At 39.9% G+C, this 144,179-nt stretch overlaps 2 protein-coding genes across 10 annotated transcripts; one reads left to right on the forward strand and one right to left on the reverse strand.

Moving 5' to 3' along the window:
- Positions 1 to 8,267: 8,267 nt before the first annotated feature.
- SNX14 (sorting nexin 14) lies at positions 8,268 to 53,551 on the forward strand. 9 transcript variants are annotated; one of them, XM_050972013.1, is made up of 29 exons: positions 8,268 to 8,442; positions 8,525 to 8,645; positions 9,457 to 9,533; positions 9,646 to 9,724; positions 16,261 to 16,304; positions 20,918 to 21,005; positions 24,662 to 24,746; positions 26,976 to 27,132; positions 27,405 to 27,480; positions 28,317 to 28,361; positions 28,445 to 28,525; positions 28,670 to 28,784; positions 29,177 to 29,332; positions 29,617 to 29,741; positions 30,792 to 30,850; positions 34,423 to 34,449; positions 38,109 to 38,241; positions 38,944 to 39,145; positions 40,063 to 40,146; positions 40,278 to 40,378; positions 40,661 to 40,772; positions 42,545 to 42,585; positions 42,754 to 42,873; positions 47,091 to 47,206; positions 47,722 to 47,906; positions 48,947 to 49,042; positions 49,745 to 49,836; positions 49,991 to 50,047; positions 53,374 to 53,551. In XM_050972013.1, the coding sequence occupies exons 1-29, from the start codon at positions 8,303 to 8,305 to the stop codon at positions 53,410 to 53,412; spliced, it is 2,853 nt and encodes a 950-aa protein (XP_050827970.1). In that variant the 5' UTR covers positions 8,268 to 8,302; the 3' UTR covers positions 53,413 to 53,551. The 9 variants fall into 9 exon arrangements, with proteins under 9 accessions (XP_050827970.1, XP_050827971.1, XP_050827977.1 ...); XM_050972014.1 differs by having other exon boundaries at positions 9,460 to 9,533; XM_050972015.1 differs by having other exon boundaries at positions 8,270 to 8,442; positions 47,091 to 47,214; positions 47,742 to 47,906.
- Positions 53,552 to 54,801: 1,250 nt separating this feature from the next.
- NT5E (5'-nucleotidase ecto) lies at positions 54,802 to 81,004 on the reverse strand. The gene is made up of 9 exons (XM_050972022.1): positions 80,666 to 81,004; positions 75,810 to 76,032; positions 70,091 to 70,279; positions 65,441 to 65,638; positions 63,872 to 64,023; positions 60,455 to 60,567; positions 59,506 to 59,651; positions 57,804 to 58,004; positions 54,802 to 56,123 (listed from the first exon to the last, which is right to left on the reverse strand). Exons 1-9 carry the CDS (start codon positions 80,981 to 80,983, stop codon positions 55,966 to 55,968), a joined length of 1,698 nt encoding a protein of 565 aa, XP_050827979.1. The 5' UTR covers positions 80,984 to 81,004; the 3' UTR covers positions 54,802 to 55,965.
- Between the last annotated feature and the right edge of the window lie 63,175 nt (positions 81,005 to 144,179).

Genomic DNA, 144,179 nt, shown 5'->3' on the forward strand with positions numbered 1-144,179 from the left:
TGTTCTTGAAAAGTGCGATACAAGCTCAGCACCCTGCAAGGGAGAAGTGGCTGATAATTGATTCATTAAAGACCTGGTAGTGCAAGGAACCCAAATAGGTGTATTCTACACTGAAGGTGGTTGCTGCTCAGAAATGAAAGTGCTTAAAATTAACAGTAGGTGCTTGGAAGCATATCTCTGGGATCCCAAGAGACAAAGACTTAAGAACCAGTATGAAGGTTGCTGAACTTTGTTTGAAGATGTTCTGTTTCCTTGAGTCTAGGCTACAGGTCTTAGTTCAAGGAATTACACTTCCTTAATGAACAAAAGGAATTTTTTTTCTAAAGCTAAGGCCTGTATCAGATCAGAAGGCAGGAGGAGGCTAAAGAAGGAATGTGATAAAGTAGAATACACTTGGAAGTTGTTTGCCAGCACAGTCTCTACTTCCTGAGTTAAAAAGAGGATAAATCTTTGTATGTTGTTCATTAGTACTGAGAATATACAGGTTTGTTTTCATAGAGAGCTTTTAGTCAGGAAAAGTCACTTTCTCTGCAGGCGTGAGCATGGTGAGCAGCATCTCTGAAGACTGGGAAAAAGGAATGTACCTGAAGGTAGAAGTAATGTGAAATTAGGAACTTGCAGAGATAGGTGCCTGGTTTGAGTTCTTGGTGAAACTCAGGGGAGTTTGAACTAAGACACCTTGGACTAAATATACTAAATTAATGTCTTCTCACTATCAAGGCTGCCCCTCCAGATAATACATTATTTCAGTTTGGTCCTTTCTCTGTTCTTTCTGCCTTTGGGCTTTGGGGAAGGAGAGTTAGTCATTACTGCATAGGGAGCTTGATTTCTCCAGCCCTAACAGCTGAAGGGGAAAATGGAGAGGGGAGCACACAGCTGGGTGGTGGTCCAGGAACACACCAGATACATGGGCTTTCCAGAATTTGACACTGGCTGATACTCCCAAGTTTCTTGATCATAATCTATCCCAGAAACACACTGAATGTGGACAAAACATCACTCTACGATTACAGCTTAGTACTTAATGTACCATTTAAGCTGAATGGTGGTAAGTGGAGAATTTTCTACTCATCCTCATTATATGGTCTGCTAAGAACCTGGATATTAGATAATCCTTTCTGTTTTGATTATCTTCTGAAGCAAAATCTACTTTCTTCAGGAAAAAAATCCTTCATCTCTTGCATCTGAACTGCAGTTACCCCAACTTGAGGTCTATCTACAGCAGCCAAGTTCTTTATGTTACATTAGGAGATACGTTTAAGCATCTCTTGAAATCCCAAAGACCTAAGTCTTCACTTGCAATTTCTGAGGTGATGGTGATGAAAATACTACAAACTCTACCTACAGAAAACATCCAAACTTGATATTGGACTGGAGGATTCACAGTGTTTTAAGGGGAAGAAAGTGTTATTCCTTAAAGTTTGATAGAAAGGATAGTAAACTGATTTTCATATTGAAATGTTCCTTTATTAATATATACTTTAAAATATGTGTCTATAAAAGAGGAAAAGTTTACTGCCTAGTGTTTTAAGCAGTTTGTTTTGTGATTCTTTTGTACGAAGGTAAGCTAGGTAGCTTACATAGTAGCAAGTAATTCAGTAAATCAATTTACTGAGTTTCAGAAAAATACTGAGTGGTAACAATAATTCCCTACATGGTATCAGAACTTATTAGCTCCAATCCTTCCCTAGCTAGAATGCTAGTTTACTTAAAACAAAATAAAAAGCGAAGCAAAACTTCAGTGGAGTTTTGCAGTACTCACCAAAGTTTTTCAAATAGTCCTTGCTTCTTGATTTCAGTTTGTGCCTTTTCCTTGTCTGCTGGTGGACCCACAGAGGGACCATCTGCTTCTGCAGAAGCACTATTAATGCCAGTGCTAGAAGTGCTATGTAATAATACATGCCTTTTTTCCTATCAGATACAGCAGCAATTTGGGTGGCAAAAAAAGCTTGGGGTACCTCCAGAAACTTAGGTACCTCTTTGATAAGACAGCATTCATCAGCTGTAAGGATTGATCAATTATGAGTGTAAGGAAGCCTGGCCTTGCAGAGGGCATGATACTGAGATCCACTTCTCAAACTCTCATTAAAACAATCATATTCCTCTTGCAGTTGAGCTCTACCATGAAGCTGCATGCTCCAGTATACCACAAAATATGTAAGACATGGGCACGCTGCCCATGTGCTCCAAAAAACTGTTTTCAAAAAGCCTTAGGACTCATCCATACATATGAGGAGGAACAGCCCTTTGTCCTAGAAGTCTTGTAGTATCACCTTGTGCATTCTGCCTGTTTGCACAGAATCAGACTTTTTTTGCTTTTTGTCATATATTCAATATTCTTGCTAGGAAGATGTAACATTTATATGATGTTCTCTTTTACCATTCTGTAAATACTTCAGTTTTTCCCATATGTCATTTAAAAGGAAGAAAATATCAGATTGATTCCATGCATCCTCAGCCAACAAATGGTAAACAAAACAATATCCTGGTTATACAGCTGGTTCTGTATATGAAGTGTCTGATGAAAGATGTAAGCATGTAAGCAAAATAACTTTTGCAAGGTGACAATTTATGTTGCTTAACTTTTAACCTATGCTGCTTTTACATACTTCATGTTGTCAAAGAAACTGGTTGCTTGAACTAAAAATACCTCTGTGGAATTCTGACCTGACAAAAGCACTTTAGGAATTTGCTGCTGTGTCCACAGAAGCTAAAAGCAGTGGGCTCCAGGATACCAGCTCACCAGTCACCACCAGAAGCCTGATCTCGCAGATCTCATCACTGGGTCTGGGTTTACATGGTCATGTTAAGTATCCACAGAAAGCTTTCTTGGATACAAGCTGCCTTACAACAGCAACCTGTAGTTACAGTTAGTCTTTTTTGCACTTTTAACAACTTCTGCCTGTTGATTAGAATTTCCTGAGTATGTGAAGGCTTTAGGTTGTGATTTTTTTCACTGTTTTTCTTTTAAAGTGGAAAAAATGAATCCATCAGAAATGAGAGTTGTATCCAAATGAGGAAAAAGGATCATAAATCTTCACTGACAAAAATGTTAAAATACTCTTGAAGCAGGGCAAAAAAATCAAACTATTTAAGAAAGCACTAGGTCTAATAAAAACAATTTTGAATGCTATTTTCTTAACAGTTTTGTTCCTCATGTTGCAGCCTGTCCCTACTCACTGCTACACAAAAGAGGAAATAATAAAATTGGAAAAGGAAAGGGAGAACAACAAAGATTATAAAGGTACGAAAGTGCTCTTATGTGAAGGACAAGCCACTGGAACAGGAATCTTTATTTTGGAAAGGACAGTTTTCTCAGGTGACCAAAGTATTTTGGTAAAATGATAAGCAGCAATTGTGTTGAGTAGGGAATGATTTTTTTCACCATCTCTAGTAAACACATGAATGTTTGGAGAGTATCTTCACTCACACAAGGGCAAAGAGTGCAACTCCTTGCATGATTTTTATGGATGTTCTCTCATTCTTCAAAAGCGACTTAAAACTTAGGAAATAAGTTCTTTCTCAGGATATCCCCAAGACTATGAATCAGAGTTCCAAGAACTTATTATTATATTCTTGCCATGCTTTTACAGCTTTTTCCTGGGTATGTATCCCATGATAGCCATCATCAACAGGATGTTCACCCAGCTGAACTTTTGCTGATCCAACACAGTTCCATGAGTCCAGTGTGTATCTATGATGAAACTTAACTAGCTTTAAGTTCTTCAGGTCTCACCATAGTTCTGAGGTGTAGGTGCTGCAACAGTTTGTAATGATTTAACAGAAACACATCATCTAACAGGATTATCTTGTCACTTTTTAATTCAGCTGAAAACAAGGGATCCTGGCTCAAGTTCATCCTTGAACTCTCTACTTGAAAATTTTTCCCACTGACCATGGCTGCTAAGCAGGAATTCCCTTCAGGACCTGTCAAAATTATTTTCACAGTTTGTATCCAGGGCAAGGTTTTCTTTATCCCCACAGTAAGTCAACAGAATAATTTTAATTTTGACTGAGCTCTTATATATGTGCTCTGCTATTATTTTAACGGTTTGCATGAGTGCAGCTCCTTAGTTCTTTCACAAGCATTTTCTTACAAATTGTCAACATCCTTCTTGACATTCCCTCATCCTTCCCTGATCAGCCTACTTTTTTCAAAGAATTTTGGTTTTCCAGATATTTCCTTTGCACATATAGCCAATTGCCCAACTTCACTTAATACTTAAGGTGCATATCCAAAAAACTTTTTTTTTTGCTCAGGTCAATGAAGATAAAATTTCTATGGGGTACAGCTTTGCCAAATGTTGCCACAAATCATAATATTAATTAATTTTAACAAATTTCCATTGGCACCTGTATACATTTGGTTCTCCTCTTTTTTGCATGTATTCCTGCAGGCTCTATTTCTTACTGTGTTGTAGTCAACTTATACACCTTGCAACTTACTGCTCTATTTTCTTTTTTTTTTAATGTCCCATAAATAGTAGTTTACAACCGAACAAATATTTTCATCTCTAAATTCTCTCCAACGTCTTGTCTGTGAAAGAATTTCTTCTTTTCATGTTAACAAGTTGAAGAAAAGCTCTGTACACCAGTCTGTTTCTGAATCTTTTTACTTGCTCCTTGAGAGTTACAAGTTCTTCAAGGCAAAACTGACTCTAGTACAATGCCTGTTTTTGTTTTGGCTTTCTTTCTTCTTCCCTAGTGGACCTTGTCCCAGTGAAATTCTAACACATTCTGTGCTCCTCAGCACCCCCCTGTTTTGCAGAGCATTGTTCCAGTCTCCTTGTCTTTCTTTTTTTGCCCTGCAAGTCTTTATTCTGCCTGGTATTTTTAGTCCTAAACACAGCCTAGGAAGTAATTTTAGGTTTTCTAACAGAACTGTATTTTACATTCTCTTAAAAAAAAAAGATTATGAGTGGTGTGTTCCCTTTGAAACTTCTTAGTCTTTCCCCTTAATTTCAATTGCATTCTAAATCTGCTTCTAAACAAACAACACAACTTGTCTTTGTCCTTCTCTGCAAGTGTGAAGACTAATGATCTTTTACTAAATGTTTCACACATCTTTTCTTAAACCATTTCTCCCTCCCACCTGCCATTTTGCTCCTTACTGCAGCAGCTGAATTCTCCCATTCGTCTAGAAGAAAACTTGGGAGGGATTTTATCCAGCAACGCAAAGTTCCTGGTGCTGTAGTGAGCAGGTGCTTCTGAGCCCAGGTTATCACTTTCTCATCCAGTTTGCTTTAATCTGGTCATACTGAGGGTCAGCATGTGATCCAGGAAGCAAATACCAGACCCTACAATTACAGGCAGCACACATTTCCGTACAGCTGGCAAGCATGGGTTGGTGTGGGTATTGGATATGACTTCCAAATGCCATAAATCTAGACTATGAACAGTTTATGAAGTCATTAACAGGCAAATGAATATAACTGTCTTATAATAGCAAAACTAATTTTGCTTTTCAAAGTGCTGGAAATTATTCTACCCAAACCAGAAATGTGCAGCAAATGGTGGGCTGTCACTTCCCTGGAGTTTCAGTGTTCCTTTAAAGACCAGAAAGTACTGCTAAAGGGCAGTTTTCACCTTACAGTTGTTGCATACATCTGGATCATCTCAGGTGGAAACCAGTAACTGCTGGTGGATGTTCTTTAAATTTTAACTTGAAAAAGTCAAGTATAAAGAGCCTACTAATGCTTGCCTTTCTTGGGATCTGACTGGCCAACTTCAGTTTCACTTCTTTACTTAAGCTTAGCTATTTGCTGAATATTAAGTGTTCTCTAGAGTTTTCTGCTAAATGGTTGTAGTTAAAGGTTAATATGAAGCCTTCTTTTTAAGCTTCTTGGGAAGGGCCCACAAAACGAACAGGGACTTGTGAGGAATAAAGGAAAATTAATTCCTTGTTGAGTAAATATGAAGGATTAGATATTGTAAATTAGCCTTGACAACTGTATCCTTGAAAGAGAGAACTATGTAAGGCCTTGAAAAGACCAAAAGCAGACTCACAGAATAAATTAAATGCAATTAACTGGTGAGAATCTGTTTATTACAGTTCACTATCTGGGTTATTTTAAAAAAGCATTTTTAAGGTAAAAAAAAAAAAGCACTTTGGTAAATACAATCTCAGCCTAATAACTGATGTTACTTAGCCAAGAACTGAAGTTTTATATTTCAGGTCGTTGAAAATCTGCTCTAATATATGTCTTAGATTCTAGAATAGGCAAGCTTCTCCTGCCATCAAAGAAAACACACCCTAAACCCCAAACCAGGGAGAACTGACTCCACAAGATGACGTGTATGATCAGTGAAAGATCCTTTTACATTTTAAATACTGAAATAAGATCTATCTTTCCAGAATAACCCAGTCCTAGCCCCATTACTTCAGGGCCTTGCTATTCAAATCTTGCTATTTCCAGGGAATGGATAAAGTTCTTATTTATCAAAGAATTTTGAAAAGCTTGATGTCAGCAGTTCCCTTTTGTTCTTCTATAGTTTTATTTTGTTGAAAAACAAAACAACATCTGCTTAGTCTTTCAGTGTACCAGAACAATCTAGGGGCCTGTCTGTAGTGACAGAGTGATGGGCAATGCCAACACTGCTGTCTCCAGCAAAGCGGGATGGGGTAAAGCAGTTTGTTGTGTCTGCCCAGCAGATGTAAAGTCTGTGAAGGAAATTGCACAGTTTCTAAGATAATGAGGTACAGTTAGTGCCAGATGTGAATGTGGCAACTTTACAGTAAATAAACAATTCTGAACAATGAAGCTATAAATTGAAGAAACTTTATTTGAAGGCGAGAATGCAAATGAAAGCCGAAGTTTGACTTAAGCTACTGCTGGTTTGCTGTGCAAGTCACTTCCTGTGTGACAGATATGCTACGCTGTGGCATCTTCATGAAATATTGTAAGAATTACAGATTTTCAGAAGTTATTCCTTATTAAAAGCATTGCAAGATAAGTGACTAAAAATTACCAGCAGTAAAGCTGAGGATAAAGTAAGCTGATAACAAAAAAATGCATCTTAGGAAAATTGATTTCCTCTGAATAGGCTGTATGGAGATTTGCTATGTGAGTGCACCTTGGTTTTTTCTTCTAGAAAATGTGGACTGACATGAAATAATACTGTGCAGAGACTCTTAAAGAAATTCAAGCTGACCCTGGGCTTTTGCCAAGCACTCTGAGAAAGGTCAACATACTGAAGTAGAGCTGCAGCATTTCACCTACTCGAGAGGTCAAGGGAAGTGTTGCATAAACTGACAAAGCATCCGAGCAAAGATTCTGAGAGCTGTTTTTGGATTTCAATTTCTAGATGCTGACTCACCCTCCAAACACCAGTATTTTCTTAACAGCGTAGCTGGGGGGGAATGTCAGTGAAGGTTTGTAAAGGTGGCTCATCTGAACAGATGTATTTCAGTACTTCATGTGCCCTCACTTTTTCAGTGTGCCCAACGTGCCTGCATGGGGCTCCTGCAAAAGGACATACAAGGCAACAGCAACTTCTCCAAACAACTAAAAGCAGGCACCTCTCCCTGAGCAGGTCTCCTTCATACTTGCCACTTAGAAGCCCCTTTATGGGTACGAACTCCCAGAAGTTGTTTCATTTTGCCAGTTGAACTGATGCAGCCACAAGCAGCAGTGTCTTATTAACAGAGCCTCGGGTTTCGAAAGGCAGAGTAACTCCAGAGCTGCCGAAAGCACGCCAGTGGGTGAAAGCTTGTGGCTTACAGCGCAGCTGAAGGTGTTATTCGTGTGAAGTTGGCTTTAAATTCTCGCTAGCAATAAACTACATTCTAGAATTCCTCTCTTTTCAATGTCTTAATCTTGTATACTTACTGATGTTAAGGCGGGATCTTATTACATTTCCTACCGTGTTCCTTTTCTTTGCAGCCAATATGTGAAGCTTTGAGTGGTGTTTATAGAGTTTTAGTGTCCCAGTCGCTGAATGATTTAATTCAGTCATCATCCAAATATAGACCATTTAATCAGACGTAGCACTTGCTGGCCGCTTGGCGCCGGGACCCCCTTGTTGTCCAGAACCCAAGTATTTATAACTAGGTAAGCTCGCTGTCATCAGAGCCCTTCTATTTACAGTGCTTAGCACGCTACGTGACACAGCGCAGCTGCAAATGCCATGGCGGGGCTGCAGGGACGCAGCTCCTCCCCCGCCGCTGTCCCCGCCCGGCCCCGCTCCGCCCCGGCAGCCGCGGCCCCTGAGGCGGGCCCGTCGCGGCCTCCGCCGCCATCAGCGGGCGCCGGCAGCGGAAGCGGCCCCGCCTCCGGCCCGGCCGGCGCGGGCAGCGGCCGCCATGGGGGGGGTGCGGGCGGCCGGGCGGCGGCTGCTGCGGCGGCTGCGGGGCGCCGAGGGCCTGCGGGAGACCTGCCGGCAGTACCCGCTCTCCTGCTGCCTCCTCCTGGGGCTGGGCACCGCCACCCTCCTCCTCAACCGGTAACCGGGCGGGCGGGGAGCCGGGCGCGGGCGGCGCTGCGCCTTCTCACGCAGCGGCTTTTCCTTCCTGTGTGTCTGTAAGGTATCTTCATGTTTTGATGGTCTTCTGGTCGTTCGTGGCTGGGGTCGTCACCTTCTACTGTTCCTTGGGACCGGACTCCCTCCTGCCCAATATTCTGTTCACAATAAAATATAAACCCAAGGTAAATATGTCTGTGAAGAGTCTTGTGCTTTTTTTAAAATATGATAAGAACCTGTATGGAGTAGCAATTCTTGCCTAAGCCTGGCTGCTTTCAGAAATATTGTGCGTCAGTACAGCTCATACACTCCTGGTGACAGGTGTTTTGTGGCATATAGATGATGGTTAAGACTTTGAATTCTTTGCGTGTTTCTGCCTAGTCCCGTCAAATCCACGCACGGCTGCAAAGCCGGTTGTTGGAGTGTCCAAGGATGTTGTTTCCTGTTTCTCTCATTGTACATTTTGAGCATTTGAGTAGCAGGCAGTGGAGAAACTATGTTGTTGTTTGCTCCTTTAAGGGGGCTGGTTCTTTTCTAAAGATGCCCTCCTTTTCATAGGCCAGTGTACACTGCGATCAAAATTCTCTAGGCAGTACTGCACTTCAAAAAGAAAAATATTCCCTAAGCAAATTGCTCTTTTCTAACTAATTCAGTGTAGAATTTCATAGGGCTAAAAGGTACAGTTGCAGTAGTTCAATGCTATGAGTAAGGCAGAGAAACCATCTGGTCTGTTACTAGACTGATTAATGTACAGGAAGGTGAGTGGAGATGTGAAAGGATATCTCTGTCCTCTCACTCTGTTTCAGTGGAAGCGATTTTTCTTTTGTGGTTCAATTGTTTTTGATGCCATGCTTTGTTATCTTGTCCTGCTGGAGGAATAAGTTTGTCCTTATTCAGTTCTCTGGAATAGCATGCTCTGAAAGGAAATTCACAAATGTGTCGCTATATTAATAGAGTCATCATTTTGGAGAATGTAAGCTTGTCTAAATCTCTTAGCAGTTGGAATTGCCGGAGCTGTTTCCCCACGGTCACAGCTGTGCTGTATGTGGCAAGGTCAAATGCAAGAGGCACAGGTAAATTACATATGTGGCACTCCTAAGCTTGGTACTGCTGCCATTTGACACATCACAGTAGGAAACTGTCAATTGCACATTGTTACATAAACTTCTCCATGCTCTCCTACAGACCTACTTTGCTTCTGGAAAACTATCAGCCATGGCTGGATCTGAAAGTGCCTTCCAAGGTTGATGCATCACTTTCAGAGGTATTGGTGCATTGTTTCTTTAGTACGTTAAAATTCTGTGGGGTTTTATTACGTGTCTTTGAAACCTTTTGTTTCTGGTTCACTAGATGGTTCATGTGTACCTTGCAGGTATTTTAACTTCTTCAAGTAAAAGTCAAATCAAAGGAGTGTTTGCTTTAGCAGGGAGCCAAGATGGCCTGCTTTTAAACTTGGACTGCTTGTGTAGCAGTGCACCTAGAACACAAAAAAAATGTCTGCATAAATTGGGAAGAATAATGAAAAGATCAGTTAAAATGGAGCACATCTGAGTTGTAAAAATTAAGGATTTCAGCCTGCTTAGTTTCTTGGAGTTGAGGGTAAAAGATGATTTGATCCAATTACAAAAGTTCTGTAATGAAGATGAGAATTTGATGAGAGGGAGCCTAGAAAGATGTAAAAAGACTATTACAAGAGTGTGGGACAATGGATTCAAACTGATAGAATACGTTTAGATGTTAAGAAGAAATTCTTTACTCTGAGCATGGTGAGGTGCTGAATAGGTTACCTAGAGAACTTTTGGTTGCCCTGTACCTGGAAGTGTTTGAGGCCAGGTGGGATGGAGCAACCTGGCCAAGTGGAAGGTGTCCCTGCCCATGGCAGGGTGTGGGAACTAGATGATTTTTAAGGTCCCTTCCAACCCAAACCATTCCATGCATCTATTTAAAATCATCAGACAAAACTGTAACAAAATCTGCCTTAAAAAAGAAATTGCTGAATTTACTCAAAGAAGATCAGCATAAGTATTTTTGGTAATAAGGCTGTAAATCAGAAGTTTTGGTTCTGTTCTCTTAAAAAAAGAGCTGTTTGAATAGTTGTTTTTTGTTGGGCTTGGTTTTTTTGTTTATTTCCTTGATTAGTAATTGATGAAATGTATTGAGAGCTAAACAGATAAACTTTGTGTTTTTTGAAGCTAGGAAAATACACAAGCACATATGTAGATTAATATCCATTTATTTAGAATTCCAAATTTGGGGTTCTATGGTAAGAGGATGAACCATGGCATGGCAGAAGTGAGTCAGTTTTTGTGTGTCAGTTCTTGCAATGAACAGCATGGCGTATGAAGTCAGAGCCATGTGTGTCTGTGGTGTAAGCTAACACTTTAATTCAGCTCTGTGAGATATTGTCCCAAGCATGGCCCACTGAAGGAGTGGGAGGAGAATGAAAACATTAGGGAAGGCATGGACAGTTGAGAAAAGTTTTTTAAAAAGAACAGGTAACAACTTGTTGACTTCCTCTCGTTGAATTAAGTAACTTCTCCTGTGATTTCAGAAATAAACATTTATTCTTTTTAAGTTACTTTATCTATTTTTTAAACTAAGTTTGAGTGCATTAAAATGACAATATTGCTGAATAGAATTTCAATAGACTCTTGCTTTAATAATAAAATGTGAAATAAATGCTTCTATGTGTTTAATATTTTTAGAATTTAGGGTACCAAATAGCTGTGGCAGTCTAACCAAGGATGTTTTAAATGCTGAAGAACTGGAAATTTTCTTGTTTGGTTTAAATGAGAATTTGATGCTGAAAAGGTTGTTTGTAGTATCTCTTTGCAAGTGATATGAGTAGGTACCACAGTTATCTCCTTGGCATTTTCTGTGCGATTGCTGTAGTTCTGCTTTTACCAAAATTGTGGCTTTTTCGTTGCTGTTACTTTTCACTTCAGTGATGTGTCCCAGGCCCTGCTTTCTTTGGCACTGGAGGTGTGGGTCATGTGTATCCATGCCCATGCTTCTCATTCCTTTACCTCCTTTGTGTGCTTAACTGGAGGGAAGAACCAGGCCTGGGTTCTGGACCTTCCCAGGGCAGCGAGCCAGGGTCACCCTCCTCAATGGACCCAAACAAGTAGTCTGAGCCACCTTTTTCACCAGTGTTGGACAGATACTGTTTGGGATGAGAAATTTCATTGCATGGTTCCTCATTGCAGCTCTTCTCTACTGGTGAAAAGGGTAGCAAGGCTCTGCCCACACCATATTCCTCTTGGCCACCTGCTCGGAGGATGCATGTCATGCTGGCCTGGAATTGGATAGCCTGCTTCAGGTTGGAAGGAGAGACTGCTCTTATTTTCTTTTGTGGGTTAGTCATACATTAGAGAGAAGCTGATACAGTATGAATTGAATTAAGGTTAATTAGATTCTAAAGGAGTGCTGTCTGTTTCTAAAAAGCGGTTTCTTCAAATACTTGGAATAATTTTTTGGAAATTTTTGGAAATTTTTTTTATTATGTTTTAATTTTTCTAGTTCTTTTATTGGAGCTTGAAGAATTTTCGCAATATTCTCATTTCCAAATCTTTCTAATTTGAACCAGGTGCATAGCCTTCAAGCTCGTGTTTTTCAAGTACTTTTCAGAATAATTTAATACACACTCAAATCAGAAGAAATTCAAGTTTTCCTCACAAGTATGGATTTTTCTGTCTTGGATTGTGATGATAGTTTGTCTCACTTTGAAAATTCTTAATCTTTTGCAGCCTTGTTTTAGTCTATTCAGCTGCAGTGTGTGATTTAGAAGAATAACAAAACCTGTGCCTGGACATTCCTCCCCGTGTTTATGTTTGTTGCTCTAGTTGAACACTAAACTGTCTCAACCATGCATTCATCAATATTTTATAATTTGGGCTGCATCCTGCACAAAAATAAAGCAGTGACCTAAGTATAATTTTATTTCCAGTTTCTAATCCATTTTGCATTTCTTCGATGTTTTTTTTCTTTTTGATTTAGGACATGATATCAGTTGGTCAGTTTTGCATTGTGTATAATCCAGGTGTTACAGATGGTATAAAGGAGAATTTAATCCTGTGTTCTGGTAATGAATTAATCTTTCTCTCTACAATCTCATTTTTGCTATGTGAGGGATGGTTGCAAGTCAAATCTGTGGAAAGCTGTTTTGCTACTCTTTATCGGCATGCTGAAAGAAATGTCTCTCTGGATCAAGGTGCTGCTATCTTTTGATCTCATTTAATTCTTCTCAGGTTTTTGACTCAATTATGGGACTAGAAGATGTTTGTTGGTTTTTTTTTTGGTTTTTTTTTTTTTAATGGTTTTCGGAAAGCAAGAAGTAGAGAAATGCCTGACAAGAAATACTCTTGCTGTAGCACAATGGACCGTATGCTTTCTTATTGGAATGGCTTCTATCCCCAGAAAGTGGCCTCAGCTGTCAGGTTGTGCTCTCTTTTAGGGCTTTATAATTGTTATTGTGGTTTATGTATCAAATCCTTGCTCCTTTCTGTTCTGATTGGGCCTGGTAGTTCTGACCTGCTACTGATTCAGTCATCATTTGTCTGCACAGTTCCTCCTCCTGACAATTGGGGTCAGTTGTGTGGCAGTCCCCAAAAAGCTTGTCTCAGCAGCAAAGACTGACTAGCTTGCAGTGTTGCAGTGCATGCTAGAAAATAATTTCTCTCTCTTTTTTTTTTTTTTTTTTAATTCAGCTGCTTCTTTTATTGCTACCTGCTGCATTTGGTTTTACAGTTGTAATCTTTTTCCAATTCAAAGCTGCCCACGCATAGTAAAACCAGTCATTTTACAAAATGCTTGAAAAATAGGTAGGCTTTAAATGAAATGACTCATCATTTGTATTTAAAACTGGAGGATAATACTTTACAGACAAGGAAATGGCTTATCATTAGCTGTCATTTTTTTGAGGTGTCCCATCTACTTCATTGGCGTGTGTGAAGTGTGAGCAATTGAGCCTGCATAATATTTTTGTTGTTGATAGAATGGAAGTGGGTACACATGTCCTGCTTCCCCAGTGCTTCATGAAAGTGCAGTGGATGATGTAGCCAATTTTTTTCTGACCAGCAGAATCACACTGACACAGTCTAGAATGGTGATAGAGTTGAAGGAAAAGCAGTATGGACTGCATGCCTTGAAATCCAGAGTCAGTCAATGGCTTATTACTTCTTGAGTGCTTCTCTTTTTTCACACAGTAGCTCTGCTTTAACTTCTGTTCAGCACCTTGGTAGAATGGAGCATCATACTTAACTGCCTCTGCCATGCCATCTGTTTAATTAATTTGCAAGTAGGGGCTGCTTTCTCTGCCCACACATTTTATTAGGACCATATAGGTAACCTGAGTCCTTGTAGAACGTGTCTCTCCTTCTGATATCTTGACCAGCAATAGGTGGACTCCAGTGAAAAGTGCACTTTGAGTTAGTTGTCTGTCTTTGTGCATGCTGTCTCTGTGTCTTTGCCTGGTGGGATTGTCTGCAGTGTTCTGTGGAAGCAGTACCATAAAGCCTGCACTTACAATGTGGCTGTGGAAGAGAAACACTGGCAAGTCTGTAGAATGGTTCAGCTGGGGCTCAGTTACTACAACATGGGATGAATCTGAAGGAGACTTTGTCTTCCACTTTTGAGTGGGAAGGGTCATCAGGTTTTGTACCTTTTTTTACTTTCCTTGCTTATTTAATAACCATGGGAAGATGAATCTCAGAACTATGTTTTGCTCAGGCAGCAGTAAGGATCAGATCTCTCTCTGTTGGAAACAATTCTAGTGCCTTCAGACACCTCTATAAGGCTATAGAGGAAGAGAGGGCCAATAAGTTATGTTAGCATCTGATGAACTGAATTTGTAGTGGCACATTCATGGAAATGTTGATAGACAGACTCTCAGTTCAAAAATAGTAGTCATAAATGAAGAAAGCTGTTTCAATAGGAGTTAATTGTATCCCTTTGAATACACTGTTCTGTGCTTGAGAGCTCTGCAAGTGTGCTTTCCACTCCAAACAGAAGATGCTCTGCTGCTGTTGCTCCTGATGGGGAGGCACAGAGGAAAAGTGGAGGAAGAAGGAAAAGGACTCCTTTAATAGACAGATGGATTTTTTTGCAAGCTTTCTGTAAGGCATTTCTTCTGAAGAGTGCATTTTGAGCCTTGAAAGAGGTTTATTTTGTTAGAAACTGCATGAAGAAAAATAGTGTCACAATACCTGTGAGACTGAGATTTCTGTAGAGTAAATTGGTGGCTCATGTAGTGGCAGTGCTATGGAAGGCATCAGGGAAATTGGTTTAAGTAGTCTAATATACTGCTTTTAAGGCCAATGGCCTGTGACTGCTGACTGGAGCTGGATGAGGTCTCCTTTCTGTTGTCTGAAGATTAACTTCCATTGAAGGTTCTCTAGGATTTCTTAATCTCTTCTAGACTGGGAATTGAAGCATCTGTTGTCATTTTCCTCACCCTTCCACCCTGCTTATAAATGGAAATACGAGATGGGGGGTGGGGATGACCCAAGACAACATGATAAAACATTTAGCTTACCCATCCATCATTAACACATGATGGTATTACAGTTTCGAGATCTATTACTGCTGTAGCACATAAGGGTGGGAGAAAAGACACTGATGACTTTGTGTGGTCCATAACACAGACATCTAATGTTATCCTGAGCTGCAGCACATCTCTTCAGAGAGAGGGGAGGAAAATCACTAAAGTGGAACATCTGGGAAAGAGAAAGTATTTTATCCAATCTGAGTGGATGATATATTCTCACTAGTGAAGACAGAAAAAGAGTATTCATGAGCTGCTCAGGTCTGAAGGGTTGAGAAGAATTGAAAAGGCCATGTGTGTTTTTTATTGCTTTTATAATCACGAGAGGAGCAGAGGCATGTAGTGCCCTAAATATAGTATAAATTAGGTAAGTCTTGAATTCTTGCAGTGCCTACTGTGTGAATGAGTGCAGCAGCAGATCTTGTAAGAAGAGTAGCACTTGTTCTCATGAATGACACTTGTATATCAGCTGTTACATTCAGCTTTGCTTTCTAACAGACTTCACATTTTTCTTTGTACACAGTGGCTTTGAAAAACTTTTCCTTCAGAAACATGGCTGAGCAGCCTTACATAGCAACATGTATTCTCTCTTACTCCCCTCATCAGCATTGATGCTATTGGGGATAAACTGATCTCTAAAACCCTGATTCAAATTGAGGGATAGGTTGCAGTGGGAGAAGGTAGTGTGGGTGATATCTTGGGGCTATACTGAAGGAAGAGGAAACTTCATCCTTCTGTCTCCTTCCTTGTTACAGCTGAGTTTCATATGAATTGCTATTTATAACTTTTCTTTTGCTTTCTTTGAGAGTGGTGAGAATGCAGGAATGACTGTCCCACCTGAAGGTGGAGGTTTGGGTGAAAAAGGATGGAGGTGTGTGTAAGTGTAGTACGTAACTGTGCCTGTGGGACACTCCATGCTATGTCAGAAAAGAACAGGGACTGATCTGAAAATTTAGGGATGGGCTGTTTAAGGCAAGATTACATTTTTTGTAGCATTTGCCTGACAGTGGCCATGTCACTGTGCTTTATGTTACTGATAGGACTTGTGGCAAATGTTTCTTGTTGATACCTGATGAAACCAGCACTTTGATGTTACTTGCCCAAAGTACTGATTATGATGCAAAATGGTTGATCTAGCTACAGGATCACAACTTACACATTTTTATGTTTTATCATGTATAAATTATGTCCTATGAGTTTTGGAAGGGATTTGTAGTAATCTGTTTGTTTTGTAACATGGTTGTCTTTGTTCTGCACAGGTGCTTGAGCTGGTGCTGGAAAACTTTATTTATCCATGGTACAGGTATGAGCTTTACCTAAAAGTTACTATTTTTAATACCACAAATATTTGTCAACCTGTTTAAGAAGTTGACACCTGAAAATAAACATTTCTGTTTCCTTAGTGAAAGATAAAGCATACTTTTGAGTGCTAGAAATCACTATTTTATTGTCTCTTAGCAGAGTAGAACAGATCTTTTAATTGTTTAGTTATAATAGAGGTTTTGAAATTCAGATTTCATTCTAAAACCACTTTGTCTATTTTTTATGTTCATTTTGTGATAACTCTTACTTGGAACTAAATACAGATTGATGAAAATTCAACCTGTCACTACCTCTGAAGTTTACTTCCAGATTAGAAGCAAACTGATCTATCACATTGCTTTAAAAAAATCCAAAACATACAAAACTTTGCAGGGTTTTAAAGAAAAGGTATTTCAAATACCTATGGCCAGCTTCTTGGAGATCATCTCATAAATTTCCAACTTTTAAGAGCATCAGTGATTGTTGTGCTGAATAGAATAGTACTGTGTAAATAACTATTAAATAGTGAATAAAGAAAAGACTGGCTGATTATTTTTTCTGTGGGTTTTTTTTTTTTTTATTTTGGGTTTTCTTCCTTGTACTTTTATATATTAGTTAGTCCTTTGCAATGCTTTGTAAGAAGATGATAAAATATTTCTAACTGATAATGCGGGCATTAATGTGTTAAAACAACATCTTGCCTTATTTCTGGATTTGACTTTTTCATTGAATGGAAAGTTCAATTTGTCCTAAAAAAAGTATGCTTTCTTTTATTTTTACTCTGTGTCATTTGGATTTTTTTCTGTCTCTGGGACCCAACATTTACTGTTCAGACTTCTTTGCCCCTTGGGTTTTGATTGTGGCCAATTCCTGCACGTCTCACCTCTAACTTTGTGTGTTGAATATGCTGAAGTGTAAAACTTCACTGCTGATGCAAACGGCAGAGGGAGCTTTAGCACCATGTGTTGTGAATGCAAGTTGGAAACCTCGAGGTTTTAAACTTTAAAATACAGAAAAGTAGAGCATGTTCTATTGAGTTGTTGATAAAGTAACAAATGTAAGGCAACCATCTCCTATATTGCATGATTGGAAAACAGTTTTTTCTTGGCTGGTGGAAAGTGTCTTTAATGTCTTTGTTATGGGCTGACAAGAAAACCTGGCTTCCACCAATTACTTACCTCTCTGACACCCAAGGCAGTGGAAGTCTGGAATACATCATCTGGTGGGGATAATAATTCACTATATATAATGTACAGTTAGAAATGCAGTGTAAAATACACTTTGTATGAAGGCAACCAGCCTCCATTCTGCTCCATCTTGCTCTCTGCTGAGCAGTGTAGGTGTTCCTGCCCTCTCTTAAGTTCTGCATGGCTGCACCTCTGGATTTTGAGCTAGTTCCGTGAATTGACACCATGCTGATGAAATCTAACAACCTGAAGGCTGTTAGATTTCAGGTTCAAGTGAACCTGAAATACTGGGAGTTCAGTTATCTGCAGTGAGTGCTGTGATGTCCAAGCAATTCTATAGGAAACAGCTTGCTCCTGAAAGGCTTACTGGTTTAAGTTTAAGAGTAGCAATGTCAGATTTGACCCTATTTAGTCTAGAATTCAGGTATACCAAGCAGGGGTTGTGCAGGCAGACCTGAAATGTGTCTGTGTGCCATAGTTTGAGAGCTGGCTTGTAGAGCATGTCAGCTCTGATTTTTCCTACTCTTGCTGTACTTGCACTGTTGGCAAAGCTCCCATGAGAGAGAGGATTCGTGCATCCAGGACATGTTTGTTTTCTGAGCAAATAAACCTAACTCAGGTTAATTCTTCCCAGAGCCTTTGCTCCATGCTCTCCTTATTTAGCAGCATGGCTGGGTGAGCACTAGCAGGCAATTCATACTTGACAGATAGGCTGCTAAAACACTTGGCTATGTTCCTTTGCACAGAAAAGTCTGGGCATAATTCTTTGGGCTAGCTGCTCTGCCTTTCATGTCAATGGATTTTGCACAGAAGCTACCTCTTTTTTTTAATTAATATTTATTTTTTTTTTAAAAATTGGTTTTTGTTTTATGTGCTGTGCCATCTGATGCTGTCTTGGACATAAGTGTTACCAGGAGGTATCTCAGTCAGAAGCCAGGGAAGTGTAATGTTTACAGGGTGTGTTGCAAGACAAAATCATGGATTTTTTGCTTAGGAATAAAAGTGCTATAAGCATATAAAAGCTGGTTTATGTTTGTTTCATTAATAAACTGTGTAAGAATTTCTAATTTTTTATTAGCAGGTTAAAATTTAAGCAGGTCCTAAATTTGGACTACTTTAGGGGAATGAGGGTTAGTGCTTAAAATCCAGTGAACTCTACTGAAATAGATCATTATACCTATGTGCATTTTTGGTTTTTATTTTTCAAAGTATTTATGCTGATTATATTAAGATCTTTTTTTCCAGATGTATGAGAGGAATAGAACATAGTTGTAAGTAATCCCACGTTTGCAGAGCTATAAAGCACAGGTCTAAGTCTATTGCTTATGCTGTACAGCAAAACTATATAATATCTTGCTTATACCGACCTTACTTTAAATAGAGTTTAATGTTTGAATGGGTCACTCTTGCTTACTAAATATTTTTGGTCATTGATGGTGCTGCAACTCCAGTTCTGTCAGATTAGAACAGAATTCAGTAATTACCACATTTTTTTGTGAAACATTTCTATGAAAATATTTTTCTTTGATGGTGACTAACCAGTATTTTCACATGTGGAGCTGTTTCTATTTCAAATGAAAGCTGTTTTTAAATGCAAGTAATACAAGAAAGAATCAGAATTTTTGTTGAGTTACAAACCATAGCTTTACATTTTTATTAGCTTGTGACTTATTTTCTACATCTTTTTGAAAGGATTTAGCCAAGTTTTGTAAGAGTAATTGACACACAAAGGAAAAATATCTCTTTGTTATTTGTATATGATTTTCATTTATCAGTGGATCCTGTAGGGCTTTGCGTGCTATAGCAGTTGGGTGTATCTCTCTTGAGACATTAGACTCTGTAACTGTTTACAATTAATATTCCTAAAGTTCTGGGAAAACACGGCCAGCTTTTAAAGTGTTTCCAAGAGGGTTATTTGGACTTTCCTGAGTCACTGGAGATTTGACATTTTACAGGTTCATGATGTTTTTTTGCCAGTCTTCAGTCTGCTGGTGATTAAAAGAATGTCTTTGCAAATCTGTTGTGAGAATATGTGGCATAAAGTCGTGTCCAAGTGAGCTAGCCAAGATACTGGTTATCCAGCTGTCAATAAAATAACAGCTTCTTGGTCCAAATTACTTCATGTATCTTCTTGTCTGTCAAATGCTAGTAATACTGTAATACAGTCTGTTTGCTAACCCCTTGGCAATGCTAATCCCTTTGACAATGTGGGTATTTTCTAACCATATTGCTTATAAAATGTCAGCTGCTGATCCTAAACCAAAGTTTCCCCTACAGTGTTCTTATCTGCGTGTCATTAGCTGTTGGAGGACAATTGTGTTTCTTGTGCCAGGCTGCTTTCTTTGAGGTGTTTTCTTCTCTCATGCAATCACTTACATACTTTGACTCTCAGGTCACTAGTATCTCTAGTATATGTACCTGATTGTTTATCATCAACATGTCTTGGAATGTACCATAACCCAGGCTAAAAGTGCTTTAAAAGTTGGATACTGAATAATATAAAATGTTTTATGCATAATTTTGTAAATTATTTTTAAATGTCCTGTTCTTGCTTGTAGTGTTCTTTTATAACATAAGTAATATTTCTACTTACTACACTAATTTATGACCAAAAAGTGTGATGGCTCTTGCACATGATCATTAATTAAATCTGGATGCAACTTCCTTGTTTTGCCATTATTCAGCTGTTATACTTCAGTTTTACCAATATATTATTCATGCTCATATTCATGAGCAAGTTCATATTAATAACTGATAAATTTTTGGTTTTCACTTGCATTTTGTGGAATGCTGGCATCGTGATCTTTTTCCACTCAGTTTAGATGCGGTTTCTTCACCTAAGACTTAATGTATTTTCTGTTTTCATTCAGTTTTCAAAAAAAGTCATGGAGTTAGGTATTTTTCTTTCTGAATCACATTTAATTATTTTTACTGTGAGTTTTCACTGAACATATTTTATTGCAGTGGATGGAAACTGGCAAGCCAGGTTAAAAGTTTGGATGATATTTTGATGTAGCAATTTGGAAATCTATTTAAATTCTTCTTTGCTTCCAAGCAGATGCCACTTTAAATAATTTCAATTTCCTTTACACCATGGAGTTAGGATGTGTTTCCATTTGTAGAAACTAGCTTAGATTTTACTCAGTCAAAATCATGCAGATAGTATATGAGAACAGGAATTGGTATACATTGCAATTTCCTGATGTTTTTCTGTTGTGTGACAGACATTGTGGGAATGCTGTGTATTTTCCTCAGACAGAAAGCTGCTGACTTTCTGGTAGCTTTCATTTCAGTTCATTCCAGCTGAAGTATCACTGTTGAACGTTCTTATTCTTATGCTTTTAATAGTGCCAAATGTATTGTGGTTGGATTAATAGAAATTTATTTTATTCTGTTTTCTCATATGCCATGCTTTGAAACACTGCAGAAATATTACTGATGATGAATCCTCAGTGGATGAACTGAGAGGGACACTACGGTTTTTTGCATCTGTCTTAGTTCGGAGAATTCACAAGGTAAGGTGACTTAAAGGTATTAGTCATGGTTTTCCATCAGAATTAATTGATAGCCATCTCTTGTGAGTTCTTAATTTATTTTTTAATTGTGATTCCAAAGTTAGCCTTACAGTGTAGGTTGTTTCTAACCATCTGAGTTATTTCTTTGTGGTATCTACCCCATCTTTCTGGAGCTTATCTCTTTCCTAGTTGTAAACCATCTCTGAAGACTTTTCGTTGGTAGTGTTCAGCATTGTGTTGGATATGGCTTTGGGCAACCTGTTCTAGTGAAAGATATCCCTGCTGTGGCAAGGGATTGGAATAAGTGATCTGTAAAGTCCCTTGTGACTCAAACCTTTCCCCAGTTCTTGCAAATGGATATATTTATTACATCAGTGCCAGGCACTATTAAAACCTTGTGATCTTTTAGCTGTCGTTTGGTGACTTAATCCAAATGGAAACCATTTTGAGAATTACTGAAAAAACCTACTAGGAAATGGTGAGCTGTGTTATAGCTTCTGCTTGCTTGTCTTCTTAAAATGCAAACAAGGCCCTTATATTGTCTATAAAGAATAGACTGCCATTAGGTGACCACATTACTGTAAGGATTAAAACAGATGTGGCTCTTACATTAATGCAGTTCTTCAGGAGCACTTTGAGTGCTAAAGATTAGAAGTTTTTATTTGCTGTCTTTAATCTATTAGCACATACTTTTTGTTTGCTGTGTTTAATCTATTAGCACATACTTTTTATTTGATGTCTTTAATCTATTAGCATATACTTTTTTTGTATGTGCTCTTTTTTTAGCAGCACAGCTATTTCCTGGTAAAGTGCTTCAAGCTTGTTTCATAGGAACTGCTTCTAACTAGTTGGCTGTTCTAAGCAGAAAGGGTTGCTAACTCAGTTTCCAGAATAAGTCAGTGCTGGCCTCTCTGTTGGAACCACTACCATAAATATGTGTCTTTTTCCCCTCTCTTTACTAACAGCAATTTTTTCTGAGCTACAAGTTGTACATGTACCCTGTCATGACTTATTAACAGCGTGATTCTCTCCTTACATATCAAATCCAGATGACTTTCTTGTTTACTCTAAATCAGGCATGTTGCTTTTTAAAATGAACATGGGGGAAGATAAGGAAATCTGTGTAGCACAGACATTGTATAGAGATGTGAAAGTGGAGTAAAGCTTCAAAGTGAAAATCTAGAACAAGGTCTTAAAATTTAATTTGGAGTTGTAATACTTGCTGGTGTTAGTTGCATTGTTCATGGATCCATTGTTGACTCAGAAAGTGACCATGTCTCCTGTATTGAAATAAAACATTGATTGGGATATCTCAAGTGAGTTACAGCATCTTGAAGCAGAGTGCTAATTTACCATCTCTGCCTTTGACAGTGAGGATTTAAATGTTATATCTTCAGTTCTCTGGATAGGGAGTATATGCAACAAACAGTCAAGACGTGCCAGTATTAAGCACTGTCAGGGGACCTACAAAATAAAGTTCATCACAGAAATGCATATGTTGAGGAGAAATTCATCATCATCAGTTGAAAAATAAAATAGTTGTATACCTTTGCCAAGCAGCTGTACTCTGTTTTGAATTTATTATTAAACACTTGAAAGCAATAGTTCTAGCTAATAGAGATAAAATGTTTAAATTGAGGAAGAATTGTGTAAGAAAACACAGGCTTTTTTTTCCTTTTTTTTAGATTATATCTTTATAAATTTTTTTGCCAAAAATTATTCTACTTTTGAAATGAGACTTAAAATTACAAATTGCTTTAATGAAAATAATGGCGTTTTTTGCTGTATAAAGCTGCCTAGGTCAAAGCATGATTAAGTTAGAAGCACTTCAGACCAGTCGGCTCTAATATGTATGCTGAAATATTTCAAATCTGGATTTTCCTTGCTGTGGCCATTGCTGGATTGGTTATGGATTTTGAAGGGAAAGGGAAGGGTTGTATCATGCTTTTGTGTGGTATGGTAAAGATAACCCTGCATCTGAGTCAAGTTTTTGACAAAAGTTCACAGTGCCTGCTGCAGTGTTGATAACAATTTCCTTGGCTGTGCTCTTTGAGTTACCTCTGCAGAAAGAAACACTGCACTATCCTTATATGCCATAGGAAATTCTTAATTTCCAGAAATTACTGTTGGAATGTGGGGCACAAAAGACAGGAATTTCCATTGATAAGCAGAAGCTTGTCCTTTTGTGCTTGTAAACAGGAGCTGGCCTTACTTTTAGGCAGCTCCAGTCAATTGTACTGGCTTGTCAGGGCTGGCCAGGTCAGGTCATAGCTGTGCACCTCAAATGTTATAGGGGAGTGTGCAGGAATATGTAATATTCTCCTTGTACAATTGAATAAAAAACCACAAATTTTTCTCTTGGCTTTCGTGGCCTTTGCAATTGCATTGTCTCTTTACTTGTCTGGCAAGATGCTGTATCAAGGAGGGATTCCTTCATTGGGAAAGAAACTTGTTTGGAATTCTTAGATTTTGAACATTTACAGGTGTATGTTTTTGCATCTCTGAGGTGTCTCTTATTTAAAATAAAGAGTTTGCAAAGTGTAAATCACTTTCTAGATGGGTTTCTGTGAAAACTTCTGCAGGTGATGAAGAATCCCTTGAAACTATACAGGCTGGGGACTGACTGGATTCAGGGGGAAGCTGTGCTTGCTGCAAAGGACCTGGGCCCACAGTAGGCTCTGAGCTGAGTATGAGCCATCAGTGGCAGCTTAAAACACCAACAGCATCCTGGGCTGTAGTGATAGGAGCAGAGAAAATCAAGGAAAGTGATTATTTGCCTTCACTGGATGCTCTTTGGATGGCATCTAGGATACTAATCCAGTTTTGGGCTTCTTTACAAAAAAGTGGAGCAGGTTCAACCAGAGGGCCACAAAGATGACTGGGGCTGGAGGAGGTGACTGTGTTCAACTCGGGAGGTTTTCAGTACCACCTTGGATACAGTCCTGAGCACCATGATCTGAGCTTGTTTGGAGCAGGGCTAAGACAACCCAAAGTCATTTGTGCCTGAATTGTTCTCCTTCCATTTTTGTAGCCAACAAAGAAAATAGAAATGCAGGACCCTAATACAATCCTGGATTAAATCATACATGTTTTTTGTTTGACTTACGATCACATGGTTTTGGTTTTGGCACTAATGGTCTTTTGACTCTGTAACCCAAATTCTCTTTTGGTTCTGCCATCACCTGAGGGGTGACAATTTTCTGCCTGTACATAGGAAGGTTTCTCTGTGGTTTTAGTCCTTGTGGACACTACTGCAGAGTGTTAAGGCAGGTGTTAGAAGCAGAGCATAGTTAACTTGATCCTTTTGTTGGAGGTCTAAGCGTCCCGTAGAACTGGGCTTTTTACACTGTGACTTGAAAGTCACACTGCCTTCCTGTATTTATTGCAATGAAAAAATCATAATGGGAATGAGTATCAATAAATGTGATAACTGTGCTGTTTATGGCATTTAGTTCTATGTGTTTTTATATACCTTGGCAGAAGAATGAGGATGCTGTCAGCTCACCTAGAAATTTTGGATTATTTCTTAATGATTCATTTTATGGTTCAAACCAGAACATATAAGCAAATTACTATGTTTGATGGTTGTCTGCAATAAATTTTGGGGAGGGGGGGAAATATAACAGTTTTGGTTTGATTTTGAAATTATTTTTTAGGTGGACATTCCAACGGTTGTAACGAAGAAGATGCTTAAGGCAGCAATGAAACACATTGAAGTAATAGCCAAGGCTAGGCAAAAAGGTAATAATGTTAAGACTTAATGTGTTGTCAGTTTCAAAGGCCAACCATGAATATTCTTTTATGCATGTTTGAGATTATATTACTTTGTCTTTTTATCCTTATGGCCTCTGTTTTTAAAAATGAGATCCTTTTGCATTTTTCTTCTTGTGGTTGCGAGGCAAATAGGGAAAAGGTTACAGTACATATTTGTATTCTCTGTTTTGATTTTTATTGCCCCACAATAAAAATACTAACTTTCTCTGTCTGTACAGGGGTGAACAGGAGTATGGGGTTTTGTCTTTTTAGAGCCATCAGAATAATTTAGGAATGCTTCTTGAAGTTTTTCCTTTATATTCCAGATGAACACTTATAGATGAAAGGATTTGTACATCTGTGCATAGCTCTTATAGATAGAATGATTTCAAATCTGCATTAGTGAAGTTGTAATATGTTGAAAAGCCATGGAGAGACTTTGAGCAAAAACATATTTGTTATCCAAGATAAGAGTATCTTCACAAGCCTAATGTAAAAAGTATATTTATAACTGCACATAGAAGAAATGCTTGGAAGCACTTGCTGTTGTTATTATTTTTTTCACTGGCTGTGTTCCACAGTGCTGTATCTACTAAATGTGGTTTCATTCAGTTTTTAAGTGTTGATGTTTACTTTAACTGGAGTCATGAACTTTTCTTCTTTCCCTCCAAATGTCTGCTTGATATCCATAAATACATGCCATTGGCCCTGTGAGTGGTGTTACTGATTAAGATGAGTAATGAGACATAATGTAATCACCTTGGATGTCTTTCATGGCACAGCAGCAATTTCAAGATAGTAGATAATCTTGCAGTGCTATTTATGCCAAATTTTGTGTTTCCTTTGATTTTTTACCAAGGAGTTGAAAACACTTTTCTTTAGCAGTAAAGAACTGTATTTTAAATGTACAGCATTGAATATATAGCCATTTTTTCTCAGTGTTTAAAAAAAAAGACTTGCTTCCTAAGGGTAGATATGTGAAGTAGCCACTGAAAATTACTTTTAGTAGCACTTTCTAGTAAACATTGCTAAAGCAGCCACCACAATATGTGATTCAGAGGCAGCTTTCAGGCCCTGCTTTGGTTGCTAGTTGAGCCTAGCCTTTTCTCCTTATTTTCTAAATCCTTTTCAAGTGGATTGCTTTTAGGACGTATTTCCTTTTCTCCTGCTCTTTTTACCCTTTCCTCTCTTAGTAATTCCTATTTGCACAGACACCTCCACAATTCATTACCTGTCCTCTCTAGAAGGTGCATTCCTTTTCTCTGCTTTTAGTGACACCAGCTAGGCAGATTTATCAGGTGATATATATTCCTGCATCCCCTCTGTCAGCTGATACCACTCATGGATTTTGGCTGTGAAGGCCAAACCAGCAGGCTTCTCTCATATGCTGGGAAAAAGCTCTAACTTTGAGGGTAGCTGAGGAATATATTACATACCTCAGTATGCCTGGTGGTGGTGTTGGCATGAGGCTGTGCCACATTGCTAGTTCAGCTAGGTGTGATTTATAGCAGCTCAGTTCTTGCCTTTGAAGTGATCTGAAGAAAGGTAACATTGTTGCTTCTAATTAATATCTATAGCTTTTAATCTGATAAAGAGGTATTCTTTCAATTCCACTGTAATTTAAGAGGTAGTACTCTAGCAGATTCTCCTGCAGGTTTTGGCTTGATTCACCCTGTGTTTAAAATGTATGTTCTTTCATGTTTGTTTTTAAGTGTTCTAAGCAGGAAACAGATACTACAGGATTGAGTAAAAGTTTACGTTGATTTCAAATTGTGTTGTAGACCAAAAAAATGGGAGATCATGAGGAAGGTCAGGGAAAAGGCAATTAGAGGCAGACTTTGCACGATGCAGTTTTTTTGAGAATCCAGATGCTGAGTTTTTATATTTTGTTTATATATATATATATATAAATTGAATATGTAAATAAAAGTTTTTATTTTTTTTATATAATGATAAACAAGAAAGTATTCTGGATACCATGCAAACTGCAGTTGTTTGGTGAAGGAATTCTTATTTCAGTGTGAGGTTTTATTTTTACATAGCATAGCTTCAGAGTCTAAGCCAAGGTTCTTTTGTAAGGCTTCAGCATTTTATCCCTTTGGCACTTGTGTGTGTACTACAAATATTAACTTTTTAGCTCAAACAAAAAACAATTGCCTTTTGTTTACCAGTAAGAAAAAGCTGAAACAACTCTGCAATGCTGTTTTTTACTTTCAGTAAAAAATGCGGAATTTTTGCAGCAAGCTGCTTTAGAAGAATATGGACCAGAACTGCATGTTGCTTTGAGAAGCCGAAGAGATGAACTTCACTACTTAAGAAAACTTACTGAACTTCTTTTTCCTTATATTTTGCCCCCAAAGTCAACAGAGTGCAGGTATATAAATTACTTAGAATTGTATTTTTTAAATTGTGTTATGTAGTACAATCATTTTGGAAAGTGAAAGAATGAACTTCACAGTCATCTTCCTTCTTACCCTTTTTTTTATGATTTTTTTGGATTTGTCTTTAAAATAGCATGCTTATGGTATTGTTAAGTCCTAAAATATTTCCCAGTAGTTTATGACAGAATTGGAAACTTCACTTAGAAATTTATGTAATCTGATATTGCTTTGGATTTTTATTTTCTTTCTTCTATTTTCTTTTCAGATCCCTGGCCCTTCTCATTAGAGAGATTCTCCCTGGTTCAGTTTTCCTTCCCTCAATGGATTTCTTAGCTGACCCTGTAAGACTTTGGAGCACAAGAATAATCTTAATTTATTCAAAATTATTGTTTACCTACTGAGCATATTATGGTAAAGCAAATGATGTGCAATGACTTACTTGCTGTGCGTTTTGACTAGATAAAAGAAAAATAAATCTTGTGGCCAATTGTTTTGTTTGTTCATATGAGTTAACTCACTGAACTGACTAAAATAACAGTATTGGTGTGGTCCCTTAAGAATGTATTTTTCGTATTACATCTCCTGTCAAATGGGAGGATGCTGTGCTAGTGTAAACATCTACAAGTTGCTATTGCTACATTTAAAAAGGGCTTGATTACTTGAACTCTAGCCCTGGGGATCTTCATAGCAGTTTTAAGTAACCAGCTTTTTTTGCAGCTGTATTGAAATCAACTTTTTTCCCTCAATTCTGCAAATCAGGGGGCTTTTATTTCTGAAGCTCCAACACTGCTATCCTTGTTTTCATATATGCATGTATTTTAATAGGCAGAATGGCAGTGCTTATGCAGGCATCACCTGTCTGCAAATAGTAAGCACTGTAGTGTGGAAGTATTACTTGTTCATTAGATCTGCACTTAGAGTAAAAATACTTTGGAGGCCTTTCTTCCACTGGGTAAAGAATATTTCTGTGCACATCTCTTCAGAAATTCCCTGACTTGTAAAAACTTGAGATCAGTGAAGGTCGGTTCTCAAATGTGTATTGCCAGGCTTTGCTTTTTTGAAAGTATTAATATACTCATGTTTAAACTTGGGTAAAACATAGCATTGAAATTATTTTAATCTATTTTGTTGAGTTTCTTTAATAATAATTTTATTTGTTGTGTTGTGTTTCCTGCAGGATACTGTCAACCATTTACTGCTGATCTTCATTGATGATAGTCCAGTGAGTACTGACAAAGTTAGAACAGTAGCATTTTGATCACACATGAAAGAAGCTTTCTTACCCAGTTGTCATTTTTTCTGCAGCCTGAGATAGCAACTGAGCCTACTTCTTCATTGGTTCCATTCCTTCAGAAATTTGCCGAACCAAGAAATAAAAAACCATCTGTAAGCAAAGGCAACGTTTACTTCCTTTCCTGTTTTGAATAAGTGTTTTACTTTACCTGCTGATTTTGTTCTACAGCTCTTTGCATTATTTATGTACTGACTGAAAGTCTGAAAGTTGGCTGACTGCATTTTTAACCTACTCAGGTACTGAAACTGGAGCTAAAGGAGATCAGAGATCAGCAGGACCTTTTATTTCGGTTTATGAACTTCCTGAAACAGGAAGGGGCTGTCCATGTGCTGCAGTTCTGCCTGGCCGTGGGTAAGATTACAGACATGTGCTGATGTTACTTGATGATATGGAAATCATTCAAATGGAACACTGCAATTTGCATTTGGATAATTTAGGAAGAAAAAAGTCATTCATATGCCAGGAACAACCTCATGAATTTATCCTTACTGTGATAAAGAATAATTTCTTCTAATTGCAATATATTTTTAGTAATAACTTTATGAACAGATCTGAATTATAGTTAATAAGAAGGCAGCTGTCTTATTACCTCGGATTTTGAGATGTCTTATGTTTCCTTTAATTTTGAAGTTTTGCAAATTACTTATCTACTGGAAAATGAGTTGATCTTACAGGGTGCTTCAGGATGTTATTTGTTTGCCAAGTTGATCAAGAAATGCTTTTTTCTTTCCTTTATTTCTCAGAGGAATTCAATGACCGAATTTTGAGACCAGAACTATCAGATACTGAAAAGATGTCTCTTCATGATGAAGTACAGAAAATTTATAAAACCTACTGTTTGGATGAAAGCATTGATAAGATTAGATTTGACCCTTTCATTGTGGAAGAGATTCAGAGAAGTAAGTTGGAATTTGAAAGGAATAACGTGCATTGGGATTTAAACAACATTCTCTAATAAAGTGAAAAGAAATTTTGCTGAGTATCATCAAACTTTTTTTGCCAATTTAAAAAATTATTTCCATGCTATATTGTGCTTAATACTTTTTTGTCAATTTATTTATGTTTTTTGTTTATAAAACTTGGAGTAACTTGCAAAATAATCACGAACTCTGACCAGGAGAAAACATGAACTTTATATGCCCATGTGTATATCTCTCTCTATTAATATAAATATTTTTAATAGTTGCTGAAGGTCCATATAAGGATGTTGTGAAACTACAAACTATGCGGTGTCTTTTTGAAGCTTATGAGCACGTCCTGTCTCTGCTCGAGAATGTTTTTACTCCCATGTTCTGTCACAGTGATGAGGTAAGCATGAAAGATTGGAAGAGTAGTCTTAAAAGTGAGATTGTTTCATTTTTTTAGGATACACTATTTACAGTCATGTGTATATGGAACTGAAAAATATGGCTTCATTTTTCACTTCAGTTGGCATTCTAGAGCTGGACCATTCTCAGTAGGAAAATAAAATTCATTCTAGTCCAACGCATCATCACAGAATAAAAGGAAAATGTCATGTTTTTGATGTAACAATTTGTGTATATCACAGCTATTATAAAATCCTCTCCACCCTGCTTTATGTTTGCAAATTTGGTGCAAAAGTAATCTGCCTGATGGATGTAGAACTCAATCTCCTTATTTACTTTTAAGAATATATTGGTATTTAAAGATACAAAAGTTGTATTTAGGTTTTTTCAGCATTATGCATTCCTGCAGCTAAAAGTCTGGTGCTTGTTTTCAGGAAGATCTCTTAATACAATTTACAAGGTATTTAAGATTTTTGTGTGATTGGGTTCTAAATGCCACCTTAAGAATTCCCCACACTGGGTAGGCTGTATCTGCCTAAGGCCTTCTAGTAGGACACATTTTAATCACAGGGGTGAGTGTGAATTCATGTTCCTTTCAGAAGTTCATGTGCGTAAGTCAGGTGGTGTGTTAAGCTTCTTGCATTTATTTGAGGCAGAACATATTGATTTGTCCTGGGAGAGGGTACTTGCCTTACTTGGCATTAATAAAAAGAACATTTCTCAAAAATGGTCATCTCTCACATGATAGCTATAATGCTTTAAATGCTTGATTTTTTTAACAAAGAGAAGACGTGGATTTTGTTGCTTAATTTTTAATTCTGCTTTGTGGTTTTAATCCCATGATTATGTAAGGTTAAGTAAGTAGTCCTATTCTCATGTAATGATTATTGTATGGTCTGTCCTTTTCCAGATTAAAATTCTAACTGCTAGATTATGGTCAGTTTGGCTTTTCCTTCAGTTCTCATTTCCTGAATTTTGCAATGTTTTTGCACAGTATCCTTTACCTCAGTTAATCCAATGTTTCCTTTGATACCTTATTTGTCTGCTGCAGTACTTCAGACACCTTTTAAGAGGAGCAGAGTCACCAACCCGCAATTCTAAGTTTAACAGGTAGGTATGGTAGAACTTTTAAGTGGTTTTCTTTGATTCTTAAATTAAAACATCAAAATATTAAACTGTAAGAATTTTGTTATTGCCTGATATTAATTTGACTAATTTTTAGCTCTACTTTTTTGTTTTTAAATGGACAAATTATGTACTAAAGATGCAAGCAGTATTATACAAGATGTCTCTTCTCTTGAAGAATTTTACATTCAAGAATTTAGAATGTGATTTAGACCTCAACATTTGAGAAGAGGGAAGGGAAAAAAAATAAGCAGTGAGAAGAGGATTATGTGCAAATAAAGTGATTTAATTGACTGTGCATATGTAATACCATTTTAGTGGTGCCAAGCTGTGTCTTCTTGCATTTCAGATGTTACAGGGATAGGTACAGTGTACCCTATGCCAAAGCAGCCTGGTTATTTGATGGCATTCTCCTCTTATTGTGACATGGAGGGTTTGCCACTTCTCCTAGATTGAATGTGTTTTCTGTCCCCCACTCCATTGCAGAAATGCAGTATCAAAAGCCTTGTTTCTGGGCTTGGGCCATATTCTTATAGTCCAGACCTCCTTCAGGCTCCTTACTTTTGGTCCAGATCCCCTTCAGGCTCCTTACAGCCTGTGGAGAAGAGCCTTTCCTGTGGTGGGGATGGGTGATCTTCCACTCTGGGCTTGGGCTGGGTTGATAAACGTTGAGGTCTCAAAATTTCTTGTGTTTCACTTTATGTTGGTTGGCTCTGACAGTCATGGACTAACCCAACAGAATTTCTCTTACGGCCTGGCCAAGGGAAGGAAAACATCAGTGAGAAATCTTTAATTAGGATAGGCTTTCTTTCTTGATATGAAGTAAGATCCATGGTACTCTGGAAAATGCTAATGCTTGTCCTCTCCTAGAGGAGTAACACTCATTCACTTAACCTTTTCTGCTTTCATTAGAGTTACACCTGGCAGTAAACTCCTGTTTCACAGCCTACTGTGAGATTCGTATTACCGGCACATACCTTTCTTCCCTGCTCCTGTTCTTCAAAAATGGCATGGTTGTTCTCTTCATTATGTCTCCATGGGTGACATCTTTCTTGTAGTCTTTATAGTTTTTGTAGGTCCAGGACTGGAGCTTTGGTGTAGTGCTGTCTCATAGTGGTGCTGGCAGGCTTCTGTGTCTTAACAAAGAGGCATGGGATGAAGGCAGCTAGCCCAAACTGCATTCCTTTCCTACACAGTGCTCCTTGTAGGGTGACCTTAAAGCACTTCAGCTTCTCTTGAGGATGGCTCCAGGATTTCACCTAGACCTTTAAATCTGCCTTCTGGTTTCTTCCCCCAAATTATTTCATGTCAGGGGTTAGAAGTATTCTGTCATATTCTTCTTAAATCTAGTTAAAATATGGAAACATTCAGGTCACCTCTTTGCTGCTTGGCTTTTAAAAACAGAAAGGGGGAAGTTACAGGCCATTCCTGCCTGAAATGCATTGTTTTTGAAATGCATCTCTGTTTACAAAATAAATTTTGTTTGGCAGCTGTTGCAGCATATTCTCAAACAGCATCCATAGCTTTACTGAAAATATATCTGGTTTACATTTTAGAATAATTTGAATGCTCTCAGTATATATGCTGATTTACAATACAAGATACTGTGTGTTCCAGAGGTGGTGCCTCAGTGATTATTTCCATGAAAGAGAGGTCCTATCTTGCAAGTAGCTTGCCTGTTGCTTTGGAATTTCCCTGTGCAGAATTATGTGCAGTCACTTGCAAGAGGGTGGGGGAAAATCAAAGTTTCTCACACAATTATTCCAGATGTTATTCCATATATTTTGTCCTGCCTTCTTATTCTAGCATTAGTTCCACTTGAAAGTAATTACATGCAAAGAGATGAGTTTTGTTTCCCTTATTTTTGATGTGCTTTGCTATGGGTACTGTGTGTATTCCTTAGGTACTGCTGGTTAAAAATCAGATCAAGAAGCAGGTATGAAATCCCAGTGGAACGTGCATGAGGGTAATGTGTTGAAATATTTCCCTTATTGCAAGACAAGAAAATTACAGTTTCTACAAAATATAGGTGGAAAAGTAGGAAGAAGTGACATCTGTGTAATATTTGGTTTGAATCACTTCTTTGAACTGTACAGAACAATCATAGCTTTTTTCAGACAGGACAAATAAGGTGCAGTGAAAACTGCAAAGGCAGTAGATGGGCAGTGCCAAGGGTTTCAGGACTGTAAAGAAGTCACATTGAGGGTATTCTGCCAACTTGATAACTAACTGTAGTTGTCATGAGTTTTACCTCTGTAACTGATGTTTTTAACCTAATATTTAATGTGTGTAGCCTATGATAACTGATGCTTCGAGTTCTAGTTCTGTCAGCTTAATTTGGGTAGCGTGGAAGAGACAAGAATTCCCTCTCCCTCTCTCATGTTTATGTATTTATAATACATTACTACATTACTTAAATATAGTCTGTGTTGAAAGTCTTTATAAAGAAAGAAAAGCTGTTATGTAGTATGAATTCCCAGATTTCTGGATTTCTGTATGTCTGTCTCGATTTTACGAGAGCTACTAATAGAAATAGAAATGCCCTGGTCTCTCATATTAAAATGGCAGTGAAATTAAATAATTTTTTAAGTTAAAGTATCACATAGAAAAGATTCTAACAATTTCAGGGAGTGGTTAGGAGAAAAACCCATGGAATTAAGTCTATGAAAAGTTCTATGCAATGTAATAGTCATCATCATTTCTAATCTGCTAGGTTATATTTCCAGTTTCACAGTTTACACAGCCAAAGGCAGTGCAAGATGTCTTACAATCAGATTCTTCTGTAAAACAAAATCTAAAATTTTAATGTTTTTATCTCATGTTAGTTTGTCCAGAGTTCGGTAGCTCCAATGAATTAAAATCCTGTGTGTGGTGACAATGTTTATTGTTAATTCATTAAAACATCTTGATTGGAATTACTGGGTTGATGTCTGAGGCATTGGTTCTATGTACCAGGTTATGTAGAATGTCAAAAATGCGTGACAGTTCTTAAAGTCTGTGAGATACAAATATTATAAATTTTAACTTTTAATAGTGGCTCTTACAATACCTAATAGACGTATTATACTGTATTTTATATATATGTACTATACTAATACAGAGGGGAAGAGAGCATGTATTATTACACAAAGTGAGGCCTCAGCCTTTTCATTCTATTGGCCAAATTAACTTGATTCCTCTGAATATAGGTAAGAGGAAAAGTTAGCTGGCTATTTGGCACTTCAGATAACTCTAAGAATGAGAATTGTTCTCTATTAATTTGTGGTTGCTTGTGCTGAATCTCCTGAAAGTTTCAATAACTGGTGTTTCAAATTCAAAGGCCAGGCTTGTGGTGATGAGATCAGTAGATACTGTTCACATTTCACTTTCTTGGGATTCTAGGTCAGAAGCTCCTAATTGTACTACCTCTTTTCTTAACCCATGGTGGTGGGCAAAGCCTATTCAATTTCGTTGGGATAGGTCAGTCAGATTTGGTTTGGGTTCTTTTGTTGTTTTGCTTTTGTTTTATTTTGATTTCCTGCTGGGCTCTGAGGTAATTTATTTGCCTGTTGTTGCAGAAGTAGCCTGAGTTTGGATGACTTACGGTAAGTCTATCTAACACTCAATAAATGTTGTGTGTTAGCTATGCTGCATCTCTCATGACTTCATCACACAGCTTTTATAACAGTAATTAACTGTTCATTTTATTTGTAAAAGACATGAATATCTTCTGGTCTGAGGTGCATTTCTCCTCACAAAAAGCTTTACTCCCCATATCCTTTTCACATGTGTTTAGAAATTGCTTAATTACTAATTTCACATGTTTGCATTACATTAGTATTGTTTGCTGTACATTTACACTTTGCTGTCTGTTGTAATTTGTTTTGCAATACATTTCTAGAGCTTGAAACTTCTTTTACTTGTGACTGGTAGCTACTCCAAAATTTCCTTTACTCCATGTCATATTATTATCCACTTAGGTGCTTGTTTTATCTTGCAAGCTGTGTCTGGAGTGATTGTTGTCTAACATCACTTGCAAATATCACCATTTTATGATTTTTAAGCACTCAAACCCAACAGTTGCCCAAATTAGTTCTCTATGCAGCTTCTCCTGTGACTGTTACAGGTTTAATGATAGCATATGCTATTTTTTATAATTTGCTGTAGGTAGTATGTGACCACTCATCAATGCCTTAGTAGCTGTCCAGTGGTTTGTTTTCTCATTATTTATGCCTTTTTGAATACATAGTATCCAAACTCAGAAAATAATCTGTTCCTCATGGACTTTTCCTTTGAATTTAACAGAGAATAAGTATGACATAGTTTGCTCATATTAGTCTTGAGGGGAAATTTTTTAACTTAATTTTTCAGGTTAAGAATCAAGGTTATTGGATGCTTTTATATTTTATGTGTGAGTTCAGCTTGTTGAGCTATTACTTGCTTGATTGTTGAGCAATAAGGAGTTCTTGAGTTATATATGCAGCTCATTGATTTTCTAGTGCAGCATTCCTCCTGTGTGTAGGGAGTTTAGTCAGCCAAAGGAAATGGTACTATGACTTCACATGCATGTTACTATCTGCCTTGTCTGAAATATACAACTGGTCTGGTCCTTCTTGACCCAGAGAGGCTCACAGCATCATTCTTCAGCTGCACAGCCCTGGCTCATCACCTGCCAAGATCTGTTCAGTGCACTGAATGAGGCAGGTACCCTGTGGGAAAATGATTTTGCAACCATCCATGACTGAAGAATGCCACAGTGCACAGTGGACTTCTTCAGTCTGCAATTCCCTGTTACAGAGTAAACCATAATTGTAATTTTTTTTAGTGTTAGGTATGTATTACTTTTGGAATGTTTGGGAAAAAAAAAAAGTGTTCCAAGCTCTTGTTGTCACATCATTCTTCAGGAATGTTGGAGCCTGTAGACTCTGCACAGAGGGCCCTCTTGAGAAAGCAACTATAGAATGATAGTCTAATAATGCTATTATATGGATTAGCACTAGAGGGAGTGGGTTATTTTTCCATCAAGTTTTGGATGTATATATATTTGTTGACAGGTCTTAACAAAAATCTTATCTCTGTTCTAAACTGGCTACCTTCTGTCATCTTTGATCCTTTGTATCTTGAACCTGCCCCTATCCTAGTCCCATCTTTCCTTCTACCTCGTCTCAAGGTCTTTCTTCTATTTCTGCTTAGCCACTGAATCTACTAGATTTTCATTGTGATACCTTTTGTATATATATATATATATATATTTTATTGCTCCACTTCTTTGAAACGTCAAGTCGTCCTGTTGTCAGTCCATCCATCTTTGCTAAAATCCACACATTTCTTTTCCATGCTCATCGAATGTGATTTGTGATCAAGAATTTTTGCCAAACCAGTCCTGTGTTCTCTCCGTATATTGTTGAGGAGTGTCTGTGTACCCTCTCATTCACTGGTGTTTGTTCTGAATTTGTTACTTCCTGTGAAGATTCCCATCCTAGTTTGTTACTTGATACTTGTCCAGTTCAGTGATTGCTTTTTACTCACGTGGTGTAATCTTTGGGCTCTGTGCTGGGGCTGGAAGGGTTGGTTCCTGGCTGCCAGGTTGAGTTCTGGCTGCATACGGCTCACTACAGGCACAGGTGAATCCAGCTTTCACCTGCTGCATGCTCAGTGTGGGGAAGAACTGCTTTGAGACTGGAGTCCTCCTATCAAATCACTGACCTTGTGCAAATCAATGTTTTTGCTCAAACTCTTGAGAACTCCACTAGTTTTCAGAGGAATGATGAAATCTCCCTGCAAGGTTAAGCCAGAGATGTGAAATACCAGCCTTCCAGAAAAGCTAGTTTTGTCTGATTGAGGTTTGTGGTTTTTAGCCCAGTGTTGAAGCACTTGAACAAGATTCAGGTAATATCCCCTATGTGAAACAGCTCAGTTCAGCACAGTAACACGTAGTAGAAGTTGTTCAAGAATGGAGTAAAATTGTTCAAATACAGATTTAGACTGTAAGCAGTCAAACAACCTTGTCATTGCATAGGTGAGATAACTAAGAGAGATGGTGCCAGTATGCTTTGGAACTGATGATTAGATGAGATAGAAAAAGCAAAAAAATTGGAAAATCAGTGGGTTATTTACACAGTAATGTACACAGTCTGTGTAAGATTATAAACAGGAAGGTTATCAGAAACATGCACGTGCATGCTTGGAGTCAGCAGCTGGTGTTGTCTGCATGGTTTTATGAATGACGAAAATGCTTTACCTGCTGATCACTGCAGTTCTCTTTGTAATCCCTTCCAGAAGTCAATAGTTTCTTGTTTTAAAGGAAAAAGAAACAGGATTTTTTGTCCTCCAAAGTACTAGCTGTGCATCTAATGGCAGTCTATAAATTGGTTTTGAATATTTGATTCTGAAGTTCACTGTATTGATTTTTAACTTGTCTCTCAACTGTATATATTGAATCACCATAAAGAAGCTCAGGCTGATTCTACATTCAACAGAAACATTTTTCTTTCCAAAATTTCCAGCATTTCTATGCAAGAAATAATCTTCAGTGTCAGGACTTGTGTAAGGGCATAAGAATAATAAAAAATCTGTTCTCTCAGTGAGGAGTGTGCTTGCTGCCCAAGTACTTTTTTTAGTCCTATACCTGGTTTGTTGGCGTTTGGACACTTTGTCATAAGTGGCGAGACTTTAAAAACGTTTCATCTTTTGGTCAGACTGGCTCTTCAAGCCAGGATTCCTCAGTTGCATCTGTTTTCTCTCATGCTTAGTCTTGCTCCTTGCACATTCCTTTTATCTGTCTCTACTGCTTAAAAACAGTGATCTATCTTGAATGATATGTGCTTGTAAAATTCCATTTAAAAAATGCATCTACACTTGGTAGAAGGATAAATATTTAAATACAAGTACAAGGAAAAGGACAAAGTTAATGACCTACTTGATGTGCATGCCTGTAGCAATACCCCAGTTTCTGCTGTCAAAACACAGTTGTTTTACCTAGCTAATTGTTTATTCTGTGTCATGAATTGCTAGGATACTATTTTAAGAGTTTACTCGTGGTTAAGCATATGGGAATCCTGTGTCTCAAATGTAGTCAAGAGAATTTGCTGGTTGATCAGAGAACAGATATACCATAAATGAATTTTAAATAAGTGGAACTGTAAATGTTTGGATACCTGTTTATAGAGTTGTTTTTCTTATCTGCAAATGCTGTGCAATGGCCTAATGAGCAGCTGTGTAATAATATGCCTTGTGTTGTGAACTGTGGCTTCTATAATCCTAGGACCACACAAAAGAGAGGAGAATCATTTGGAATCAGTAAAATAGGCAACAAAATAAAAGGTGTATTCAAGAGTTCTGCAATGGAAGGAGCTATGTTGCCTAACTATAACTTAAATGAAGGAGAAGATGATTTTGTGAGTAAAGCCATTAAATTTTACTTGTAGTCTTTGTTGGGCTTCGATTTTTTTTTTCTCCTTTGTTCATTTCTGAGCAGAAAAATTTCATTATTCATTAAATAATTCATTTAATCAATAGTTTATTGTAATTAAATTTCTGCTTTCTTCATTACACAGTTTTCCTGTGCTGGCTTCTGATTAAGATGTCTTATCCTCCCTGTATTCATTCACAAGCCTAGGTCACATTCCCAGTTTCTGTGCTTCTGAGCTTATTGTTTTTGTACAGAGAAATACCAAAAGTAGCAGTGTCAGATATTTTTATGAGCAATGACTTTTTCTCCAGTCCTGGGTAGTAAGGTATGCACAAGACTGTGCTTGGCTCTTCATCTTCAGCCTGCCACAAGACCTTAAAACCATAAATAACATAGTGTAGAAACTGCTGTCGAGTTGGTCTGTGATGCAACATTCTCTCTATACATCAGGAGCTAGTAGTCCTTTCTCATTTGTCTTGGATGTCTCCCTCAGTTAATGTTTTTTCTTCCATGCTAAACAGTCATGAATAGAGCCAATGGTAGAGTTTACTGCAAGGGATATTGTTACCTGAACCACAGTTGGGGGAACAAATGGAAATTTTGAAAAAGGGAAGAGGAGGGAACTGGTTTGAAGCGGAGGTAGACTGTACCAATTAAAATAGAACTGAAGATCTCTGAATCCCTGCAGATTGAAGAAGGTGTTATGGTGATGGAAGATGATTCTCCTGAGGAGGCTGTTACCACCCCAAATACACCCCGCAACCTTGCTGCGTGGAAAATCAGCATCCCATACGTTGATTTTTTTGATGATCCCTCCTTGGAAAGAAAAGACAGAAAGGAGAGAATTCCTGTATTCTGCATTGATGTAGAGAGAAATGATAGGAGGGCAGGTATGCAATTTTGCAGATCAGTAGTGTCATTTGAAAGTGAACTCAGCTGTCTCTTGCAAGTGTGTTTGTATATGTGTTCTTCTGATTTCAAAATAATTTGAAAGTTCTGAGGAAATGAGTTTGAGAGATAAATGATCACATTTGCATTTGCAAGTTGAGAACTGACTCCTCAGCATGAATCGGTTCTATTTAGACTTCATGCCAAAGTTTGAAATGTTCTCTTTCCAAAAATACTTATCTTAAAATTCATATTAATAAACACCTGTCATATTTTTTTTCACCCACTCTGAAGTTTGGAATAATGAACAACAAATAATTTTTTATATAACCTTTAAATTAGTTCTTAGGAAATGAAAATGTTTTGCTTATTAGGAACCATTGTGGCGTGCAGTTGGTTTACCAGTATTTGTATAACAGTACATCCATATGGAGTGGGTGGAAACAGCATCATCCTAAGGCTGCTGGGATTTGTCTTACTGAGACTAGTACTTCCACAATAAGTAGAAAGTATTTAAGAAGCATTTAGGGTTGTCTTTAGTGATAGGATTAAGAATCATCATTCAATTTGGTGGTGCAAAGGACTGTATTCAACAAGTACTATTTCTGTAAGTCATTTGGTTCAACGTTGGAAAATAGATCTAATGTAGTCAGCCATCATAAATGTTGAAGTTATGCAGGACTCCATTGTTTAGATTGTAGTGATCCCATAAATGATAATTTCCTTGCTAGTACTGTATCTGTCTACCAATTATGCATTTTATTGTAACATTAAAAGTACCTTGAGGTTTATGTTACTACAAAATGGGGCTAATGTCATTGAGGTTTTTCTTATGATAATCAACATATGTTTGCTGTTGCTAATTTGTCTCCCAGGTGCCATAAAACCTGGTTTATTTTTAACTTTTTTTTTTCACCAGTTGGACACGAACCTGAACACTGGTCTGTCTACAGGAGGTATCTTGAATTCTATGTGCTTGAATCAAAACTTACGGAATTTCATGGTACGTTCTCTGTCATTTGGAAAGGCATTTTCTCCCTGCTGTGATTATTATTCATTACTTAGATTAAATTTAAAATAATAAAATCATTGTTTACTGCAAGAATAATTTAAACTCCTTGATATCTTTACTAGGTACATTTCCTGATGCTCAGCTTCCCTCAAAGAGAATCATTGGCCCCAAGAACTATGAGTTCTTAAAATCCAAGCGAGAGGAGTTTCAGGAATATCTGCAGGTATCAGACAAACATTTGGAGCAAAGAATATTCTAAAACTAATAAAAGAATATATGGCATTTTTTTGTTTATTTCCAAGTAACTTTAGAGTTACAGAAGGGATTCAAGTAGGCAATGTTAAAGTTACACATGACTCAAACCAGAAATCTTGTGCAAATATCTGTGAAATCACAGACAATATTTGTGACAGTATAATACTCTTTAAATATCTTTTTACTATACAGAAATTGATTTTTTTAAGGTTAAAGTACTTATACCTCCTTTGTTCCTTTTGTTTCAAAGAAACTTCTGCAACATCCAGAACTAAGTAACAGCCAGCTTTTAGCTGACTTCCTGTCCCCTAATGGAGGAGAGACTCAGTTTCTTGATAAAATGTTGCCTGATGTGAATCTTGGTATGTAATATGCTACTTGTTTTTGCTGACAAATAGGAATGCTGTGGATGCTGTGATTGAATTCTGTGGTTCTGTGATTGACAGTAATAATGAATAGATAAACTCTTGTGGATGTGCGAAATAAGAACTCTGCTTCTTCACAGCCCCTATAATTATAGCTCAGCAAGGAAGCTATGCTGATACTTCTTCCTTGAAGAAAAAAGACATCTTGAAATTTTGGAAAAAATTGCTTAAGTGGCTTTTGATTTTTGTGTCAACAAGCAAGACAAGGTTTCTCTTAATAAATTGCATAGTTCAAGAAAATTTACAGTATTGTCACAAGTCAAATCTGCATGTGTCTGTCATTATTGGCAGATGAGATGGCATGAACACTTATAAAATTACCTTTGGATTTTAATTGATTAAACTCCTCTTATTTTTTTATTCTGAAAACTCCAGTATTTGATATTTCTAGTACTACCTGCTGTTGAGATCTTTTCTAACATGAGCTACTTAATAGAATCTCTGTGATACAGGCAGGTCAAGTAGAAATTGAGAAGCTCTAAGGTCTAATGACAGTAGTTCATAATAAATCAAAAAAGTTGACTGTAGTGTGACTTGGCTGCCATGTAGCTGTCTCAGAATAGTGGGCCTGAGCTGGTCAAGTCAACCTCATGGCCGTTCTGTCTCCCTGTCTTGTGCCATTTGTGGCTGTGGCCCCAGAGAGCCGTGTCTGAGCTGCGCCACTGCTTTTCTGCAGCTCCTGGTCTCAGTGTGGTCCTGCTGGGGCAGCCCTTCTCTTGGTCTGCTTCATGAGTTGTTGAGTAAAATTTCTGTTCTCAGCCTCCAGTCAAAAGGTTTTGGTTTTGTTTCAGGTCTCCCTTCTAGATCCAACTGTACATCCTTATAAAAGCTTGTAATTATGGTGGTACTGAAATGCATTTCCTATCTGAGACCATGCTTCACTTCCATAAACAGCATTATAACAAGTCTTGGTGTTTTGGTAGGGCTTTTTGTGAGGATGAGAGGTTTTTATTATTACCATTTGATCATTGTACATACTTTCTGATACAAATTCCCTATTTAATGACATGTAGATAAGAAAAATGTTGCTTTAACTGTAGTGCTTAAAATAAAACTAGTCCTGTACACTTGCATTTTTCAGCATTCAAAGTTCCTGTGCCATATCCTGATAGCCTTATCAGGACTCAAGAGCTGATCTTTAAGGCCACAGCCATAACCTGTCCAGTTTAGAAAATTCTACTCACCAGGGTTTTTGAGGCTGGTTTCCCCCAGAATCTCTCCACATTTGCTGGTTTTTCCACAGGAAGAGGAGAATCTGAGTTATCTTGATTTCTTCTGTAATAAATGTTTATGATTCTAGGAGTAATTAAATACAAGGAATTTTGCCTGTACTGGTGTTGGAGCATTACTGTTGTTACAGTGTTAGAACTACTATTTATGGTTAAACTCTAGAAGAGTTAAGAGGTAGAACTACAGTACTTTATTGTGGGGTTTTTAAAAAGTATTCAGATTAATAATCTTTATATTTCTAAGTATATTTTCTTGAAGAGTAATGATCACTAGATTACAAGCTTTGCTAGGTTATATGCAGAACTGTTTTCATAGGGTTTTGTGCCAAATAAAAAAAAAAGAAGCAGATTTTTAAAAATTACTGTATTTTTAAATGACTACTAGACAATGAGTACATAAAATCGAGCAGAGCAAAATGTCTTTCAAATCAGACAGTGATAACAGAAAATGTTTGTTTGTTTCTTTCTCTCTAATTGTAGGTAAAATCATAAAATCTGTTCCAGGAAAGCTGATGAAAGAGGTAAGCAAGTATTTCAGGTTGCCAATATCTTAACTTCATTAGCTAATTTTATCAGATTACTGAGTTACAGGCTAATCAAAATTATTTGAAAATTCTTGGTTTTTTGTTGTTTTAGTTTTCACTTTCCTATAATTATGCAAGTGACAAGTCACTCATATCTTTTCTCAGAAAGGTCAGCATTTGGAGCCATTCATCATGAATTTTATCAACTCTTGTGAATCTCCCAAGCCTAAACCAAGCAGGCCTGAACTTACCATTCTGAGTCCCACTTCTGAAAATAACAAGAAGGTACAGTAAGTCATGTTCCTTTCCCATTTTAGAAGTGGGGAAAACTGACCATGCATTTTCTCTCATACTAGGGAGCTGTCTTAGAGCTCATTACCTAAAATTATTTCAGATGAAGGCAAGCTGTAAAATGCTGTCTAGGAATGCAGACATTAAGGGTGTTCAGTCCAAAGGCCAGACCACAGGTGGACTGGAGTGACACACTTTCCTATTCCCTAGATACGTGTGGCATAGACTTGAGCTATGTTCAAGTTCTGCACTTTCACTTCTGTTGTGAGAGATGTCATCTTTGTGCAGATGTTTAGCCTACCAGTTCCTGAAGGAAGCCTACAAGAAGGATGGAGTGAGACTTTAAGAGCATTTAGTGACCAGACAAAGGGAAATGGAACTGAGAGTAGGTTTAGATTAGATATTAGGAAAAATATGTGTAACTGTGAGGGTGGTGAGGTGCTGGAACAGATTGCTCATGGAGGTTGTGGATTCCTCATTCCTGGAAGTATTTAGTGCCAGACTGGATGGAGCTCTGGGCAGCCTGGTCTAGTGGAAGGTGTTCCTGCCCATGGCAGAGAGTTGGAATGAGATGATCTTAGAGGTCCCTTCCAAGCCAGTCCATTCTGTGATTCTGTGCAATAACTGCTGTGCAGCAGCAAGGCACCTCACTTCTGGTGAAGGAGCTGAGTGCCAATGTCTGTTCAGGACAGTGTGAGCTGTCTGTATGGAGTCTGTGGGGATCTGGCAGGCAGCCAAAGAGACGAAAGGTTAGCGCTTCCCGAGTGCCCATTTGGGAGAAGAACATGTTATCTCAGAGCAAGAGAGCTCTTCAGTTTTTGGTAAATGGGGGTAGATTTCCAGCTTATGCTTGTATTGCCACTGTGTTCTCATGTGTCTTTTCTGGCAGAGGTCTGTTTATTTCAGTTTCAGCATGTTGGCCTGTGCTGAGATTACAATGCACGTTCCCTGGTGCTGCAGGAGTGGGGTACCTGCCAGCTCCTCTTCCTCAGCAAGCTGAATAAGAAATGCCTGAAGGTCTGTCTGGGCAGGCCCAGTCAGAAATGTGCCTAATGCTCTGACAGATCATCTGCATGCTCCTTCCTTTTGAATGTTCCTGGGGCGTGTGTATGTTGGTGTGGTCTAAATATTGGTGGAAAGATTTCTATTTCAAAATGCACTATAAAAGTGGGTAGTCAACCCCAATATAGCCAGGAGCAATTGGATTTCACTCTGTATCAGATCCACTGGAAATAAGAGGTGCCAACCTGCCTGGTTAAAAAAAACCAAATGAACAAAAAACTCTGCTTCCCCCTCCTAGGGGCACTAGCAGGATTTCTGGCCATGTTTCTGTTCTGAAGGTCTGTACACAGCTTGATCATCTTCTGAACATACTTTTGTCAGACTTGCTATAATAGGTCAGGACTTCTCAGCTGATGCAGACTTTGCAAAATATGCCAATAAAGGCGTTGTTCTGCTGGCTTGTGATGGCCTGCCAACAGCAGTAAAAGCTGTTTTTGGAACACCAGCAGTATAATAAATGTTTTTGAGTAGCTACTTGGAGGAAGACGTGGTCACTTACACTGACTGATATGATTCAGACACTGCATAAAATCTTATTATTTTGGTATCCTCTGTACTTTTTAAATGAGCAGGAAGAACAAGAGAGAGGTTTATGCCTCTGGCTGTAGATATTGTTCATAGTCATGGTATTGTTTTTGTACAGTTCACACCTGTGCTGGAATGTATGAGTGTATGTTTGCATATGCACTCACCATTGAGTAACTTTATTTTCTTTTTTCTGTGAGGCACTTCATATGAGCAGTCATGCTTCCTTTGCTTCCTTTTCCCCATAAGGCATGGTAGCCTATTGTACAAGGGATTACTTTGGTCTTTTTTCTTAATACAGGCCTTTTATCTTTCACTGACTTCAAGAGCTTGACTACCATTATTAATAAATACTAATTCATGGAATTTCCTCTTTGTAAACCTTTAAAGAATATTTAATGGTTATAATCATAATTACTGTTTAATCTTAAAGATACAAATAATGATAGTGTTGAGGTTTGTGGTGTTAGTCTCAAATATTAATATGTGCAGAAACATCTAAAGCAAAATCCTGTGCTTATCTGAATTGTGAGTATAATCTCAACTTGTGTGCTGGATAACCAGCTGTGTGTTTTTCACTTGATTTTCTTCCCTGCCAAGATACTGGAGAGTGTAAAACATGGAAGTAGAGGTCTAATGCCACTTTGTATTGCGGCTGCTGCAGTGCATTGTAGATTGCATTCTGAAATGCTTTCAGAGTGGGCCTCTGCTCAAGGAACTATTACTGTTTAAGGTGCAGCACAGATCATCCATGTATGGAGGTACAGTCAGCATTCAGAAGATGCTGCTTCTGGTTTGGGGTGAAAGAGGAAAGAGCTTGACTTGAAAGTCCAGAAGCTTTGCCCTAAGCTGGCCTTCATCTTTGATTTTTTTTATAGGTTACCTGCCAGATTGCTGTTAATGATTTAGCTTGGCCTCCAGACACTGAACCTATGTCTACATTGCACAATGGGCTGCTTTGAGTGGGCTCAGTTTGCATCACCTTTGTCAGGTTGTGAGGTGTATATAAAAAATAAAGAAAGCTCTCATTTAAGTTACAATACTACAGCTAAGGATTTTCTGCTGTTCTGGTTTCAGAATTATGGAGGATGTAGACTTCAGTTTATATGGAGTTTTTAAAGTAACCTATAAGGGATACTTCCATAAGTAGGTGTGAATAATTATGTGTTATTTTTAGGTTTGTTACATTCCTGGACACCGGTCATCCACCAGTGCACTAGCCATATTTTCCCTTCTGTATCATTTATGTGATCAGTTGGTGTTATTTAGTTTTAGTGAACCTTGTGAAGGTAATACCAGCAGCTCAGCACTTAACAAAAGAGAGGGCCTGAAGGAGTACAGGTCAAAAACCTGACTCTTGCCAGATATCCTGATGTAATTTTTCCTAAGAGTGCAAAGCATTCTGTTTAAAGCCTTGTGTGATGTTGTGATTTGCATGTTTTGGCTTTATTTATTTTGGGGAGAATTGCAGTACAGAAAGTGAACCATATATAAGCAAATTACTTCCTGTTCCTTGGAACTTTATTTTGGGAGTGGTAAAAAAACCTCTCTGAGTGGCAGTCACCTCAGCCTTGGCAATTCTATGATTATGTTGCATTTGCTTCTAGTTCTCAGATGTTTTTTAGAGCCCTGGCATAAACTTTTGAACTCTCTTTTCATAATACAGAGTATCTTGTATAAATCCTATTTTATATCTAGATTAACTATTTTGGGGGTAAGTTAATTTAAAATAAACTGTTAGTAGGGATTGCTAGATATTAAACATGGAAAGCATCAGGATTTAGATCCTGATTTTTCCTTTCCCTCTCTTAGGATTCACAGACTGGGGGGCAGGGGAGGCAAGGACTGCTACCTAGGTGGTTTGGGACCCTTTTTGGTGTGCAGGGAAGAGCCTCTTGGAGTTTTGCAAGAATTCGAATATCTTTTGAGAAAAAACCAAAGGCAAGGAAATAAAGGGGTCAGGGAGGAAGGTGATGATATAGGAGAATAGAAGGCTCTAAAGGAATGTAATTGAGGAATGAGATCAGTGGAAAGAAACCTAAATGTTCGTTCATGAAGATTTTATTATAAATAATTAAACTGGCAGGGGAAAAAGGTATTTCTCTATGTAAAAAACTTGTATATTTTGTCTAGAAGCCATTGTATTTATTTCAAAGTGGAAGCCAACAGGAACTCTAAGGAGTACTTTGATGTTGTAGGCTTCCCTTATGATTTAAGCCAGACAATTTCTGTATTGTCTTAGCCCCTCATTTTCAGAAGAGGGTGCATCAAGGAAATCAGAGCCTATGACAAATATCTAGATGCATACAATCATAAAATTGTTTACATTGGAAGAAGGTAGTGGGAAAAGAAAAGCTCATGAATTAATGTCCCAGTGCTGATCTGTTGTGAACCTAGGTATTTTGGTGGTTGTGTATCTTGGCAGCATGTGATGAGCTCTTTATTGGAAAGTGAAGGATTTGAAGAAACAAAACCAGAAACAGTGAAACAAATCAACACCCCTGATCAGTTCTTTGAAAGCTCTGGAAAGAAGCTGCTTCTATAAAATGAAACCAATCCAAAGAACTGGTGGCTATCCTTTTGCCTTTGGATGCAGTGTTTCAGTCTCATGTTTCTGTTTTTAGCTTTTTAATGATCTCTTCAAGAACAATGCAAACCGGTCTGAGAATACAGAAAGACGACAAAATCAGAACTACTTCTTGGAAGTGATGACTGTAGAAGGAGTCTATGACTACTTAATGTATGTTGGTAAGAAGGGATTTCTCTTAATTATTCATATGCTTCATGACAAATATGAAGTTCACAGTCTCTGGTAAGATATGAAATCCTATTGTAGCAGTCATATATAACTCAACACTTTTAAGCTAATATACAACTTAGTGACATGGTTGTTCCTTAGAAGACTTTATTGTGGTGCTAAAATGTCATTTAGCATTCATTGTTGCTTAGTTGCTTTTTTATGTTTCCATCTTTCTGCATCTCAGTAGTATGAGTTTATGAGAGTAGATCTCATCCCTTTTCTCAGGTTTTCCTAGGCTGCTGGTAGACTCTGGGAACTGGAATTGTTAAATTAATAGAAATAGCTAAAGGAAGTATTTGATAAGCACTGTGGAGAATACTGATGTTTTCAGTGCTGCCCTCACAAAACTGAAATATTCTTTTCTTGGTTGCAATCTTTTTTTTTTCTTTTCTTTTGAATAAATGATTCTTTTATCATGAATAGTAGGAGATCCTCACATGTGTTACTACTCATAGGTGTTGCTGTGACTTTGCAGGTAGGGTAGTTTTCCGCATTCCTGACTGGCTGCATCATCTCTTGATGGGAGGAAGAATTCTCTTCAAAAACACATTGGAGCTTTACACAGACTATTACTTGCATAACAAGTTAGAGCAGCTATTTGAGGAGCACCGGTTGGTTTCTCTCATAACACTGCTGAGAGGTCAGTTTTCATCTTTGATGAAAAAATACTGCTTTGGTCTGGTGTTTGAAATCCCTTCAGTGAAGTTTCTGAGTGCTAAACTTTGAAATGCTGACTGACACCTATGGAGTATTAAAAATCAAGTGGGCCTGGACTAACTTCAAAGCTTGTTGTGGAAAGATATTGAGCCACCTATGTTGTCTGTCAGTGATGATTACAGAAAGTATTATGAATAGTAATTTGCTTGCAAATGGGCGTGCAAAAAACAAGAAAAACAGAATAAAGTGATTTAGTGTATCAATGCAAGTGTTTCATGAAGTTATCAAGTTACTTCACTTGTGTACTACATCAGTTTTTAATTGTTAATATTTGGTTCCCTTTGTTGTGGTCAGCTCTGGAGAGGGCTTGAGGGTTCCTGACCTTCAAATGAGGGAAAAGGAGGGCGACTAAAAAAATTTTAAATTACCTCACAACTGTAGAATATTACGTGACTGGAGTCTGATCCAAACAATGCATCTGGCCAAAACTCTGGATTCAGGACAGCTCTGTCCTTACCAAACCAGAAATGAAGCTTGTGAAAGGCAAAAAAGGAGAGTCTAAAACCAAAACTGAGTGCCTATTATTTCTGTGTTTTATTAGATGAATAGCAATCCTTGCTTTCTCATTCATAGGTAAAGTTGAAGGTTTAGACAGTTCCAGACAATGTTTTAGCACAAGGTGTAAATACTGCTTATAGTTTTGAAAGCAGAAGGGAAATTGTGATCAAGGAGATCATAACTAACCTAAAATGGAATTGATCCAAACTTTAGAGAATTCTTTAGAGTTTGAAAAGAATGGAAACAAATTGTGAAAAGATGATTGTCCTTCAAACAGGAGGGGTATTATGCATTTGATTGGGCTAATGTAAGCAAAAAGTATGGTGTGAATTCCCTTCTAATCAGCACAATACAGAGAAGAAGTTCAGTTTTGAAGCCACAATCCAAAACCCATTTCTATGTCAGTGATGTGTATGTAGCTAGCTGCCAAAAGATACATTTTTGTTCAATGTGTCTTCTCTGCAGATGCCGTGTTCTGTGAGAACACTGAGCCTCGCTCTCTCCAGGACAAACAGAAACGAGCAAAGCAGACTTTTGAAGAAATGATGAGATACATTCCAGGTTCTGTATTCCATGACTGCCTGTATGAGTGTGGTTAATTGTTCAAGCAGATATTTAACCTAAATACAGTCATGCTGTCCTTCCAAATCAAATAATACTTGGGCTGCTGAGATTTGAATTTACTGGAATACCAGGTGTAAAAACCCAACAGTTCAGTTTTGTTATTTAAGTATTGCTGACTAAGGTTGTAGCATAGTGATTATTTAATAAAGACAGGGTGATGGAAATCAAGAACTTTACACATGTACTTAGTACTGTAATTTCTCATCTTTTGAATGTTCCTGTGGTTTGTAATTTATCCAGATGAAAACTGTGTTAAAAAAAGGCACATCATTAAGCTGAAAGGTACATCTGGATCCTTGCACTGTATAAACTAGGAAAGAGGGACCCATTTAATTAAAAGTAATTTTTAAAAATCCACTTGTGGTTTATTAAACAGTGCATTAGAACAAAACAAAATTACAAATATTACAGAAAGTGTAGTAATGTTTTAGTTGTGGAGCCCTGAAGGAAAAGGAGGAGAAAAGGATGAACCCAAAAGTGTGAGGTTTTTTTCCCATTTACCATTTGAGACAGAAAAAAATTGAACTCAAATTTAAATTTTTTTTTCTTGTTAATTAATCAAGTTCTATAACTGCATCATATAGCTGCATTGCAGTACTTCCTCATGACTTGTGTATTTGTTTTTGGAATTTGGTCTAGATTTAATAGGCAAGTGCATTGGGGAAGAGGCTAAATATGAAGGCATCAGGCTTCTCTTTGATGGACTGCAGCAGCCAGTGCTCAACAAACAGGTAACTCATAACATGTGACAAACTTGCCTTCTGGCACAGGATTTCCTAAAGTGAATGTTTGGTATAGCAGAGGAGTGGGCTCTTACTCAGAATTAAGAATAAAAAGCAGTAGTTTTGCCTTGGAGTGTCCCTAATTTCCTGTATTTTCTTTTAGTTAACTTATGTTCTGCTGGACATTGGGATTCAAGAGCTCTTTCCAGAGCTGAGTAAGGTATGTGCTAACTCCATTTGAGAACTGCAGAATTCTTCAAGCTGCTACTGAGTCTGATCACTGGTGCATTTTTGCTCTTGTTCTCTATTACAAATATTAATTCTAAATTTTGGGGAAAATGTGTTTTCCAATATGTTGAAATAATTGAAATCTGGATTACTTACATATTGGCTAATTGGCTCTTTCCAAATCAGCTCAAGCCCATTTAGTTTAGCATGAAGCAAGTCTGAGTTGTCTTTCAGGAGACTTGGACAGATCAATCAGCAGTTGGGATCCCTGTGCCTTTCTCTTTGATTGATTTGTCTCCACTCTATTTTATGCATTTTTCAGTTTAGGAAGGGAATTCTGCATGCAAAGCTCAGATCAAGCTGTAGTATTTTTCTTGAGAATATCTGGCAGGGGGATTTCTCACCTCTAGTTTGGTCACTGCAATGTTAACTTCAGCTATCCAGATAAAGGAGAAGGAATTTGCACAAGAGAAATGGCTGTATAAATGCATATCATTAGGTTTGGGATCTGTCTGATACTTGTTCTTGTGTATGTCAAACCTTGACAGATTTTTACATAGCAATTTTACAGTTTGGTCTTCATGGCAAACAGGAAGTACCTGCTAGTTAGCTAGTAAAAAACAAAACCCCAAACAATTTTAAAAAACCCCTCACTAACAATAAAAGTTCGTTGCATGAACCCTGTGCCTGACAACTGCAGAGTGCCAGCAGTGATTTGTTTTGCATGACAAACAGAAACAAGTACAAGATCTTGGAACAAGCCAGGACACTTGCATTGTTTTCAGTGAAATGAGGCTGGCTCAGCAAGTCTGCCCTACTTTGTGCTTCAGCTCTGTAGCTGCCCTCCTCAAGCCAATGCTCAGACAGCTGACCAAGGGAACAAGGAAGTAGCCTGGGAACTTGAGTGCAGAAAAAAAGACCTGACTTAGCCCTGCTATTTTACTCAGCTGAACTGGTTTTGTATCTCAGCAGCTAATTATATATATTTATTGGAACACTGGTCTTTCTTCAGTTGATTGTGGAAAAAATGAGTGGCATTTAAATAGACTTTAAAGCACCAGTCAGGCCCAGAGGGTGGTGATCAATGGAATGAAGTCTAGTTGGAGGCAGGCCAGTAACATGGAGTTATCCAAGGGGTCAGGTGTGGCTCCAGTACTGTTTAACATCTTCATTAATGATCTGGGTGATGGGACAGAGTGCAAAGCCTGATGATGACACAAAACTGGGAGGAGTGGCTGATTCACCAGGGGCCAAGCTACCTTTCCAAGGGACCTAAACAGGCTGGAGAAATAGACCGGCAGGAACCTCGTGAACTTCAAGAAAGGGAAGTGCAAAGACCCATTCCTGGGGAAGAACAGCCCCAGGTGCTGGGTTTGGGCTGGGGGCCAGCCAGCTGAAAGGGCTGATGATATCCTTGGCTGCAATAGGAGCAGTGTTGCCAGCAGGTTGAGGGAGGTGATGCTGCCCCTCTGCTCAGGAGTGGTGAGGCCACACCTGGAGTGCTATGTCTAGGTCTGGGCTTCCCAGTGCAAGATAGGCATGGACATACTGGAATGAATCTGGTGGAGAGCCATGAGGATGATGAGGGAACTGGAACTTATTTCCTATGAGAAGAGGCTAGAGAGCAGGGACGGTTCAGCCTAGAGAAGAAAGCTCAGAGGGTCTTACTATTGTCTGTAATTACCTGAGGGGAGGTACAAAGAAGACAGAGCCAGTGGTGCCTACTAACAGGACCAGTGGCACCAGGCACAAACTGAAACACCAAAGATTCCCTCTGAACATCAAGAAACACTTCTTCACTGTGAGGGTGACCAAGCACTGTCACAGGTTGCCCAGGGATGCTGTGGGATGCTCATCCTTGGTGATATTTAGAAGCTGTCTGGACATGGTCCTGAGCATCTCTAGGAGGCCCTGCTTGAGGTCTAGATTAGAGGACCTCCAGAGGCACCTTCCAACCCCAGCCATGCTGTGGTTTCATAGCTGTGTACATTTAATGGGGGAAATTATTTTTTCTACAAAAATAAACCAAGAGAAAGATTATTCAAGGTAAATCAAGATCATGTTTTCTGCATCTTAATCTATCCTTTTTTCCTGCTTAACCATGACACTGCCCAGCTGCTCTGCAGTGTTTCATAACCACCTGCTGAGGAGGGACCTCTAATGCCACCTTTGCTCCTGGTGAAATGGCATGGGTGAGGGATGGGGACAGAGCAAGGGAATCTCCGGCCCTGATTTCAGTAGGGGAAAGGAGGAAAAATACTTGAGCTGGGAACTTGCACTGAGTTGTACAAAGTGCTGCATCAGTGATGTTTGGCAGTGGAACCTGCTTGTCAGTGTACCAGGACTGAGAGGGGAAATGCAAGGTGGAGAGGGTATGGGTGGAGGGAGGATGGCAGTGGTTTTCATCCAGAGCCCTAAAAACATTTTCCCAAAATCACTGCGCTGTGAAGCCACTTGGAAAGAGAATTGTTTCTTCCTAACAACTGCAGTGGGGAAGTTTAAAAGTAATGACTGGTTCTTACTTAACTGTCCATGCACTTATGTTTTGGGGGGAATCAATTCAATGCCTGTTCTCTCTGTTCAGCATCCACTGGTCCTTTTTGAGTTGCTTCCTATCAAAATGTTTTTGTACTTACACTGAAGGATGGAAAAATGTTTCCAGCCAGTCAGCTTGCAAAGGGGAAACTGGGCATCCCTGAAGTTTTGTTTTGAGCACTACTCCTTTGGCAGGGAAAACAGTGATGGGAGAAATGGGAAGGTTTTCCTTAGTGGGGATGTCAGTCTGCTTCCCACTCTTGAGATTGGTATCTTGAAGGCATTTCCTGCTGCACGTACCAGTGCGGATATAGGCTGGATCGCTCGGTGTCTGCTGTGTCTGATGGCAGCATGTCTAAGTCAGCCAGCTCCCAGAGCTGAAAATCTCCTCTAGTGAGGTAGTGCACAGCCAGTCCCTTGGGAGTCTTGTCAGACAGGATACAAGGAAAAGGGACAGCTGAAAGGGAAAAAGCATTCTGGGCAGAGTAAGGAAAGAAGTCCAGTTGAAAAAATATCTCTCCAGTACTATTTCCAGAGCAGAAAATTGCTGTGTTAAGAAAACTGTATTTAGCAGTTAGTCGTGGGGGAGGTGGGAACTTCTAGAGAAAGAACACCTATTTTGAGAAATCATATTAAAACCCAATAGCCTTCAGTTCTCTTAAGTCTGGTTTCAAGTGGATGTTTTCAGATACCATTAATCATTGCTGCTCAGTTCAGTCATTTCTATGTAAATAAACATTTTCAAACTTAATAAGTAAATTTCCCCCCTTTCCTGTTTAACAGGGTCCAAAGGAAGCAAGCTCTGTGTCAAGTTGGATGTGAGTGGACACCCAGTAGGATCTGCTGTGTACTGTTGTAATGGACATGTGACATTTTAACATTGCCTTGTATATTTTGTTGTAAATAACATAAAATTTAAGTTCAAAAAATACCTTTATGCAATAAAGATATTAAAATTTAATACCAATTGCAAGTAAATAAAATATTTGTACTTTTAATTTAAAATTTGTTTTAGCTATTACCAGTAAAAGTCTAATTATTTTACCAAAATCTTTCAGTGAATGAGATTACAGTATGACATCAAAAAAGACAGCTGGGCAATCAGCCAACTTACGCTTTGCTAAGTTGGATGTCTTCCTGAAAGTATATGTAGAAAAATTGTTTGGAAGAAGTTGTAGAATGCTCCCATTAAGTTATTTTAAAGTGTCTTAACAAATCCTTTTCTTTGTCTCCAAACAAAGATGTATGATTGAATCTATTGGATATAATTAACTACTCTCAGAACTGTCTTTAGCCTTCATCTTTCTGTGAGCATGGGAAATCACATTTGTAATTTAGTCTTTTTAACACCTGACCTTCAAATCTAAAGCCCTCTTAAAATAATAACGGATGTGAAAAGAATTTTTTTCTGCAGTTTCTTATCTGGCTTTGTGGTTTTTTTTTTCTGACATCCGCTTTAGAGGCTTAGAAAAGAGGATGTGAGTCTGTTCACATTTTATAAAAATTCATTCATATAAAAATGTGTGGAAGATTTTTCTCTGTAAGTCTTAATTTGTTGGCCCAGCCTTTATAAAAGACATTTTGGAAAGGACTTTTATGTGTGGGTTTATAACAAGTTTTACTTGCAGAACAATACAGAGACGCTTTCTTAGACGTTCCTTAATTTTTCTTTTCAAACACCCATTTTCTCCTTTTTTACAAACACATCAATCTAATGCAGCATTGCTGTTCTTTGTCAGTATAATTCATCTGTTTTACTGTTGCAGACCTTTCCCTTCTGTTTGTCAAAGGAAGGTAACAGTGTTCTTTCTCTCCTTTCTGTCTCTGCCAAAGCAGTTGTTGCCACTCTCAAAATCCCTGTGTGGAGGCACAGCTCTGTCTGTCAGTGCCCTCTCTGTTACTAATTTGATGTTGATGAAGGAAGACCATTCTGTGAATTAACAGCTTAGGGAGTAGAAGTGACAAATGATCAATGCCAGCGCATAACTGGCAGTGTGACAAGGTCAGGTGTTTGTCTCCCTGTTCTACACCCCTTACCTAATACAGCTGTGTGGTCCAGAGCCTTGCAGGCACAGCCCTTGAATGGATGTGGAAGTGAATGGGGTCTTTAAATTTCAGCATCCTGAATGTTTCTCTTAATGCACTTTCTTGAAATCTACAAGTGCAATGGATGGAAGAGGCAAGTAGCTTCAGTGTTGAAAAAGACTGTAATGAGCTTTCCAGGAAAACCCAGCAGGTTTATTCAGAACAATCCGTTTTACACAGCATTAAACAACCCAAACATGTAGATGTCAAAAGTCCCAGTAATCTTGGAAAATGATATTTTTATCCTTGTTTACAATCAATCATTTCTTGATAAAGCATCAGCAATGTACATTTAGCATTTAATTTGATTTCTTACAACTATTTTTTTAAACAAAGCCTTTCCATAGAAGAGATATAATCACAGTTATCATAAAGCCAGGTTATGCTGTAAAATGCCCCATTGCCTGACTATTTCCAAAGGATGCCAGAAGTGCTGCAGGAATCAATGCCTGGATCTGGCATTTTCTTGGAATGTTGCTAATACAGAGTAACAGGCAGCAGTCCTGTGTGCTTTGTTCTTTGGAAGAGGTTTAAAAGTGAGCATATTTATATGAAATACAGTCACAGATTGTGTTCTCACTCTGCATACAGTCCCCAAACTGGTCATATTTAAGAGTGAAGAATACTCAAATTGTTAAAATTGGCCAAAGTCAAGTCAAGGTTTCATTGCATCCTTTATTAGTGGAAAATAAAAGTGTGATATTTCTTTTTCAGTAGTAAAAGAAAAACTTTTTAAAACTGCATAATTAATAAACCTCATGATTTTAATGGCACAGAGTTTAATCCAGCTCTTTCAGGCATTCGTGTAGGTATGATAAATATGACTGGAAGCAAAGGAGAGATATTAGATTGAATACCTTAACCCTGAGTGGAGATCAAAGAAAGGCATATGTATCTATAATAATCCATTTCTAGAAGCTTGTTTATGTCTGGAATCAGGTTCTTAACTCACTGTCTAAAGCAGCTCAAAGAATTTGACAATTTATAATACCCCATTTCAGTCTGTCACTGTTTTATGATTGAGCAGTAAGTATTCACTAGAACTCTGCTTTTGAGTCCTCAGTTTCAGGTACCTGCTGATTCTGACCAAGGAAAGTTGTGGATTCTGCCCCCTTGCTCTGCACACAGTGCTCCAGTGGCACCACCAGGTTAAAGACAAGGCAGGGGGCTGCTCACTGCCGACATGCAGCAACCTCACTGCTCATTCATTGTCAGGTGTAACAGAAGAGAACAGGTCTCTTACAGCTTCCTCAGTATCATCTCTCCTCCTGTATTCCTTCAAACAAAAAATCAAGTGTGCAAGAATGTTACAGTCAACAATACAGAGATCAGGGTGAGACTTGCTTCAATAAGACTTCCAGAAGAAAATTTTATTCGACCTTCAACTGCTGGGTAGACTCTCTTCATTCTCTGGAGGTAGCGGGAAACAACTTCAACGTCAGGTTCACCTAAAGAAACAAACACTAAACTTCTCTGCATCTGCCAAGCTCTTCACCAAAATGTAAGAACTTGCCTACATTCCAGTTTTAGCTCAAGAATCAAATTGTTTTCTATGATTTGCTATTCTGAATCAGCACACATTACCTGTGGTGGTTTGTAGCCAGAATTTTTGGTAGCAACTTGTATTTTACAAACAAACAAACAAACACACACACACAAATTATTTTTGTTTTGTCTGGCTTGTTTTGTTTTGCATTTGTTACAATGGTATTTTCCAGTTCAGGCAGATTGAAATAGTCTCCCACCTGTTTGGGGTATAGGGCTGTAGACCTGGCAAAGCTATTGCTTATACTTTATCAAATTTACTTTTTTTAGGAGAAGTTTCTAGTCTTGGCAGTGCTTGTGTGCACATAAGCACAAGGTATTACATGGGAGATCTACTCCAGGGGAGAGCCTTTTCAGTCACTTCTGCCAACCATGCAATGAGCCCCTTCTGATCCAAGCTCTTAAAATAATAAAGGGTAGCCCTCCATCTTAAGAATAACTACAGTTTTACCCTACTGTTGTACTGAAAGACTTTACAAGAACCTTACAGGTTGTTCCCTTTCACTACTCCTAGAGATCTTTCTCAGTCTCATGAGTAGGGCTGATGTTTTAGATCAAGTTTTGCTGAACTTGATTTAAAACACCAGTTGCACCAGTTGAGAATCAACTTTAAATTTAAACACCTATAGAAAAAAAAATAGCCTGTAACAAAGAGCCAGAAGGAAAATTTTTGAGGTAAAAGCATGCTTTCACCATGAACAAGCAGAAAAAAATTAAAAGTTCTGCAAAATTAAAATACAAAATTAAAGTTCTGCAAAAATGTAGATGGGCTCCTATGAGATATTTTTTAAAAAATACAGCACTACACCCCTTTTGTGTTTTCAGAAATAATGGATTTTAATCTCAATTTTTTTTCAAGTTTCCCTCCATCCTAAAGGATGGACAATACCAATTGTACAAACACAGACATTCTAACACTTTGCATGCAGCTTTAGAGGACCTTAAGCCTTGTTTAAAAAAGCTTTGTAGAGGACCTTAAGCATTATAAAACACCTCTCTTCCACCTCTGTGTTGTGGTGTCTGTGGCACCCTGCCTTCTCCTGCCTGCAGAGCTCCTGGGGGTCCCTGGCTTTGGCTGGGCAGGCTAATTCCTTTCAAGCAGGTTGGCATCTTTTCCCTCACCCTCTGTTGTTCACCTGAGCTGCATGTTGTTTAACAGTGGAGGTGATGATTGTGTCTTTCTAAATACTTCTGTACAGTGGAAATTTAAGGTCTATAGAAAACAGCACCTTTCTTTTTGGTGCATTGTTCAGTAATGAGTACAAGTGCAAGGCAGTGTAAGATGTACTCTCCGTATTCATTGCTGCTTTTCTGGTTTACCACAACCTCAGGACTGCTCTCAGAGCACTGCTGAATTGATAATGTTTCTCTCTGAAACTTTTGTGGGTTTAACTGAAAAAGAACGGATTTGCTGCCTACAACAAAATCTAGCAAGCCAGAACTGTCAGAGTAGAAGCAAATTTAATCACTGAGTATAGGCAAAAAGTCTGAGGTTTATACTGTAGAAAAATCTTTAGTTTTGGGGAGTTGTTTGCCTGCTACCTTGTTAGTGCCCATACTTACCTGGACTGTATCCCCCTTACCTTTACTGTATCCCAGATTTTTGTCTTTCAGCATAGTGTAACCATCTCCTCCAAATAACATATAGGATGGCAGAGTCACATTGTATATTCCATCCATCTGGAGTGGGACATAGGCTGGGACTCGGCAAGCTGTGCAAAGCACTTCTAAGCTAACAACTCTGCTTCCTGGGGCTCTGGAGAGATCATAGACCACGTGGATGCCTACAAAAATACACATTGGAATGCCACTTAGTGCAGGGCATGTTGAACACACAGGGCCAGAAGCAGCATTCTCCCTCATCTTCAGCTGGTTCTTTGCATTTCTTTCTATGACTGAGAGTTGTATTGTTCTAAATTGCACCAGTTAATGCCCTGTGTTCTTTGCACACTTACTTAACTTCTATACAAGAACATTCCAGAGAAATAAGAATTGCTGAAGCACTGTCCCACCTCATTTACTTATCTGATGTCTATTCTCATCACTACTCCACAAAAGGAAATTTCTGGTCATGGGATTGTAATACTGCAAGACAAAAATACCTTCCCTTATTTCTGTAGTCACATGCTTTCTCATTTCCCTGGCCTGTTGCCGAAATGACTTTTTTTGAAGGCCAGACAGCCAACTTAACTTGGTATCTATTCTGGATAATAGGCAGTGTCCTGAAAAAGGAAAGTCAGACCACGGCTGTACACCGCAGTGTCTCCTCACTGTAGGAGAAGCAAAATTTCTCATTGTGCTCCTTCTTGATCAAGGCCAGGGGAAAGCCAGACCCCAGAGCAGCCCTGCCAAGAATCTGCAGATGAGGAAGCCACTAAAAGTCGTTCAAAGCACTGAGGCTCTTCCAACCCTGGCACTCTTCCTGCTCTGCATCTTCATCCTGAATGCTTTCCAGAGCTACTGCTTTTCTTCTTTTTTTGTGGAGAGGCAGCAGAGTTTGTTCTTGCTTTACCTTAGAGGTACCTAAGAACATGGGAACTTACTGGTGAAAGTGTGAGACAAAGGGTGTGTCTGTGGCGTGTGAGGGATAACACTGTCAGGGTATATGGGATGAGAGGCTTGGAGGGAGGGAATGCCCTTGAAGTTCAGCTCTTCTGCTAACTAAACAATAAAATCTGCACTAAATCACAAAGAGACCACGAATAGACATGACTGTAGCCTAATACACATCTGGATAAACATATAGATAGCTGCAATTAAAGATATGAGTAGATTTTTTATATTAAGTGTTCATCCATAAAATATTCAGAAATTCACTGGAGCAATTCCATAGTCCAGTCAGATGAGCTCTAAAACTGTCATTAATCATTAGCTAATTGCACAAAATGATTTTGTTAAACTGAAATTCAGCACAGCTATGCAGTTTGGCATTTCAGGTAGGCTGCCAGTTAGGAACTTAAAACTGGAGCTTGTTGTAGCTATTTCTGTGTTACAGCTATACTGAATTCTATTTTCCCCTGGTTAATTGCAGTGTTAAACTGATGCCATTATGGGCTTGGGAAGCTCAGGAGCACTATCTCTGCAGCAATGGGCTGTGTGCTGCAGTGGCTCAATTAAACACATATGGGATAAACAGCAGCTGCTGGCTGGCATGTGAGAGGCACAGGGCGAGGATGTATGGCCAGCTTGACATTCCATTCTTAAAAAAAGGCTTCCAGATGGAAAAAGGCCAACAGGAGGGATGGCTGTTTTGGAAAACTGAGAAGAGGAAAGAAGAAAATATACCTCCAACCTGCAGCAGCTCTCCACTTCCTTTTCCATATCTCCTCACACTGTGCTCAAAAGCTTCTTTCAGTGTGGAGCCTTTTAATTTCACCATATCAAAACGACCTCCAAATGGCAGAACAGACAGCAAATCTTCCACAGTAATGCTACCTGGGGGAAAGAGATTTAGTTCACTTCTTTGTTTGGGGTTTTTTTGTTATTGGGGGAAGCAGGGGGTTGTTTCTTTTTCCTGTTGTTTACAGAATTATTTTAGGATTATTTAACATCAAGTTTTTGACAAGGAACATGGCAAATACGGTTTAAGAAAATGAGGGCTTGTAGGGATGAGATTCACATATTTTTTGCAGGCTCCCAAAGAACCAGCAAGTATCAAGACCAATAAATCAGAGTTTGGTGTAACTGCATGTATTGCTATTAGAACAGAGCTACTAAAATACATGACAAAGCACCAATCTAAGATGAAACACAGCTATTCATACTCCGTCAGGCACTTTTTCCAGTTAAGATTTGTTCACATACTCCTACAGAAAGACTTAGCTAAACTGAGAAAGCTGTTTGTTTTCATGTTGCATTTATGTGGTATCAGGAAAATAAAAACTAAAACCTTAGAAAGCCCAGAATTTACTTACTCTACAGCAGACTACAGAAGGCTCACAGCGACCATACCAGATGACCCTGTACAGCAGGAGACCTTCCTTTGTTCCAAGGCAGCAAGGAGAGAGGGAAATTGTAAAAAGCATTGTGTACAAACAATGCTAGAGACTTCTGTCAAGGTCAGCCTGAGTGCAGTTGTGCTCAAATGATGGACAAACCATCTGAGAAAGTTTGAAATCACATCTAAACACTGTGCAAACCCCATCAGAACAAGCCCATAGCTACCACTGTGCTCAGGCTGACATAACTTGATTCCTTCTATCTGATGAAGTTGCCAATCAGCTGGTAATTTTACCTACCATTAGTGCTCTGCTCATCAATGGGTGACCGTATCCCACCTCCGTTCAGGATGCACATGGAAACATGGTTCCATGACTTCTTATCTGGGTGCCCAATATTCTCAGAAAGCTACCAAAGGAAAATGTTTAAACAGATTTTATCTTCACTTCCTATAGGCTCTGAAAATTTACACCAAATACAATCTGAGATGAAAAAAGACAGAAAGGTTTTGATTTTTTTTTGACATTATCTTCAGCCATGTTGTAAAATACTTAGTTACTAAAAAACCCAAAGAAGTATTTTGTTTTTTAAAATTATTAACATGAAAAATATTTACCCTTTACTGTAATGAACTCTGAACTCTACCCTAGTCTGTGTGTCTATGACATGGCCAAGGCAGGCCAGCTGAACAAAGGAAAAGTGATTTTTATTTCAGTGACTGTGATAAAGACAAATGATTCAAGCATATTTGGGGAACTGAGAGGTGAAGAGGACCTTAAATATACTGTTAAATATACTGTTGCTCATTAAAATACTGTTACTGTTAAATATACCTTAAATATACTGTTGCTCATTAAAATATCTTAGGGAAAGCATAAACTAATAATAAATTAATATATTAATTTAATAAACTATTTCAGCTTCTCTGTGGTTGGTTTTTAATATTTGGAATGGCCTTGGGTAACTAGAAATGTGTAGAACCTTCTAGTTCTTCTAGTGGAAGAACAGGAAATAGGCATACTAAATCAGAAAGTCTACTCTGCACAGCAATGTGTCCCCTGCAGTTCAGTGGTGAGGCTCTGACAAAATGCAAGGACAGGATTTGCTTGTGACATCCATAATAGTAAAGAAAATGGAGACCAGGTATTTGCCCAGTTGCATCAGGATGATAAACCTTCAGCGTTAATTCTCAGAAATAACTGAGTAGAATGGGGAATAGCTGAAACAACCTAGGAAAATAGAAAGGATGGACTGGTTTCCATACAGGAGTGACTACGGTCATAACTCTTCATTCTTACAGAGAAGTACAGGAAGCACATACAGAAGCCCATGAAATGAAGAAGGGCATGTGGAGGCTGGGTAGGAATTTGTGTCTTTTCTCATTTCAAGAATTGATAAAAAACCTAAAAGATCCAGAGAGGGGTGACGAGGATGGCCAAACACACAAAAACTTCTGAATGTAGAATAATGATGTAGACTTGGAATGTCTGACCTAGACATGACCAGGGAAAGAGATCAGAAGGAAATATTCAAGAAGGTTATAAAATCATGAGTGGTGTGATGGTGGATAGGAAGCAAGTGTTCCAGAGCAAGGACCGCTTGAGCCCCAGCAGTTATGCAGGCAGTGGGCAGCAGCAAGCTAAGCACTGGCAAGAGCAAGGTCTCTGCAGGATGTGCAGGTCCCTGGTGGAACACCTTGCCACCAGCTGCTGGGAAGGCTGGAGGCAGCCAAAGGGCTGTGGAGCCACTCCGCAGGAACTAATCTCCCGTCTCCCTCTCTCTCCCTGCTGTTGTTTCTTGCTCTCCTCACATGTTCCAGTTGAGCCTGTAAATGTCAAGAGACCGCTTCTGCCTTGGGACTGCCTGAGCTGTAAACTGGCGGGGGACACAGGCAGATCTGAGCACAGCAGCTCCACAGGCTTGTCCAGGAGTATGCTCATCCCCTACTATCCCCTCTGTCATTCTTGGAGACAAAACTTGGGACAAATGATCCTGTCATGTGTTCCAGGTGGGTCACTCCTCTGCTGCGCCCCTATGTGAAGTGTTTGTGACCTCTGACTTGCAGCTGTGTAAATGCTTTGTGCCTCCAGCTTAGTCATCAAAGTCATGCCCTGAGGCCAGATCCATGCTTAGGTTTGTAACTCATAATCAAAGGAGTGCAACTTCCCAGCCCTGAGCTGAGGCAGCTTAAAAGAGGAGATCACACAGTGCTGTTACCAGTTGCATAGTCTTTTCACCTCTGGGTCCCGTTCAGGTCCTCCCTTTAAAGTTCTTTGTAAAATGCCATCTAGGCCTGTCAACCTTTCTATTCCGAGATTCTGGGTTACTGGTTGAGATGCATCACTGGACTAAATGGACCTCTGTTTTGATCCAGCACAAAGATTCCATCAGTCCTCTGCAATTCTTATTCTCTCCACTTCTCAGGACAACTCTAAATATTAAACCTTGTGGAACAGCCAGGTCTATTTTTTCCCTTTATACCTCTGACCACATGTCAGCAGACAGGAAACCAAGTACAGAACTGGTAAGGCAACATGCAGAGAAATTTATGTATCTCCTGATGACTGCAGGTGATTGTCTATGGACACTGATTGAACTAAAACAGAATTTGACCCCCTAATAAAGAATGTATTGCAAGAAAATCTACAATATTTTCTGAAAGATTACAGGGTTACTTTCTTTAAGCTTGAAAAGTACCAAAGCATTTGTTCACAGTTTTGCAAATAAAGATATTTTTAAAATCTAGCAGGAAAAAAAAAAAAAAAAGCAAGATGCTCCAATTCTAGGAGAACTGTATGCAGAATTCCCAAATATTAGTCTGATTTGAAAATCAGCTCATGAACTAGAGAATTATTTTGAGGACTCTAATAAGAGCAATACCGTGGACTAGATAAATAGCTCTGGGGACAAATCTAAGTCAAAAGTCCTGATTATTAATTGTCCCTTAACTTTCCCTTTATGGGAAAGTTAATTTTCTGGAAATAGTTACATTAGTGAACGTTTTTCCCTGAAACACTTAAATGAAATGGTGTTGCTGCAGGGCAGTAAAACAGTCAAACTCAGGAAGTTTAAAAACTGGAAGTGACCTCTTGTAAAAAGACTTTTCTGGAGTTATGTGACTGTTAAAGCCCAGTAGTGCCTGTCAGAACACAGCAGGGGCTGGTGGCTCCTTCTGGTATGGGGTGTTCTGTGCCCAGCAGGGTTCATGGCCTTTCCCACCCCCTCCTTGCTTCAGCTGGCACCTTTTGGGCTCTTCAGGGAGACAATTCTTGACAGAAGCTTGGCAGAAAAATACCCAGATTTGTTTTCTGTGCCAGTGCACTGAAGTGACAGCAAAGCCCAGTGAGTAATGAGAGGACAGAGGGTGAGTGCTGTGAGCAGGGGCCAGTAGCAGAAAAGGGCCAGGGGAGCTGAGCTCTCCTCCTTGCTGGGCTCTTAGATCAGACTGCCACATCCCTTCAAAGTGCAGCCTCAAAGCCATCTGTGAAAAAGCTGTTCTCTCTGTGAGGCTGTGCACAAAGAATAAACTGCTGCTTACTCTCTACAGCAGCATTCCTTACAGCCTTGCTTCTGCCAGGTCTTTCAAGGGACATGCTGGATATTGCACTGTGGAAAAGCAGGCACAGAGCCCATGTGCTGATAGTTAGGATCTGGATAGCTCTGGAGTAACCCCTAGATGTAATTGCCTACTGTAGTGGTGAAAACATCTTACCATAGCATCACAAAGCAAATTTCCCATGTTACATTCTTGGAAACGGCATGCTTGGCTTGTACCATTCAGGTAAACACTAGTTTTTCCAATCTCTTTAGAATAATTCCCCAGGTTTTCTCTCCATTTTTCCACTTCTTCCTTAATGTGCTCATCTGTAAAGTAATATAAAAGTGTAAAATAAGCATCATACATGTCTCATATTAATGACACTTCAGTGAACGCAAACCTTAGGAAAAGACAAAGGTGTTCAAGATTCTAAGAGGTTACAATTTCCCTAAAAACTTCTCAAGCAACATGGCAACTATATTCACTTCAAAAAAAAAGCCTGTAAGGGGAGAAGGCAGGACAGGACAATCAAGGGAATAAGCCAGACCTGTGCCACAGCAAGGTTACCTTCTCTCTGCTTTTGCCCAGTCCTGTTCTAAGCTCTGACTGATGGGGTTTCTAGTACCTACCTTGACAGGTGAGAGAATTTTAAAAATACAAGTGAGATTGGTCTTTGATGCATTTTTTTCCTGTTTGTAATATCCTCCCTTTAATGTTGTGCTAAAAGGAAAAATGGCTCAAATATCAATGTCAGGGAATAAACACTTTATAGAAATTAATTCTTTATGCACATCTGTCTCTCGAGTGAAAATTTAATTATTTCAGAAAAAAAACTTGTATATGCAGACAGATGTTACAACAATTTTATATCAGCTACTAGTTTTAATCAATTTCCTCATACCTGTCAGCAAGAACAACATTTATAAAATTATATCACCAGTGTATCTGAATTTAAAGTTTTACTGACTTCAGAGGGAGAATGTAAACTTTCATTACATCATCTCACTACATTAATAGGTCACTGAGAATAACACAGCCAATATCTATTAACAAATAATTTTTAAACTATTTGTTTTACAAATACTGAGGTAGAACCTAGAAAGTCCGATAAAAGCTCAGAACTTCATACAGCAAACACTGGAGAAGAAACAGATTAGAAAACCAGGGTAATTGCAGAGCTGACAAAAAAACAGTTAACAGAGCTCAGACAGAGTTACAAACAAAAGTGACAGAGAGATTCTCCTCCTCCCACTTCTTTAAATGATTCAGAGTTAAAACTTTTAACACAGTTAGCACTGCATGCAAGAACTCCTGAGTTTGTATATTGTATTTGCACTTTGGCAGAGCACTTGGCAGGGTACTTCAAGTTTTTCCTGGAACATTTCCACTTTCCTATATTGCTCTAAACTCTGCTCTGAAGAACCCAGCCTCTGGCAAAACTGTAAATTAGTCCTCATAATCTTTTGAATCACAATTACAGGACTAGCAAAAACAGGTTCTACAAAGTGGTAAGGTATTGTATCACCTGAGCTCTTACAAAAGGACTTTCAGGGATTTTAAGTAGATAAAAACACACTCTGAATGCATGCATATTCAACTGCTACATAGGCTGAACCTTAGCATAAGAGACTGGGCAAGCTCAGAAAAAAAAGCTGAATTTTTATTTCGACATTGTATTTAACATGACAAGACTTGAATTGTAGCAGAGTGCTGCAGGCAAACTCAAATGCCTAGTCCACATACCTTCAGGAATGCTGCTGTCCAGCAGAATGGGGTTTCCAACAGCTTCAACTACATTTCCTTTCTTGTCAAATGTAACATTCAAGTAACCAAGATATTTTCCATAAGCATAAGCTTGTACAACGGGCACCTTCCTCCCATCATCTGAGTCAACCATGAATGGATATGGGCCAGCTGGCACTTCAGTGGAGGGTGGGGTGCCTGCACAGAACAAGTGTGAAAAGTGGGTCTTCAGCCCATGTGACCTTCAAGGAGTTACTACAGTGACATTTCAAATGTTTCTCAGCCTTAACAAACCCAGCTAGGATAGAAACAGCCATGGCTGTACTGGACAACAAGCAGACATTTGATTGTTGAGTTATCTCACAAGAGACAATGTTGTTTTCAGGACAAGAATTCAAATAACTACCACAGTGTTTTTTGAAGTTATGACAGCACACTCTGCCATGACATCACATCACAACAGCAACAAAGCAACTTTTCTTTCCAATTATTGCAATCTAAACCCCTCAGTAATGCAAATGTAACAGCCACTGGATGAAATTTTACTGTTGAGTTTTCATACTACATTATTCTTCATCACACAGAAACTAAGAATTGAAGTAAAACATACATCAGATTTCTTGGTCTGAAAAAGTCTAATGCATTTTACTGTTAATAGGCAGACAGAATACCTACAAACAGTTCTGTGAATTTGTACATAGAGCCAGCTGATTCTTTTTTCACTATACCAAACAGCCTCCAAAATTTCAGACAGCCTGTAAACCCTCTGCAAATCCAACCTTTATTAGCATTAAAGTTGTGTGGTCATGGATTTAAAACTCCTGTTAACCTGAAAAGTCTGAAAGATGCCTAGGGATAGGGCTTGGAAACAGATTAAGGTGAGGCACTGGCAGAAAAAAAGAGATAGCTCAGTTTGCCACAGGATTTAGAAATCACACAGGGCAGAAAGTGGCAACGGAAACTGGAACTGCACAGCACAGCTCTTGCCTCAAGGGTACCAGGCTTCTCCATGTCTTCTTGACATTATCTGAGTATTGACAACATTATCTGAGTAGTATCTCTCCCTGCTGTTATTCCTGTCATTATTTCTGCCCCACTGTCAGACCAAGGCTGGGTAGCTCCAAGAGCCATCATGTGCTGTGTGACAGAGCTCCCTCAGAGCCTGTTCCTTACTCCCGTCCCAAAGGTGGTGGCATTTCCCACCAGTGTGTTGGTGAGCTCTGGGCTGCTGGCAAGGCAGGGGCAGGGGGAGCAGGGGCAGAGAACATGGATCCAGAGAAAAGCAGCCTCTTCACTTCCACTGTTCACAGAACAGCTTGTTTCCTTCCATTTACAGTTTACTTAATATCAAATCCTAGGATAAGCAGCATGATAAATATTCCTGCTAGAACTCTAATATAATTCATATCCCTATAATCCCTCCTATTTCTCCAGGGAGAGGAGCTGCAACAAACTGAGCCAAACTTACCACAGAACTAGATTTTCTACTTTCAGCCAGGCCAACAGAGTTGGTTCCTTGGAGTGCCACTTAACTATTCGTTTATTTAGGGAAGAATGAAAGAAATGCTGTAGCTAATGAGGACTCTCCAGGAGTTATGCATGCAAAAGTGGCTTTGGGGTTTTCTGAACTGAAAAAGGAATAAGTTTTTATTTCTTGTTCTTTAGTCCTCAAATGAACAGTGCATTACAAAGATAAAGCTATTCTTTCTAGGCATTATTACAATTTATATCAGCTGTGTGTAGTTAAGTGCTGGTCCAGAGTCTTACCCATTTCTTGTTTTCTAACAAAATACTTTCTGATTCTGATGCTTCCTTTCAGGATCAATTAGCACTATGACATCTTTCCCTTGTAAGATAGATGTGTTGCTTCTGAAATGCAAAGACTATTCAGTGCATCTTACCCCAACAAACACAGCACTAGGACTCATGCTCAGTCAAGGCATGAGATGCTGCTTCACTACAAATGCACAAATTCATACTGGGTGACTGAAGAACATGTAACACTTTCCTATTTCTTACCCTGTTTTAGCCAACACACTACATTTTCATAACATCTGTTCTGATGAAAACCAGAAATTTAACTGCTCTAACCCAAAACTACCACTGTTGGTTGAATCAGTTCTACAAACCAAATGCACACCTGAACAAGTCAGGGCAATATTCGCCTTATAACCTGTGCATAAACTGGAGATTGGCAAATATCTTAGAGACAGGTTGGACTAGTCCAAGATGAAACCCTTACATTAAGATTTCTCTGTGGAGATGTCTCCATGGGCAGTATGTCTCTAAACCTCCATGACAGATCAGGCTGCACAGCTCATACATCTCCACTTCGACTGAGCTGGAACATTCTCCCAGATTCTGCTGCCAGTTATTGATTACACCTCTTGATTTAAATAAGAGCTTATAAGCTTAATATAAGGATCGAGACATGCAGAAAGACATTTCAAATCAGATGTTTTACTCTGCAGTGAAATCACCTCCACAGATGTGGCTGTTTCTCTGGGAATGCTGACTGGTGGCTTTGACTCAGCAGGGCATGGCTCACAACTGCACTCACGATGCTCCTGAATGGGTGAGCACGTGTTTCACAGCACTTGGGATAAAAATTATATGCTCAGACCACATTCTGTCAAAAATCGTGTTTTGACGAAATAGATACTTTTTGTGTATCTCCTCCAGACATTACTTTGTTTATTTTTCTCACTTTGCCAGTATTAATAAAAAAACTAAGACAGTTTTGTTTTATCAAATCAGTAGAGCACTTGGAAAAGGGGCCAACTCATTCCTAGCTGAGATTTTTAACCTGAGGGCTGCAGAGTCTCCTGCAGTGTGCTCTCTCTGGCCTTGTGAATCTTGGACAGCTTCAAATGGGGAGGGGTGGAACAGCTTGACATAGTCTAGTCTGACAGCAGGCTACTCTCTGGGATGACCAGAGGTGTGCTTGCAAACTCCTGCAGATCTAGACATGATATGAACTCAGATGTCTCAGCTCCTGCAGCACTTCACATCATGGTTCCAAATTGTGACATGTGGTGTCTCTTTGGATCACACCCAAAAAGGTATTTTGACTACTGTGGCTACCACGATGAGGCACAAACTCTCTACAGGCATTGGCCAGCAAGACTGAGCAAGAGAATATGGATTCCACTGTGTAAATCCACAAGGAATGCACACTTTGGATATGGAATCCATCCTTGTTTTTCCCAACTCAAAACCAATTCAGTAAAGTTGCAGGCTGCACCCTAAGACAAGACCAAGGTCCCTGTGGCCAGTGCAGGTCAGTGTTGGAAGGCCCTGCTACAAGCTGCTGTGGAAGTTGAAGGCAGTCAGGAGGAGATGGAGCCATGGAGCAAGTAAATATTAAGGTACCACTTCTGGCTTGGGGAGTCCCTGGGCTGCAAGCTGGTGGGAAACATGGGCAGATCTGAGTAAGGTGTCTCCACGTGCTCATCCAGTACCCTCCATCATCCCTCTTGGTCACTCTTAGACACATGGTATTGGGATGCTCCATCCTGTTGCTTGTTCCACTTTGGCTACTTCTCTGCTGCACCCCCATGCAAAGTGTTTGTGAGCTCTGACTTGTAAGCAGGTGTGTAAATGCTCTGTGCCTCCAGATTAGTCAAAGTTATTCCCTGAGGCCAAATTCAAGAGATATTCTGATCTGCTCAGTGTGTAACTGTGGCATGCAGTTGTTTCTTTTTAACAAGTGAGATAAAAAAAGGTGAGAGTTCAGATAAGACAAAAAAGGCATGAGAAACAGAGAAGAGATGAATAAGGAGAGGAGAGGATGACAGTACAAACCTTTTAAGTGGTCAGGTTCCTAGGGTAGGGTACATAATGTTATCCCTGTGACTAGGGCACATAGGAAACTTTTCTGAAAACTACAGAAAATTCCCATTATAGTCTCAACCAGTTATTAAAGTTTCTGCTAAACTTAAAGAATTTTAAAAATTCAATCAAACAGAACAACAAAACAGCCACTCTTTGACTTGTGTCCTTACACTCTGGGGAAGGTAACAGCATTGAGGAAGCAGCTGATGGTAGGTGTTGCCTAAAATAGTATTACTGCAGGAGAAAACAGATCAGCAATGCTTATCTCTGCAATGACATCTGCCTCTAGAGAAAAGAAGAATGAAGTCAGAAATTAAAAGAGGTATTGAAAAAAACAGATGAATCTTGGGGAAAGTATTTTAATGGCAGACTAAATGAAGACCTATGAATATGGAATCAGATTACAGAGAAAATCAACACCAGTAGCAGTTTTGAAGTCTTCTATGATTGATTTTTCTGGTTAAGTCACACACATGTTTTAAAGTAGGCAACTAATTTACTCTTTTATAGGTGTGAGCTTGAAAGGAGTACAGTATGTTTAGCAGTAATTTATGGGTATTACTACCTATGTTCCTCTTCCCCACTTTGCATAGGTCACTTTGAATAGCCACAGCATTATGGAAGCTCTCAGTGAGTTGTGGTACTTGGTGTGCACAGGCTGTTTTGAATTGGTTTCTTGCACGGAAGTGATGGATATACCAGCTATGAACCTGAGTGCAGCCAGCAGTAAACTATAGTGGTGAAAGTTCTCCAAGTTTAAAGACAAACAGTTTCAGTTTAGCTTCAGAAGCAACATTTTAGTAAGAAGTAAAATACCTGTATAGAGAAATGTGTTTGTATGTCCTCCAACCACAACATCCACTCCTTTCACTTTTTGAGCAATATTTTTGTCCACGCTAAAACCAGAATGTCCTAGTGCAATTATTTTGTTCACTCCCATAGCAGTAAGTTTATTCACTTGCAGTTGCAAGGCTTCAATTTCATCTTCAAAGGTTACATCATCCCCTTAAAAAAAGAAAATAAACGAAAAGAATTTACTTGCAAAGTACCTTAATTGCTAGTTTGAAATAGAGTAGTTGACATCAGATATTAGTTTGTATAATTAAAAGGATTTTGAATGGCAGTGCCTTTCAAATATCCTTAGCTGGTTCAAGCTTTTGATCTGAGCCAATGTTTTTCAGTCCCTCAGGAGCACCTGTGTGCTTAGACTAATACAACATTTCTGCAACAAGCTGTATGCAATAGCCTAGACTAAAAAAAGTTATAACACTGTAAAAAAATTCAGTGGCATCAACAGCAGGATCAAAAATTGAACGCCTTTTATTATTTAACTAGAGAATGGAAACTAAATGTGTCAGTGTTTGCATATAAACAATTTTATTCTATTACAAAGGGTTTTTTTCCCCAACTGTATCTCTTGGAGATCACCTATCTTCTCCCAAGTTAAATCTCCCTTTTTACTGCACGCTCATCTTGTTCTTTCCTTTATCCCCCCTCCTCAAGGCTTTAAACAGCTGCTTCTTCAAAGTCTGAATTCATTAAAATCTGAATTGCCTTTTCATACAAACAATCTCACCTAATGTGAACCAGTCTCAGTAATGCCAATACAGCAGAGCACATGTCTGAGCTACCATCCTGAAACAACAGCATAAGGAACGGAAAGTCTGGAAAGGGGAAACCTTTTCTGGACAAGGATGTTGGGAAAACAAAAGTTTTTCTGCAAGTTTTCTGTGCCTGCTGAAATTACTCTAATGTGACAAACAATTACATGAACACTAGAATAACTGGCGTTTTTATCCCAGGCACAGTGGTTTGGGTTGCACAAAAGGACTTCCTATGCAAGAGGATAATTTCCCTGACAAAGTTTTAAGAGCAGAGTTTAAGGACTGGTTCAACCCACTGTGAACTTAGACTTTCTGGTGAAGACAACCAAGTGACTTTTCTACCAATTCCTCCTCTACCTAATTCCTCTCCTTCCTGCAGAATTTTTTGATCAAATAATTTCGAAAAATGCCTTTAAAGTAAAAATATTTACATTATTTCATAACAAAGGGAGGAGTGAAACAAATTCACAGACCACTGCAAAATGTTTCAGGAAATGAGGAGGAAGCTGCTACAATGGAAGAGATAAAAGAGGGTTACATAAATTGGTTCAGCACCACACCCATTCAATAGCTCTGTTAGTGCCCGAGGGAATCTTTGTACTGCACATTGCAGAGTGAATTGTGCAGTGCATCCCCACATTTTCTTCCTGTGGACCTCTTCTCAGAATCAAAGAGTCAGAAGTTAATTGAGGTTGGAAGAGACCTCCAGGAGCCATGTAGTCCAAAACCCATCAAAGCAGGAACTGAAAGCCAAATGAGGATGTTCAGGGTCTAGTCTGAACTGGCTGAAATTCCAGTTTCTCTAGGCAACATGTTTAATAGTTTAACCATGCTTACCATGACAAATTTTTTCCTTAAGTCCCTCCATTATACCCTCTGTTACTGCTTGAGCTTATTGTTTCTTGTCCTTTCTCTTCCCCTCTGGGAAGTCTCTGTCCCTCTCTTCTCTAAAAAATCCCCTTACACCAGTGGAAGACTGCATTTGGTTCCTTCTTAGCCTTCTTCTCCACAGTAAAGGAAGCCACTGGCTTCAGCCCCTCTTTGCACATCCTTGCATTTGACAGCACCTGGGCCTGATGCAGAGCTGCTGGCAGAAAGGGAAGTGCAAGAACTGATCCCTGAGCGCAGGCTCTTCACGTACTCTTCCCTCCACCATGGACCAGCTGCACCCCACTGGTGTGGGGGCCAGTTCTGCATTGAGAGATGAGCTCTTGAAACAAAGAGCAGGAACGAGCCACTGACAAGCTGTGCCAGCATGCAGGTGCCTGTGGGCTAACTTCTCCCATGGCCAGTAGCCAGGTGGTCCATGACAAAAAAACTGTCCCCATCAGCACCAGCTCTGCTATCCCTCTACATCAGTGCAGCCTACAAATGCACCTTCTGCATTGAAGACATGCTATTATTAGTCTTCAACCCACAGAATCATAAAATCCTTTAGGCTGGAAAATGCCTCTAAAATCATAGTCAAACCATTAATCCAGCACTGCCAAATCCACCACTAAACTGTGCTCCTAAGTGCTACATCTACACCTCCAGGGACGGTGACTCCAGCAATTCCCTGGGCTGTCTGCTCCAGTGCTTGACAACCCTTTCCAAGAAGAAATTTTTCCAAAAATCCAATGTAAACCTCCCCTGGAAAAACTTTGAGGGCATTTCCTCTTGACTTGTCACTTGTTACTTAGGAGAAGGACACTGTTCCCCACCTTGCTACACCCTTCTTTCAGGCAGAAAGGTATCAAAACAAACCGACCCATTCTCATCAGGAGGGAAAGAACAAGGACCATCCCATGCAGGTAAGCCCATCCCTCTCCCAGGACTGTCATGTCAGGACAGACAGACACCAGAGCTCGGGTGGGTCATCCCACTGCCAATCCACCCACCCACTGATCTCCCGTTGTCTGCCTTGCCCTCAGAAAGGGAATTCTGCCTGGGGCTGCAGGGGCTTCTTTCACCCCTTCTCCATGGCCTAGCCACGGCACTGCACACAGCTTTGCATCCTAGTCATTGGAGTATTTGATGTCGTTGAGATTAAAAGGGCCAGCAGGTTTGAAAGTTATACAGTGGGGGACTATAATAGCAACTACACAGTGTTCAATTCTCTAAGAAAACAGGCAAAAAGCAGTATGTTGCTTAGCACTTATCTGGGCATTTTTCAAAACAATCCGAATCAAAATTACTAACTTATTGCTCATGTCAATATTCCACTTCTCTTTCTAGGTTTTAAGCTGATTTGGCATTCTCTTATCTTTTTAGGTGAGGCAGAGTTTCAGAAAAAACAGCCAAACTGTTATGACAGAACAAGGGAGAAGAACTGTCTGCCTGTTAAAAATATTATGCAAGATAGCCAAAATAAAGTGGAATAAATGCAATTTAAAATTCCACTTTTGTAAACTCTGCCAGGTTGATAGTTTAAGTAAATATTTTGCTGCCTGTAAGGTTACTACAGAGTAAGTAGGCTGGCATTTACACCTTATACAAAAATACAGTGAACCAAACAACATTACAGAACTATAGCAAGTGGGCTGGAACCATCAAATACTAGAAAGTAAATACACAGGTAACTGTGTCTGTGTGCCAAGTTGAGAGCTACTCTTTCAGGACATGGAAAAACCTGCTGGGCACTCAACTGAGATAGCTGTACATAGCAAAACAGAGAACTCCAGAAAAACTGCCAATTGGCTGGAATCTATAAATGTGTTTCCCATCCCTATGGTTTCCAAGCAGTGGCATTAACAGTACTTCAGCAGAAATTAGTTGGTCCCTCCCAATGCAAACACTGACATTTAAGGACTTCATATTCTGTTCAAGTCTTTTGATAACCTTTTTTTAAGCAGACTATGAAAAGTACAAGTTGTAATTTCATAGCTGGGTGAAAGTTATGGAGATTTAACAACAGGAGAAATCACACTCACAAAATGCTTCCACAAAAAGCAGTAATGTAGGAATTCACCTTTCAGCATTCTCAAGCTTCCTGTTTGCCTAGAGTATATTGAAATGGTCAAAAGCTCTTTCCTTTTGGCTAGAGCACATGCCTTCTGTTCCTCCTAAACATGCAATTAAACCCCTAAGAGTGTAGAGCATGCCAAAGCACACACAGGCAGAGAAAACAGAATCATCTGGAAGAAATGTGTAGAGATTAGCAAGGTGCTGAATTTAAAATTAGCAAAGTTATAACAGTTGAATATAAGGAACTAGATTGATAATTATTTAGCCACCAACCCATGTCTGCCATGATTTTACCAGTCTGAAGGATTGCTAGGTCATGGGCAAGATGTAGTCATTGAGCTATATTAACATGTCCCGAGTTCACATTTTCAAAACTTCTAAATGTTTCTCCACACACCAAAAAGGCAAAGCAGAAAACTAGAAAAACTCTGATCACTATAAATGTTGCTGTTAGAATTTCCTCTGCCTTTTGCTCAGTTACACTGTGGGATATACTTCCTTAGGGATGCTTCAGCTCCATCTATGGAGGACTTCCCTTTCACCTCTGCTTTTTTAACTAGCTGTGGTCTCTTACAGTATCTCAGCATACTGAGGCATTGGTTATGATGTCTGAATCAAAATTACTAACTTTTTGGATACATTTTGGAAATTTATTCAAATGCTTCATGGAATCATTCTAGCACTATCTGGATTTTCACCCAGTGTATTTATTTGCAAGATGGTTACTTTGATGATCTCACTGCCCCGACACAGGTGTTTGGAGGAAGAGCACAGCAGATTTTATTACTCCCTAATGGAGGACAGTATTGGCTGTCATTATTCAAACCTAGCATGACATCTGATGATACCTACCCTCATGCCCTCAGGCACAGGTAAAATTCTATTGCCTACACAAAAATCTGATTCATTTTCTTTTTTGCTGGGGGACAGAAAGACAGGAACCCAATACCACATCACTAAAAAATAGAAGTGAGATCAGTAAGTCTATTCAGACCTCAGATGCCCATTTCTTGACAGGTTAAACATACAGAATTAGAATTAAAAAGCACAGAAGGAATAGTTTTATATTCTAATACTTCCTCAAAGTATTGAATATTCCTTTTTTTTTCAGGAAAACAATACACTATTTCTGTATTACTAAGCAATAGAAAGAGAAATAATACATGAAATAATAATATGAAGTCCCTTTTCAATATGAAAGTGTTTCAAAGCAGTGTTAAGAGTATCCCTAACTGCAAAACCCAGGGAAGAAACTCTGTTTTTGTTACATGTAGGCTGAACTCTGAGCGGGCAGTGACTCACATCTCCTACAGCTGATTTAAATGTGTTTCTCATTCCAGTAGACCATTTTATTTTACTAAAAAACCAAACCCAAACAAACCCCTCATCAAACTAAACCCCTTGAAATGCTGGAAAAAATAGTCAGAAATTGAGAAGTCTTTTTCCTCATCAATTCTAATTTTACTCATGAATGAAGCAATTGTGGTAAAAGCTGAATGGGTGTTCCTCCAATAGTCAAACTTCTGCAAATATTTTGAGAGGCTAAAAACATATTGGGAAACTTTTGCTTCAAAAACAAGTATGAACCTCTTCTTTTTTTGGGGCATGGAGGCATCCCAGAAAAAAATTTCAACACACAGAGAAATGTCACACTTCATGCTAGAGACGAGTTGTATTCATGTTTTAACTTTCATTTAAATGGATAAATAACTGTAAAATAACACGGAATATAACTTTAAAAACCCAAGCAAGAATAAAAATCCCAACAACCCCTGAGCTCTCCTGCAACCTCAGTGACTTTCTGATATTCATAGATATGGTCCGGGCCTGTATAAAAGAGGGTTTTAATGTTGGCAAGCCTTTTTAAGGTTAAAAATCAGGCAAAGTCCCTTTCTGCTGCAAACATTCATCTTTGGATTTATAAAAGCAGGCAAATAGCAAAATAGAAACAAAGGACATAAACTTACATACTAAAGAAAACATACCTGGCTGTGAAAGAAAAGAAGTTTCCTTTGTAGTGTAGCCAACAATTCCAACCGATTCTGAGTCAAAATGAACTATTTTTAAAGGATGAACATATTTCATCATTTCATTTGCTAATGGAGTTTTCCCTTTAATATTTGCACTGAGGACTGTAAAATTTGCATTTTTAAGAAGAGGATCCAATAATCCACTCACACCTTCATCAAACTCATGGTTACCCAAAGCCTGCAAAAAATGAGAAGAAAATATAAGACCCTACCTCAACTATTTGATGTAAATAGTCTCATAAGTTATATACATGGTATGTTTGAGAAAAAAAAAGTCTATGTTCTATGAAAGAAAACTTTAACTTGTCTAAACTAACACATTCCTGTTTCTCATGAACAAAGAAGTGATTGGGTTATTTTTCTTTTTAGGTGTAGGTTTCTGTTTTTCAGACTCTCTTACATGGATACAGATGTGAAATACAGATAATGTGATACAGATACATGACACAGATTTCAAAATCCAAAATCTGTTTGTGACAGTGTATCAGATCAAAACCCATTCGTTTTACATCCTGTAACTCTAAAAAAGAGGATTAACAATTACCACAAAGGCAAACATATATCTTATGTATGGAAAATACATTGTTTAAATACTGAAGAAAACAAATATTGCCATTGATATTTAGCATTTTCTTTAAGAAAATTTTAAGAGCTTTGTGCTTGGACTACAGTTTTTAAAACATACTCATGTCACACTTAGTAAAGGTTCTTTTGTGCTTTACCATGCAACAAGAAAAAAGAATTTCCTATCCACCATCAATATCATTACTTGCCTATGGAAGATGTAATGTTTATCAGCTACAGAGAGTCCTCAGAGCCAACACACAGTGGGGGTGTGTGCACACAGGTGGGTGTGCACTGAACACAGTGAAGTGTCGAGACTGCCACACGAAACAAGCAGTCTTGTTTATTTATTAGCAAGGCAATACCACCCAGATGAGAATGTTTGGTTCAGAAAGGGACTTACCTTGAGGAAAATTTCTCCTACCTGCCCCTTCTTCATGCTCAGCCTAAGCTGCCACATGCCTGTACCTGTAAATTTGGTGATAAGCCAGCAAAACCTCCATAGATGGCATTTTGCAGAAGCAAGAGTCCTATACACTCAAGGACTTTGTAACATATTTAGGTGTTGGGCAAGGACAGGATGTAGCCACAAAAACACTACAATTGTTAGGTAAATAATAACTCTATATGAGGTTTCAGGTTGCAGCTGGAGCTAAGCACGTAAGAGATATCAAAGCCAATGGGCTAACTCTTCCAGGCAAAAGTGTTGTGAAATTTCATTCTGAAATTAAGTGGGTAAAGCTGCATTCATCATCTCAGAAGGCTTATGTATCATTCTGTTCTACTTAAACAGCCCACACACCCAGCTGGGCTTGCCCCAGCTTTTATTCTGCAAATGGCTGTATTAACCCTGATGACATTAATCCTGATCACATTCCAAACCAAGGAGCACCTTAAGCCACCACAGGTCTGGGAGCTCAGTATTTCAGTCAATTGGTTGGCAGTGTCTTTCTCTTCTGACAGACAAAGATTCCTGGTTCCTTTTATCCTTACAGGCAGGTAGTCAACGCTAGGTGGAAATTTCAGGATATCAGCAGTAACTTGCATTGGAAATCAGCTGTTCCTGCTGACACTGCTGAGAACACTGCTCACACCCCTGAGAAGGAGCCAAATTGTGTGCTGCCACAGCACTTTTCCAAAAGAACCAAGAATATCTTTAAAAAAATCCTGACTTGGGAAGACACAGTGCACTCCATTATGTTCCATTTCTAATGGCATTCTAATTGCAATCTAATTTGCTGTAAAAAAAATACTAATAAAGAGAGAAAAAAAAGGTCATTCATCTTGATGTTGTCTGGATGTTCTGAAAAGATATCTGTGGACTGGTAGAGTATATAAATATGATCAAAATAAATAAATATGACCATATAAATAAATACGACCAATAAATATGACCATATAAATATGGTCAAAAGCTCTTTCCTTTTGGCTAGTGCACATGCCTTCTGTTCCTTGTAAATACGCAATTAAACCCCAACAAAAAAAAGGCTGCAAATGAATTAAGAAATTGAATGGGATATAACTGCCACGAGCTTTTTGGAAGAAAAAAAACCCCAAAATCCTAACCCAACCAACCAGTTAGGAAAGATTGTTTCTCTTGGCTTTGTTGTCATGCATTTGGATTATTTCACGTCCATTAGGACACTAGCTTTAATCAAAACTTTTCCCATGATGTGGGTGGTTGGTTATTAAGTTGTTAATGAGAAATCAGTGGTGGATAAAAATACAGTTTTACTTTTGACGCTGCTCCTCCTCTGAGGAGGAAGATGTGGACCATTTTGGGTTGCTATACTCTACCTAACTGCCCTTATACCCAGAACTCCTGCACTCTGCACCTGTGCAATACCCCTTAACCAAAACTGAATCTACTGGCCAGCATAAGTGCAAGTCACAAGGGGGAATAAACAGAAATATTCAGGCACACAACATGTGATTATATAATCCTGTTTTGAACAAGCAGCAACTATAAAAATATTTCAAAAATCAGGAGACAAATTAACAGAAGGATGAAACTTAAAAGTAAAGCTAGAAGACTTGTGTCACCTCTCCAATTACTGCCTTGGAGGAATTTATATTGGATTTTAGTCTTAGTTACACCAGAAAAAAAGGCTGGTGCCATGAAAATTTTTGGGAGGAAATGAAACAGGAGAAAACAGATTGGAGGTGATAACAGGTATAAATGAGAAAAAGGTAAACTTAAAAAAGGAAATTTCTCCTATTTGTGGAGAAAACCACTAATGCTTCCCGGCTGTCCTAAATCCTCCTATGCCTCCTGCTCGCATCCTGTAACAACTTTAATGACTCATGCTCCCTCCTTCATCCTGTTTGTAATCCTAGTCCTGTAGCTCACTTCTAAACTTTCAATAATCCCCACCCCTACTGTCAGGGATGTGGCTTCCCAAATTCTTCTTAAAGAAACACTAGCTCACCCTTCTCAGTGCGGCTCTTACCTTGCTCCCTGTGCCCCCAGCCAGCCACCATCCCCACTGCACGGCCCCCCCGGTCTACAGACAGAAGAATAGACACAGATGATGCAGCACTGCCCGACACTGGGCATCTATTCTTTAGGGTCTTTGGCAGCCGAGAAAGAGTGAGAAGCTACAGAACGTTTCGCACCTATCCTGTCACCTTCTATTCAAATTGTAATAAGCAGCACCTCCACAGAGAACAAGTGGTTGACTACTTCGCCTAAGGCATTCACATCTAGCTCAAGCCTCCGGATATCTGGTATAGGGTGAGTTTATTTTTAAAGCTTATTTTGATGAAAAATTTTTGCTATCTCCAAAACCAGATTGTTCCTACATAACTTTTCTAAAAGTTATGTAGGAACTAAACAAAAACTAAACAATACTTCAACACTGTCTGCAAAAATTTCTTCTTGTGAAATAATCAGGAACTGTACAGGCTCGCAGGCTGCCCATGAACCAGTTATACCAGCAAGCACAAGACTGAAAAATGACAGACAGCAGGAAGGTAGGGAAAAACCACCTCAAGTTATTTCTTGCACTGCAGAATCCCAAGGTTCTCCCCAGCTCTCAGTGAGGATGAGTCCTGAATGCACACACTCCTCTCCATCATCATTCAGAGGAAAGACCCTGTTAATGTTAGTATCACGATTAGAAAACCGTTCACTGGGGGACGTGAACAGGGAGCAGTATCACTCACAGACCTGTCTGTCTGGTGCTTAGCCTAAGAAAGTGCACCGGGGCATGACTTTCCCTTCCACAGCTGTCCTGAGGCAGAAGGAATACACAGGTGAAGCCATTTTCACCTGGAAAAGAAAGCACCGTCCTTTCCAGATAAAGCAAAAAAGAAGACAGAGAATGTGATATGCCCAGAAGATTTTCCTCTCAAGCTGACAGTTGGGATGAAATAAAGATCCAGTCACTCTCACAACAGCAGTCATGCTCAAACATGACTTTAATCTCTCTCCTTTCCGGAGTTGTACACAAGCAAAATAAGCACTGCTCTGAGACAAAAGATTTAAGGATATGGAGTGACATCCCCCGGTCTCAGCCACAAATTCTACCTTCCTCTCAGCACTTGCATGACCAAAAGAGGCAGAGTAAGTGTGAGCGATTAGCACGGTCTCAGAGACCTTCCTCACTAAGGCGCTGTTGTGATCTCTGGGCTGTTTGTATACAGCCCCTTATATACCCTGTCATCACCACAGCTCTGAGGGGACTGGACATAAACAGGGTGGGATTGATGAAAACTAAAACCCTCCACTCTTTGAAACAGCACTGCCAACCTGTGCCACCAGTGCCCTCCCGAAGCAGGACAGGCTGCGAGCCTCAGGCAGAGTTAACTCCCCTGTCTCAGACCAGACTCTTCGCCTGTCTTTTGCTGGGGTCATTTCCATGGCTTGCCAACCCCTCTCCAGCAGAGCCCGTCCAGTCCCTTGCCCGCATCTGTCAAGGAGAGCTCCAATGCATCACTCTGTGTAGCCTTGTCATTATCTCCCGGGCTCTGGCTACCCGTGGGGCTGCCAGCTCACGACTTAATTCGGCCGGGAGCCCACTACCCAACAAATCACTTCTCTTCTCCTCGCCTGCCTCCCACCTGCCTTTGGCTACGATTTTAGCATTACCTACAGCCTTTTCTGATGCAACTTTACGCGCTGGAGGAGGCGGCAAAGCGAAAAACCGGCATCGGGCGAGGAAAGGCACGAACAGACCCGGCACCCAAGGGGAGAGAGGGAGTGGAAGACCCCACCGCGCCTCTCGCTGTCCCCCGACCCGCTTTACCATGGCATCGTAGCGCAGGAGGTTCATGAAGTGGACCGCCTCCAGGCCCTTGAAGCGGGAGAACCACACAGTGCCCTGGTACTGGTCCCCGGCGTCCAGCAGCAGCACGTTGCGGTGCGCGGCCCGCTCCGCCGCCACCCGCGCCGCTCTCCGCGCCACGCCGCCGAAGCATCCCGGCGCTCCGGCCGCGCAGCTCCGCGAGCCCGCGCCCTGCGCCTCCACCCGCCCGTGCACGTCGTTGGTGTGCAGCAGTGTCAGTCGCAGCTCCGCCGCCGCCGCCGCCGTGCACAGGCACAGGCACAGGCACAGGCCCGCCATCCCGCGGGGGCTGCGCGCCGCTCCGCGCACCGGCTGGCTCAGGCCGGGGAGGAGGGCTGGGCAGCGGGGAGGGCGGGGAGCGGGCGAGCCTCCGGAGACACCGCGCAGGCTGCGCGCCTCCGGCGGTGACCGCCCCGCCGCCAGGCACGGGCTGCGGCGGCCGCAGGTGCTCCGCGTCTGCTGGGCGTGTGCGAGGAGCGCTCGGTGCGGCCGCCCGGGCTGCCCGCTGCGCCTCGTCGCGCCTCGCTGCTCACTCGCCGTCCGCCCGTCCTCGGGGCTCTCCGAGCTCCGGGCACTGTCCTGCGCCCGCGCACGTCCCAGTCCCCGCTGTTCCACCGATGTTCTTCACCCGAAGACAGCTGCTGTCGGTGGGAGAAGGGCTTTCAGCCGGCTGCTGGAGGTCAAACGGGATGAAAATCCAGCCAGCAGGGAAAGGACAAACTCCAGTGCTCACAGGAAGCCTTGGTGAATGTTTAGTACTCTGAAAGGAGTTTCCAAGCCTTCACATGGAAATGTTTGCCTCTCTCCTCCTCTTTCTCCAATGATGCTTAAAATAAAGACTGCTATTTCAGCCATAAAAAGAGTTACACTACTTTAAGAGTTGATTTAATTATAGCTCTAGTGGTTTTAGTGTAGACTCATGAATTGCTTTCAAGATTTTCCTTCCGTGGCTAAATGGAAAGCTCTTAGTTGTGGCTTGGCAAATGCACAGCGAGGGGAAAATCTGCCAATGCCTTAAATAAACAGCTTGTTAGGGGTACAGCATGGGGTGACCATCTCTTGGGAAAATCAGACTGACTGGGGATCCCACCTGCTCCTTTGATTCATGCACTCACAGTGCGAGTCCACATCTTCTTCCATTATGAAACAACAAAATTATCCGGAGGAAGAAATTTTTCATGCCACCTCTGTACACTTCCTTGAAACTTCTAGACAATTGCACACTGTAAGTAGTGACTGACAGGTCACTTTTTCCCTGAAAAACATGAGCTCTCCCACTGTGCAGAGAGGTGGTGGTTTCTTACAGCACTAGAGAAGCTGAACGAGCTGCTGTCTCCTTTCTGCTGGATGATGTCATGCCCCAGTTTCCTGGGTACCCGAAGTCCACAGAATGGAATCTGGACTCATTTGGTTTGTTTGTTTCCTCAGATGGCTGGAAAGTGAATGAATCTGTATTTTCTTCCATGATGGCTATGCTCTGTCATCCCCGTGCTCCCGGATGTGACTTGAATTGAAGCAGCTCTGTGGTATCTTGTTATTGCCCTGGTGACTGCACTGTACACTGCCTACCCCGCCACAGGGCAATTCTTAATGGCATGAGCTGCATGCTAGCAAAATCTGGAGCTATGCTTCCTGCCCTCCTTTTCACATCCTCTTTGGCTATGCTTTCTTCCTCAGCTGGCCCCTGCTGGCAGCCTGGCTGGGATTCAGTTCAAAGCCAGGACACATTCAGGTGTCCACAAGGACGTGACTACATGTGCTCTAGTTCACTTAAACTTTCAGTGTGGCCAGAGAAAATCTGGTTGGGACAGTCATGGGCAGTTAGAGAGGGATCTGGTCACACTAAAATAGACACAACAGTTGGGATTCATCACTCAAATAAAGGTGCTGTTTTTGCTCAGTGCTCTCCAGGTTTCCCTCTAGTAAGGAGGATCTTGTGTAGGTCTTGTGCCATGCCTGCCAGCCTCATATGGCAGAGGTCTGGGTGTCTGCCTGGCTGTTTTTGGGCAACTGAGTGTCATGGCAGGCCTGATGGATTGGGGTGCATTCCCTAGACTAGGTCTCTGCTGACCTGGTGAGTTTGAATGGCTCACAATATGTTGAAAGTAAACACCGATCCTGAGCTTAGTTATATCCACTTCATCCTCATCCAGTGGCCCTGCTCTAATTGCTAGACAAATAGCAACACCATCATTACCAAGTGTCTCAAATCTGCTAGGAAGTCAGCTGTGTGAGAAACAAAGATAACTCTGGCCAGTCGCTCTGCTTCTGGATGTTTGTGTGCACCAACACCATTTATCTCGTTGGCATCTGTCTGGCCTTGTTTCCTCTCCCCATCAATCCCTGTCGAAAGCCACAGCATTTCTAAACAGATGCTGGTTCTGCCCACCACAGCTGTGTGCAAACAGAGAGGCATCAAAACCCCAAAGGAAGCAAAAAGGACTTCTATACACAATATTGTCTTTGGCCTGTACAGCACAGCCCTGCCCCAAATTCCACAGAGCTCTCCATGCCTGGAACACGCGTGCTTTAGTCTGGCTGGGCAGAGAGCTGTAGAAACAGCCTGAGCTGCCCTGAATTGACCCTGCACCTCATGGAATAGGGTGGGCACTGTTGGGGGTGTCACCCTGCCCCCTGTGTCTGCTGGCCTTGGCCGTTTGTGATGACTCTGTTAGGAAGCTGCTCCTTCTGATGCTGTGAAGGTCCCATCTCACATGACATCCATTTACAAGGTGATCGATGCATAAATAGGTATCATTTTACTGTGGGAAGGGCTCTTTGATGCTGTTTTTTGTGATGATGTTCGCAGGGGTACCAGGATGAGAGAAGAGATGAGAAAGTTGACTCCATGTGTCAGAAGGCTTGATTTACTATTTTATTATATATATTATATTAAAACTATACTAAAAGAATAGAAGAAAGGATTTCATCAGAAGGCTAAGCTAAGAATAGAAAAGGAATTAATAACAAAGGCTTGTCTCTGACTGAGACAGTCTGGACAGCTGGACTGTGATTGACCATTAATTAGAAACAACTACATGAGACCAATCACAGATCCACCTGTTGCATTCCACAGCAGCAGATAAGAATTGTTTACATTTTGTTCCTGAGGCCTCTCAGCTTCTCAGGAGAAAAAAAATCCTAAGGAAAAGATTTTTCATAAAACATGTCAGTGACAGTTTTTATCCTGGAAAATAGCTTTTTGGATATTAATTCAGGCAATAAGAGGAAAATGTGTGGGACTAGCTTTATGCTAAAATGGCCTACTCCAGAATCATGCTGGGATGACCAAAATAAGGGTATGTGAGCCAAAGTATGTGCAACTAAAACAAGATGTCACTGGATACCTAATCCATCTGCTCCTATCACTGCCTCTCCAGCCTATCACCGATGCTTTAAAGAAAAGAGTAACATCATGAAAATATACAGAAATAAACCTGAGAATGCTGGAACTGAAGTGAGAGAAGACAAGAGAGCATCAGAGAATGTCTGTCTAGCAAGTCTATGAGAAAGAGAGAGAGCTAAAGAGAAAAGGGCCTAACGTGTGATGCAGTTGACTCCTTTCTTCCTTTCCTTCTGCTCCTCGGAAAGAAGTGATTAAGACTTGCTCCAGAATGTCAGTGGCACATCCCAGGTGGAGATCAGTCTTCATATTCAGAACAGGCATATATCTCATAAATGCTCTTCTGCAGTTTCTTTAACCATCTCTGAACCTCTCACACAGGACTAGTTCTGGCATGGGCAAGTGTTGCAAACCCTGGTTGGTGACCTCCACAGCCAACCAGCAGTACCTTGAGAGACCATGGGTATTACCTCTCCTTTGTTGTTTCCCTCTAGGAGTAGGTTGCTCTGTATTGTTCTTCTAGGTCACTCAGCAGAAGTGGATGGGAAACAAATTCTTGGTCTTACGCTGGAGGCCAGCATGGAACAAAGGCTAATTTTTATATCTCGACTTTAGGGTTCAAATGTTGCTAAAAGAAATTTCTAGAGTGTCCACAAAGACCTTCCCAGTAAAAGGCTTGTTTTGTCACTATATTCCTTCCTGATGTCTGTGTTGCAATTCCTAGCAGCTCACATTAGATATTACAAAATACTTGGTTTTCAAATGTTCTGGAATGGGTCAAGACAGGGCCAATCAGCTGTACTAGATGAGAAACAGAGCAGTGAGGCCAGAAGAGTCCTCTCTTCAGGGACTGGCTCTGAGACAACTAAAAGCTGTCACAGAGCCTGCCTGCCAGCTGGGTAAATGACCCACATAGGTGGAATTTCTCATGCTCTACCACAAAGATTCCAGGGTGGTGTGGCTCAGCAATCTACTAAACTGCAAGGAATGGTGATACACAGCATTTCTTTCCTTGGAGGTATTACAGGAATAACCAGACTTCAGTCTTCAGACATCACATAGGCTATCCTTCTAGCTGTGTGACAGGGAGTTTGAACTGAGTGAGACCCCAGAGCAATGAACTGTCTCAGCAACTTCAGAATGCTATCAGGGACATAAAATATGTCCTTGGCTTCTCTAATAGCTCATCACATCCAAGCATGGCTTCATTTTGCCCTGGCTTACATAATCTCTGAGACATGCTGACATTGCTTTTCCAGGACTGAACAAGAGCATGCTCTCATTGGCTCTCATCACTCTCACGCCTCTAGTAATGGGCTCATAGGCATGTCTTATAAGACAATACAGTCCTCCACACTGTTCTTTCCCTCAGTAAATACTTTGGAGATCATTCTCACTTCCATCCTGGTGAAGTGGGGATCCTCATCTACTGTCTCTCCCTTCTGTGTCTTAGAAGTATGAATTTGCATTGCAATGTTTAGTCCAAAGAGACTCAGTCCCTTTTGATGCAGCTGTATTTTTTACCTTTCTCAATATCACAGAATGGGGCATGTTGGAAGGAACCACAGTGGTTCATTTGGTGCAACTTCCCTGCTCAAGCACAGGATTGCATCCAGATGGTTCTCAAATACCAGTGAGGGGGATTCCATACCCTCTCTGGGCAAACTGTTCCAGTGCTCAGTCACCTGCACAGTAACGAACTCCCTCATATTCATGTGAAATTTTCTGTGCATCAGTTTCTGCTGATATCACTAATTGCTGTTAGCCTTGTGGCACTAAGTGATGTAATATCTAGTGCTTTATCTCCAGTACAGTGATTTTAATTTAATAAAATGAGAAGGTACTTTACTTTCCTTGAGGATAATTCACTACTCTGTTCATACGACTGGGGAGATAGGGAAAGGAGAGCATCTGTTGCCCCTAATTTTTTTGGGGAGTTCTATAAGGAAATTTCTCAGGCAGTTTGACTAGTCAGAAATGTGCAAAAAAACTCTAGAAAAATGCCCCTTCCTTTCCACACTGGAGTAGATTTGAGTGGGAAGGTACCAGTGACTCATAGCATCCCTTCCAGCTGCTATGGGACAGTCACTACTTCTTCCCTGAGAATAGAACAGCAACCATGTGTGGTTGGTTGAACCCTGTGCTGCTGCTGAAAGCAGATTTAACTTCCTCAGTCTCTGTTTCCATTCCTATGGCACCTGCATGTAATGGTTCACTGTAGAAATTTCACCGGTACTCTTTAGATCTCCTGGATGCAGTGCAAGATCCAGCCATGGATCTCTAACCAATGCTGCTTCACTTCTGCTTAACTGAAATCATTATGATACTGGAATTATGAGTATTTATTACCTGTTCTATGGAAGTGCTTAGTTTCAAACCCAAGAGGTGTCTCAGATGTTAGGTGTTACACAGACAGCACATAAAAAAGAGACCCTAGCCCAGAGTTTACAGTCCAGATTCAGAGTACATTGAACAGGCTGCTAAACAAAAAACTGTCTAGGGAAAAGTATCAGGTAGGAAAAAAAGGGTCTGGAAAAGATAATGTAGGAATCTAAAATAAAACAACTTTTAGAGATCAAAGTTGGGTTTTACTTACTGCTTTATCGTTTGGTCAGAAAATAAATTTTGGAAATCAAATTCACCAGATAGCTGTGTCTCTTCTTGACTGACTGGATGTAGTTGTGTATTTTGCACAAGCCATTAATAAAACACATTGTTTTTCACAAACAATGTGAAATAGCACAGAAATTTTTAAGCCATGAAGCAAAATGCCTAGTTCTTAAATAAATTTTGAGAAAGGAGCTAGCAAGTAGATTCAGAGCGACAAGTGCCCTGCTCATCACGGACACCTACTTTGGAATAAAATCCCTACTGATGGGAGCAAGTCTAGATGACTAAAACTAGGTCAGATGAATCCCATGTTGGCCACAAAATATTAATTTCACTTCACTCTGTGTGTGTTATGATCAGGTTTTAATTAGAAGATCATAAAATATGCTTTTCAATTGCACCTCTGATTCATGTGCAAGATGGACTATCTCTCACTGCTGTATCCTCAGTGTTACCAAAATGTTATTTAATTTCTATATTGCTTCTCTGGGGTAATGCAGTGACATCATCATGACAATTTTATAAATCAGGAATTTATGATGCACAGAAATTAAGATTAGAATTGGCACCTTCCCCAGCTTCAGCCTCCTGATACCCGGCTTTCCAGAGTACTCAAATGGGTGTAGTCCTTGTCTCAAGCATGGTACTGCTTCAGCTGTAGCCTTTGGTAGTCCTACACACTGTACAGCACTGATCCTCAAGCCAAGCACCCTATGACATGATCACCACTTAGAAAACAAAACTGAGCTGAAAAAAGCAGAAGAAAACAAAAACAACTAGCCAAGTTTCACTAAGTGAATTCCCAGATAGGGAATTCAAAGCTAGGAAGGTGCTATGGCACTGAAGTGCTGTTGTTCAGGTTTTGTCCAGTGACTCTTACCATGTCATTGTCCTTCTCTATAAACTTCTCTCCACATGTCTTATGTCCCTTGTATTTCTGCAGCAAAAGAGGTATAAAGGGAGGGAAGTCACCCTCCTTCACTGTACAAATCTGATCACCCCCAAAACAAGCTTTTTCCATACAGAAAATGAAAGAGAATTCCAGTAGAAAAAGACCCAGGTGGCCATGCGCTTCAAGGACCTATCAGAATGCCTTTTCACAGAGGATCGGCTAAAATCCTCTGACTGTCTCATTGCCTACTTTTTCAGATTTGACTCTGCAAACTTAAGAAGGTTTTTAAAAATAATTTTGTCTGCAATGTCATAGTTTTTTTAAAAAAGAAAATGAGAACCAAAAAAATCATAAGTTCTGTCATGTGGCAGCATCTTACTATCTCCATGATACCAGAGTTGGTTTGGGACCTCTAAATCCACAGTATTGACCTCTTCCTGGTGACTTTTTTCAAAAGGAGAGACAGCAAGAACATGTTTTCATCCTTGACAGGACAATATCATATTATGTCAGACATGGGGTTTCACAGAGACTCGCAGGAAGCAGTATAGTTCCACATATGCATCCCAAGGGCTCTGTAGAGAGATGGGCTTTACTGATTAACTGAATATTCTTTCTGCTTATTCCTTCTCTCTTTGATCCCACCTGTCTCATCTCCTCCAGTACGCTTTTCTATTTCCTGTCTCTGGCTCCAGGTACTAATCTTGTTCTCTTTGCCTATACTTCCTCTAATTTCATTCTCTGCTCTGTCAGTTCCATGAGTTCATTTATTTCCAATGTCCTGCCTATCACCAGGCTACCAGTCAACTCATTATTTCTTTGGCTGACTCTCCACTCCTCCCCATGTGTCTTGCCTTGATCTTCCTGGCGCCCACTTCCAATTCCAGTCCCAGACTCTTTCTCCTACTTTCCATCCCCAACACACTTATCATACACAGTCAATCATTTAAGAGCATCTAAGCATTACTCAAAAGTCAAAAACTGAAAGGTGTAATTAGTTTTCTGAGAGATTTATTCGCAACAGACACCTACTATTTTATCTTTTATCGGTAGGCAAGTGGTTCTCAATTGCATGCTTCATGCTCATGCACAGCTTGTCCAGGGTGATGCTGCACTCTGCTGGAAGTGTCTAGTTCTGCTACTTGCACTTTTTAGTCTGCTCGTCCCTATCTTCCTGCAATTAGTTTGCACTTTTCGATACATTTCTACTTTGCAGCATCGATTTTCATGAAAGCTGACTGACAGCCCTCTTTCTGATTCGGCTTCCATTATTCTCAAATTCTAAGCCATAAGAAAATCAGAGGAAGATAAGACATCCGACTATCCAGGTGTTTCCTTTGTGTTTGTCAGTCCCCAGTCTGCAAGTGCCATCTCCTGTGAGAATTCTCCACAGTCCAAGCCCCTTTGACCAAACATCCAAACTATGATAGGCTCCAGGCATCTTTCTGTAGTTCCTCTTCTTTAGAAGCACCGCTAAGGAAAGGTCTGCATGAAATTTGCAAACAATCAAGGACTCAACTGGTCTAATTAAAACAGAATGTACTAAGAATGTATAGGAAAATCAGAGTGGACTGAAAGGACTTGTCTGAGTGAGCATCTAACTCAGTTTACTCAGTAAATGTCAGGCTATGGAGGTACATCTTGGATTCATTACAAAGGAAGCAATATCTTACTTGTCCTCAGCTCCTATCCTCGGGCAGCTGTCAGCAAGACAATCTCTTCCTTCCTCTCCTTTCTGATCCTCTGACTACAGCGTCTCAGAGACACAGCCTCCAGTGTCCGACATTTCTTGCCCCTACTGCTCCCACAAACACCGTTCCTTTATAGCCTGTGACCACTTTTGATGTTCCAGTTGTGACAGATTTCATTACCTTATAACATGCGCTGGTCACAGTTGTATTTCAACAATGAAATGTCTGCACCATCTGGGATAAGAGTCTCTCTTCTCTCTACAGTGGTTAACACCTTCTAACATGACCCTCATCCCTGCCCCCTCCAGCTAACTCTGGAGTTATATTTCCCAATTTCCTTTCTCAGAACTTGGCATTTCAAAAGCCTCTTTGATCTTGCCATCACCTCAGTATGCCTGAAGGGTAAAGATGTATAGACCATGGTTTGCATGTCAGTCTCCCCTCACTCAAGGTGTTGGACTGGCTAGGTCGATTTGTCCATAAAGCAACAAGACTGGTATTTTCATATCATTTTATTATTGATCCTACTCCATAACACTGATGAATTATTGACAAATTAAAGTCCATCCATCCCAGTGACTAGAGAATTCTCTGCCTTTTGGTCCATAGGGTTCTGTTTCTGGACTGCTTTTAATTTTGCCTTTCTCATATCTATTGTGTTTAAATCATGATTGCCCTGAATTGTCAGCAAATCAAAAGAAGATTTCAGATCAGAGGAATGACAAGTAAAATGAAAAGTACAACACTGCACTTCTGACTCCTTATTTATAGCAGAAACAGGTATGCAGGATCTATAAAGAGTAAGTCCAGTCAAACTCTGGAGAATAAATTTAAACCATGTGTTCACACAGGAATGGTGTCATACTACTTAACTGATAATACCATGATCACTTAAGAGTACAAATGCAGTAATTTTGCTTCTCCAGTGCTATGCAGCCACAAAAGGCAGTATTTTACTCTACAGAAACCCAGGACAATTTCAAACTATATCATTTTCACTGAAGGACGACCTCAAAAACCTGTAACTCTTTTCCCCTGCTCCAGCTCAGGTACTTTCCTTCTGACACTGTTCATAACATAAGCACTTCAACAAGGGCCCTGAACACAGGAAGGACCCAGTAGGCATCTTCTTTTGCCACATTATTTTGCATACTCATAAGCCAGCTGCTGTTTCTGAGCCACTCTCATACGGCTTAGTTCCTCTTAGAAAACCATGAGTATTTTCCCTTAGCCCAATTTTTTTTACCACCCATTTCACATTTTGAAAACAAATTTTATTTTGTTGATGGTACTGCCATAGCTAAACAGTAACAGCAGGTATTGCACACTGCTACATCTAGGTACTGGAGACACTGGGATTCCAGAAGAGAACTGGTATCTCATGGTATTTGTTTTGCCAAGACTCAGTTTTCTGCTACAAATCTTTCCTGCAGAGCTATAATGCCACTTGCCTGGAGTGTGCAAGTTACCCACCAAGCTCACAGATCACAGCAGGCCTGTGGATGATAGCAACAGAATCACAGAATCACTTAAGTTGGAAAAGACTTTTGAGATCATCAAGTCCAACCCATGACTGAACACCACCTTGTCAACTACACTGTGGCACTAAGCACCACATTGGTCTTTACTGCCTCCAGGGATTGTGAGTGCACTACCTCACTGGGCATCCCATTCCAATGTCTAATCATCCTTTCTGTGAAGAGTTCCTCCTAATGTCCAACCTAAATCTCCCCTGGTGCAGTTTTAGGCTATGTCCTCTTGTCCTGCAGCTGGCTGCCTGGGAGAAGAGGCTGACCCCCAGCCGGCTATACCCTTCTTTTAGGGAGCTGTAGAGAGTGATAAGGTCACCTCTGACCTTCCTCTTCTCCAGGCTAAACATCCCTAGCTCCTTCAGCCACTCCTCTTAAGACTTGCGCTCTCCGACCTTCTCCAACCCCACATGGGAAAATACAAGAAAATACAAAATTAACATGGAGGGGTATTTAGGCAAGAAGGCTGGATCTGGACTCAGATGGGTTTGGATCAAGCTCCGTGAGGTACCAAGGACGCGTCACGGCCCCGAGGCTCGGTGCCGACACCTCATCGTCTTCAAAAGGCTGCTGGGGGTGGCGGTAATGTGCGGGAAAGGTTACAGCATGAAAACGAAAATCCTGCTCTAAAACCAGCCAAAAGGCACCGCTTTAGATATTTTCACGACTGAGAATATAAAATTAAACGGGCCCACTGAAAAATGGAAAGGATGTTTCATTTCGACCTTAATACTCTTCCACCAATTCAGCATAAATTAGCTAAAAGTCCAAGCGATTTCCCAGGCAGTTTTCCTGCCTTTTCTAAGGCGGCTCCGAGCGCTCCCGAGCACCCGCGGCCCTGCGTTCCCGAGGCACACGCGGCGGATGCGGCGGTGCCGCGGATCGCTGCCCTTCCTGCGGCCCTTCCTGCTCACCCTCCGCACCCTGCTCACCCATGGCCGTGGGGATGCTGGCAGCGGCGGGCGGGGCCGCCTCCGTCTGGGAAAGGCCGTGGCTCTGCCGGCTCCCAGCTGCAGGGTCTCGGTCTTCACCCCGCTGCCTCCTTCTCGCAGCCCGGGGTGATCGCGGCGGAGGCTGGAGCCTTGGGACGGGATGACCGTCGGCAGCGATTGCGTGAGGCTCTGTTAGGCGCCATGTGGCTTACTGGGGGCCGCGGGCAGCTGAGGGGACACAGCAGGTTTCCCCTTCCCCGTGGCTTGCGGAGAATTGCAGCGCCCTCCTTGAGGGGCCGGTGCCGGGACAGAGCCCCTCGCCCCCCTTGGGTTCCGTACGGCCCGAGCAGGGCGCCTGCCTCCTCTCGCTCTCGCCCCAGAGCATCTCCTCCGAGGTGTAGAAACCCCTCAGGGACAAGGGCTTGAGCAGGCCTTCCTCAGACCGAGCGGTAGGAACGTCCTTGGCCGGCGAGGAAGAACCCTCCGGGGCCTGGAGGCGCTGCCGGCTCCTCTGGGGCCGGCCGGGCTGCTGGGCTCCACATGGGAGCTCTCCCAGACGGATTCGCTGAGGAGATGCCTCATCCCCCATCCAGGGCAGTGTCTGGGTAATCCCAGTCTGAGTCTCGGCTGGCTGCAATTCCATGTGGATAAACGGACGCTACAATCATAGTATCCAAGTGTTGGCTGTTTCAGAATATTTAGGATTCTATAGAATATGTAAAACTTGAGTAAAATCTGTCACGAAAAACTTTCTGCTGGTCTCTCATTTAAAGCTGTTAAATCCTCCTGCTTTGCTCATCAGCGGGAAAATCTAAAAATTACATTTGGTTTAGATCTTAGCAATCACAATAAAATAAAGTAACAGTCAGAGAGCAGAGCTCGTGAGGGTCTGCTCTCTGACAGGGTACAAGAGACCTAGGGAAAAAAGGCTGGTGCCTTTGTGCATCAGCAGCAGTCATGGAGAAATGGGGAAAATGCACACAGCTCCTTGTTTTCCTGCCATATTCCTTGGCCACCTAAGGAATGCCACCCATCATCATTTGCACATCTAAGGAGATGGGTTTTGCTCTGAAACTTGTGCGTGTGTGCATTTGTAACTTATTAAATAATGTGCAATTCTTAGTATTTTGCCTTCCTAAAGGGTCTTTGAGTGGTCAGTATTAGTATTAATTGCTGTTAACCCTAAGGTGCTGTTCATGAGTATTGTTAGGGCTTGGATATTTCAAATTTGCATTTGTATTTTTTTTTTTGGTAAAAAGTAGGGAGTGTGTGTTTGAAACTGGTTTGAGGGGATTTTGTTTCACCACAGGCATTAGCTCCAGTCCTGCTACGCCAGTGGAACGGAGAGAGGTTACTAGGTACTGGGCACAGTCATCTTCACAAAAAGCTTCAAGTCTGTGACTCTTCTCCAGCTTCCAAATCAGTTGATATGAGAGGTGATAAAATTTAAAATTACAAGCAGCCTGAAGATGCTCAATACTTGACACACAGGTAAAGTAACAGATGAGGGAGTAAAAAAAAATATTTCCTGTTTTCTCACAGCTCTTTTGTGATTGTCTAAGGATGTAAATGAGGCAAAGTTTGCAGAGAGAGTTAACATGTTTTATTAGGTTATAGACCTTATAGAGCTAAAAAAATACATACAAGCTCTTGGGCTCTTACATGCACATAAGCACTTAAGAGAGTTTACCTGTTTCCCCAGTTATATATTTTTTTATATTCAGCTGAATTTTTGACTTTTCAAGCGCCTGAATTTGTCAGAGCCTTTCAAGACCTTTCTCAGAGCTTCTTGCATAAATTTTGTAGTTTATGTCTTAAATTTCTTTCAGTTTATTTATTTTGCAACTTGATGTATGCATATGCAGTGCCCTGATTGCATTCCTAATACTAATACAAATAATGGAAATGGAAAGAAAAATATGCAAAATGTTCTTTCCAAGAAAAAGAAAAGGTTGTTATAGTAGTTAAGCATACAGAAGACTGTAAATTCATAGTGAAGGAAGTGAGAATATCTTGTATTGCATACACAATTTAGGATGTGTCACTTTCCAGTCAACTCTTACTTCCCAGTAATAGCTGCAATCCATCAGAGGGCACTCCTGATCCTACAAAGAAATAATGTGGTTTGCTAGAACAATAGTGAACAGCCAGACTTTCCTAATCTGGAAACATGCTTTACATGATTTATATCCCATTGGCATCTGGATTATGAGTCAACAGATGATAAAGTCAGATATTTATGACACCTCCATTTACCACCCTTTACAGCACAGTGCTAAATATCGTATAACTGATGCACTTGATTTAAAAGTCACTTGCAGCATAGTAGTTCTAGTGATTTCTTCACAATTTAATATGGTGCTTAGCTCAGGCTGTGAGAGAAGTTTGCTAAAAGCAATGATTAACAATAGGGCCTGTGTTTCTTTAGCAATGTCCTTAGTGTCCATGTAAGAGTGTTAGTCTGGGTCAAGATACTGAGCCTGCTGTAGTGGCATCTGTTCTTACTGACATTCACCTGGGAGCAGCTTGTCTGGTTGTGTGTGAGAGGAGTCAGACAGGTTAGCTGTGAGATTAGAAGAAAAGTTTGGTAAGCTTTAATATTTCCTTTATTATGATCTTATACCCCTGTGAATTTTGCCTTATATGTCCTTTTGCATGAGTGTCCATTTTTTTCCTGTGAGAAACATACATTCCTAAAGTATGCATTTCTTTCTTTTTTTTTTAAATGCATTTCTATCTTCTCTTTGAAGGGGAGCACTTTTTTCTCCTTGCAAAGCAAAAGCTTCAAAACTGTTTCTGTTTCTTGAAAACAATTTCAAGAGTTTAGAACAACATGTTCACAAAAACAACAAATCAACTACCAGAAGTTTTCTTTTTCCCTGTCCATTAAGAAATGGGTTATTGGAGAAATGGGAGGCAGTGACACCTCTAATCCTAAAACAGGCATAAAAGGGGGGGAAGAACCTGTCAAACCTTGTTTTTTTACCTCCAGCCTCAGCCTCCCAGGATATTAGGAGGTTTATTCCTTGCGAATATGCAGCTTCATGCGATTGGTTATACATGGTTCCCTTTGTACCCATGTCCAGACTTCATAGAGTGGTCTGAGAGAGCAGGCATTGCACACATGGCTGATCCACTGGTTTCAGTGTTGAAATTGCTCCATGCTGCTATGATGGTGCAAATTGAGCTGACATCTAGCTTGACTCAAAATCCCAAATCCCATCCCATCAGTGTGTGTCTGGGAGAGTTCTGGAGAGAATTTGCTGGCCTTTGCCACCGCTGTTCTGTGTCAGTTGATGGCTGGAGAGCAAGTATATGTAGGCATCTTCAGAGGTGGTTTTCAAGTTTCTTGGAGCACAAAAGGCTCATTATTTCTCTAGAACTAATTTGCATCCTAAGGCTTTGAGAAAATGACATGACAGAAGTCTGTTTACTTATTACTGTGTCTCACACAGATGACAGAAATACCCAGTATGAAATTAGAGTTTGCTTTTTATGACTGTGTTTCCTGTATGTAACTTGCTGTTGAGTTCTGGGCTTTTAGGAAGCGTTGCTGTTGAGTCAGCTCTGTTTCTGTTTATGGTGTAGATTCAGAAATACTTTTAACTGAGCAAATTCATCCAGAGCTTTTTTTGTGGCATATTAAAATGTCTCTACTGATAGCAAAGAATATGAAAACAAAGTGTGGGTTGGGAGTACATGCCAAAAGTAAATTTCTCTTCAACCAGTCAAATATTTCCAAGCTGGGAACAAGAAACATTTTTAATGGCCTGGCACACTCACAGGGAGCTGCCTGAGGAGCATGTGTGTGTATACACTGAGCTCCCAAAAGCTGACTGGAAGCATGTAGGAACGGATAGCCCCTGGGCTTGGTGGGATTTGACCTGGATCAAGCATGCATGATGGCTAAGGTGAGGAGAGCCAAGCAATTGTCACCTGCTGGTGGGATACTTGGACTCTCTGCTTCAGGCCATGGTCAGATAACCTAAATCCCACCTCATCCCCTCTTCCTAGCATGTGGGGAGAGCCAGGCAGCTTTGATGGCTTCTGGAAAGCAGCCCAGAGACTATAAACAAGGCACTGAGCAGGGAGATACCTAAAGGAATAGGGAAGTGGCGTTAGCTTTGCTCTGTAGGAAACATGGACAGAATGTCCTGACATGCTGAAAACTGAGATTTGAGCGGAGTCACAGCTATTAGAATGTAGTTCTTCTGTTCAGTAGTTGTTTCTCCCACCTTAAGGAGGGAAGTATGCAGCTGAACTACTGAAGGAGAGGCCAAAGTCAGTTGCACTGCTCTTGAGAGGGGTGGTATCCATCATAATCCATGCAGTCAGGGGCCAAGAACTGATGTAGACTGCATGTTCTGTGTGATTAGAAAAACACAGACTTCATATTTTGACATAAGTTCTAACCTTCCCTTAGAAGGACAGGACAACAGATTTTCTGTGGTTCAGACTAGCAGATTACTACCTATTTGTTTTTGACTTTTTTCTTCCATGGGAGATTATGACAGAGAACTCTTGTAATTATTTGGCTAGAATATTACTTTAAACTGTCTGTTGTTGCTGTCTATTTTTGAAAGTATTTCTCTTATCAGTGTCTCCTTTTCTCCCATATTTATCTCACACTTTCACAAGATTTATTAAATGCTTTTCTTCTGGAAAGAGTTGTGCAGGGGATTTCTGCTCCTCTTAAATCAAGGGCAGCGGTCATAAGACTTAGACTGCATCTGATCATAGAACTGGTTTTTATATTTCCTTGAAATGACCCATTCATGGATAAAAATGATCCAGGATTAAAGACATTGTTTGAAATTCATAGGCAAAGTCCACCTGGAAATGACCTCTGAGGGATTTAGGTGCGGTGATAGCAGCCATCACAGACCTCATGATCTGCCACTCTGTGCTGTCCCCAGACCAGAGCTAACAGAAGAGAGATGCTGGGGCACAACATTTTCTGTCATCTCCGAGCTAGGGGTGGTCACCTCTGGAATTGGGAAAAGGCACAGCCTGGGCCACTGGTGTCTTAGATTGCCTCAACTGGGCCTGTCAAAGACTGTACCATAAATCCCAAGCAAAACAAAGAGCTTGTTCAGTGACAGCCTTCCAAACAATCCTGATGAAACTGAGCTCATCCTATTTGTCATAACTACAGAAGGGATGTGTGAGGTTGGCTGAAACATGAGGTTGGTTGGAAGTGTAGAGATGCTGGGGAGGGACAGGTGGAGGGCTACCAAGGTGGCCAGAAGCCTGGAGGACGTGCCCTTTACAGAAACATGAAGGATGCTGTTCTTGTAGAGACTGATGCAGAAGCAGCTATGGGCAGTCTAGAGCTGCTTGAAGGCAAGCTATGGAGATGGTGAAGCTAACCCCTTCTTCACAGCTTAAGGTGGCCAAAAAGGGGTCACAACATCAAATTGTGACTGTGGAGTTAGAATGGAAGTCAGCATTTTGGTGATTGTGTGGACAATGTAAATTTTTTTCAAAAAATCACAGAATCAATTCGTTTGTAAAAAACCTCTGATTAGGTTGGAAAAGGCCTCTGAGGTCATTGAGTCCAGTATTTGGCCAAGCACCCCCATGTCAACTAGACCATGGAACTAAGTGCTATGTCCAGTCTTTTCTTAGAAACTTCCAGGGAGGGGGACTCCACTGCCTCCTTGGGCAGCCTGTTGCAATGCTTGACAATCCTTTCTGTGAGGAAATCCCTCCTAATATCTATCCTGTCCAACCCTTTTGCCCAAGATTGACGTAAAAAACCATATTTGCAAAACATATTGCAACTCCGAAGAGGTGATTTTTAAATAAAATTGAGATCCAGAACTGTTCACAGAAAATTTACAACACTTCTTCTCGGTGTTTTAAACAATGCCAGTGAAGCTGTAGGCTTTGATTAAAATTATCTTCATTTTGAATAATCATAAAAAATGACGTTCTGCCACTTAATTCACACAAAATAAAGAACTTTTCTTTACTTTTCTTTCATAGCACGGAAGAAGCACTGCAGTTGATTAGGTATTTCTCCCTATCCAGTATGTATGAATAGCTGCTGCACATGCATGTGTGTGCATATATAGGATATCTCTAGAAAGGATAAATGCAAACATTTTTTCACTCAGCAGACTGCTAGCTCTCAGCTGTCACCTCATAACTATAAATAATAGCTTTGGAGTTAGGTATATTTCAGACAGAGGCACAGAAAGAGCAAGCAAATAGAGTTATTTTTTTTCTCTGTCATTGGCACACCATTGTTCCGCTGTGGTCAGTGGTAGGATGTACAAACAGTATTTCAGATTCCATAGGAACCTGTTTCCTATTTATACTAGGCTAGCATCATGTGTTACTCGACCGACCGGAGGGATGGGAATGATAACCAGCAGCTTTCTTGGGCAAGAAGGAAGAGGTGCTCTTCTCTAGTTAATAAAGAGGCAGAAACTTGAAACAAAATTGGACTAAGATATATGCTTTTGGAACTTGAATTTGCCTACATCAGCTAAGTTTTGTCATAGCAGAAGTGCAAAGAGGAATGTGGGAACGCTTTCACCAGGTTGTCTTCATCTGGAAAAGCAAAGCAAGAAAGTAATCAAATGTTAACCAGAAATTGAACATTAGCCACTTCTGTGAGTCCTTAAGCATTAACTTCTATGGAAGGAATACTATATTGCTGTGGCTTTTCCTCAGTGCATTTGCAGGAAATGCCAAACTGTAATGCTCTCCAGTTAAAGACATGAGTCCTCTGACAGAAGGAAAACACACATGTAAACAATAGATTTTCTTCATAAATTTTATGGAAGTTATCTTTGTCTGTTTGGTTGGTTGGTTGGTTGGTTTTAAGTCAGCTTTTTGCCATAATCGTTTCTGTGGCATCACTAGAGAAAAGCAATGAAGTGCTTGCACACAGCAGTACTCTGGCAGTGTCCTGTTACTCAAATGCACCCCAGTTTGCCCCTGTTGCATTAAGGATGTTTTAAAATGGGCCATCATTTACAGAATCCATCTGAAGTAGTTCTCAACTGGCCCTGCAGTGCATCTTTATTACCATTTCCTCTGCCGCATATTTGTCCTCAGAGAGTTACAAAACGCAAAGACCAAGTGGTTGTTCAGGTTCACTGAAATGCACAGGAAGGATTTCCACTGATAATTTCAAATTCTGTACTAACTTCATGGAAAAAATATTCAATATCATTAGTAACCTGACCACAGAATTCCCCATGCCACTTTATGGTATATTTTCCTGCAGTTTTAAAGAAGAACAAGCCATACTTGAGTCTGACATAACTTACCTAAAAATATTGAAGACCTTTTTCAGAATGTTAATCTGCCATCTGAGATTCAGAGAATAATTGTTGTGGATTTCTAAATTTGTATCATGGCAGATTAATGCTTTGCAGTTTGCCTACATGAAGTTGACTTGCCAGAGTGACTATTCTGTTGTTACAGTGATGTTCAGTCAGCTCTGTAGTTGATAAGTGGGCTTCTCTGTGACTAATCAGGCACAGAAGGTCATAAGGAAATACAGATCCATTGGTTGCACTAAAATTAAGAGCACCATGTGCTCTTTCAAAATAAATTACTCAAAGTCAGTTTCCAGTTAAGATTCAGTTTTATCTTTAAATACATTATTGTGGAAATTTTCTTGCATCATTATTGGAAAGACTAAATGACCTGCTCAAAAGTTGTCTTTCTGCTTATTTTATGCTTTCGCTGGTATCATTCAGAGAATTCTTTGGACACATTGCAGTAGAAATTACTGGTGTTTTGTAAATGTATCTGTACTTTCCTATTTATTTTGGTACCAAAGGGCCAATGGCAGTTATGTGCAGTAATGCAAGTTCTTAACGCTTAAGTCTGGTCCTGTGTGTATAATAAATGAGATCTACTCCGAAGAATTTGGAAAGCCAGGAGGTTGCAGGGTTAGCCTGCTATGGAATATCAGGGGACTGAGGCCCTGATCCCCAGTCCATTCTTATTTGTAAAAGCACTTCAGCACATATGTATCTCTAGGCATGTGTTTAAGACCCATTGACATCAATGAGACTTTAGCTGATGCTTAACCTCTGAGCATATGCTTAAGTTTCCTGCTGAATAAGGAGGGTCTTGAGCATATGCTTAAAAATACCCTGCTGAATTGCTGATCTCTCTCAGGCCTCTAGCCTGCCCCAAATACAAACCTTTACTTGCTCCACTAGGTCACTTGTTTTGGCTTGGACTTCAGATTTTTTCCTTTTTAGCATTTCCTTTTCACTCAGCTGGCCAGTTCTATTTTCTACAGCCCCCATTATCACACACACATGGTGTTCATTATCACTCCACATTGCTCCACATTACGAAGTCAAGTACCCAGTTGGTTAATTTAATGCTTTCAGTGAAAGTGCTATCTATTTATCGTTTTCTGCAAATTTAAAATCATGTATGGAAAAAGCTGTTGTCAGTTAAACAAACATGTTGTTTATATTCAGGTGCTGCTGGGATACAAACCTTTCACTATAATCTTTTCACACTCTCACTGTGCAACATTATTACTGCACTAGGTGGGATATTTTAAAGGTTCCAAAAATCCATTGTAGCTCTCTCAGGCTTTTGGATAAATCGTAATTACTCTTGGCCACAGTATTTAGTGCAGAAGATTTTATTACCAAAAATACTGTTTTGTTAATGTCATTTTTTTATGGTGTTACCTAATTTCCACTGGAAATTTTCAATTTCCCACAGCAAATGCCTCCAAAAGTTTTTTTTTTTAATACTAAATCATGTTTTTCATACTGAGTCACTGCAACTTTAAAGGGAAAAGTTGCAATAAAGATTCCTTTTTTCACTTCCCATGTGAAATAAAATGTGACATATTCCTTTTACTTATAGTTAACAATGCAAAATTTACCTGATGTCTTTTACTACTACCAAGAGAAGCTTGTGAAAGAATAAGCTAAATATGGGCGGGGTGACTATTTTGAATTTTTATGCAGTAGTTGTTGTGTTAGAGGATCAACTGTGCTGATCCAAGCCATGGATGTGAAACCCCACAAAATTAATGGGTCTTAACATAAGTGTTTCTTACGTCTAGAAAAGGCTCTGAATGTGCCTGCAACTCATGGTTTTCTGTTGGAACACAGAAAAATCCTAGCCTCCACCTTGGTGCGTGTGAAAAGATAAAACATATCCCAATTCTAACAGTTGTCTTTGGAAATGAAAATGATAATTTACTTGACTGTTGTTTTCATTATCTGATGTCCACTTTCAGATGTTTGCCATTAAGCATTCATGACTACAACGGTTTCTGCTGCACATGCTGTTTGAATACATTTCTTGGACAAATCCAGAAAACCACCAATCAACGAACTGAAACTCGACCTCCTACTCTACTTGTCAAGAGATTCTGGATCCTCACATTACATCAAAAAATAACAAACTGCTAAGACCATTTCATGCTTTGTTGGCTTCAAATAAACCAGAGTACCCTGAAAAAGGTTTCCTCGAACTTTCATTTGCATCTGAATTTGCCAAAATTCAGATGTTCGGCACACTTTTCTCCTGGCTTCAGTCACTGCAACTTGCTAGTCGGGCAGTGGATTTTGATTTCTTTGCAAATAAGGAAGACACTTTTTTTTTTTTTTCCCCACTGAGCAGCGTGGTTCAGGCAAAAGGGTACATTTGGATCTTGCTCCCCACACAGGCCCACTCCATTAGCTTGTAAGGTGCTGTCCCTGGCTGATGGAGTCCAAAACCTCCATGCGGTGAGGGAATTTGCAGCATCACTGCAGGCACACGGGTCCCATGCAAGTGCCAGGAACTGTCATTTTCAGAGAGGGTATCTTCCAAGGCAGATGGAATACAGCACATATTTTATAAGATTTGAGGAGAGAATGGATTCTTAATTCAATGAAAAATTCCTTCTGTTGCCTTCCCCCAGCCCCCTTTATTTTTTTTTTCTGACTCAGCATATTGTTTGCAGCTGGTCCAGAGTGGGAATGCCTGTGTAGAAGAGTTATATGACTTTTTGGAAAAACTAACTAGTATGGAACTAATTGCAGCCCACCCAAACCTAGCAGGAGGCCGGGTTTTCCTTTCAATTAAAAGCATTCTGCTAGAAGGCAGCACACAAGAACTGATGTGTGTGTTCTGATGAACGCTTAATAAGAGCTTTCATGGGCTTTGAAAAAAAGAAAAAGAGGTCTTCAGGAATGAAGGCAAATAGGCCACAGAATTTAAAGAAAAATATTAGCTAGGGGGTCCAATACCAAACCAGAAATTAGAAATATCTTTCTTGAAAAGAATTTCTCATCTACTAAATAGAACTGAAAGAAAAATTAAAAAGGCCATTATTAATTAGACTGTTCTCATTTATTAGAACTTCTGTAGCAGGCTGGCGCTGCTGATCTTCTCAATGCCCCTTGTTGGCTAAATTTCTGGCTCCTTCATCTCTTTTGCTTATTTGGAGTCAGGTAAAAGACACTGACTCCATTCTGGTTGTAAGAAAGATGGAGCTGGGAGAGCAATTATTTCTTAAAACACAGGGAGCTGTGATTTAGGGCAGGAATTTTACTGAGGAAAGCTCAGAAACAGCTTGGCTCAGTTAGCAATTGTGTTTGTGCTCTTATTACTCAAATTACTGACAAAACCAACTCATCCCCACAAGGCTAAAGGATTTGGATTAAATATGGTGGAGGGGAACTCTTCAAAGCATGCTGTCTTGTCTTCCAGATGGTAAAAATGAGGTTTGAAGCTGTCTGCTGTACAAAAGAAATTGTGAGCAAGGAAGACAGGAATGGAAATGAAGCTGTGGAACAGCATGGGGAGGTGATCTGATCTCTAGTAAAAGATAGGCTAGAAATGGTGATGAAATGGTGATGACTTAGTGATTTACTCTCATCAGGTGGGATGGGGATCTTTCACAAAGGCTGGTAGACAGGGAAAGGCAAAAAAGGCTGAGGTAGTCTATGTGGAGCTGGCTTCTGATGGGAAAGGGCCTGAGGAATGCCCATGGTGCTGTGAGGCACTGGCGAGGAAGAGCATGAGGTGTATGTGAAATGTACTGGGCAGACTGAAAACTGAGGGACAAGAAGCCCCCATGTCAGGGGGCTACAGGAGTCTGCATTCAGGTAAAGGACAGCTGGAGCCTGGTGGGTCAGAGGTGAGGACCACAGCACTGTTGCTGCTCTGGCACAGGCAGGGACAGGGGAACCAGGAGATCTACTGGAATTTTTGTGATCCCACTGAAAGCTGGGCTACTCTGCCATCATACACAGCCATTCCCACTCTCCTATGTTGCTCATTATTTGGGGTATTTTATGGAGAACCTTTCTTCCTCCTCTTTTAGAAATGTAATCAGTAATTAAAAAATCATTTTTCATGTTTTTTTAAGTGAAAGGGCCCTGCTATCTGCCTAGAACCTCTGGCTGTCTTTGAAGAATAGTGTTTGAATAAGGATTGTTTTCCATCCAGTAATAATGGAGAAAGATGTAATCTTAGTATTGTGGTGCAAGTTGCAAAAATAATTTCTGCTTGCTTGGTAACTTCATCCTTTGAAGTATCCAGATTCTCTCAGGGGTGTATGTGACCTCACCTTCTAGTTACCAAACTTTTCCAAATGTCGGATTACACTCAACACCAGATTAGGAATGTGCTTGACATTTCTTTATAGGGTGCAGGAAAATATCTGGGTGGAGATGAAAGCAGATACAAGTGTAACTGGGATACTGGAATAAATTATATATTGCTACTATTACACTTCTCTTCCTGTGTTTCAACCTACCTTTGTGCTGGATCTTTGGCTTACATTCAGTTGTCTGCATACTTGCTGAGGATTCATAAGAAATTTGTTCATTATAAATCTGAATCACCTAAGAAAAGGGACTGCAACACTTTGCTCTTTAGCATTCATATTCAGGAAAGCTGACAGCCTATTTTTACACCCTTGACTATTTACGTATGCATCTTAAATTACAGGTGGTGTTGCTAGTGCTGTACAGCAGCCAGTTTGATGACTATGGACTACTGGAAATGCCAGCAGAGTGTTTGAATCTCCTCCTATTTGTATCCAAAATTTATGTGTGGAAAACTGTAAAGCAACACCTGAAAATGCTTCAAAGAAATTTTGTTTTAAAATCATAAATATGAATATTTTTCAGAAGAGTCAATGACCGATCATGCACCTCACCAAGACCTATCTTCTGTCCTTTACTGATAAACCTTTTTAAAACCTCAAGACAAAACTTCACCAATTGGAATAGAAAAGAAACAGGAGTTTGCTGGAAGCTATGCATGGCTACTCTGTAGGAGTGCTGAGCTCTGGTTATGACATGAATAATAGAGGCATCATCAAGATAATAATCTCCAGGCATTCAATATTTCTTATTCATTCTTATTCAATAGCATTCCTATGGTGCATTCAGTATTCAGTTGGCATGGCTTATGTTAATACATTGTTGCTTTTCTTAGGCAGCGTGGGTCTTAATATTTATCATAAACTTGTTTAAGTGAGTTCAATTCAATGAGCTGAAAAATAAACCTAGTGTGTCTGTTGAATGATATTTCCTGAATGATATTTTTGTTTACTTTTCTTAGTAAGTTTTGTACCTATTTACTGATTGCTCTTTTTTCCTGAACAGTGTCCCTTTTCCTGGGGGTGCAGCTAGAGGGACCTTTTAATTAATCTCTTGCATCTTGACCTCTTCCTTATTTGAGCCTTAGTTTTGATACTTACTAACAGAAATGGCCACTGACGGTACTTCTCACCGAGTGATGCTCTGCTTTTCTCTCTTAGCAAGTTTTTTCTCTCTGACCATTGTCTGGTTACTTTAAGCAAACTATCACTTGTGTCTCTCATTCTGGTTTTCACAGAGAGCAATGCATGTGCTCTCTCTGCCATTTTCAGGCTTTTTTACCCTTATGACCTAGTAGGATTGTCTGACTGCCAACAGATAATGTAGTTTTACCTTTTCATGGTGTCTAATTCAGATTCAATGTTCTTATTGTGAATGAGTTTGTAGCTGTTCATTCACTCTACTCTCTTCTCATTTCTTGAATAGCTGGGTTCCTCTGCCAAGCCTCAAGTCTCTGCTGCCAACAACACTTCAGCCCAGTGGTCTGCTTTGGCTTCATACTGCTTAGTATCTCCTAAGGAAGAATCTGTGACCTATGGACCTTTTTGACAGTGTAAACATAATTTTTGCTTCCTTCCAAACCATTAGATTTGACATCAGGATGAGTTTCTTTGTAGAAAGTGCTGTCACACCCAGTGCATTGGCTGCCTAGGGAAGTGGTGGAGAAACAGCCATCACCTGAAAGTGCTTCACCATCCCTGGAAGTGCTCAAGAAACAGCTGAACATGGCATTTAGTGCTGTGGTTTAGTTGTCAAGAGGGTGTTCAGCCAAAGGCTGGACTTCATGATCGTGGAGGTCTAATGATTCTACGCTTCTATTGTTACAGCCCCCAGCAGTTATCCACAGCCCTTCTTATCTTGCAGTTGGCTAGTGGGAATGTAAGGGTGAATTAGGTGCATTCACTGCTGAGGCTATGCTGCCTGTGCCAACAGTGGGCTGTGGCCTTGTCTTGCCACATCATCTGCTGTCGCTCACCCAGGGACTCCCAGTATGGTAGCTTATAAGACAGAAGCAAGTGATAGAGAGGATCTGCAGCTGAATAACAGTGGGGTTAGCAGACCATAATGTTTAGGGCTGAGCAGTACTTGAGATTTAAGTGTTTACTCTTCTAATAATTTTGAAACCTGCATGTGTCTGGATTCCCTTGTATTGTGCTTTATCTCATGAGGCTTTAGCTATAATCTTGATTTCTGAACTGAGGGTTTGAACTAGGTGTCCCCAAGTGTTTCTTGGCAAGCAAAAGAAATTAATAAAATGCTTTTGGCCACTAAGGGTTTTTTTGCCTTGTTCCTAGAGGAAGCACAGCGCAGGGGTTGCGTGTGTGCCTCTGAGATTGAGGTGGCTGTGGTCTCACCTTGAGTGATCAGTGTCACTTGTCAGTCCTGCCTATGCAATGCAGACTGAAGCATCTGCACAGGACAGGACTGGGTGGAGCCCTCTGCAGCCAGCTTATCCTGAGGAAAGAGGGTGGCTCAAGGGCATGTTCTGTAGTCACTGAACCTGCACATAACCTGTACAGTGGAAGTTGAACCCTACCCCTGGCAGAAACCTGAGAGTGACTGTGAGCCTGTTGTTGCTGTTGACCTCTGTCTGTCAGGGATTATGTTTCTGTTTTGTTTTCACTATTGGGCAATATGCCCTACTAAACTATAGTTAATTTTGAAGGCGCTATGAAGTTTTCTTGGAAGGCAAAGAGGCTACTTTTTTCTCGTGCAAGTATTTAAGAATGATTGCTGACTTGTGACTACTTTTCCAGCCTGAGGGAATATTCCAGAAAGCACCAATATCTGCTGATTAGTTAGTGTTGATTAAAAAAAACTGAGACAAAGGACACTTGTGATATCGTAGTTGCACTTCCTGAAAAACAGACCTGACTGTAACTCAGACCGAGGCATTTCTCATACACAACCCTGTCAGTCTGATCTGTTTTGTAAGAATTCTTGATAAATTATGCATCTTCAAAACTGAGAAATAAGGCACAAGGATAACAGTGAGAAGGAATGGGAGCCTTTTTAGGTTTCACAGGCTGAGGTCTGGTATTTGAAAATAACAGGGAGAGAAGGCTGTGAGTGGATTGAAAGGAGCACAAAACGATTTGTGGCAGTAGCAGAGGGAGGGGAGCAGGGTGGGTGTACTTAGCTTTGGGGAAATATCGGGGCTATTCTTGTTAGACCAGGGGGGAGAGTTCTGTTCTGTATCTACATCTGTAGGAGCTGCTCTCGACTAACTGTGGAGAGAGCCAAGAGGAATTAGCATGTTTAGGCTAAAATTAGCTTTACTGGAGTCTGCTTTAGGAAATGACTGAGCTCATCTACTCCACTGCTTACTCCAAGGCAATTATCTACATTTATTGGAGGCACTGATGAAAGTTGTTCATAAAACTCTGTTAATAGTTTGGGACTGTTGAGTTTCCACTGCACCACCTCACTAGTCTTGCTAGAGAAAGAAGTCTCTAATGTCAACCTAAACCTTTTTTGCTGTAAGTTCAGAGCATTTTTGACCAATTCAAAATCAGACATGTTCATGCTTACAGGTTAATCTCCTTCATGTTGCACTACTCTATCTTTAGAGTATTATCACAATTTTGTAAATCAGTCTGGATTCCTTTTCCCCTAGACTTAAATATTCTGAGTTCCTTCAGCAATTCCTAATTTTCCTTGTATTTCTAGACATCTTCTTCAGACTTCCCACAAGAGGCTGGCATCTTTTGTGAAGTGCTGTGCCACCATCTGACAGTGAGACATGGATTGGAAGAATTACTGCTTTTTGACAATGCCCTCATTGCTGCTTTTTTAAAGAACTGGACTCCTTTTTTTCCCCCTAACCTGTTAAAATGGCATTTTTTGATAGCTGTTTTCCTAAATTCCATTGTCCTTTTTGCTCTTTGCCACTTTGTCTTCCAAAAATCCACAGTCACAAACCCACTTCCACTTTCCACTCCATCCCTCCCTATTCCTTAGAGTAGAGTCCAGGCAAGTGCTGTCGTTTTTGCTCCAGGACAGATACATTTCAAGAACTTGCTGGGAGGGAGTCAGCTCATGCATCCTACACATCTAGACATTGGATATCTAGACCAGATGTCCAGGCTTGTCTCTTCAGATAGTGGGTAGGAGCACTCCCAAGATTGTTTGACTCCATTTAGAATATCTGACTAGGACTAATAGTTCTTGTCAAATATTTATCTCTGTTAACTGACCATAAAAGTGTTTGAATATTTGGCCAGCTTGAACAGGCCTTGTAATATTCCTTTTTTTCAGCTAAATTTTGAGAAATTCAGAACACCAAATTATACACTTGAGGTAATTTTTGTGGCAACTCTCACAAGCTTTGCTGTGTGAATTTCCCAATGTGATAATTTGCTGTGCTCTAATCCAAGACAGTCCCAATAGTCTTCTAGCCCTTTTAATATTGTCCATAGATCCTAAAGCAGCACGTCTCTCTCTGTTTGGACTTCAGAGAAAGTGTATGCATGATTAGTATGTCAGATTTTTCCTTTCCACTGAACAAACTGTAACCTTCTCTAAATAAGGCAGTTCTGTATGTCATCCACTGCTAATGAAATATTGCAGTAAGACCTTGGGCTCAACAATCTTTTCCCCTTAATTGGTTCATGGAAAAGAGATGGTTCCTTGCCCACCATTGTCCTTTAGCCTCTATAACTGCAGTGCTAATTTACCTTTAATTATTTTAAGCCCCTCATGTGGCTGCCCTCATTTAACCATTCCCTGAGAACTTCAAGTTTAAGTGTCCAACAGTTCTGGTTTAAAACTATGCTCATTATGTTAGTAAGCAAGTGTGCAAATATATTGTTCTTTGTTAACAGGAAGCTTAGGTTCTGAGGAAAGATAGTGAAATGGTGGGTCACTGAGGAAAAAACCTGCAGATGAGGTCAAAACACAAGCCTAAATCCATTTGACTTTGAAAGTATAAAGAGAAATTTGAAAAACAAAATTTAAATCCAAGTTTCTATCCAAAATTTTGCAGTTCTGGCAAGCCTCTTCCCTAAACGAAAGTAAAAGACTAGTTTTTTAATGCTAGTTAGTCATCTCACATGAAAAGAAAAATCAGGTTTATTTTAGTAAGACAGATTTTCTTGTGGTTTGTTTCCAGTCTCTTTCTCAGTGTGGTGATGCTAAAAGAACTTGACAGTGGAGTAGAGAGGTATTTGAAAGAGTGTGTGAAACATAAGAGAGTAGAAGTTTGTCACTGGAACTTTTGTACTGCAGGATAGTTTGAAGTAGAGTTTTTCTTTATTCTAAAATTAGTTTGGGTCTGAGAGATCTTGTAAGAACAAACCTGCATGCCTGGCAGTCATCTATGTGATTTCCATCCTGCTCCAGTGTGAAATGTTGCATTCTAGGCAATGAAATTATCTAATGCTCTGACTTTTTCCATTGGCCTTAGGAAAATGTAAAACCTGGTTGTGATTGTACTTCTTTAAATAAAATAGCTGTTAAAGAGTGTTTAATAGAATCACAGAATGGCTTGGAATGGAAGAGACCATAGTTTCAATGAATTTCAGTTCATATCCAGTTACTAGAGAACTGGCCCCACTGAATGCATCCCATCAGACTTAAACAGCTTAACAGTTTTAACATTCTGCATTGATTTTGGAATTTCAGATAGTTGTTCAAACACCAGATTTTCAAGCAAGATAGGGGATTATATTGGCTCATCCTTGCAGAGAGGCAAAACTATTTGCAATTTCAGCCTGTGTGTCACATCTAGCTCTCTGGAACTTTTTCTGTTGCACCCAAATCTGGTCTAAGCTCATTTGTGAGTCCTTCTGCACAAGACTCCTGATGGATTAATAGCTGCTTTCTTTTGATGGCAGAGGAGTCTCTGCTGTATCCTTTTTCTTTTGTACCACTGGTGGTCCTGGGAATCTAGACCTTCTGAGTGCTTGAAAAATTGCTGGATAAATGGTGTCAGTGATTCAGTAGACTGCCAAAATGACATGTGTCTGTATGTTACTGATGGCAGTTATGCAAGTGATGAAGTTGCTTAACCAATGAGCTCATAAGAACTTGAATACAGGTATGCAAATAACTGCTTCAGAAAGTATTGTAAAAGTTCACACATTGATTTGCTTGCTGTAGATGTTAACATTTCTTCTTCGTAATCTTAGGATATTGGATTCATCTAAAACATCATTGTAGACCTGGGAAAGAATTCTTTTATAGGATGTCTCCTACAGAACTTGGTCCTTAATTTTGTGAAATGGGAGTTTAAGTATTTAGGTACTTATAAATACATTTAGTCTATTCTCTAATCAGAAGCTAGAAAAATTGAGCATTTTGTGACTTGAGAAAGGTTGAACTTATGAAGAACAAGCTTTTATTTATAACTAGGACTCAGAATAAAGCTGATGATGGTAGTTTACTGTAAGACCATGAAGACCAGACCCTCAGTAAATCTCAGTAAATTACCATGGCTTCACTGAATTCAGAGAAGCTGCATCCATTTATACCAGTTGAGGATGACAAATTTTCAAGGCCTGGAAGTGGGTGGAGGCATGAAATTACTTCAGTATTATTACTTCAGCAAGGCCTTCTACACATGTTCCTACCACGGGACCACCACGGAGCATTTGTCTGAGGAGCAGTTTTGTCACATCAAACTAAATGAGTTTCTGTTGCGGCTCTCAGCACTCAGTCCCATCCCGGCCCCTCACATGGCTGCTCCAGCACACAAGAATGCATTCAGGAAGGAGCTGTGATCAAAGCTCTGCTGAAGCTGGGAGTCTGGACAGAGGACCAGAGCAGTTCCACAGAGCAGCACACCCGGGGTGTGCTCATGCGGGAAGGAGGAGGTGAACTGGCTGCAGCTGGTGGGCGTGGATTTCAGTTCTGCTCCAAGTTACATGTCTTCACTTATGTTTCCTTCAATGTGAAATTATGTTTATATGTATTTAATTCACTTTAACGATTTGCTCTAATTTGTCTGTCTTTATTCGACTTCATAGAAAAAGTCCAAATTGTATCAAAGAAAAGCCAAGTCAACTGAACAAATTTGCCTGATGTAGGTTTTTCAAGAGTCAGTGATTCACAATAGCTGTAGTCTTGGCCTTAGTTATGCAGATTTTGCTGAGAGTAGGGGTAGATCTGGGGTAGTTTCCTGATTGCAAGTTGCAGCAGATGACTTAGAGCTCCTCTCTCCCCAGAAATGGACCTTCTGAACATGAACTGTCAATCAAGCAACCAGTTTCATGAGCCAAAAATGCTGTCAAAGTGGTCTCCTTCACACTTCCTGTCTGCATGTGCAACCACATATGGCTGTCTGTGGGATTGAGACCCTCGGGGAGCTGATCCAGCTCAGTGTAGTAGCAGGAAACAAGCCCTGAAAGAAGTGGATGATTTTCTGCTGTGCAGTGAGTTAAACTGCCACAGCAAGGGTCCTGTGAGCATCCCAGTTAGCACAACAGAAGGGGTGGCTTGGTGTGGCTGGGAGTAAGAGTGGGAACAGGAGTGAGATACCCTTCCTAACTCCTTTTGGGAGTGTACTCAGTTGGCCTTGCTGAGCATGGAGCTGTGAATTAGTTGCCCGTAGAGTTTTCGGGCAGAGGAGGAGAGTGCCTGATTTATTTGAGTGCCTAAAAGGTTAGACAGTTCTCAAAAGAAGGCAGAATGGATCACTCTTGGTTTACGTGGATTTTAGAGGCTGAAGTTTCATCTTTGGCAGGATTTGAGCAAGCCAGATCCCACCCTGGAAGATCTGCTTATAAAACAAACAAACAAAAGAGTTGTTCTGTGTTTTTCACTGGAACGCCACTAACTGTGTTAATGACAATGGGGACCACCAATAGTGTGAACTCCCTGTTCTAATGCAATACTTCCAGGCTTCTTTATAAGAGGCATCAAAGGCGAAAAAATTCTGCATTAGCTCTATGGGAGCTGTGTGCATACATCAGAGGGCAAATTTGGCCCCCAGCATTCTCCCTGCAGTGAATTTGAGTCTCTGATAGCATCAGTGCAAGAAGAATAGAGCAGTAGCTTAGGAGGCATGTGGCATTTCCTGGCTGGGTGCAATGGATTCCCCAGCTGAAACCAATAAAAATCAGTTCAGGAAGAATTTTTCAAAAAATCAGTGGTGAAAATGACAGTCTTGAAATGCTCACACAATTCTTGCAGCTGTGGAGTCCTTAAAGTCAATGAGTTCCAGGAAAAATGACAATAGTTCTGGAAACTTTCCCATGACTGCCTCTGGGCAGGCATTCAGAATAGCTCGTTTACTTCAACGATGCTAATTCATTAATCATTAGAATACTTTTGTTCAGTTCCCTTTGAAGTTGGCCACAACTTTTCTTTTCTCCTAAGATGAAATGTGGTCAATTATATCCATACATGGATGTAACACGGGGCAGGTTCTTCTCTTTGACAAATTATTTACTTGCTTTGTCAACCCAGTCTTCTCGCTCTCTGATGTTTCTCAATTGTATATACTAACCAGAAAATGTTGCATGTGGTCCAGTTTTGCTGTGTTAGATCGGCTTTTATTTCAGCTCAGGCCTTTATGTCCTCAGTTGCTGTGGTAAACTTTGTTGTGATTGGTCCTTAATTTTCTTATTGGAGGACACATCATTTTTTGTGCTCACAAGCAGCTGTAGCACTACCCTTTCAAAGGCACGACCAGTCCAGCAGTACCCCTGCTCCAGGGACTGATAGGCTTTGACAGCCTCCCTTGCCCTTCCTGCCTCTCCTTCCATTTGGAGCTGATGTGTGATCAAACTTCAAGCCAGAGGGTGTCACAACTCTCCTCTGAGAAGACTTACCTAGCCCTGATTTTTTAGCAGCTTGGGCCCTCCAGCACTGCAGCTGGACTAGGAAAGGTCTCGTTCTATCTCTCCCAGTCCTCTTCAGAGTATCTGGCCTCTCCAACAGGCTTTATCCTCTCCTGTGGGTGAGGCTTCATGAGGCAGCTGATTCAGCCCACGAACTTGCTGCTGGTGACAGGGCCGGGCCTGTTCCTGGACACACACTCCATTTGTCTCCCTTCTGTCATCCCTGGGATGTGTCTGATCCATTAGCTCACTAAAGTGGTGAAAAGTATTCACTTTTTCTTGATTTGTTTTGTTTTGTTGGGTTAGATTTCTGTCAGTTTAGTGAGCTAAATTCACTTTCCAAGAGGTCAAATTAATGCAAGAGCTGGTGAAAGGGAAGGGTAGGTCTCCATAGCTAGCAGCAAGAAAAGGAGCGAATCCAGTGTTGGTTAAACTGAGCTGTTTTGGAAAAGTATGGCAGCCTCCACTGCCTTTTGCATGTACCTTCAAGCACTTGCTGGATTGAGTGTCTCAGGAGAGATTTACAGAGTGCCTGGTTTGCGGATCTGAAGAAGGTTCAGGCCTCAGGTAAGGGTCAAGCTGCTCAGACAGTTCATCCTGTGGTGTTTCCCAGTGGTTGTCCAGAAATTAATTTGGAAGGGCTTCAGGGGAGATGAAATTTGGGGACATCAAGAGGAAGAACATCCTGTAGTTTTGGAGATTAGTCCTAAATTCTCTTGTATGTCCCATTTGTTTGTGGGTACTTCTTCCTTCCGTTTAGCCAAGCAAGTTGTGGTGGTGAGGATGACTCTTATAGTAGGATATCACACTGGTGCTCATAGGCTCTATTTGGACTTGCAGTTTTGGCATGTAGCTCTGAAAATTATCTACAAGAGAGTCTCAATAAATCCTGCTGTAGGCAAGAGACCTCTCCAATACTTCTTGTGAGATATGACAGAGCAGGAGAACAAACTTCTGTAACAAACATTATAATGTTAGAGACCTCAGCTACTCACTGTTTTGGGGACAGCAGGATTGACACTAAAAAATAACTGTGACCCACAAGAAAATCTGCTGCTGGCTGGAATCCTAAGCTCTGAGGGGGTTTACATCTTATTTTGAAGTTTTTCTGGATTTCTGCGTCTCAGCTAGTCACTCAAAATCATGATAAGCTGAGAACTAAGGATACACAAATCTTTCCCTATTTTAGTTGTTCATCCTACAAGATCTGTGTTTCTAAACTGGAGAAACATGATGTTATGGATGAACTACTCAGTGGATAAATAATTGGCTAGATGGTCATTCTTAAAGACTGGGATATCCCTCAAGGGCTGGTGTTGGGATGGGGGCTGTTTAACATCTTTGTCAGTGACAGGGATGGTGGTACTGACTGCACCCTCAGCAGGTTTGCTGATGGCACCAAGCTACAAGGAGCAGTCAACACATTGGAGGGAAGGGATGTTATCCAGAGGGGCCTGGACAGGCTTCAGAGATGGGTCTGAGTGAACATCACGAGTTCAACAGAGCCAATGCAAGGTCCTGCCCCGGGCCAGAGCAATCCTAAGCACAAATCTAGTGGAGAATGGATTTTGCTCAGAGAGCAGCCCTGAGGAGAAGGCTTTGGGAGTGATGGTTGATAAGACACTCAACATGACCCACAGCATGCCCTCACAGCCCAGACAACCAACCATGTTCTGGGCTGAGTCAAAGGGAGTGGGACCAGCAGATTGAGGGAGGTGATTCTGCCCCTCTGCTCTGCTCTTGTGAGACCCCATCCAGGGTGCTGCATCCACCTCTGGGGCCCCACCATCAGAGGGATGTGGACCTGCTGGAGCAAGTCCAGGAGAGGACTATAAAGATGTTTAGAGGACTGGAGAACCTCTCCTATGAAAAACAGGCTGAGAGAGCTGGGATTGTTCAGCCTGGAGAAGGGAAGCTCAGGGGAGACCTAGTACGCTTCTGGTACGTAAAAGGGAGTGGCAAGAAAGCTGGAGGGCTTGTAGTGACAAGGGAAAATGGCTTTAAGCTGAAACAGGGTAGGTTTAGATTAGATATTAGGAAGAAATTTTACTCTGAGAGTGGTGAGGCAGTGGAACAGATTGCACAGAGAAGTTGTGGATGCTCCATCCCTGACAGTGTGCAAGGCTAGGTTGGATGGGGATTTGAGCAAACTGTCTAGAGGAAGGTGTTCCTGCACAAAGCAGGAACTAGATGATTTTTTATCATCCCTTCTTACCCAAACCATTCTATGATTCTATGATTTGATCATCATCATCAGGGGAAGTATTGCCATCAGTTTCTGTGTTACTTATTCTGGAGGAGAAAAAGAGAAGTTCACCAACACTGTTATCTTATATGTAGGAGCTATTCATGTTCCTGGTGGCCATGTTCATCTATTTCTGGGTGAATTTGTAGCTGTAGGAAGGTTCTGTATGTCTCTGCTTGAGTGGAAGGGCTGAGAGTCTGGGCAGACATGAATCCATGCCAGAAGTGGGACACTTTCCTGGGGAGGAAACAGAGGTCTGAAATTATCATAGTAGATACAAACAAACAAACAAACAAACAAACAAACAAACAAACAAACAAACAAACAAACAAATCCTAGTTTCGGCAATCTCCTCCAGAAAAAAATCAGAAAAATTAATTGATGTTAAATGCTTTTGCTGAGTGGTTGAAATGCTGAACCACAGTCTCCTAAAATTACACCTTCAGGATGAAATAGTTAATTCTGACTGATTTTTTTTGGTGATATGTTGAGGCCAAATAATTTTTGCAGGGCATTAACATACATGGGAATTAGCTATACAAAAAGAGAAGTACAGTAAGTCCTTAGATCTATTTTCTCTATTGATTGTGCTTTGCCAATTAAATTGAGTTCCTGGCTTGCATCTGTGGAATATTTGACATTTCTTATATACTTTCATCAGATACACTTCTCTGTTTGCATACTTTTTATTGCATGGGAGGAAGTGAGATTAATTCCCATTCTAAACTGAGGTGAATTGATTATATATTAAGTGGACTTGCATTCCTTTGTCTCTCTGGTGTCCTAGGCTGTTCTTTTCCAGCACATGGAACTCTTTTTCGCTTCCCTTTTTTTCTTAGTGTCTTGATACATCAAGAACTGCTGAATAAACTGAATTGCAGACTGTTTGTCTTCCTGGACATATGATTATTAATTATCAGAATACATAGGTCTCTCAGAATTACATACATACAAAATAATGGTGCTAAATATTTTCCCCTCCTTCATATCGTAGAGACACCTAGCACCATCTCATTTGTCCCAGTGTCAAATGACCTCTGTCAAAATATTGCCTAAATAAAGTGTGGGCAAATGTGGATTTGCTGAGTATCTGTCATGTTTTTGGTATGGAACATCAGATAGGTTAAGCTTGTCTTGAAAAGGAGAAGCAACCCTGTTGAACATTTTGATGTGAAAAGTAACTTACATATTTGCTGGAGGGTAGAGAGGAAGAAGAAGATAGTACCACTCAGTACCACTCAGAGAGTGAAAGAGAAAACAAACCTCCCATTTATCTAATTTGGCGTTGAGGGACATTTTGGCCTCTCAGGAGCCATACTCATGCACCTGATGCAATCAGCCACTCCTATCAATGACTTCAAGCCTGAGAGTTACACCCATCTACATTAGGGAATGGAAATATTCCTCAAAGAATACTTAACTCTTTGGGACTTTGACCTTTAGGCTACTCTACTTTATAATCTGTTTTCTGACCAATCCCATTGCTGTGATTTAATTCCAGCTGCTGCAAAACTTGGCTTATAGTGTACTGAACCAGGCAGGCAAAGCAGAGCTAACTTTGTGAATCTAATTATTCAAGGAAGCAACTATTTTAGTTACAAACTAGAGCTGGTTTTGCTCCAAATCTTAATTCTGACCCTTCTCTGTTATTGTTTTTACTAGACTAACTGATAAAATAACACAGACAAGATTTCAGGTGTTCAAGCTCTCTTTTAGATATGAAGCAGAAGGAGCAAATGTCAAGGGTGTAATTCATTGCATGTGTCCATGCCCCATTCCATGAACACTCGTTCTTCATGCCAGTCTCTGTGTCTGCTGACTCCTGTCTTATGCTGACAGAACCATTTGCAACAGCTCCTACTGAATTTGATCAGAAAACTGATGCAGCTGAGGAATGGCTGTGTTTTCCTTCTTGCTTCTCATTCAGGTGAGCTCTTTGGTGCGTTGCTGCCTCAGTGCTTGTGCTTGCACAAGAGAGAGAAGACCTAAGTGTAAAGCAAAACAGGGTGACACCCAGCCAAGGGCAGGGTCTGGGGGCACCATCTCCAGCCCTGCCTGTGTTCAACACAGAGCTAGGATTTAGCAGTATGATGGAGTAGTTGCATGCAGGAGGACTCATCTCAGCTTATATTGCAAAGAAACATATCCTTTGATATTATTATTTATCTCACCTTTCTTTTCAGCTCAACTTACTTGTCCTGGCAATTTCAGGTTTCTATTATGACCCATCCCATGTTTTCCTGCTGTCTGTTCCTTGCCTGTCTAGTCTGTTGTGCAAGTTTTTATGTGGTATCACCATTCTTTTGCATACTATCCCCTTTTCCACATGCACCAAATTTCCATTCCCTACACAAGTTTCTCCTTGAGTTATTCTTCTGCAGATTTGTTTTGTGGTATCTGCCCGTGTCTCTCACTGGTTCCAGGAGGATTCAAGGTTATTCTGAAAACACCGTGACATTGTACTTGCAAATACCTCTTGTGAACTGAAGACAAGAAAAACCTTCTGGAATTTATTTAGTGTCCAGCTCATCCTAAATGGTCCAGCAGGGAACAGTGGTCACCCTTTCCCCTTGGACATCTTGTCACAAACACCATTGCATTGTCATGCTGTTGCATAAAGGATGAGAGCTGTGCTGCAATGGATTTTATCTGTTTGCAGTATTTCTCTGTTTAATTGTGTCCTTACTTCTGAAACTAGGAACAGTACATTCCTGGGAATTATGTTTCTGAGAAACAACGGCAGCACAAAATGGCATGCTGCACTGCTGGGAGTGACCCTTTGAAATAAAATGAATGTTCTCTGACATTCTTTCTCTCTTCATTGTAGCATAACTGGCATCAATACAAAGGTTTACATCTGTATTAAAGATGTTGGTGATTGCTGAATGCATGATACATGAATGGCCATTATCATCTGCAGAGAGTTAGTGTACTATGCATATAATCAATCAGATTCTGTTCATGTCAGGAGCTGGCCAGTTCATTACAGCCCATATCATATTAACTCTTGCAGCGGAGTGATAAAAGGCAGAAATATTCTGGAACAGGCCAAGTGGTCATCCAATCTACCTACTTTTTTATGTGACAGCCCTATAGGAAAGCAGATTTATTGGACACCAACCCAGAGAGCCTGAACACTTTCATTTAGTTGCTTGTGTCAAGTCTTGAATCTGTTTCTCGCTCATTAAAGAGAGGAGTTTATTTCCCACTTAACACTGTCCTATTATTCAAATTCTAGGCATACTGTATCTGGTCAGGGAAGCAACTTTCCTCATCTGACATGCTGCCATCTGCCTCATGCATGATGGGCTAGTGCTAAAAACACTCAGTTGAGAAGTAGGAGGGGGAGAGCAGGAGGTAGAAGGGAGCCTGACTAGTCCTTTACTCTGCTTGGGCCAAGGGCAGACTTAGGATTTCAGATCATGCTCCCAGCGCTCCTTTGTTTTGTTCAGTGACAAATTATTGAAGGAAAATAAAAGCAAAATTGAGAGCAGGGCCTGGAAGGCCAGCTTCCTAATGTGCACACACTCCAGCAATCACCAAAGTAAATAACACTTTGCCAGTAAAATAATACAGGAAATTATGCATTTTCTGGAAAAGTTAAACAACACTGATAAAGCTACTTCAGCTGTGAGATAAATAGATTTGAGGAATTTTATCTGTTACAAAGGATAATCCATCTGGCATCATAATCTATGAAAGGCCTTGATTCCTGGGTTTGTTGATCTACTAATGCTTCACAGCAACAATGCTGGCTTGAGTGGCCACATCCAGCATGGGAGGAGACACGGCTTCAGAAACAGCTGGAGAAAGATTATGTGATCTGTAAATCTGTCATTTTGCCATGACCTTTTCAAGGAATATGAAAAAGCAAAGAACCTCGTGTTTCAACCAGAGTTAGTTTACCATGATTGTGGCTTTTGGTGCTCAACTCATTGCTAATTTCCATGATAAGTCTCAGGCTCTACAGGATACTGAACATGCACTGAGGAAAGTCCAATGCACGTCTGAGAAGCCCAGAGATGTCCTCAAACATGTGCTCCCACCTCTTGAGTAGACTGTGCTGAGAGCTGAATCCCTATAAACAGCTGAGGAACCTCTTAAAATAGCCTTAATTTTTACAGCAAGATGATGACATCTTTGAAACTGTAGTCAGGCTTTGAAGCTGACAGTAGCAAAGCTGAAGCTTCTGGAACTGCAGTCCCAGACCAGCACAGATGCCTGCTCTTCACCCTGCCTTTGGTTTATAATTGTTGGTATAATTTTTGAGTTATTGGAATTTCAAGAATAAGAAATTCTTCTAATCTAAACAAGTAAAATAGCACTATAAATAACATTTAATCTTCATTGTGACTAAATTAAGTGAAGCAAGACATTATTAAACACATTTCAATTCATTGCCATAGCTTCTCTTAAATTTTATGTGAAGCAGGAAGCTGCAGTTGAAAGCAGGGAAAGACAAAAGTTTCTGACTGAGCCAAGGATGTGGCACAGCTGGGAAAAAAGTAAATATAAATCTCAAGCAGAATATTGCTAGCAGAAGCATTAAACAAAAGAGGATTTTTTTTGTGTGGTGCCAATATGACCTTAGCTGAATTCTCATACATTTTTATCTACTCATGTTAAAACAAAAATTATTCAAATTGAAACAGGTACGGAGAAGGGTGGAAGAGGAAGCCTGCTTCAGGAGGGCAGACTAAAAACAATTTATATTTCACCTGGTTGATGAAGGTTGATAAGGGGTGTAAATAGTTTGTAGATGTATTTTGTGGGTTAGGGCAATAAGAATAAACACAGTTGAGATCTACTCAGTCTTACCTAACTCTGGAAGGAAGGCACAGGGCTGCAAAATGATGTAGATACATTCAGACTGAAGGGTAGGACAGAATCTGTAACCACTAGATTGTGATTATTCTACCCCTAGACTGTGGTTATTTTGTCCTTTTCCTTTTAGGACTAATGTTCAGTCCTAACCAAGCCTTTACCAGCTGGGAGGGGCCAAGAAGAAGGAAACAAAGGAATTAAGCCAGGAAGAGGACTGATGAAAGCTGAAATGACACGGCATAAAGGTTGGGAAAGAGGTTGCTAAGGGATGGGGTGGGGGACGCTGAGTGCCCAGTGAAATCGTGGGATCTTCCTGGTGTGCCAGGTTCTACTCAAAAAGAGGAGTGAAAGAGGGGATGAACGTCACCCCCAAATTTGCTGTGAGCCTTGCTGTCATTTATCCTCCTCCTGCAGACCTGGGGTGCCTGCTTTGCCAGGGCCAGGAGGTGACGGAGACTTGATGAAGTTGCCTTGCAGTGGGGCTCTCAAAGGAAAAAAAATGTTACTTTTAAGCTGGGACTTCTCTGCATGGGACAGAAGTGTATGTTTAACTTCCAAGGTGAAGGCAATCCATAAGGAAGAGTCCATATGGTTTTCTACTCTTACTGTCTTAGATAAATCCCTCAAAACCTAACTCTTCCCCTGGTCAACAGCATAAATGATGTCTGAAGATTTGTTTTGTCCCAGAAGAAACTGATCAATTACTCATAAAGCTCATTAGAAACCTGCTAACTAGCATTACTTTGCATTTACAGCTTTGGGAAACATGTCAGGTTTTTGGCTGTTTTGTCTTTTTTCTTCTCTTTTCTTGAGAGATATAGTAAAAGGCTTCAGGTTTCATATCAAACTCTGATCACAGTAAAGAAAGCTGGACAGAGCCAGTTGTAATGACAACTGCCTGTGTGATATTGAGATACCGCAGGGTTTTGTTGTGAGGCTCTTTTAACCTAGAAGTGAAAAAATGCTTCTTGGATTAATATCTTTATATGTCAGTATTTCATTCTCTGCATGGAAATGGGCAAGAGCCTTGATAATGTTATGTGCTGGAAACTGTCTTGTGAAGACATCTTTCAAGCACTTGGCATTGTTAGATTTTCAATGTCTCTAAGAACTAGATAAGAATGGAGAGAAAACTCATGACTTTGCCGCTAGAGTTAAGTGCAAATTTCTGGAGCTATTTTGAGAAAAGTGGCAAAGAAAAGAAATTTCCACTTGTCTGGAAGAAACTTCATAAGAGTTCATACCAGACTCAAATGTGCAGCATAATTCCATCAATGTTGCTCACAGATTATTCTAAATTACCCTTTTATTTTTCCTTCCCAGCTCTGCAGCTAGTTCTAGTCCCCATGAATTTGTTGGAAGAATGGATACCACTAGAGCATGTGAGCAACCACTGACATGTCCTACGAATCTCTTTTGTTTCCTTGCCAAAATGATTCCTTTTGGTATGAAACAGGTTCGTGCTGTGATATGACAAGATGCATATATGACACATAACATGCAACATCATTGCTGTTGTTGGATGACCTTCTGGAATCAGTCTGAGACACCAGACAGAGGTAAATCCCTATTTTATTATATATCTGAGTTCATTTTTCAAACCCTAACTGTTAAACAACCTTAGAAAGGTTGTTTAACAAGCTTGTATCCTTGGGAGAATATGGATTCACATATAATAACCCTAAGTGGAAGTAATAATTTTTATTGGATGTTTTTATGTTAAGCAAAGCAAAAAAGATCCCCTCAAAACTCTCCAAACCAACCCCCTGTTTAAACACTGGTATTTTAACTGCCCTGTGATAAAAGCTTATCAATAATATGAAAAAAAAAAAAAAAGCCCAAAATCTATAATGATATCTACTGGAAGAGCAAGTTTCAGGGAACCATCTTGAGTCTCCAACATCTAATGGGTTTTTCTTTTACATTAGCCTGAATAGTAATAATCTGAATCCATCAGACTTCAGACTAATTATGGACTAGTGCTTCTTCTGTGTCTGAATTTTAATTTTTTCCCTATCCTGCTTTATGCATTGTCTCTTTCAACACTGTTCTTTTTACAGTAGAACTGTTGGACACATGTTGAAGCATATTATTTCTCTATTTGCATAAAGTGTATATTCATCTGAACATAAATTTAAAAAATCCAAAACCCAAATGGTTTTAAGATGCTTCAAAGATCTTCCTCCTAAGCAAGAATGGCAAAACAGTACACATAAAAGAAGTAGAGACCTAGAAGTATTTTGCTATCTAACAGACTTATTTACCTTGGTTAGATTTACATTCTTTGCCCGGCATCATTAAGAAGACTGTCCCACATTTGGCTGGCATTTTTCTCACCTGAATTTAGGTGTTCAACCTGATAACTCAACTAGGAGTTTTGTTTAGACAGTCTCTACACTGAAACAGGTGACTTTAGTCAGCTGGTTGAGGGTAGGATGTCCCACCCTCAGAAGCATTTCCCTCTCTATTCTTAAATACATCTAGAATTTAGGATGAGCTTTGAATAAAGACTTAACCTTTGAATGATCACCTTGGGATAGCATGTAATGAACCTACATGGATTAGGTAAATGTGATTGTGACTCCAAGGCATTGAAACCTTTTACCATGATGTATTTAGTGTTAATTATGGCTAGGCCTATTTTAAGTAATCAGCTCTGCTAATGATACTCTCTGCAGCTAGTATTTTACTAAGTGGTACTGTGGACTTCATAATTTGATCATGAGAAGATAGTGGTTTTTTGTCTCGCTCAACAGTTTGTGTGATAGCAAGAAAAAAAGTATTTTCTAACTTGTGTTAGTTATGCTATCTCTTGGACAGCATATACTCGAGATAAATAAGAAATGGGCAGTTTGTGCAGATTAAAACCATGTGATTTGAAACAAACATGCTTTTAAGAAAAGCAAACATTTGGAACTTGTTAGCTTTGTGAGCACTTCTTGCAAATAGATGTAATTCTAATGGTCTTAAGGATCTATGCAAGGAAGAGAAGGACTTTATCTTCGTTGACCTCTGAAGCAGAATGATTGGCAAGTACTGGGACTTAATTTGTTGGAAAACAAATGATCTCATGGCTTAAGTGGCTTTGTCAGTGAGTGCAGTAAGAATTATGAAGATGCAAATCACAGGGAATGAAAGAAATTTGGTTCCACATCGTTTTATTGTCATGAATGTTTTCAGTAATGTGTTTACTCTAGTATTCTCTATGCTGATGTACAGAAACATCTGTTAGTCAGAGAAGTCCAACTTTTAATAATTGTCTTGTCAAGGCACAAAAAGATCAAGTAGCTTGCTCAAGGTCACATAGAGAGTGAGATTCAGTTTGTGTTTGGAGAGAAGTATTACTGGATCCCAGCCTTTTATTTAGCTGGTGGAGCTCATATTCTCCTTAATATTTAGAACTTGTTCCATGTAGCACATGATTAAAGCGTTTGCGGCTACAGCTTCAAAACCTACTGTTATTTGAGTTGGAACCCAAAGGACTTCCATTCAGAGTGCAAATTAAAAGTATTAGATAGAAAGGTAAACAAACCATGACTTTGTAATATGTAGGTCTAATAATTTGGAAAAGTAAGTTTGCAGAGGATAGTACAGCTGCTAGCAGCATAAAAAGTAATGTGCAGTATTTTAATCCTGCTGTTTAGAAACATTTTTGACATTACTTCTAGACAACTGGGAACAGAAAAAGATCTATTCTTGTATTATGTTTTTGTTCTTTAACACACCAAACTGGTAGGTTTTAAAACACATTATAGTTCTAATCTCATTAAAATTTGTTATTTATTTAAAGAAGAATCTTCGCTTGTTGTTTTAAATTAAAAGATCTCTAAAAGGAATATTTTGGAGAAAAAACTCCTCCTTTTCAAAGATGGAATCTATAACTATTGGAATAACAATTAATTTTAATAAAAATTTAGGTGTGTGATGATGCAGAATGTGAAATTTCTTTTGCTCCTGCATGAGCTTGCAGATTGCGGCCACATCCTGCTTGTTTCAGTTGTGGCTCTTGCTCCCTGCACTTGATGGCTCTTTGGTAGCCATGTGGTGGCTCTTTGCAGTGGAAGCTGCCATGTGTATTTGAACCCTTCTTCACGTTATCCAGAGCTATAGACCCACCTAAATTTACAGTATAAACCGGCCTAAGTTAGCTTTTAAATTTCTTCAGTGATTCCCAGATCTCCTCAGGTTGTATTTTTAAATATATTTTACAGACTTGCCCAAGAAGCCTTTTTGCGCTTCCATGTTTGAAAGTAGTTTGCACTACTTTCAGTGTTTAGCAACTCAGCTCCCAGCTTTCCTGTCAGGTCTGTCCAGGGTAATTTCTATTTAAAAAACCTTGAGTTTGTTGCCTATGCAGTAATCTTTAGGCCATGATAGAAGGAAGATTCACTTTGAATTATGTTTAACTGTTTTTCACTATTCTTGTTTCCTTGTTTTTAATGGCCATAATTTAATCTTATTCTTAATTTCCTTAATTAAAAACTAGAATGCTATGATTGTAAAATCTCAGGTTCTCAAATACTACAATGAGCGACTGGCAAAAGAGTAGATATTTTTAGTACAAATTTTGAACAACCCAGGTACCTTGCTTAAGTTCTGTGCACTGTTTCAGTTCATGTTCCTTTTATTTTTTCAGACAGATGGATCTGAAAAAAAGTACAGTGAAATTGCCAATTAAAAAAATCTATTTCAGTCATAAAGCTTATCCTAAATAAATACCTTACTTTTCTCAGAATCATAAAATTAAATACAATATTTCATGCTTTTTAAAATTTTAACGGTAATGTTGGCAGCTTTCCAGAATATTCTCCAAAACATTCAGTTCCATCAACTCTCAGGCTGTGGTGGAGTATTTGGCACAAGCACCAAACAGTCTGGCAAAACCAGATCCTGACAGTCCTTGAGCATTCATTGCTGCTCTTGTGTCTGATCACCCATCTTCTGACGTGTCTCTGTGTATATAAGCTGCAGAGATGCATGTGTAAATGTGACTGGTATTGGAAAATATGTCATTAAAATAAATGTTGCCTGCCACACTTTATCCATTCCAACTCTTAGATGGTGAAAAAGTAGATGTAAAAGGACTTGGAACACTGGTAGGAGTCTTTTCCATTGGAAAGGAAGGTGAAGTATGGTATTAATCAACTGCTGGGGAAAATGGTTTAAGTGGTGAGATATAGAGTGACTCTTGTCCAGAACTGTCCTGAGATACTCAGCTGGCCAAAAATAAAATTTACTCTGCTTTTGGTAAAAAAAATCACTGCCAGTCTCAGGCATTTTAAAATCATGAATCAGGCCTCAAAAATCACAAGAGTAAGAAGAAAAGAAGAACTTTTAGAAACATTTGAAGATATTTGTACCCTGTTTTTTCAGTATTTCCCCTACATTACAGCATGTTTTCCAAGTAATCTTCCACACCTTTGAGGGTTAACAGATACTCTCAAAAATTGAGATTTTCATGAGGTAACACGACTTGAAGAGCTTGGGTTTTGTGAAAACTATTGGCTATCAGAAACTTGGATAATACATTCAAAAGACTTCACAATAAAGAGTAAAAGAATGGGGAAATGAAGTACAAAGGCTTCAGAAAGCTTAAACTGCCTCTCTCAGTGAGTTGACAGCACTGTTACTGAAATTAAAGTGAGGCTGGCCAGATGAGAAGAGACTGTAAAGATTTTATCGATTAACCTTGTGCAGGGAACGCACATCTCATTTTTCCTGGTAAAACAGAACAGGCTCCAAAGAGTAAAATGTGGTGATTTAGGAAACAGCTCAAAGGAGAAGCAATGACAGGATTTATGGCATTCCTAAAAACACAGAAAATAACTAAAATGTGGGAATGTTGTCTCTGTCACTTAGACAATCCTTGCATTTTGATAGTCTTATGTAAAGATCTTAAAGGGCAGAAGCACAAACCACCTCAAGATACATTGTTTTCTGTTTCCAGAATTATCAAACTCAGCTATAATTTTTTACAGGCAGCTGGGAAGAACAATGAAGAGCTGTATAAGAACAGAATTATCTATTTCGATGACAATTACTACCCTGAAGTTCAGAAAATTTGGAGACGTATTGGAACTAAGCAAAACCATCTTACGAAAAGGAATAAGGTTCCTCCATTTCATAATCATCTCAGCTAAGATGAATATTATTATATAAGAACAAAAGATCCTAAAGAAATGCTGCCAGTGCTTGACAGTTCAGGCATTGTGATTTTTCAGAAAGAAGCAGCAGAAGGATTAAACATCCAGGCTCCTGTAAGTAGACCAACATCTAACTTTATAGCAAATTCACCTAGATTTTTAGACATGAGGCCTGATGTACACTGGCATTCCAGAAAGAGAAGCAGAGAGAAAGAAGTGAAATATGAAGTCCGGATGCTCTATTATGTCCAAAGAGCAAAAAGGACGCCCAGGGGAGGAAGTATAAAGCTGCCTTTTTCTGAGTTGCAGTATTCCTGCATCCAGATCCTTCAGGAACTTCCAGCAAACTTAAGGCTGTTTGGGGTTATGTATTATCTGGCAATGGACTCGAGGGTCCAATAAAGCAGCTGGGGATCAGATTAGAGAAATACTATCTCCTGTGGAGGCAGCAAGAAGAAGGGGAAATTCTGAACCTAAATTTCTCATTTTCTAGCAGGCATAAGAACATCTCTACAGCTGTATGACTCCCTTGCAGACTGGATATGTCAGGCTTAAAAGCAAAATCTTTGAGCTGTGGAGCCACACCATCAAAATAAGCAACAAGCTTTATAAAATCCATGTTTTATGTTGTGCTATAATGGTAGGTTTAATAGCCAGATGTCAAAGATGGCTATTCTGGATACCAGGAAGGGAAATAAATGGTGGGATAAAGGTATTAAAAAGAAAAGGCTGTATGCTGGGTAAAATGTGTGAGGAAATACTGATAGAAGAAGGGGTAAGTAAGCAGAGGAATACACAGATTGCTTGAGTCAACCCCATCTAGTTCAGACTTGCCTTGTTCCTTGTCTTCTAATTCTGAAGTGTAAAAGAGCAAAAATTAACAAAAAAAGGTAAAATATATTGCAGTTTTCTGAACTGTTTATCTTTCCTTCTTATTTTTTTAATAGGAACCAAATTTTTTCTGGGGAACCTTCTGGGAAGGCAATTCTTTGTCTACTTCTGCTGTTAAAAACAGTAGTCATAGCTCCCAGCCTACTGATCCTTGAAACCACACAGCTTTTCTGTCCAAACGAATTTGAGTTCAGGGACTACTAGTTTAAGTTATTTGCTGATCCTAACCAAGTTAGGATCAACCTGTTTTCACCAGTCAGAATGACTTTATATCCAGAAAAAAAATTAATTATAGCTGCATTCTTCATTGCACTGTGCTAGATACATTTTTATTGCTGTATCAGGAACCCAAATTTGGAACAAAAAACTTGCCTTTTTTTGGGGGGGTGGATGCTTTTTTCTTTCCTTAGTGCCTTTGCTTACAGAAGTACGTCCATACCTATGCATTAAAAAAACCACAGCCCTTCTGTCTTTTATGTGGGAAAACAGTGGTGGTGTTTTTCTTCTTTGCATTAGTTTATTTTTCAGGATTATTAATGTGAATATATAGATTTTTGTACAGGATTTTGTGGCTTGATTATGAAGCATGAATACTGAGAATTTAATAAGTGACATTTAATATTTTACGGTATCGGTGAAAGAAATTTTGGACATTATTCACGTAGAAAGAAGTTTAAGAACTGAACGTCACAGAACATCTACAGTATTAATTGCCAATTAACCTTTTTGAGCATGGAGTCCTAAAACTCAGATGCCAGCAAGGGGAGAAACACATGAAATTTAGTCAGCAGGTAGTGGGCTAGAACTTCTGGACCTCCTCAGCTGTGCTGTGATTACTTACAGCGGTATGAACACCGAATTAGCTGTGCACTAAGCTCAAAACACAGCCAACCAGCCATCGGGACTTTAGGGATGAATAGATTCTGCTTTGTTCAAATACAGCTAATACAAGCAACACATCTGCTGATGGTTAAAGAGACCTCAGTGTGGCTGGGAGACAATGTATTGTAAATTGTATAAGCAAATTATTGTTGGCTCTGTCTGTACTATGACAGTAATAGTGTGTAAAATATGGAGCTGTAGCCAAGGTCAGGATGGACTGTATCTCAGTGAGTAAGATACTAAGGTATGGCTTTCTGTGTTATTCTGGCCAAATATAAATTTATGCTTTCTATGTTTTTTAATGTGGCACAGCTTAGGTCTCTGAAGACAGAACAAAAAACTATGGGCCTTAACTCTCAGTTGATTTATTTAAAGATAATAATAGATACAAGTAACCCTGTATAGATAGCTATTTCATATGGAATATTTACCCCTGTTCTCTACAGCCTTGTCACAACAGTGCAAAATCTACATAAGCATTCTGCTTATGTGAATTTAACAGATGACATAACTTATTGGTGCTAAGATATGCTTGTATCTGAGCTGTCAGAAATATGAGATCATCCTTCTTTCTTGCTTAGGCTGACCTTTTCCTCTAGAAAATACTTTAACCATAATTTCCATTACAGTCCTGCTTTAGGCATTATGTACATGAACGAAAAGGACAGAACATTTTAACTAAACAACACTTTCATCCTCCTCTCCAAACTTGAAAAGAGTACCTGTCCTCATATTCCACATCAAATGGAAAAAGTAAATAAAGAAGAGAAAACAAGGTAAGCCAGCAATTAGTTGTGAACTGTTGAATAAATAAATGAGGTTTTAGCACCTCAACTGAGAATCTTCAAGCATACTTGTCCTAACTGCTTCATATATTATTCACCTTTTCTTGCAAGACATGCTCAGATACTTCTAATTTTACTGCCACAGTCTACCAATCATTTTAGTTTATTTTCAGCTGTAATATGTTTAGTTACACATCCAGGGGTAGCGGAATAGAAGGGTGAAAGCTCAAGCAACGTGATGGTAAATTGCTGAATCTCATATTTGAATTCAAGAGCTAGGATTTAAAACAGTCCAGAGCCATCCTCTTCCTAGACTAACTGTAATAACTAAGCTAGGCCTATACAACTGCAGACTTTGGAGTATGATGGAGGAAATCACTATCTGGTTCCTGCAGTTGACAATTCATAACAATTAATTTTGAAGGTAGAGTAGGATAGTGACTTTGTTGAGACTTTGTGCACTTTTGCTTTAATAATGCATATTTTTAGAAATGCAGCAGTGCCAACTGCAATTGTTCTCTATCTGAAATTCTTGATTTAGTCATATTTTCTGATACCACATTCCAGAGGACAAGAAGGGTCGGAATGCTGGAAAGCTGACTGGCCCAACAAAATGTGATGTTACTGCTTTCTTTATTGCGTGGGTGAGGTTGAGCTCTTTCCTCACATCATTGTCTGGCTTGCTGACTTTTCTCAGTCTGGAGTTCTGCTTAGAAATAGTCCTTCCTTGCTCTCTTGTGCATCTCTTTGAAGTGTTTCAGTCACTGGATGTCTGAGCTGCCAGGTTCAAATCTCTGAATAGTGGGCTAGTAACCCTACAAAATTCCTTGGTATATGTTGTCCTCCATTCTTTTTTTTAGCCTCTGAGCTCCTTCTTGGGTAGACCCAGCCTGCTCCATTTCTAATTAAATACTGAAGGACTGCCCAAGTCTAGCCTTGTCTCTCCTATATGAGATTGCTTGTCCAGACTCTGTCTTCCTTAATGGTCTCAAAGGGAGCTTCTGATTTCTTTTTTTCTCTTTCTTTGGAGCTTCTAATTTCCTCTTTTCTCATTTGGAGCTTCTAATTTCTTCTTTTCTCATTTGTGAATTCAAGCTTGTGTGGAAATTTGTCATGATCCTTTTGTCATTTGTTCATTTTTTCCCTTTTCTTATTACTTTTTACTGCCTTCCTCTGCTTGCTCTTTCTCTTTTGTCCCTTGCCCCCATAGTTCTATTGAGCTCATCCTGTGGATGAACACCTGCTTTTCTGACATGCCAAGGTCAGATGTTGCAAAAGACTTTTGTTTCTTTCCTAGTCCTTCAATTTCGCCCCTCTGGGCTAAAGTTGTGAGCAGCAGCAATGCTGCAGAAAACACCTTTGGAAACTACAAGATATTTAAAAGCAGTTCATAAGACAGCACATCAGCAGAGTACCTGCAGTTGCAGTGGTCAAAATTAGCAACCTCCCTGCCTTTCTTATCAGGGTACACCACCTCCATCACTTGGGCATACTCAGATTTGGCAGTGCTCTTCTGATGGACACTTCCAGCACAAACTAGTGTGATCAGGACAAATAACCCAGGACAAATAACTCTGCTAAAGAGTGGGAAACCTAGGTGAGTTCTTCTCTCTGGAGAGTTTTGAAGGAAAAAGATATTGACCAACTAAACTTTGTAAGAGGCAGTTTTCAATCTTCCTTTTGGAGCTGGGGTGCTCTGTATAAATAAATGCAAATTTCATGTAACTTGATAGATGTCTTTGTGTCCGAGTAAGTGAGTGTTACTTGGGGGAGACCAGAGCTGAGCTCTAATAAAGTCTTTTAAGGCTCTACACTATTTTACCTGAAATTAAATACCCAAATGTGCATGCTACTTCTCTGTAGCATTTTCTGTTAGTTTTCCAGTGTGGTCCCAATTCTCAGTCCTATCTTCTCCTGCCTGATAGCCCTGAGCAGAATGTGGAGAGCACCAGTGGCTGTTCAATGCTGTGGAATTGACACTAATGGCCATGCACTATATAAGATTGTCATAATTTACCTGAGTCTCTTTGTGGGTCAAGCCCAGTGTGTCTTATTAAAATAATTAGAAAAGATAAGGAGAGGGAGGAAATACATATGCAGTCCTCAAAAGTTTGCTCCTAACAGTGCTCCCAGCTTCTCTCCCAGAAATGGATAATGCCCTTCTCTTCACCTTTGTAGCTCTGCCCAGTCTGCAGCCTCTGCTCTTTGCTTTTATTTCACTCAAATGTTCTCAGTCCCCAGCTGGTTCTCCCATCCCAGTCACTGGATCACAAGGCAGACTAGGCCTGAGTGACATACTGAGTAGTATTTCAAAAGGTAGTAAACAAAGGCTTATTTATTCAAAGGAAATGAAATACATAATAATGAACAAATTAATTGATTTTAGCTTAAGAAAATAAGTCTAGTGAGATTTATTTGAAGTGTAGATATTTTTTTGTATGTGTTTATTTTTTAAAAAAGTGCATGGATGCCAAAGTTCCAGATATTTTTTTAGAATAAGTTCATGAAGTTGTCAGATGCGACTTTGAAGCTTTTCCCAACCTTTTGAAAGTAATAAAACTGGGTGGGTTCAGTGCCTCAGATGGAATCTCCTAGACGTAAAATCCATCTACTAAGGTGTTTCATATTTTCTAAAAGCCAAAATCGTGCAAACTGCAGCCCGAACTACGAGGTGCTTGTTAAGCGTAGGCAGAAAGCAGTGTCAAATGTTCTTTAGGCTGCCTTTCATAATCACTTGTTGGCTCCACTCCTGCAGGACCTCCTAGAAGGAGGTCTTGGCCATATTCTAAAATAATACATTTATCCATAAGCAGCAAAGGCTACAGCTGCAGCCTGGTGTTTGTGTGAGATTTAAACACCAATGGAAAGGCCTTTTAACTTCTCTGAATTCCTCATTAAATTGCTGGTGTGATTTTCTGCAGCCACCTCAGCTAAGAGTAGCAGTCCAACAAAGAAGCACTGGAAGAGATTGGCATTGTACAATTCCCTTTGAAATGTGCAAACCAAGGAATAAATTTGGATCCCCCATCAAGAAAAATTGGAGCAGGAAAAGTATTTTCACCACTAGCTGCTGTGGGGAGGGATTCTGTGGAGACAGCTCTCCAGCAAGGAGCTGGTGGTGAGAAGTTCAACAAAAGACTGTGGTCTCAAAATGCTGCAAGTCTTTGTGGATGCTGTTGTCTTCTTAAGAAAAAAAAAACCAAAAAAAAAAAAAAACCAAAAAAAACCAAGCAACAAAACAACTTTCTTAAGTGCAGTATTTTCCCTAGCTGGGCTTTCCCCTTTTTAACACATGAGCCAGTCTGCCTTTTCCATCTGTTCAGATCTCTGGGAGCTGCAGAGAAAGCAGGATAGGAGCTGTATATCTATGTGTATGATCATGAACAGGTTTATTTGCCCAAGGAATAATGAAAATCAATAGCCTGAAGCTGAAGCCAGACAAAATCATATTGCAATTAAGACACAAGTTTTAACAGGGAAAAGACTAACCTTTGGAAAATACCACTGTGGGGAATGTTGGTGTCTCCATCTCTGGATATCTGCAAATCAAACCAGAGTCCCGGTGCCTGACGGGTGTGCTGCATTTGCAGGAGTCATCCAAGCTCAACCTGCTGAGCCCAGCACAGGAGTAACTGGGTGTGAGTTAAAGACCTGTGAAGCCAGACTGTGGGATCCAGATCTAGCACATTGTCCTCACTTTTTGGGTATAAGAAGCTTTATAAGGAAAATGAGAACATTGAGATACAACCCAGCTTGAGATTGACAGGCTTGACTTTTACATCTGCTTGTTTTTACTAGATGTGTAATGGCATAGTTTTGAGGTATAATAAGTAGTTATATTTCAGGTCTTCTAATGTGTATGAGCTTCTGAAAGCAGTTTCCCAAGGCTAGCATGCACATGATTTGTAGAAGTTTCCTGAGGCAAATGTAGTCAATTTTGTCAAATTTTTATCACCTCTTCTAGACTGTTACAGATTTCCTACCTGCTCCTTGTGAAGTGATAGTACATATACCATGTGAAGAAGGCCTGAGTCTGTTCTTGGATGCACAATGTAGGACTGTGTGACACACTCACGTGAACTGAAAGGGGTGGGACCATCTGCTCAGTATCAGGATGAAATTTTCAGTCAATGACAGTTAATATTTCCTTCTCACACATGACCAGAAATATTTTACCTTTGGAAAATACCATCTGTTTTCAAAACCTAAATACAAAAAAAAATCAGAGTTTGACATTCTTACAATGATTATCCTGACATGAGTCCATGGTGGCACTGGATGGGTCAGATTTAGATGTAATGTGAGTGACAGGTGTAAAAATCAGCCCTTTTAACAGAGAAAATACTTAATGAGAGAAGAAAAAGAAAGTTGAAAACAAATGGAATTAGAAATAATTTTTCCCTAACATCCCTTGAAGAGAAGTAAGTGTCTATACCCCGTCTTGGAGATGAAGTTTAAAAGTGTGCTTGATTTTATTTTATTTAGAATATCTGTAATTCTGTTGGTGTGTGTCTGAAAATCTGCATTACGTATTTTTTCATATTTTAAAATTCATCACACTTTCTAGATGTTGTACAAATCTGCTTAGCTATACAAAGCTTTTTTTACAGGATGAAATAATTTGGCATTATCTTTACTTTGGAAAGGCCACAAGATCTACATGCTTGATAGAGATTTAGAGTAAAAATTATCATTTTTGTTGTAGAATTAGGGGAAGGAATCAAATTGTGGCTAAGATGAATGCTCTTGCTGACAGGTAGACATTGGGCCTGAAAAACTTTGTGCTGCTTGTGAAATGGTGGTTTGGGTTGATTTTTAGTTTGTTTTTCTTTTTTTTTGGAGGAGAGACTTTAAATACATTATTGCTTATGAAGTGAAAGAAAGCATCATATCTGGTAAATTACCACTGTGCAGTAAATAACCAAAGGGGAAGAAATCTACAAGGCTTCACCCAGAATTTTGTTGGCCTTTATATATTTCTGTCCCAGAAGAAGTTGAATCTGGCTGGGAACTGTACTGGGACACATATGTGGAGGGGTAACCACTCCAGCCCAGTGAAGGGGCAAGCACTCCAGCCACTCACTGTGAGCCCAGTAGATGCACCAGTCAAAATGGTAGGGAATCCAGCTGTGTAGCTGAATCCAATATTACCCAAAGAGACTTTGGAAGAGAAAGGTCATCAAACTGTGACACTGAAAGGCACTGTAGGAGGAGTTTAAGAGCAGGTGTAGAGCAGAAGGAGTTTGAGTGCAACTGAATGTCTGCTCACATAATTATATTCCTCCTTCCTGTTCAGATTCAGTAGCACAAAGCATTCACCATATCCTGGCCTTAAGTACTGCGAAGAGCTTCTGTGCTTTGCTAAGCATTTGTGACAGGTTGTCTTGGAGGCTGAGCACATTTCAGTGGTGGATGAAGAGGTCCCTGTATACATTGGCCATGTATCAGCTGAAGTTTGTAAAACACTTTGGAATCCATTGGGCCATAAGTCCACGTAATGTAAGGCCATTATCATGTTTGCTATGAAAGCTGGATTTGCTGCCAAAAATGACAAAGTCTCCTTTAAGCTTTGAAAGTCCATAGCTAGACTCTCCATTAAAGTAGGGCAAGAACAAAGTAAAATCGGACAAACCAGTAATTCTTGTGTTGCCTTGGCACTGCCTCTTCTCCCTGTAGGCCGTGTTGATCCTATTCCTTTTCACCTTCTTCCTCTGGGTTCTCCAAAATCCATGGCTATAATCGTGGGGTGGACTTGGCAGCAGTGTGTAGGACCTGGAATGTGTTTTTCCAGCAGCTGTGTCTGGCTTTGTGGCTGAGTTCTTTGGCTGACGCCGTGGCTGGCTCTGCTGGCAGACACATCTTCTTTGGGGGTGTTTTGGGTTCACAGGGCTGTCAGCTTACTTTCTCTTCTGCCCTGGATGCTTTTTTTCCTTGAGTCACATTTTCTTTATTTTTTTCTTTTTTTTCCTTTTTTTTTTTTCCTTTTTGGAGGACTGTGTTTACAGACAAACTTTCTATTATGAAAACACCTGACACAGCAAAACTCTTTCCATATTTCAGTGCTCTTGTAACTGTTTCCCTGGGAAACAAGTGCAAATGTGCACATTTGCTCAGAAAAGTAGCTGCTGCTGTATACATGGTCATTTCCAAAGAAAGCTGCTCAGCTTAGGACCTTCTTTAGACATTTCTGTCACTGGTAATGTGGTGACTCTCAAATTCCATGACAAATAGTGCCCTATTGTGCCCTTTGCTGAAAGAAGACCTAGATCTGCAAAGATATTTAGGTGACTAACCATTATGTAGGTGCTTCATTTCCACTGACCTCTATTAAATGCACTAACTGGTTTTAAGGATGTGGGCATTAAACCTTGCAGAGAGCTGGAGCCAGCCGGTCATGGCTATGATGCCAGCTTGGCAGAATGGGTTCTCTTTCTCAGTCATGGATTCCCACCTGTTTGCTAATTGCTCTGCCGATGTTTTTAGTGGATTTCCATGAGTAGTTTTGGTGGATTTCCAGGAGATGAGATAGTAACCAGAAAGCCCCACACTGGATCCTGATAGGACTTCTCCACTTTTTTTTTTTGCTTTTTCTGGTATTTTGAAATATATTTTCCAAGGTCAGTTTTTGTTTTCTCTCTCACATCTTTCTTCTCCCTTTTTTTCTCACTTTTTCTGCTTTTAGTTGCTAGATTCATTCCTTCTGGAATGGCCTGGAAAGTAAGAAATAAAAAAAGCTAAAAAATAAGAGCACTGTGAATTACACAAAATACTTCAATTTGAAAAAGCAGTCTCTGCTTTTTAGAAATGCTTTGAATGGAGAATGTTGGTAGCTGTAATCTTAGTAAGCAGACTGACACAACAATTCTCCACCTATTTTCAAATTGTTTTTTGAAAAAAGGGGTTTCCCTTTCTATATTAGATACTCTTACAACCATTTTGCATTTTGGTGTCTGTGCCCCTTAGCTGAAGCTCTGTGTACTCTAGGCTGTACCAGAATGTCAGCAAAGTTCCTTTGGCTTGTTCCCTCTTTTGGCTGTGGATCCTGGTTCCTAGCTGAGGAGGCACTTGTTTACTACTGGAATTTAATTTTCTCAAATGAGACAGCTCTTGGTATAATCTCCTTTCCTGCATTGTTGAGTAGTGGATTGTTGTCAGATTAAGATCTTTTTTGACCCAGAGATGGGGCAGCTGAGAGGCATTTAAAAACTTTTATTCTATTTTCAGTCTCATGTGAAGGGTGAGACAATACAGATGTTAGAATTCTTGCTATTACAATCAGAAGCATGGAAGCATGGAAGTCAATCTCTCAAAAGACTTCTGTAAGACCTTTGATCTCCCTTCTCTTTGGGGAGACCTTATAGCCCCTTCCAGTACCTAAAGGGGCTTACAATAGAGCTGGACAGGGACTTTTTACAAGGGCCTGTTGTAATAGCACAGGGGGCAATTGCTTTAAATTGAACAAGGGTCAATTTAGACTAGCTATAAGGAAGATGTTTTTTACAGTGAGAGCAGTGATGCACTGGAAGAAGTTGCCCAGAGTTACTGGTACTTGCCCTAACCCTGAAAATTTTCAAGGTCAGGCTGGATGGAGCTCTGAGCAACCTGGTTCTAGTAAAGGTTTCCCAGCTTATTGCACAGGAGTTGGAGCTAGATGACCTTCAAATGTCCCTTCCAACCCATTCTGTTTCTTATGACCTTTATTTGGCTGAGCTTGAGTCTAATTATTTCCAAAGCAGATTTTTTTTTTTGAGGCGAATTTTCCCTGCAGTTCACCTAGAGTACATTTTTATCTTTTGCACCTTCTAATCCATCTTTAAAACACAGAAGCAGGACTAAGAGGGAATTAATTAGTAAATAATGATATGGCTTCGTGTAAGAGGAGTGGGAATATCAAGTTCCTCTTTTGCAAATCAATGGGAATTCCAGCGTTTTGACAGGGAACAAACTTTTCTTCTTACAACAGCTGGGCTGAGTAGCAAAGGAGAAGTACAAGAGAACATTTCTGAAGCTACAGAAGAAAAGAAGACTCCCTGAATTCTGGATTGAAAATGCAGAAGATGCTGGTTTTCTGTTAATGGTTCCAACTTTGTGTCTTAAACAATTGTGTAGGAACAATTTTGTTTGTTTGTTTATTTTAAATGTGCAGTGTTATTGGTTTTATTATTTTGAAAAATATCTGACAGAAAATACCTTCAGGATGTGTTCATGAGTATAGTTTGCAAAAGGGTGTTATTTTGTTTGCTCTGACATTTTAGGAAAGTAGGGTTAACTGAGGTAAGTGGCTATTTCAATTCATTGAGTGACCACTTGTGTTTTGCATTTTGATTTATAAATACCACAAAGGAAGATATTATCAAACAATAATAGCTGTCAAGCTCTCTTGCCAACAAGCCCCAAATAGATATTTAATTTTTTTTCAGTGACTTGTCCACTTACAAGGAAAAATGAGACTCCTGCTGCTTTTCTTCAGATACTTATCTGTAATTAACAAAGCTCATTGTTAAGAATTTCCCCTAATATATTTATTTTCTGTATTTTTAGTTACACCTTCTTGTTGTAGTCTAGTTAATTATTCCCTTGTTCTCTTTACACTCTTCAGATACTTGAAGTTTTTAACATATGCCTTTTGGACATTGTGCAGACAATCAAACATCATTCCTTTAATGTCTCTTCATAAGTCAAACCCCCCAGCTGTTCAATTATTTTTATGTTGGTTCTTTTTTCCACATGCCCATCTTTCCACTGCCTTTTTCTAGTATTAAAATATCCAGAATTGTGCAGTGATTCCTGCATATAATCCCCCAGAGGGAGGCTGAGTCATTCACATTCACTGGTACAGTATCTGTGACCACATACCACAGCTAGCTGTGAACTTCAGTTTGGGTTGCCCTCTGGCATCTGATAATTTGGTGCTTTGTAACATGTCTTTAATTCTGGTTAAATGAAAACAGCATTTTGGACAGTTTGAAAGGAATTATAAAATAAATTAATTAATGAATTAATAAATTTATGCAATGTCAGAGAAGGAGATCTAAATGGAACAAATGGTTTGACATGGCGCGTAAGAAAGAGATGTGGTATTCACATACACTGAAGGATAATTGGTAGTGTTAATGAATCAGGAAAATAAGTCTGTAAGGATCTAAGACATCACCTTGTCCATTATCCTGTCTATAAGTAAGATGCAGTATAGCTCTGCTGCTGCTGCAGAGTATATCTTTCCTATTATTATGCACATCTACTAAAGAGGCTGTAATTCCTACAGGAAATCTATTCCAGTATTTAAAAAGTAATCCCAATGGAAGGCTTTTTTTATTGCCCAACCTGCATAATCCTGGTGTTTGATTAAAAGTTGCCTTTTTTCTACTTGAAATGACAGAGTTGATGAAATATGGGGCTGGGACCTGAGTCCACCTGTTCCTTGCAACAAAAAAAAAAGTAAGACATGCAAGAAATATCATTACTGTTGGCCTATCATTGTTAATCTACTTCTCTAGTCATAAAATATTTGAGCAGCCATAACCAGTGCTCCTGAGAATGACTGTCTGGGAGGGAGATGCTGACAAGGAGAAGTGCTATTAATTCAACAAGAAAGGCTTTACCCATGCCAGAGACCAGCTGTTGATAAAGCAGATTGCAGTAGTGCTGTGCTGATTTGCTGCATCCAAAGGTCTGTGACTTATGTAGACTGAGTTTGTTTGAAAAATATAAAAATCTGATGTAATTTTTGCTCCAGTTCATTACATGTGTACCCCAAGTTTCCTCTGAACTAACTGAACTTCATTTGCAAAATACTATCAAGTAGAAACAGTTCTAACAGATTAAAATAGCAGGGCAAGATGCAAAGCCTGCAGAACTACTCTGAAAGTACTGTAAGAATCTCTTTCTATTTAAGTTATATTTGGAATACTAAATTATTTGGGGGAGATGGGGGTTAAGTACATTGCAAGTGATTTGTAGCTTTATTGATAATTCAATTCCACATTCTAGCTAGTGTCAGGAAATGCGGGGAGATATCATGGAGAAAATGGTACCCAAGTCTAGAGAGTGTTTAGTGGTCTGGGAAATGGGCCAAATTAGATATTCAAAGCAAAATATAGCACATCTTTTAAAAGTCTCAGAAGTATTCCAGTTTCCATGTAAGTATTACCGTTTACAGGAAATGTAGTACAGATATCCACATGGGTCATTCTTATCCAAAACCAGACTCATTTGATGAATAAGTAAACACAGTTTTAAAGTAGGTGCTCAATTTCTCAGTTTTGAGGTGTGGTTGTTGTAGAAATCAGATGTTCAGATGATCCCATGCCATACTCTGTTGCCCTTTGCTGCTCACGAATGAACTAGTATTAATATCCTCTCTGTGGATGAGGAGCCTGGGATTTTTTTTTCCAGATTTTGTTCCCAGAAAACATATAAGAAATGCCTCATGCTTCACAGAAGGATACAATAGGTGAGAGTAATTTGGAATTTGCCTCTATCAAGTAGGAATAAGGGCATTAAATATTAAGAGTGTGACCCAACATCCTCTCTGATGTTCCTTTTAAAAATAACAACAAAGGAAATACAATAAAATGGCCCCATTGCACAACTCCACAACTGAAAATCACAATACACTGCCACATAAACTCGTAGGGCTTGGTTTACACTACCTCAATTTAATCACTCAGCTGAAATGAAATGCTTGAATAATGAGAAAAGTTCTTCAGGAAGTTATCTACAGTCAGCGGACAGTGATGGACACCAGGGGAAGGCAATAGGTCTTCAAGTCTAAACTGTAGTGTTGGTAGACAAAAATTCTACTTCCTTCCCCAGATCAAACCTGAATACATATATATAAATTAGAAAAAGTAATTCAATTTACCAAGTAAACTAAAATGCACACCTTAGTAGTCTGTTTTAATCACGCTTACTTGCAACTTTCCCACAGCCCTTTCCCAGTCAACCTCACTGCAGGATACTTTGGGGAAAGGCAGACTGACGTCCAACAGATATAAAAAGCAGTAAAATTAGACTTTAGGGAAAAAGTGAGGAAAGAAAATTTCAGAATAGATATTTTCTTATTTAAGTGTCCTGTATCTAATATGATTCTTTCTTATTTAAATTGGAATCTAGTCATGTTAGATGGAATTCCTGGTCTTTAAGGGTGACACTTAGAACTGTCTAGAAAATTGTTTTATACTACTCAAATTGTTTGAAACCCACAACTAAGGATGTATGTTTCTCTATATTGTGGATTTTATATGAACATATAAAGTATATAATAATTTATTATATTTTTCAAACACATATCTGTTTTTTTAAGCCCATGCCACCATTGAATTCTCCTATCTTGAGTGTAACTAAGAGTTAAAGCCTGAAAACCTTCAACTAGGAACTTTTTCAAGGACAAATGTATCTAGCAGTATGTACTTTACTGAACAATAGTGCTCTACAGTGTCTCAATTTTATTGAAGTTTTCTGTTCTAAAAGTAATATTTCTCTCTTCTAACTGACCCTATCTAAATGTGGGTAGTGAATGCCTAACCTCATCAGCTTCATCTCCATTTATATTCAATGAAAAAGAAATGGACATCCCCAGGGAGCAAAGGCATCTGTGCCTGTCTTTTCCTAAAATAGAACCACAGAGTGGTGCAGGTTAGAAGCAAACTTTAGAGTTCATCTAATCCAGTTCTTGGCTCGAAACCAGGCCAGTTGCTCAGGGCTTATCCAGCCTGCTTTTTGAAAATCTTCTGGGAAACCAGTGTTTGATCAGCCTCTGGTAAAAAGTTTCCTCCTTTTATGTGATCAGAATTTCTGATTCAACTGAGCTCCAAGTGACTTCTCTTACTTCTTATTTTGTACCTGTCCACCTCTGAGGTGAGGCTTCCTCTGTCTTTCTTATTTCCTTTCCTGAGCTCGTTACAGGCAACAGTAAGGTCCACCTAAGCCTTCTGTGCTGAAAACTGAACAAGCCCAGTTCAGGCAGCCTCTTTTTGTGCATCCTGGGCATTGGTGTCCTGCTCATCCTTCTGGCCCTCCACTGGGCTCACCCCAGCATGTCCATGTCTTTGTGGTACTGAGCAGCCTAAAACTACATGCCCTACTCCAGGTGCAGTTTCACAAGGGCAAATAGAGGAAAACATTTTGACTTGCAGAAACAGTATTAATTATGGCCAAGAGAATTCAGTTGGCCTTCTTTGCTGCAAAGGGACACTGCCAATCTGCATTCAGCATAATGTCCATCAGGGTGCCCCAGTCCTTTTCTGCCAAGCTTTTCCACATGCTTGAGCCCCACCCCTTATTGCTGCCTGGAGCTATTCTGTCACAGGTACAGGACTTTGCCTTAGTTCTCATCAGGTTCCTATCAGCACAATTCCTTCAGCTTGTCCAGGTCCCTCTGAACTGCTGACTGTGTCCCTGCATGTTGTTTGGTATTACCTGCAAAGAGGCTGAGTGTCTTCCATTATTAGTAAAGACTGAACAGTATCAGCCTTGCTGAAGTCAAGATATAAAACATCTTTTGATCTTCCATTGTCCATGAAGCTCATCAGTTCATCACAGAAATTGGTGGGATTGGTTGGGCATGGTTTGCCCTTGCTAGATCTCCTTCATCTTGCTTTTTGTGTGACCAGCAATGGCTTCCCAGAGGATTTGCTCCATGATGTGCCCAGGAATTTAGGTGAGGCTATTTGACTTGAGTCACCCTGCTTGCTCCTTCTGAAGATGGGTGTGATGTTGACCTTCTTTTCTGTCATCAGGAACTTCCCCTGAGTGCAGTGACCTTTCAAAGATGACATCTCTTTCTAGAATGATGTCAGACTGCTCCCTCAGCACCCTTTGATGCAGCTGATCTGCTCCCCTGGGCTGCATGTGCTCAGTTTGCAGATGTTGTCCCTGACCCTGCCTTCCTCTACTGCAGATTCCACATCATTCCCATGGACTCTGCTGGCAGCCTTCAGGGGCTGCAATGCCTGGGACATATCTGCCCAGTGAAAAATGAGGAGAAAAAAAGAGTCAGAGAACCTCTGCCTTTTTCACTCTGCCTGTCACTCAGTCCATTGAGCAACATGCTCACACTCACATGAATCTTTTCCCAACTGGACATATTTCTCTTCAATAAATATAAAGACAGAGCAGGCTGATTAGCTTATTCTTCATTAATTTTCAAAAGCCTAGAAAACTATGACATCAGTCATATTTCAGCTCCAAATAACCCTTTGTTTTGTGAATGTTTGTTACCATTACCAACCTGCACTGGGCTGTTGGCATATTTGCAGTGGTTGATAGCTGCCTTCAGCATCCCGGCAGGCTAGTGCCACCACATTGCACAAGAAGCAGGGGCTTTGATCAAGCATCAAAACCAGGGGTTCCAGGCTTTTATTCTTTGTTGTGTACTAACTTGAACAATGGTTTTAATTATTTGAAGAGTGATTCATGGCAGGGGAGCACAGCTCCATCTTCAGTGCAGTCTCAAGCAGTTACTGAGCCTGTGATGATGTGGGTCACCAGAAGTCTTCCAGCTCTTTAGAGGTTCCTGACAGTGTGCAGAGGTTCATGTGCTTGGAGTTTTGTAAGTTTAACTTTGACATGAAGTGTTATTACATGAAATAAACATGTCAAACATTAAATTTCTCTTATGAACTAGCACTAAGGGAAAGTGGTACAGAAGGTGCCTCTAACATATTTAGGTACACTTAAGGGAAGATATTCTTCTGCTGCTGTTCTGCAATGGTGTTCTTTTTGGGGCAGTTTAACTCAAGGAGTAAAGGTAAATGTTATCTTTATTGGTTCTTCCAATGTTTGGTGCCTCTTAAATGCTGGGTGTGATTTTGGGTGCCTTATTTAGATAATGTTTTAGACATAAATTTAATGGTAAAAATCAAAACATTTGACTTAATCTGAACAGAAAAAAATACAGTTTCTACCTTTAAACTCCTGAAGAGAACGTTCTAAATAATGTTTGGGGAGGCACAGTGAGGGGTGTCATGACAATAGTGAGTGGGAAAAGAAGTATTATTTCTGAGAACATAAAAATAAATTGGTGAAAAAGAAGAAAGAGGTTATCTCAATAACCTCTCTCTAGTGGAGTCCTTTCATAATATCTGTTATAATAACTACTCCAGGAGATCCTTGCCTGCCAAAAGAACAGTGCTTCCATGGGGCATGCAACACGCTGAGGGTCTGTGCTGCTTCCAGAGAGGTGAGGAACGGATTCCAGGTGACCGTAATGGCTTTTCAATCCAGGTCTAAAGCCTACAGCTAGCCCAAGACAACAGTTAATTAAGACCTTACTGTGCTTAAAGGCCCAGATTCTCCATAGTAGTCAGTGCCAGATTAGTGAGGCAAAAATTACTTTATAGATCTTTAGGCTGCAGTAAAGCTATTATAAATTAATCTTGGCTACTTGTGACCCTGAAGAGTACATCTGGCAGCAAGAGAGGAATGTGGTATTGATACTGCACCCTCCAGCTGAAGAAGAGAAGGTGGCATGCAGCCACTATTTCTGCTTTGAATTACCCAGTATTCCCCCTGAGGAAAGACCATCAGGAGAGCAAGACTGCTGGGTCTCTGGCTCTTTTGTACTGCTGAAGTAGCAAAAAGCAGCTGAGACAGACCTGAGAACTGAAACTGCACAGCTTATTTCATTTAGCATGCTAATGCATTTTCTTCCTGCTTCTGAGCTATATGGAAAATTGCAAAAATTTTGATTGCTTTTAATTGCACAATATGTGAAATTATAACTAAGCACTCTTCTTACGTTAATTGCCCACAGCTTCCTGTAGACACTTAATGACATGGAATAATTACACAGGAGATGTGCATCTCTCATAAAACAGTTAATTTTCAATAAGTTAATTTCTTGCAATCATTCTATAATTATTTTACATTAACTATATTTAAATTTAGTAGCATAAATCAAAAAATACGAAATTATTATTTAAAACAATATTTTAAAAGTCCAAACTGTGTAAATTAATCCTACAGAAATATGTCTTCAATAATCAGCTGGTATTTTTGAAAAAGCGCAATTAGAATCTTATTAAATCTAAATTAAAAGCTTAAATGCAAACCAATTTAAAAATAGATATTGAAACTTAAGAATTCACACTCTTTTGTGTTTGCTCCTATTACAATGCAGACTTAAGAATTTAATAATTTTTTCCAGGTGGGCAAAAACAAAAAGGGTTTCAATTTGTAGCTAGTTTCAGATTTTAAAGTAAACAGGCTATTTAAATGGAAGGACATGGTTTGCTGTGTTGTACCCATATGGGAACATTTAATATTAAACACATCATAAAAATAAGGGAGATTAACATTTTTAAGCAGCTTTGTGCCATTTGAAGGGAGGTTTTATTTTTATTTTTATTTCAGGCACTGAGCTTGGTTTTTCCAACATGTGAATTCTGAGTCAAGGATAGACACAGCAAAGAAAAAGCGAGGATGCAGTGGGCAGGCGTTCCTTTTTGCAAGGTGAGTCAAAGTTAAAAAATCTGCAGAGAGCACAGGCTACAAGGGCATAAAGCATAACAAATGTGCTCAGTCACTGGAGTGGTGCTGAGCTCAATAAAACTGGTTAAGCCTGAAGCCATGGTTTGCTCTCCTTGCTTCTGTCCAAGGGTCAAAGTCCCAGCTCTTCATTATTCAGAAGCAAATTTTTGGTAAATACTTCCAAACTGGGCTGTTATGAGGTACTTCTCTTACCATGCCACATAATATGTTAATGCATTGAAATCTGGGCTTGGCATTTTTTGTGTGATATCCACAGGGCAAAAGCAGAATTAGACATAGAAGCAGAGGGATTCCTGCAGAGACAGGAGCAATGGCAGAGTGTGAATTCCTTTTGGTATTGCATAGAGATGTGTAATATATAATCTGTAGTTGGAGGCTGTACTTTTGAGCTCAGATGTTCGATAGCTGATAGCGTCACATGCTGAGAGCTATCAGGATAACATAATAGCTATATGACAGTCATGGTTTTACTTTTTCAGGCTTTATGGGAATTTTTCCATCTTTACTATATAGTTAATGAGCACAGAAGTCTATCAGATGTCCATTGTTCTCAAAGGATTGCCTTTGGGAACTCGAGAGATGCTTGCTTGCTTTTTTTTGTGGAAGGAAGATAATTAACTTATTGGAAGAAAATCAGGCACATTGGAGCTGGGTATACTTACAGTGTTTCCAACAGTTTGTGGTGGGTTTTCTGAAACATAAATTTTCTTCTCAGCTGCAGGATTGGGTCGGTGACTCCTGATGAAAACAGTGAAGTGACTAGAACATGGTTTTCTTTCTCTAGAAGGTTGTAATAACAAGACAGTATCATCATCTCTATGGCTTGTCTGTCTCAC

The sequence above is a fragment of the Serinus canaria genome, chromosome 3 (assembly GCF_022539315.1).
Source record: "Serinus canaria isolate serCan28SL12 chromosome 3, serCan2020, whole genome shotgun sequence".
NCBI classification, from domain to species: domain Eukaryota; kingdom Metazoa; phylum Chordata; class Aves; order Passeriformes; family Fringillidae; genus Serinus; species Serinus canaria.

Bases quoted from the DNA above. Each gene is read 5' to 3' on its own strand.
- SNX14 (XM_050972013.1), top strand. From the start codon at position 8,303: ATGGGGGGGGTGCGGGCGGCCGGGCGGCGGCTGCTGCGGCGGCTGCGG. The intron at 40,773-42,544 runs GTATGTAATATG...CTCTAATTGTAG, and splicing joins GTTGCCTGATGTGAATCTTG to GTAAAATCATAAAATCTGTT. The intron at 49,837-49,990 runs GTAACTCATAAC...ATTTTCTTTTAG, and splicing joins AGCCAGTGCTCAACAAACAG to TTAACTTATGTTCTGCTGGA.
- NT5E (XM_050972022.1), bottom strand. From the start codon at position 80,983: ATGGCGGGCCTGTGCCTGTGCCTGTGCCTGTGCACGGCGGCGGCGGCG. The intron at 70,280-75,809 runs GTATGTTTTCTT...TCTTTTTTTAAG, and splicing joins TTCTTTTCTTTCACAGCCAG to GGGATGATGTAACCTTTGAA. The intron at 64,024-65,440 runs GTATGTGGACTA...ATTACTTTACAG, and splicing joins GGACAGCAGCATTCCTGAAG to ATGAGCACATTAAGGAAGAA.